The 144179-nt window shown below is 42.5% G+C and overlaps 1 protein-coding gene across 6 annotated transcripts; it reads right to left on the reverse strand.

Moving 5' to 3' along the window:
* Positions 1 to 27087: 27087 nt before the first annotated feature.
* Positions 27088 to 93067, reverse strand: RGMB (repulsive guidance molecule BMP co-receptor b). 6 transcript variants are annotated; one of them, XM_073678057.1, is made up of 7 exons: positions 92886 to 93067; positions 92579 to 92742; positions 91949 to 92073; positions 91503 to 91550; positions 75563 to 75767; positions 53760 to 54268; positions 27088 to 30697 (listed from the first exon to the last, which is right to left on the reverse strand). In XM_073678057.1, the coding sequence occupies exons 3-7, from the start codon at positions 91991 to 91993 to the stop codon at positions 30032 to 30034; spliced, it is 1473 nt and encodes a 490-aa protein (XP_073534158.1). In that variant the 5' UTR covers positions 91994 to 92073; positions 92579 to 92742; positions 92886 to 93067; the 3' UTR covers positions 27088 to 30031. The 6 variants fall into 6 exon arrangements, with proteins under 6 accessions (XP_073534158.1, XP_073534166.1, XP_073534150.1 ...); XM_073678065.1 differs by lacking the exon at positions 92886 to 93067 and adding an exon at positions 92349 to 92369 and having other exon boundaries at positions 92579 to 92875; XM_073678049.1 differs by lacking the exon at positions 92886 to 93067 and having other exon boundaries at positions 92579 to 92875.
* Between the last annotated feature and the right edge of the window lie 51112 nt (positions 93068 to 144179).

Consider the following 144179-nt stretch of genomic DNA (forward strand, 5'->3'; position numbering starts at 1 on the left):
GTGGGATCAGTTGCTGTCTGACGACACTCGGCATGGTGGGAAGAAGGAGCATCAGGGTGAGGAGGAGTATGCGGTCGAGACTCACGACTACTAAAACTTGACCGTGTGGAAGACAGACCGGAGGAGGTGGTGCCCAGGTAACTGGAAGTATTATCTGCTATCCAATTAATAACCTGTTCACACTGATCAGTTCGCAATACTGGTGTTGTAGTGTGGTTCCCTAGTAATTCGGTCAAGAAGTGGGAGCGAGAAGATGTGGCTGTTGGTTGTGGCACATTTTCACCTTGGCCACGGCCCCATCCTCTACACGCACCATCACCAGAACGTCCAGTTCCACGTCCCTTGCTACGCGCCTTGCCCACTGTAAATGAAGCAAAATAGCTTACACTCGCACTATCAATGGAAAAAGGGTAATAGAAAGGAGATTAGAACCGTGGAAGAGGAAAACCACAGTTCTATTTCTCTGGCCTACACCAGAATCTTTCAAACAGATATATTTGTGTCTGAACAATCAGGGAGACACTATTACTGTTTTTCTTTACGGAAAAGATACCAAAAGCTGGATAATACAGAGATTTGACCTGTGGAACTGCAAAACCACAGTTCTATTTTTCTGGCCTACACCAGAATCTTTCAAACAGATATATTTGTGTCTGAACAATCAGGGAGACACTATTACTGTTTTTCTTTACGGAAAAAATACCAAAAGCTGGATAATACAGAGATTTGACCAGTGGAACTGCAAAACCATAGTTATATTTTTCTGGCCTACACCAGAATCTTTCAAACAGATATATTTGTGTCTGAACAATCAGGGAGACACTATTACTGTTTTTCTTTACGGAAAAAATACCAAAAGCTGGATAATACAGAGATTTGACCAGTGGAACTGCAAAACCACAGTTATATTTTTCTGGCCTACACCAGAATCTTTCAAACAGATATATTTGTGTCTGAACAATCAGGGAGACACTATTACTGTTTTTCTTTACGGAAAAAATTCCAAAAGCTGGATAATACAGAGATTTGAACCGTGGAACTGCAAAACCACAGTTATATTTTTCTGGCCTACACCAGAATCTTTCAAACAGATATATTTGTGTCTGAACAATCAGGGAGACACTATTACTGTTTTTCTTTACAGAAAAAATACCAAAAGATGGGTAATACAGAGATTTGAACCGTGGAACTGCAAAACCACAGTTATATTTTTCTGGCCTACACCAGACTCTTTTAAACAGATATATTGGTGTCTGACCAGTCAGGGAGACACTATCACGTTTTTTTTTTTACGGCAAAAAATGCCAAAAACAGGATAATACAGAGATTTGACCCGTGTAACTGCAAAACCACAGTTATAGTTATGTGGCGTACACCATACTCTTTTAAACAGATATATTGGTGTCTGACCAGTCAGGGAGACACTATTACAGTTTTTTTTACGGCAAAAAATGCCAAAAACAGGAAAATACAGAGATTTCACCCGTGGAACTGCAAAACCACAGTTATATTTTTCTGGCCTACACCAGACTCTTTTAAACAGATATATTGGTGTCTGAACAGTCACAGATACACTCAATTTTTTTTTTGGTGGGGGGGAGACAAAAAGGTTAATAAGACGCGTATTTGGACAGTCTGACAGAGGGAAAAAAAAAATACAGGATTTAGATGAAAAAAAAAAACATTTTTCCTGGCCCCTGAGACCGGGTTGATAAGTCTAGCAATTTGACCAACAGGAGCACACAGGACTGTAATGCAGCGTTTGCTGGTATAACCACTGCGTCTCCTATACAGCCTGCCTGCCTGCCTGATATCTGGGATGGATATTAGTCCTGAGAAGGACTGTTTGTTTGATTTGGCCGGCTTTAGAGACCCTACACTAACTATTTCGGAGTATAAATCTCTCCCTAGCTCAGCAGCACTGACCCTACACTGTCTGATCCGGAGCGACTGTGTCCAAGATGGCGGCGCCCGGTTTTAAATACTCGAGGTGACGCTGTGCAGCCAGCCAATCACTGTAATGCCCACAAACAACATGGCTGCGGCATTAGAGTGACTGGCTGGCAATCCCTGCATGTTCATTGGCTCTGTAAAGAGCGCCAAATGTGCAGGGCGGAGACCTGACCTCGCACCCCAGTAACCCAGAAATGCTCGGTGCTCGCCGAACATCCCGAGTAGTGAGATGCTCGGGCGAGTACCGAGTAGTGTCGAGCATGCTCGCTCAACTCTAATCCTCACCTCTTTTCTTTGGCATAGACTGACGCTGGCAGCTCCTCCTGTTGGTGCAGAGAAACTAACCATTCTTGCTGTGACCTATTGTGACAAAGCACAGCAATGTGGCTGAATATCGCAGCCCACCTGCCCACAACCAGGGTCCAAAGATTCATAGTTATCACTTAATAGAACATGTCAAATATAGAATGTAACAAGTACGTGTCTATTAAATTGACATAGAAAAATAACCTGGCACTCGAAAGACTCATAGGTTCTTTTTATAATTTTTAATAGAGTAGTGTAGCAAACAAACAGACGTTTCGGTCACATTAGACCTTCATCGGTGTACAGTCTACAGTCTAGACGGTACACCGATGAAGGTCTAATGTGACCGAAACGTCTGTTTGTTTGCTACACTACTCTATTAAAAATTCTAAAAAGAACCTATGAGTCTTTCGAGTGCCAGGTTATTTTTCTATATCATTACGGGCTTGTAACCCTACCTGGGCACCACCACTGCTCCAGGAGTGCAGTAGTTTCTATCTCAAATATTAAATTGACATGACATACAAAAGCAATCCTAATAAACATATTTCTTCAAACATGTGATCACTGTCAAGCCCCTAAACAGTCTCATATAGTGAAGCGAACATATGAAGCATACGGCCAACTTTGATGGTCATGACAGAGTTTTGGTAGGGTTAACTTTTTTTTCTCTTTGTAAAAGAAAAAATGTTTGGAAAATTGCTCAAAAGTCATAGAATCAAAAAAATAAACTAAACATAGAGGCCAAGTAGAGCAATATATTTGCAATTTCCAAAATCCTTAGTGGGAAATACTCTATTTCCTTCTTTACTTTAGTGGAAACAGCTGCAATTCCATCCATTATCCTCAAATATCTTGAGTTCTTTTTTTTTCTGTCAGTCCTTACTGGAATATGTTCTCCACAAGTATTTCTCTGTAGAGAGCTGGCCCTCATTACTTTATCCCTCAGAGAACTCTGGTATTTCACTTTTAGGCTTTTCTGGTGAAAAAAAGACATTCCCCTCCTACTGCTTAGCAAATATACTAGATATATTATTAGTGTCTCCACAGACCTTGCTGACTTTCTTCATCTTAGTGGCTATTGATAAAACATCATAGCAACAATGAGAAAGCATTATATTCTTAAGCAATTCTAATAACAAGAGGTACAATGTTTTGTGGCCTCTGGCAAACTCTAAAATTTAAAGAGGTAATTTATCAGTCCACACCAGACCAATATCATCTATACAGAATACAAGAGTGTGAAATTCAACAGGTAACAACAATTCTCCATGAAGATATCTTGTAAAAAGTAAGGAAATAATACCTAGTTGATACATGTGGCATGCAAAAGTTTGGGCACCCCTGGTCAAAATAACTGTTATTGTGAACAGTTATGCAAGTTGAAGATGAAATGATCTCTAAACGGCCTAAAGTTAAAGATGACACATTTCCTTTGTATTTTATGTAAAAAAATATATATATTGTAATTTTTTTTAAATTTTAAAATTTACAAAAAGCAAAATGGGCCGATGCAAAAGTTTGGGCACCCTGCATGGTTAGTACCTAGTAGCACCCCCTTTTGAAAGTATCACAGCTTGCAAACTCTTATTGAAGCCAGACAAGAGTCTTTCAATTCTTGTTTGAAGGATTTTCATCCGTTTTTTCGTTGGAAAATTCTTCTAGTTCTGTGAGACTCCTGGTTGGTTTTGCATGCACTGCTAATTTGAGGTCTAGCCACCGATTTTCAATAATATTCAGATCACGGGACTGTGATGGCCATTGTAAACCTTCAGCTTGAACCTTTTGAGGTAGTCTGTTGTGGATTTTGAGGTGTGTTTAGCATAATTATCCATTTATAGAAGCTATCCTCTTTTCAACTTCAGCTTTTTTACAGATGGTGTTATGTTGGCATCAAGAATTTGCTGAAATTTCATTGAATGCATTCTTCCCTCTACTTGTAAAATGTTCCCCGTGCCGTTGGCTGCAATACAACCCCAAAGCATGATTGATCCACCCCCATGCTTAATGGTTGGCGAGATGTTCTTTTCCTAAAATTCTGTGCCCTTTTTTCTCCACACATACCTTTGATCATTGTGGCTAAAGAGTTCTATTTTAACCTCATCGTTCCACAGGACTTGTTTCCAAAATGTATCAGGCTTGTTTAGATGTTGTTTTTCATACTTCTGATGCTGAATTTTATGGTGAGGACCCAGGAGAGGTTTTCTTCTGATGACTCTTCCATGAAGGCCATATTTGTGAAGGTGTCTCTGAACAGTAGAACAATGTACTACAACTCCAGAGTCTGCTAAATCTTTCTGAAGGTCTTTTGCAGTCAAGTGGGGGTTCTGATTTGCCTCTCTAGCAATTCAACGAGCAGCTCTCACTGAAATTTTGCTTATTCTGCCAGAGCTTATCTTGACTTCCACTGTTCCTGATAACTGCCATTTCTTAATTACATTTCGAACTGAGGAAAGAGCAACTTGAAAACATGTTGCTATCTTCTTATAGCCTTCTCCTGCTTTGTAGCCCTCCATCATTTTCAGAGTGCTAGGCAGCTGATTAAAAGAACTCATGGCTGCTGTTTTTTTGGCACAAGGTTAGAGGAAGCAGGATTTTTATAAAGCTGTGGAATTTGCATCGTTTGGCCTTTCCTAACGATGATAGTGAACAAGCCATAACCCTAACAGGCTAATTAAGGTCTGAAACTTTTATCAAAGTTATCTTAACACAGAAATCGCCAAGGGTGCCCAAACTTTTGCATCGGTCCATTTTCCTTTTTGTAATTTTTAAAATGTAAACAATAAAATATATATATATATATTTTGTCTAAAATACAAAGGAAATGTGCCATCTTTAACTTTAGGCCTTTTAGAGATCATTTCATCTTCAACTTGCTTAACTATTCAAAATAACAGTAATTTTGACCAGGGGTGCCCAAACTTTTACATGCCACTGTATAGACATATGCTGCCACTGCAGTCAATCACTGACTACAATATGATATTTTTTTCACTAATGCGGCTACTTGCGGCCTTTAGCATGATTTATCAGAGCAGAGATATGTTTATTTTTTATTTTTGGGCCATTATGTGGTGTTTTGTAAAAATATATATATATACAAAGCCATACACACAATATAACTATTGGTTGAAGGTGCATGAAACTTCTGATAATAATTTATCACAATAAAGGATCGAACATGTTAAAATGCAACATACCGTCTCCTTTTTTCCCCCGACAAGTTGTTCAATAGTAGTTTGGCCAGCTTTGGATAACTTCATGCAGGGTCGGACTAGGACTTAAATTCAGCCCTGGCACTTGCAAGCACACAGGCCCACTTGCTGTGAAGTGAATGTGATATATGTTTGTCGATTTTTGTGGATCGCTTGAGATATATATCACATTTACAGAATGCAAACTGCTGTGAAGCCAGAATAACACTATGTGAAATTTAAAGGGAACCTGAAAATATGGCATACATGACAAAATAAATTGTATTTCTCACAGGAACCACCAGTTTCAGTCATGCAGGTGTGCCGGAAGAATAGGCCCACAGCTGGGACCAGCCCATCTGGCATTTTCCATAATTGCCAGATGGCCAGTCCGACCGTGACTTCATAGTAGTTTTCCAATATCATAAACTGATGGCATATTGTTAAGATATGATTTTTTTTTAATCAAAGTCATTCTGACTATTGAGTTCCCCTGACCCTAAAAATGAAAGGTCCACAATGCTGACTTAAATTTTTGTAATTTATGTTGCTGTTATTTAATCTATGCTCTGTTGTTTTTCATTTATTTTTAGCCATCTCTACAATGTGGAAACACTAGTTATGGAGATCCACTAATGTAATTTTCATGGACCATAATGTTTTCCAGTGACCCTCCAACTTGACCTCTGGATGCAGTGTCTGTAGTCAGGGGTGGATTAAGAGTAGCAAGGGCCCCAGGCAGTTTAGATGGCATGCCCCCCCCCCCCCACCCCACACACACACCTGATGTATCACATGACTTGTCACATAATCCCCCTTTGATAGATCATGTGATAGTTCATGTGAAATTAATTCTGCACAATATTAACCCCTTAACCCCCGAGGGTGGTTTGCACGTTAATGACCAGGTCAATTTTTACAATTCTGACCACTGTCACTTTATGAGGTAATTACTCTGGAACGCTTCAACGGATCCCCCTGATTCTCAGATTGTTTTTTCGTGACATATTGTACTTCATGATTTTGGTAAAATTTCTTCGATATCACTTGCGTTTATTTGTGAAAAAAATGGAAATTTGGCGAAAATTTTGCAATTTTCAAAATTTGAATTTTTATGCCCTTAAATCAGAGAGATATGTCACACAAAATACTTAATAAATAACATTTCCCACATATGTACTTTACATCAGCACAATTTTGGAACCAAAATTTTTTTTTGTTAGGGACCTATAAGGGTTAAAAGTTGACCAGCGATTTCTCATTTTTCCAACAAAATTTACAAAACCATTTTTTTTAGGGACCACATGACATTTGAAGTGACTTTAAGGGGCCTTTATGACAGAAAATACCCAAAAGTGACACCATTCTAAAAACTGCACCCCTCAAGGTGCTCAAAACCACATTCAAGAACTTTATTAACCCTTCAGGTGCTTCACAGGAATTTTTTGAACGTGGAAGAAAAAAATGAACATTTAACTTTTTTCACAAAAATGTTACTTTAGACCCAATTTTTTTTTTATTTTCACAGGGGTAACAAGAAAAAATGGACCCCAAAATTTGTTGCATGAGGTGCATGAGGTGAGCTCATTCATGTCCAATGATCTCAGCTCACCTCATGCACGTCACTGACAGCGTGGGAGAATTCTCACGCTGTAGCGCTGAGTGCAGGAGAATTTTCCCACGCTGTCAGTGACGTGCATGAGGTGAGCCGAGCTCATTGGACATGACCTCGGCTCATCTTTATGCCGTCACAGCCAGACACTGAGGAGCGCAAGCATGCCTGCGCTTCTCAGTGTCTGCGGGATGACAGGCTGGATGGCAGCGTTCTGCTGCGGTCCAGCCTGTCATCTCGATGTAGCAGAGCTGAAGCTGTCGTGGGAACCATGGAAAGGTAAGGATGATGTTGGTTTATTATTTTACTTTTATTGCAGGAGATCGTTGGCTTCAGCTGGAATGGGCGTGATAGTAAGTATGGTTTAATTTAGAACAATAAAGAATTGTGTGTTTATTTCAATTAAAGGACTTTATTCTGGGTGTTTGTGTTTTCTTTTAACTTTGACTATGGGGTTAGTAATGGGGGTGTCTTATAGACGCCTCTCCATTACTAACCTGGGCTTGATGTCAGCTGGCATTATAAGCTGACATCAACCCCAGCCCTATTACCCCACTGCCACCGCTACAGGGCAGTGGGAAGAGCAAGGCTAAGTGCCAGATTTGGCGCATCCTACGGATGAGCCATTTCTGGGACAGCTGACGGCTGGTGTTTCTAGCCTGGGAGGGGGCCAATATTCATGGCACCCTTCCTGGGCTATTAATATCAGCCCCCAGCTGTCTGCTTAGCCTTTGCTAGCTATTTAAATAGGGGGGACCCTACGTCATTTTTTTGGGGGGGTCCCCCATTTTAATAGCTAGTAAAGGCTAGGTATTCAGCTGGGGGCTGATATTAGTAGCCTGGGAAGCTCCGTGGGTATTACCCCCTTCCCAGGCTTCAAACATCTGCCCCAGCCGTCTGCTTAACCTCCGCTAGAGACTAAAATTACGGGGAACCCCACGACAATTTTTTTTTTAATAAATCCTTTATTTTAACACTAAATGGCAAGTACAGTGATCAACACTATCACTGTACTTCTTATATATGTGACTGACATGTTTCTATCTATCTAATCTATGTGTGATGCTCTATCTTTCTGTTCTAAATTGTCGGGTACCGAGGCTGAATTGCCGGCCGGCTTTTTTAAAGAGACGGTGCATGAAAACACTATTATTTTTTTAAATAAATCCTTTACACTAAATGACAAGTACAGTAACCAACACTGTCACTGTACTTATTATATATGTGATTGGCATGTTTATATCTATGTGTGATGCTCTATTCTTTCTGTTATAAATTGTCGGGTACCGCTGCTGAATTGCCGGCCGGCTTTTTTAAAGAGACGGTGCACGAAAACACTATTATTTTTTTTAATAAATCCTTTACACTAAATGACAAGTACAGTAAGCAACACTGTCACTGTGCTTCTTATATGTGTGACTGACATGTTTCTATCTATCTAATCTATGTGTGATGCTCTATTCCTTCTTGTCTAAATTGTCGGGTACCAGTGTATGCCGCTGCTGAATTGCCGGCCGGCTTTTTTAAAGAGAGCGTCTTCTGAGCAGTTTGTCAGCTTTTGGACACCTTTGAAGGTGTTTTCTATGTGTTTCTATGTGTTTTTGTTTGCCTGCCATTGGTTTTAACGGTGTTCGACGGTGTTCTAAGGTGTTCGACGAACAGTTCGACGAACAGTTCCTGGAACATCCCGGTGTTCGACGAACCGAACCCGAACACTACGGGGGTGGCTCAACACTAGCTCTGACATCAGTTATTGTGAAAGGTGAATACTCTGTTATCTACTGTATGTAGAGTTGTTACCTTCCATTGTAATCCTGTCTATCATGATATTGAGACTGCTGAAAAGTCATCTATACAGAATGAGAAGCGTGAGTCTAAAATAAGGCCTAATAGCCAGTATGAAAATTGCATGATTTCTGTAATGATATGAGAAAATAAAAATAAATAAAATTGACATAAAAACCTGATTGAAACAGTAGGACATTTTCTGATGAAACATTCACTTTAAAGGGACAATGACATTAGAGAGAGATATCTTTTAAATCAATGTATTGTGACCCATAATAATAAAACCACTGAAACATTAATTTAATAGTTTTGATTATCTTGTCCATTAAATAGATATCAATATTGAACAATGGCTCATACCCTTTTATTGCAAAACCAGGAGTGTGGACACAAAGCCACAAAGTTGACATACACAGTTCTTAGTCCAAGCCCTCTTGACAACTTGGTGGTCATTCTCGCCTGTTTAGTTGTTGGTCCAGCTACTTTAAACTGTTTCATACATGTCACTACACTGTGTGCATAATTATTAGGCAAGTTGTATTTTAGAGGATTATTTTTATTATTGATCAACAACTATGTTCTCAATCAACCCAAGAGACTCATAAATATCCAAGCTTAATATTTTTGGAAGCTGGAGTGGTTTTTTTTTTAGATTTGGCTATCTTAGGACGATATCTGTTTGTGCAGTTAACTATTACTGTGCAGAATTATTAGGCAACTTAATAAAAACCAAATATAATCCCATCTCACTTGTTTATTTTCACCAGGTAAACCAATATCAGTGCACAAAATTTAGAAATAAACATTTCTGACATGCAAAAACAAAAACCAAAAAAATTAGTGATCAATATAGCCACCTTTCTTTATGATGACACTCAACAGCCTTCCATCCATAGATTCTGTCAGTTGCTTGATCTGTTTTCGATCAACATTGCGTACAGCAACCACCATAGCCTCCCAGACACTGTTCAGAGAGGTGTACTCTTTTCCCTCCCTGTAGATCTCATATTTTATGATGGACCACAGGTTCTCTATGGGGTTCAGATCAGGTGAACAAGGGGGCCATGTCATTATTTTTTCTTCTTTTAGACCTCTACTGGCCAGCCACGCTGTGGAGTAGTTGGATGCATGTGATGGAGCATTGTCCTGCATGAAAATCATGTTTTTCTTGAACGATTCCGACTTCTTCCTGTACCACTGCTTGAAGAAGTTGTCTTCCAGAAACTGGCAGTAGGTCTGGGAGTTGAGCTTTACTCCATCCTCAAACCGAAAAGGTCCCACAAGTTCATCTTTGATGATACCAGCCCATACCAGTACCCCACCTCCACCTTGCTGGCATCTGAGTCGGAGTGGAGCTCTCTGCCCTTTACTGATCCAGCCTCTGGCCCATCCATCGGGCCCATCAAGAGTCACTCTCATTTCATCAGTCCATAAAACCTTTGAAAAATCAGTCTTAAGATATTTCTTAGCCCATTCTTGACGTTTTATCTTATGTTTCTTGTTCAAAGGTGGCCATTTTTCAGCCTTCCTTACCTTGGCCATGTCCCTGAGTATCGCACACCTTGTGCTTTTTGATACTCCAGTAACGTCGCAGCTCTGAAATATGGCAAAACTGGTGGCGAATGGCATCTTGGCAGCTTCACGATTGATTTTCCGCAATTCATGGGCAGTTATTTTGCGCCTCTTTTGGCCAACGTGCTTCTTGCAACCCTGTTGGCTATTTGCCATGAAACGCTTGATTGTTCGGTGATCACGCTTTAAAACTTTGGAAATTTCAAGACTGCTGCATCCCTCTGCAAGACATCTCACTATTTTGGACTTTTCAGAGCCCGTCAAATCTCTCTTCTGACCCATTTTGCCAAAGGAAAGGAAGTTGCCTAATAATTAAGCACACCTTATATAGAGTGTTGATGTCATTAGTCAACACCCCTCCTCATTATAGAGATGCACATCACCAGATTTACTTAATTGGTAGTTGCCTCTCAAGCCTATGCAGCTTGGAGTAGGACAACATGTATAAAAAGTATCATATGATCAAAATACTCATTTGCCTAATAATTCTGTTCACAGTGTAGTGTGAGGGGGATGTCCCTGACAGTGCAGGGGGGATTTCCCTGACAGTGCAGGAGGAACGGAGCGTACTTGGGAGGTTCAGATTAATGCCTTGCACTGATTAAGGGTGTTTTGCAGACTAAGTAGACCGCCACTCACCCATGGAGGCTCAGATAGAGATGGAAACAGAAGCTAAAGGATTACAGTTGTCAGCAGGAAAGAAAAAGCAGCAGATACAATGGGATCCTCAGCTGCCAAGGTGAAGTCCCAAAGTCACTCTGGACCATAGAACCGTATACTCTGTGTCAGGGAGATATTAAGAAAATATTAACCATTTCTCCCAAACCCCTCTTCACCCCTCCCTTATCCACCATTTGTCACAAGAGAAGAGCTGACAATCTAAAGAGCGATCTCTCTGCAAATTATCACCTAAAGCAGAAGTGACTTGTAAAGCTATAACCTAATTAAAATGCGAGGGTCTTTCTCCCTGGCAGATGCAGGGGATAATTAAACACAGGCTTGCGATAAATCAACACCTAGCTGAGAAACTTCATCCCCAAGACGTCAAAGGGAATTTAATAGAGATTCCCAGGACGCCCGGCACCGATACGAAATATGGAATAGCTCAAGTTCCATAATTCTGATAATAATGCGACCCATATTTTTAGTGACAGGGTCAGCTAAGGAACAATATGGATATTTTCCTGTCGCTGTAAGCCCCTCAGGGGGGCTGTGGCACAAAAGTAACAAAATAGCAGATCGCAGCTACACCATGTGTGGTCTCTAAATGAAGGTAAATTCATAACGGAAAATATGGCGCTGCTTGCAAGCAAACAGGGATGAGTTATCACAGAAGTTAGCGGTTTTAATAGAAACATGAAGGGTGGAGCCCAGCCCACATGATGTCAACACAAGGGACGTGTGGGCAGGCCCCCTCTTCGACATAAAAGATACAACTGAAGATTGATCCATACTCATGTTGCAAGTACATATTTATATGTAGCAAGGGTCGCATTCGATAACGGCCAGAAGTGGAGTGCTTCCCTCCACCCATACTGAACTGTCTCAGCGATCTCTATAGTAAGCCTTCTTTAACCCTGTTTTATTTTGTGTAACTGTATATTCTGTACTGTAATTTTACCTTTTTGTAAAATATTTGTATATTTTTCATAACACTGCCTCCCTTTTGGATTAACTATAAAATGTAATAGTTCTGTTTCTTTTGCTCTGTAATCGTACCCTCCCCCGAAGCCATACGCTACCAGGCCTGTATTATATCTACAATCTGGCCAGTGCTGGCAGAGAATAATAATAATTGGGCTATTGTGAAGCTGGCAGTGACCATACGGGGGGCGTATACACATATTCTATGCGTTGGAATCCGGAGGTTTGACGCCATAAGCTCACTGGTCGCTTGCCGATACCTATGTAGTGAGTAGTCGGGATCGTGTGTTCGCGAATCCCTGACAAAATCCTGACAGAGTGACAGCAACGGTGAGATATTGTGTGATCTCCTCTGTGTCGTCTTTGTGCGTCCCTTACACTCTGTAAGTTGCCCGTGTATTGCTGTAATAGAAATAACTAGTTAAGGTTCAAGAGTAGAAAGCTAGTTCCAGAGCATTCATGTATAGAAACAATACTTCATGTCCTACTCACAATTGTCATCCTTTAATTGAGCCACCACACCTAAATGGTGTATGGCACCCTTCAAAACCCCACAGAAGTGGTGCAGTATTAGGGACATTCCCCTAAGGGAATAACTATACAAACCTAACACTTTTCAAAAGAGACAATACATTGTGAAGAGGGCTTGGACTTAGAACTGGGTATGTGTGTCACAACGTGACTTGCGGGCCACAATCTTGGTTGTGCAAAAAGGGTGTGAGCCATCTGACACTATAGTGTAGTGGGCACCACAAATGCAATAATCCAAAAATGGATAAAGGGGTCCTAGAGAAGATTGTGGAAAAATTCAAGCTAAAGGAAAAGGAGAGAAAAAGCTGCACAAGTAAAGTTAGAGTGTACACCCAAATATGAGATAAATGGATAAACATGATTCTTATTGATCATCAAAGAAGTTCTAACAAACAAACAATTGATTAAAACAATTAAAAAGACAGAATAACAGCCAGGGGAAGGATATAATAATCAAAAAAATATGTATATACCCCAACATACATGAAAATATAAATATTACTGATGTCCCAGGTAACAGGACACACATGAGCAGGATAAGATGCACAGATAAATAGATGAATGTATAAATAGGTATATGAATACTGTGATGACAATCATATACGGTAAGTGCTGTAATAGTAACCTGAACAATTATAGTACAATGTGCAATATAAGCAGCAAAATGAAGCCTCAGTATATAGATGTCAACAGGTAATACCAAAGGAACATACAAGTGTATGAGAAGATGCCTGGTGGAAGGAACCTCGACCCAACGCATGTTGCTATCTGATATAGCTTCATCAGGGGTAGTCTTACAATTGTTTGTTTGTTAGCACTTTTTTGATGATCAACAAAAATCATGTTTATCCATTTATCTCAGATTTGGGTGAACATTCTTACTTACTGTGCAGCTTTTTCTCTCATTTCCATCAGACAACTGTGCCATTTCTTTCCTCTGTGAGACCTGCACAAATGTATGTACAAATGCCATACCACCCTCTTAAAAGTGAATGATTTTTTTCTATTAATAAACAATGAAATATGACGGTATTGGATGAGCTACCATCTAGTGCCCAGACTTCAGTGAAATCATATATTATTTCATTATCAAAAGCAGGCAGAAAACTAAGGATTGGTTATTGGGTGGTGCGTCCAGAGAAGTACTGTGCCACATGACAGAGAACCACCAACGTTTCACATAAGAATCATGTTTTTGACTTGTACAGTACTTACCTCAGACCCAGGCTTGGACTGGCCCACAGGAGAACAGGGGAATCCTCCGGTTGGCCCCTGTGCAAGAGTGGGCCACCATCTTCTTATATGAGCAGTACTTGGCACAATATACTTGAATCACTATGTACAGACAAAGGCAGCATCTTATTTATATAACAATCTACCCAGTTCATTGTTATATAAATTTGTGATTGACGAAAATGTCACATTTGCAAGTGTAGTGCCGGCGTCCCTGCCCTCTGCTAGGCAGGGACGCTGTTCCCCTCACCGCTCTGCTCCGTGCCCGGCGTCCCTCTCCCGCTCTGCTGGCAGCGCGCGCTCCTTCCCGGCCACTGTGCTTAGGGCGCGCGCGCACGCCCTCCCAACCTCTTAAAGGGGCCGCGCGCGCCGTCCTAAGGAGTCCCCGGCCAATGGCCGGAGGACTTTACCATATATAAGGCACCTCCTCCAAAATGGAGGTGCCCGAGCAATGTTGTTGCACCGTTCTACTCTGCTTCAGCCCTCAGGTCCCTTGCCAGTTACCTGCCAGTTACCTGCCAGATTCCTGCCAGCTTGCTGTCCTAATCCTGCCTGATTTCCTGTTACCTGCCTGCCTGCCTGCCTGAGGTCCGACGGTCTGCCTTACAACTCCGGTCAGTCTGTCTAAGGACCAACTTGCCCGCTCACCTGGGAGCGCACATCAGCTACCTGCCTGCTTGCCTGAGGTCCGACGGTCTGCCTTACAACTCCGGTCAGTCTGTCTATGGACCAGCTTGCCCGCTCACCTGGGAGCGCTTCTCCGCTACCTGCCTGCTTGCCTGCCCGGAGGCTCCGCTGTCACGTGCTGTGACCACCAGCTATTCCAGACTCTTGCCCGCTCACCTGGGAGCGCTTCTCCGCTACCTGCCTGCTTGCCTACCTGGAGGCTCCGCCGTCACGTGCTGTGACCACCTGCTATTCCAGAGACTCTCGCTTGCTCACCTGGGAGCACACATCCTCCATCTGCCTTGCTAGCCTACCTGGAGGTTCAGCCATCACAGGTCGTACCTACCCTTTACCTAGAGACTGCCCCGGTCACTTGCCGTGACCTCCAGCCCGTTCTTCCAGAGACTGCCCTGATCACTTGCCGTGACCTCCTGCCCGTACACCCAGAGACTGTCCCGGTCACCTGCTGTGACTGCCTGCCTGGTCGCCACCCGCTCCCTTACAAGGACCGCTCCCTTGTATAGTAGCCCAGAGGTTCCGCCTCCCAGACCCGTTACAGTTTGCTCGGGCCATGGAACCCGGTGGCACCCAAGCTCCCTCGCTCTCGGACCTGTGTCATGAACTGTCCCGTCAGAGGTCCCAACAGGAGTCCATCCTGGGTCACCTGCGGAATGTCAATACTCGCCTGGACACTCTGACTGCTCCACCAACAACCTCCGCCAGTGCCATGTCTCGCAATCCGGCAGCTCCGCTGTCCACTAACACCATGATATCCTACCCCGGACCTCGGCTTTCTGCACCTCCTCGCTTCGGAGGCGACTCAGCCCAGGCTCGGGGCTTCATAAATCAGTGCACCCTGCACTTTGAACTATTGTCCCACCAGTTTAACACCGACCGAGCCAAAATTGCATTCATCATGTCCCATCTCACCGGGGAGGCCCTGGCCTGGCTAAATCCTCTATGGGAGAGAGGAGACCCCCTGGTGTCCAACTTGCCTGCTTTTCTCACGGCTTTCCGGAAAGTCTTCGACGAACCCGGACGGAAGACCTCATCCGCATCATCGTTGCTACGCCTCCGTCAGGAAAGTCTTACCGTGGGCCAATATGCCATACGGTTCCGTACCCTTGCCTCGGAGCTGGCCTGGGATAACGACGCTCTGGTTTCCGTCTTCTGGGAGGGTCTGTCCGGCCGTATTAAAGATGAACTTGCCGGTCGGGACATTCCTACCACTCTCGATGACTTAATAACTCTTGCCACCCGGATTGACCTACGGTTCCAGGAGCGTGCCAGAGAGGTCACCCGTGAGAGGAGGTTACCACGTCTAGCTCCTACTTTTCAGAAACCCGTCACTCCTTCTGTCTCTAACCAGGTACACCCTCCTGAGCCTATGCAGGTCGACCAGACCAAGATGGTCAAGACCCGTCAGGACTTACGCCGTGCCGAGGGGACCTGCTTCTACTGTGGCAGTAAGGAGCACCGGATCCGTGCCTGCCCGGAGAGGTCGGGAAACGCCTGTGTCTAGGTTCGCTCAGAGAGGTCCACCTAGACAAGAATAAATCCTCTCCATCCCTGCTGTTGTCAGTTTCAATCGTCTACGGGGAGAACCGTTATTTCGAACTAGCCCAACTGGACTCTGGAGCAGCCGGGAATCTTATTTCACAGTCCCTGGTAGAGAAATACCGCATCCCCACCAAACCTCTGGCTGTACCCTTGTCTGTTGCTGCCGTGGATGGGGGGCTCTTACCACGCCCCATCCAACTCATCACCGAATCCATTACTCTGCAGGTGGGAATGCTGCATTCTGAAAGTATCTCCTTCCATGTTCTGCCTGGACTCTCTCACGCCCTCTTGCTAGGCCTACCTTGGCTCCAGAAACATGCACCCGTTCTTGACTGGCAGACCGGAGAAGTCCTTCGCTGGGGACAGGGCTGCCATAAGACCTGTCTGGTTCCCGTTCATCCCGTCCGTCCTTCTCCTACCCCAGCTAATCTACCTGGACTTCTGATTCCTTATTGGTCTTATGCTGATGTCTTTAATAAAAAGGAGGCAGAGACACTACCCCCTCATAGACCATACGACTGCCCTATCGACCTGTTACCTGGTACTTCTCCTCCCCGTGGGCGTATTTATCCATTATCCGCTGCTGAGACCCGGTCGATGTCCGAATATATTGAGGAGAATCTGGCCAGGGGATTCATCCGGAAATCTACCTCCCCGGCGGGAGCAGGCTTCTTTTTCGTCAAAAAGAAGGACGGCTCTCTTCGTCCCTGTATAGACTATAGAGGCCTCAACCAGATCACGGTGAAGAATAAGTACCCCCTTCCGCTCATTCCGGAGTTATTTGATCGTCTGAGGGGGGCTAGAATCTTCACCAAACTGGACCTCCGTGGGGCGTACAACCTGGTTCGTATCCGTCAGGGGGATGAATGGAAGACGGCATTCAACACCCGGGACGGCCACTATGAATATCTGGTAATGCCCTTTGGCCTCTGTAACGCTCCTGCCGTCTTTCAAGAGTTGGTCAATGACATCTTCCGGGACCTTCTCTACTCCTGCGTAGTGGTGTACCTGGACGACATCTTGGTCTTCTCTCCGGATCTCCAGACTCACCGGAGGGATGTTCGTCAGGTCCTGCTCAGGCTCAGGCAGAACCATCTCTACGCTAAATATGAGAAGTGCCACTTTGAGCAGACCTCGCTTCCGTTTCTGGGCTACATTATCTCTCAGACCGGCCTACAAATGGATCCTGAGAAACTGTCTGCCATCGAGAAATGGCCCCGACCAGAGGGGTTGAAGGCTATTCAACGGTTCCTGGGCTTCGCCAACTATTACCGCCTCTTCATCCCGCACTTCTCTTCCCGGACTGCCCCAATTTCCGCGCTCACCCGTAAGGGTACTAATCCCAAAGAGTGGCCGCCCGAAGCAGAGGAGGCCTTTCTTTCCCTAAAACAGGCCTTCTCTTCCGCCCCGGTGCTGCATCGCCCGGACGGCAACAAGCAGTTCTTCCTGGAAGTTGACGCCTCCTCCTCTGGAGCCGGAGCGGTACTTACTCAAAAATCATCTTCCGGGAGGATGGTAACTTGTGGCTTCTTCTCCAAACTCTTCTCCTCTTCTGAGTGCAACTATTCCATAGGAGACCGAGAGTTATTGGCCATCAAGCTGGCGTTGGAGGAGTGGCGTTACCTACTCGAGGGGGCTCTTCATCCGGTAATAATTTACACTGACCACAAGAACTTGGCTTACCTCCAGCATGCCCAGAGACTTAACCCGCGCCAAGCCCGGTGGTCCTTGTTTTTTGCTCGCTTTGATTTTGTTCTTCATTTTCGCCCGGCTGACAAAAACGTCAAAGCAGACGCCTTGTCCCGATCCTTTCTGGTGTCCGATCTCGAGGAAGAACCTAAACATATCATCGATCCCGCCAGAGTAATGCAGGTGGCTCCCGTGAGTCTAAATCGTCTCCCTCCCGGTAAGACGTTTGTTTCAGTACCTGATCGGGAGAAGATCCTACACTGGGGCCATTCGTCTAAACTAGCTGGCCACGCCGGTCAGAAAAAGACCCTCCAGCTTATTGCCCGGCACTATTGGTGGCCTACCCTGCACAAGGACATAATAGACTTTGTTTCTGCCTGTGTATCCTGCGCCCGCAACAAAGTCCCGAGACATCTGCCAGCCGGACGCCTCCTTCCACTTCCTGTACCTGCTGCCCCCTGGCAGCATATAGCAATGGACTTTATAACTGATCTCCCCGTCTCTGCCGGTTGTACGGTCATTTGGGTGGTCGCTGACCGCTTTTCCAAGATGGCTCACTTTATTCCCCCGCCAGGCCTTCCATCTGCACCCGAGCTGGCTAAAGACTTTATCCGCCACATCTTCCGTCTTCATGGCCTGCCCCTCCACATCGTGTCGGATCGTGGGGTACAGTTCACCTCACGTTTCTGGAGAGCCACTTGTAAACTACTAGACGTCACCCTGGACTTCTCTTCCGCTTACCACCCACAGTCCAATGGTCAAGTGGAGCGGATCAATCAGAACCTGACCAGTTACCTCCGGCACTTCGTTAATGCCCACCATTCTGACTGGGTGGATCTCCTACCATGGGCCGAGTTCTCTTATAATAATCATGAGAGCGAATCCTCCTCCAAATCCCCGTTTTTTGTAGTCTTTGGTCAGCATCCTCGGATTCCTTTTCCTGTCTCCACCTCTGTGGACAACCCGGCTGCGGAATCTCTCGTTAGCAAATTTTCCTCCATATGGGAGAGTACCCGGTCCGCACTCCTTCTGTCATCCGAGCGTATGAAAAGACACGCTGACAAAAAACGCCTGGATCCTCCACAATTTCGTCCAGGAGATAAAGTCTGGCTCTCATCTAAATATGTTCGACTCAAGATACCTTCTTACAAGTTAGGACCTCGGTTCATCGGTCCTCTGGAGGTCATCAGTCAGATCAACCCGGTGGCCTATAAATTGAAACTCCCGGCCAACTTACGGATCCCTAACTCCTTCCATGTATCTCTCCTCAAACCCGTGGTGCTTAACTCTTTTTCCAAGTCTACAGGTACGCCTCCTGCTCCGGTTTCTGCTGTGGACGAGTTTGAGGTAGAGAACATTCTTGCCACCAAAAGGGTAAGAGGAAAGACCTTTTTTCTGGTAGATTGGAAGGGGTTTGGTCCTGAGGAGAGAACGTGGGAGCCCCGGGAGAACATCCATGCCCCTCTCATCCTATTTCTATCTGGCCTAAAAAAGGGGGGGCCTAAAGGGGGGGGTACTGTAGTGCCGGCGTCCCTGCCCTCTGCTAGGCAGGGACGCTGTTCCCCTCACCGCTCTGCTCCGTGCCCGGCGTCCCTCTCCCGCTCTGCTGGCAGCGCGCGCTCCTTCCCGGCCACTGTGCTTAGGGCGCGCGCGCGCGCCCTCCCTCCCTCTTAAAGGGGCCGCGCGCGCCGTCCTAAGGAGTCCCCGGCCAATGGCCGGAGGACTTTACCATATATAAGGCACCTCCTCCAAAATGGAGGTGCCCGAGCAATGTTGTTGCACCGTTCTACTCTGCTTCAGCCCTCAGGTCCCTTGCCAGTTACCTGCCAGTTACCTGCCAGATTCCTGCCAGCTTGCTGTCCTAATCCTGCCTGATTTCCTGTTACCTGCCTGCCTGCCTGAGGTCCGACGGTCTGCCTTACAACTCCGGTCAGTCTGTCTAAGGACCAACTTGCCCGCTCACCTGGGAGCGCACATCAGCTACCTGCCTGCTTGCCTGAGGTCCGACGGTCTGCCTTACAACTCCGGTCAGTCTGTCTATGGACCAGCTTGCCCGCTCACCTGGGAGCGCTTCTCCGCTACCTGCCTGCTTGCCTGCCCGGAGGCTCCGCTGTCACGTGCTGTGACCACCAGCTATTCCAGACTCTTGCCCGCTCACCTGGGAGCGCTTCTCCGCTACCTGCCTGCTTGCCTACCTGGAGGCTCCGCCGTCACGTGCTGTGACCACCTGCTATTCCAGAGACTCTCGCTTGCTCACCTGGGAGCACACATCCTCCATCTGCCTTGCTAGCCTACCTGGAGGTTCAGCCATCACAGGTCGTACCTACCCTTTACCTAGAGACTGCCCCGGTCACTTGCCGTGACCTCCAGCCCGTTCTTCCAGAGACTGCCCCGGTCACTTGCCGTGACCTCCAGCCCGTTCTTCCAGAGACTGCCCTGATCACTTGCCGTGACCTCCTGCCCGTACACCCAGAGACTGTCCCGGTCACCTGCTGTGACTGCCTGCCTGGTCGCCACCCGCTCCCTTACAAGGACCGCTCCCTTGTATAGTAGCCCAGAGGTTCCGCCTCCCAGACCCGTTACAGCAAGTAGTTGAAAAGTGGGGCCCTGCAGTAGATTACTGGTGGGCCCTTGGCGCCCCAGTCCGACATTGCTCAGACCACTCCATATAATTATGCACTTACCTCTGGCAGTGACCTATCTACTGGGGGAAGTAAAGAATTAGTAGGTTAAAATCTTTCTTTCTCCAGCTGCTGTTGAGATTTAGTACAACCATTGCCCTATAGAGATCAGCGGATCTGCAAACATTTATATAAAAAATAATAGTAATGAAAATCCCTCATAGACACTAGTGAAAATTAAACCAAACGCTCAAATTTTACTGGGCTATCTAATGTGTATGGGGGCCTCCTGACTTTCCTCTGACTGATGATGTAGAAGGATCAGATACCCATTGCTCTTGTTTTCTGGGAAGATAAGCCATATGAGTATTCTGGTAGCAGTTTATTAAAAAGATATGAAAACTCTTGTCAACCACATTTTTCAGCAATTGAAGAAGTATGTGCACTGTGGTACATCGCCTCACTCGGCTGCACAAAGAGGTAGACACAGGAACACTGTCTCTTTAAATCTTCCATTGTGGTTTATTAAGGGAATGGCACAAACCGTGGCAATGTTAGTAAAAACAAACACTGCCTTCCCGGCCTAAAAGGAAAAACAAAACATAATGTATGTCACAGTACTTGTTGTTACAGGAAACTACCCACTTTAGGAACAAACAACCCAAGGTTTAGCTTTCCTTCACATGGCAATACAGCTCCAGAGCTTTCACCTCACAATCTCCGTGCTATATATCTCCCCTCCAGTATTTTGCCAGTGACTTTGCTATTCCCCAAAAATAAACAAGTTAAACCCTATAAATTTTATCCATTTATTGTCCACTAGACTGATTGGGAAAGCAGAGTACAGCGCTTGGCTTTCCCTAAATTCCCTACAGTCCCATAGACAATAAATGGAGTTGGGATCGAGCATGGGCATCTCGGTCCCATTGAATATGGGGCTACATAGCCCGGTCATGGGACTCCAGAGCTCTGAAATGGAGATCACTGAGGGAACCAGCAGTATGACCTGTATCCTATGGAGAGAGGATAACTTGCAATTTTGGGACTAACCCTGTAATGGCAGAATAATGTACAATCTCAAATTAAACACAAAAAAGGGTGTAGATAACAGACAGTGCAAAGTGAGAAGGTTTTTGTGAAGACTTTTGGTGACGTTACTGCCCATCTTCAGTTTCTGACACGGTTCGTTCAGCTGTAAAGCATCTTTCTACTGCTGTGAAGAGAGGTTGGCGTTGGGGCAATTCCGCTTTGGGCTTCCTCTAGGAAAAATAGTGTAATACATAAGATATGGAATGATTGAAGATTATAATTGGAATTTCTTTCATTTTCATTTTTAAAGTTTCATTTTTACATCTTCTAACATATTTGTATCTTGTAAGTTTAATAAACACAGCAACTAAATGTCCTCATAATGGATGGGTAATTTGGCCTGACTTGTTCTCCATCATCTCCTAAAAAGATGCATCAGAAAATGACATTGCAATTATTTATCATTTGAATTCAAATCTCAAACACAAAAAAATGTTTAAATAAGAGTCGTGGGAAGTGGAGGGTTACAACCTTTGCTAATCCAGCAGCTGAGCCCGGTTCCAGTATGTTCCCTCCCCCACCTTTGAAAAAACATCTGCAATCGATTCAGTATGCCCTTCAGAAAACCTGTCTGCTTTTTTCTTTCTTTCAGTATCCACTATCCACATCAGTTATGTGCAAGCCAAAGATTCCCAACTTCAAGAGTCAAAAAAGGAATAAATAAAACCAACAGAAATGTCAACGTTTTTTTCACAGCAAACTGAACTTTTAGTTATCAGCTGCATTTTAGCAGAATGTTGTTAATAAGGTTTTCGTGAATGCCATGAATCCTTTATTCCTTACATGGGCTCGGCCCCGTACATACAGGAATGGCTGCGCCTGGTACTGCAGCTTAGCTCCATGTACTGGGATGAGAATGAACAGTACCAGGCGCACCTGTCCTTCAATGTGAGGACCTGAGCATGTGTACGGAATGACACTCGGTCGTTCTGAGGTTCAATTCCGGTCCACCCCCAAATATCAAACAGCCATTGGAAAAATAAGGCTATGACAATGAGTATCAATGCCTCGCTGGATCTCAACTAGGTAAAGGTCTTGTCCAGAAATTAGACAAATCACGTTTTTTTTTTCTTCTTTAAAAACAGCACCACGCCATCTATGGGCTGTGTCTGGTATTGCAATCAATATCTAGTCAGGGAATAAGGCCTCTGCTGCAATGGCAACCAAAGTCCATGGACCAAACTGGTGCTCTTTGTGGAAAGAAATGTTTTCTATTTCTGGACCTTTTTAATCCCTTTGTGACGATATAATATAAATGTACATTTTAAGGTCACTGGGGGTGTATGGAGTGGGCTCAGGAACCTACATCATACCCGCAGATGCTTGCTGTGTTATACAGTCAGCAACAGCCTGTAACAATAGTAACCAGAACTAGCTACGATAACAGTTTAACCATTTAGATGTCGTTGTCAAACGAAGACAGTGGCATCAACATCCATTGGTCCTACCGCTAGGTTAGTATGGTAGGACGGGTTCTGCTTAAGGCCCCCATGGTTGCCATGTTAGTCCTCCTATTACCTGGGCTTCACAGGAGAACGTCTGCTTAACTAAAAATTTTCTTAAGAATGTTGTGTATTGTAGTTGGAAACATCTTTGAAGCACTTAAAGGTGAATCATGGTGTGGTCAAATATTTAAGTGAAAGGATAAATCCAGCTTCCACGATATTAAAATCTAGTTTCTTTATTTAATCCATTAAAAGTGAGAACAAGGGTACATCCACTGAGGGAGGTGTGAGGGGAAAAGAAGGAAACACAACACACTAGACACGTTTCGAGCGCATTACACGCTCATGAGAGAATCGCATCACCGGTGCGGAGGAGACGGAGAAAGTAATTTCTCAATCTCCTACATTGCCGGCGTCTGCGGTAATTGCACTGCACTCAGATGACATCCGATGACAGCACTCGGATGCAGTCCGATGTTTTGCAAGCAACCATAGACTTGTATGGGTGTGTGCCATCTGATATACGTTGCCAATCGCAGCATGCTGACTCAGCATGAGAAAATTATCACAGATCTGCACTTGCCCATAGTATAACATTGGAGTGACAGCTATCCAATGAAAAAAAATGTATGCACCATTTCTGCATCTCTTGGCAGGAAAAACGCTGTGTAACATAGGAGAGTTTTTGGTGCAGATTTTTCCCCACTCATTAGAATAGGTGAAATCTGCAGCAAAATCAAATGATGAGCTTTTGGTGAGTTTTTGATATTGCAGATTTTCTGCACCTGTTAAGTAAAATAGGTTACTTGCATTTTTCGAAAATATGTACCGTAAAAAAATCACCAAAAACTCATCATGGGAACATTGCCTTAAACTTCTGTTTTTTTAACTTGATCGTCTACTTTCATTGAAAAGTCTTGCAAGAATGGTTTTGAAATTTTCCCTTTCTAAGATTTAAATTTTCGTCATGCTAATATCAATATTATCCAGTCATTCTTACATGGATTTTTTAAGTAACCACACCAGCCTCATCAAAATTTACATGAGAATTTTCTAATGCTACTCTAATGCTATCTCATGCTAATATGAAGATTATACAGTCATTTTACATGGACTTTCCAAGTAACTACACCGGCCTCATAAGGTCTTTGAGAACTATTCAACAATGTATGTAAGTTGTATTGTGAAATATGGTGACAGATTTGCTTGAAAGGGAACCTGTCAAGTTGTCCATGCAGCATAGCATGGCACAGAGCAGCTGACTACAATAATATATAGGCTTGTTGCAAAAGATTCAGTATAACTTGTATTTTATTCACTGAAATCCCTGCTCTTTGTATTCACGAGTCCAGTGGGTGGACCTACTCTGAATTAGTCATACAAAGAAGACTGTCAGTCACGGAGTAGGACCGTCCACTGGACTCATATGCCTACAAACATCTGGGATTTCAATGAATAAATAAAAATGCAAGTTATACTGAAACTTTTCCCACAAAATAAATATCAATCTGATCAGCTCCTCTGCTCTATAACATCCTGCATCCAGATCAGATAGTATTTTCAACATGATGGGTTCCCTTTAAGCCCTGCCCATTATATACTAGTTCAGCCTGGCATGTTAATGGTCAGAATTATCTGATGTATTATTGATCGTCACTGTAGAAACAACATTACTTGATGGAATAAAGTTCTCTAAACTCTTTAAAGAAGTTGTCCAGTTTTAAATTAAAAGTCTGCAGTCACTCTTTGTGACTGCACACTTGTGAACCCTCTCACTGCGCACTGTGAGGATTCTCCGGTGTCACCGCAAATATGTGATATGAATACTCCCAACCACAATCCAACTAGACTGTTTCCAGCCTTACTCAATACACTTGCATTGATCGAGCCATTCCCATCTAGTCGGCATGTGGCCGGGTTTATGCATATCGTATACTTGCGGTCACATGACCACTGTTCCCGGCGCATCCTCAAGGCATACAGCGCACACGATGTGAGGATTCACAAGTCTGCAGTCACTTAGAATGACGTAGACTTTTAGGTTAAGATCGGACAACCCCTTTTACAGTGGGGGAAAAAAGTATTTAGTCAGCCACCAATTGTGCAAGTTCTCCAACTTTAAAAGATGAGAGAGGCCTGTAATTGACATCATAGGTAGACCTCAACTATGAGAGACAAAATGAGAAAACAAATCCTGAAAATCACATTGTCTGATTTGGAAAGAAATTTTTTTTCAAATTTTGGTGGAAAATAAGTATTTGGTCATTACAAACAAGCAAGATTTCTGGCTCTCACAGACCTGTAACTTCTTCTTTAAGAGGCTCCTCTGTCCTCCATTCATTACTTGTAGTACTGGCATCTGTTTGAACTTGTTATCAGTATAAAAGACACCTGTCCGCAACAGTCACACTCCAAACTCCACTATGGTGAAGACCAAAGAGCTGTCGAAGGACATCAGAAACAAAATTGTAGCCCTGCACCAGGTTGGGAAGACTGAATCTGCAATAGGCAAGAAGTTTGGTGTGAAGAAATCAACTGTGGGAGCAATAATTAGAAAATGGAAGACATTCAAGACCACTGATAATCTCCCTCGATCTGGGGCTCCACACAAGATCTCACCCCGTGGGGTCAAAATGATCTCAAGAATGGTGAGCAAAAATCCAAGAACCACATTGGGGGACCTAGTGAATGACCTGCAGAGAGCTGGGACCAACGTTACACAGACTACCATCAGTAACACACTACGTCGCCAGGGACTCAGATCCTGCAGTGCCAGACGTTTCCCCCGGCTTAAACCATTACATGTCCAGGCCTGTCTGAAGTTTGATAGAGAGCATTTGGATGATTCAGAAGAGTTTTGGGAGAATGTCATATGGTCAGATGAAACCAAAGTAGAACGGTTTGGTAGAAACACAACTCGGCGTGTTTGGAGGAGAAAGAATGCTGAGTTGCATCCAAAGAACACCATACCTACTGTGAAGCATGGGGGTGGCAACATCATGCTTTGGGGCTGTTTCTCTGCCAAGGGACCAGGATGACTGATCCTTGTACATGAAAGAATGAATGGGGCTATGTATCGTGAGATTTTGAGTGCAAACCTCCTTCCATCAGCAAGGGCATTGAAGATGAAACTTTCAGCATGACAATGATCCCAAGCACACCGCCAGGGCAACGAAGGAGTGGCTTCGTAAGATGCATTTCAAGATTCTGGAGTGGCCTAGCCAGTCTCCAGATCTAAAGCCTATAGAAAACCATTGGAGGGAGTTGAAAGTCCGTGTTGCCCAGCGACAGCCCCAAAACATCACTGCTCTAGAGGAGATCTGCACGGAGGAATGGGCCAACATACCAGCAACAATGTGTGCCAACCTTGTGAAGACTTACAGAAAACGTTTGACCTCTGTCATTGCCAACAAAGGATATATAACAAAGTATTGAGATGAACTTTTGTAATTGACCAAATACTTATTTTCTACCAAAATGTGAAAAAAAAATTCTTTCCAAATCAGACAATGTGATTTTCAGGATTTGTTTTCTCATTTTGTCTCTCATAGTTGAGGTCTACCTATGATGTCAATTACAGGCCTCTCTCATCTTTTTAAGTGGGAGAACTTGCACAATTGGTGGCTGACTAAATACTTTTTTTCCCCACTGTATGTACTATACTCACAGTATTCTTAATACTTCTAGAACCTGGTTTCATTTCTCGTTGGACACCCCTTTTAAGGAAATGCAGCATCAATAACGTACCATGGAAATCGTACAACTCTTAGAAACAAATATTATTTGAAACAGTTATTTAACTAAAGCACAGGTCAAACACGAGGATATGAATTTGTTTCTGCACTGCAGCTACAGGGCTCCCCCGAGTTCCAGAAAAGGCCAAGTAAATACTTTAGCATGAAGAAGCAAGACGCCTGCGAGGCTCTGAACATATCCAAAGCCAGGGAAGCATAACTCACAGTTATAGTAAAAGAAACGATGAGATACATGATTATCAAGCACACACATGGTTCCAATTACCATTGCATTGCTAAGAAATGAGTCACAGCATATCTGCAAGGTGCGTAACAACTTATCTGGACTTGTTAACCACCCGTCCCACCAGCACCTCTCACCTTGTCTGTAGATCCCACTGATTAATCAGAGCATGGAGGAGGTCGGAATAACACCACACACTGGAGACGTTTCACTGTAGGGTAACCAACTTTATTCTTGTAGCGTAATAAGTTAACCTATTTACACAATGCACAGTCACTCTTACACAAACAGATACGTATTGGCATAACTTTGAACCACATCTAAAAGTTTCTGCAAAGACACATTTGTGGCTTTCTCTAAGCTTGAGAGAGAGGGGGCAGCCATTTTGAGCACATCCTCTCAAACGATTTAGCTCTCCCCAGAGAGCATTTACTAAGTTCTAAATATCCATATGTTTGGCATTATCTAAAGCTCTCTTTGCCACAACAGCCTTCAAGAACATGTGCAAATAACATTTTTCTCAATTCCCAGAGCTGGGCCAAGAGTGAAAAAATCTAAGAAGTGCTAAACTAAGAGAAAGATGTAGAAGTTAGTTAAAGTTTTCCGGGCACGTTTCAGTCCTTGCTCTTTTTCCATAACGAGAGCTTAGTTTAGTAGAAAACTGCACTAATCCCTCAGTAACAGTATGTACAGTTACCGATCGTTCGGCTGGATGTGATTTACAGAAAATACTTTTAGCCAAACAGATGAGTATCTACTAGACAACCCAATAACTTTAGGCCAACGTCATCATTGTGGTGACATAATAGGAGATGTACTTTATGCTAAATAACTTTTTCCTCTTGTCTGATTGGCCTTATGTGGAATAGGCGCCAATTCCACATCGACAAAAGTTGCGCTATACACATCACCTCCTTATGCCACTGCTTTGCTTCCTGCTCCGTTTCTTCACTGTTAGTCTGATGAAGGTCGGCAAGATCGAAACGTCACACTTGTACACAGTGATCAGGATGACACCAATAAACAATTTCTTTAGCATCTTAATAGGGTGCCGGATTCTTTCTACACTTGAATGTTATGGGATAGGACCTTCTCCGAGCACCAGAATATCCCAGAAGTGCTGTATTTCCTAACAAATTTTGCCATCCCATCGTGCATTTATATAAAAAGCAGTGGTCACACATGCTTAATTCCGGCCCTCCATGTCAATTTGAGATAGATCTGCCTGCTATATCTAATAAAACCTTATATTAGAAAATCTAAATCTTTAGCTAACCTGACATAGCGCTATTTTGGCTAACAAAGTGTTTCATACATCCAACGGGAACAACAAAATTCAATATCAATATAAAAAGGCTTTTACCTGAAAATGGGGCATCCTACGACGATGAAAGTCAACCAAGTTCATCCTGTATTATCTTTCAATGAAAGTAAATCAGGGTAGAGGAAATTTTGTGGGCCAGTCAAATATATTGCCATCTCCTATCCCAAATGTTCGGCAGTTAATCTTTTAGGTGCAGAGGATTTTGGGATTCGCCAACATGAAGAACAAAAACAACCATTCAGAATAAGAGTATATTAATTGCAATATGTAAAAAATGCTTATTGCTGGCACAAGCAGTCATAGCTAGAACAGAGGTTTGTGTTTTAATTCACAGTTCTGAAAAGCAAGAAAAGAAAGTAAAATATCTCAACCGCGTTCCTAACAGAATAGGCATGTAGTTGTAATGGGATCACTTATGGTCTATAGGTCATATACTCAAAAATGGAGTCATGGAAATCAGTTTTAAAAATGCCGAATCCACATAGGAGCAATTATGCTTTTTGAGTAAATATTCTAAAATAATATAATTTTTGAGCAGAAGTGGCCCTATAATGAGGAAATCTGAGGCAGCTGTCTCCGGCAGTAGGGTTTGGGGGGCAGCCAAAATTAGGGAATCAATTTATAAGATGAACATTTTCTTCCTGCCTTAGTATAAATGAACAGTTTCTAATAATGACTTAATAGGACACAACAGCAATATAAATGTTTATAATTCTGGGTAGAGGATGGGAAAGATGCCATCTTAGATGAATCATAACAAGTATTATTAAGTCGACCACTATTTATGGTAAAAGGGCTGTAAATAAGAAAAAAATCACTTAAACACTGTCATCTGTTGGACACGATGCAAATTGTGAACTGCTTTTAGGTTATGGCATACTGGTTATATAAAATTCTATAAAATGGGTCTTGTTTTCCTTAACAACAGCGCCACTCGTGTCTATAGGGCCTTTTTGGTATTGCAGCACAGTGCCTTTTACATGAATAGGGCTGAGCTACATGTTTCTAGTACAAGAATGACAATTTTGGGAAAAAGTGGTGCAGTAATGTAGGTTTTATAATGGCAAACACTAGAGCCCATATAAAAGGAGGGTTTATAATAAAAAGAAAATTTCTACAAAATAAATTATCTAAAAAAATTACTTTTGCGTTTTACAAACTTTTGAGAATATGGCCTATAAAGCTGTTCACAAACAGAACAGCGGGGGCAGCCATGACACCAGAACACTCTAGATTTGTTTTGCACAAAGGAGCATCAAATGTACCTGTGTGAACAGCGTCATACAGCTTACTCATCCCTCTTAACCTTTCATGTCGTCCGTCAGAACAGAAGAGAAAGTTTGTATAGTTTCTTTTCAATGAGCTATTAGAAAAATTCCATGACAATCCATGGCAACCCTAACTGCCATTACATGGAAACTACGTCTAACCTGCCAAGTCACACAATACAAAACTTTCTTAGGTATCAATACAAGACATAAACAGAGCTTAGTATGTGTGCATTCACACATATCGTATCTCACTTGTATAGACACATAAATATCTTATAAAAAATAAAGTGCTTTCTAAAAGGTTCCTGCAAAGGAACATATAAAACATTGTACAACTGAAAAAAAAATAAACTAAAGAACAAAACAAGACAAAATAAAACAAGTAATACTACATCCAGCTGAAGTATAAACAATAAGACAATATGTACAATCTCATGGGCATCCCGAGACAAACATCCCTTCATATACACGGTATATACATATATGCTGTTATTCTTGCTCAATATATTATAACAATATATATTTTACAATTTTTTTTTATACACAAGAAAACTTCTACAAAAGAGCAACAAAGACCAAGAACACAAGCCCAAGAATGGTAGCAGACAAGGTGGGGGTTTTGACCACATTTCCATTTGTTGGAAAGATTATCCAAAGCTCCTTTTTGGGGTGTAGGGCCTTAACATCCTCCCAAGCACTCTGAGCCGCGGCTGTAAAATTAGCGTCACTGGTTGTAAGTAAGTCAAAAACACATGAATGGAAATAGATGTGCCTGACTTGGAACTTTTCAAGACATTTAGCAATAGCACTTTCCAGTGTGTATGCTGGGTGTGATTGTCCAGATGATGAGCTGGGTGAATTCGTACTGGTCACCGGGAGAGGCAGATGTCCACCCTCATCAATGCGTTCACTGGATGGGCAGCCATTCATACACAGTTGCAAGTCTTGACTTTCCTCATAAGCTATAGCCAACTCCTCGGGCATTCGAATTGCTAGAGTTAGGTAGTTTCCGAGCTGCCGCACAATGACGGTTGTCCCAATGTATCTGGCATGCATTTCAACATGCTTTCCACTGACTTTCTCAATAATCCGCAAGGTTTTCGAGTCACTATCCCCACCACTGGTAGTGCCATCCACAAACGCTGCAGGCAGATCATCCGTCACAGCCTGGTACACCTTCTGATCCGTGCAGTCTTGGTAGGATTTGAATATTATAGTTATCTAGAGTCGAACAGACAAAAATTAGTTAAATGTTAGAAAAATAAAAACGAAGATTGAAAATCAAGACGTGGCTATAATCACAAGATATAAGATCAAAATAGAAGCATTAATCTCCTTAGCAACCAATATTAAATGAAAGGAAAGGTGTCATGGAAATTGTGTCCAAGATCTCCAATAAACTGTGACAAGCTCCAAAGGATTTCAAGGTCTTTAACAGAGGACATGAATATTTTTTGTTTAGAAAAGTCCTGGATTAGATTTGGTAATCACAGCTCATATCCTTTAATTTTTTGTAAATATTATGAGCCAGTTAAACCACTTAAGGAGCCATTGTGACTTTTTGGTGACCCTGCAAAAAAAAAAAAGTATTATCCAAGCTCTGGTTCTGATAACCAATACTAATAAAATCACCAGGAGGATCCAAACCAGCTATGTCTAGAACATGAGCTCCCCAAAAACATATTCACATAATACATAAGATTAGGTCCTTATAGGTGCTGTGAGCAAATAGTCTCATACTTTGTAGAAATGCATGTACCTTGCAGAAAACCATGTGACTTCCCCCCCATTCTGATGAATAGAAGTGATTTCAAGAACATAATTTTTTACAACATATCTGAAGCATGTGAATCCACCCATTAATCAAGGATATATAAAAAAAGACAAAAAAAAACAAAAATACACTCCTTTTTAGTGTCCTCTCCCAATCCTCAGTTGTCCTTGATGGAAATGTTTCTTCCATGCTATGTAACCATAATTTTATTGTATGTAAATATATGTGAAGGTTCTAAGGACTAGAAATATGTGAAATAATAGAGTGATCACTATAAAAATATTTTTTTTCCTTATGTCTTTCAGAAGAACACTAGAGTCCAACCTAGACAGAAGCCTTGAGGAACATCTCCACGTGCACCAAAGATACAAGACGTGCAACATTCTGCTCAGGTTTACTCAACACCTGGGAGAGTGAAGTGATCTAACAGGAGCAGTCATAATGAGCGGCAAATGACAGGTCTCTCCATTTAATAGGTACCTTAGGCAAGCCACAATCATAACATTAGCGCACTAAATTAGAGAATCAACTCTTCTTACAAAGCTGAGCAATTTGTCTGTTTGACAGCCGTGACTCATAAAAGTCTCTCAAGTGTATTCCTGTTGCTGAAATATAGGTTAGAGGAGAGCAGCAGGACACACGTTCTTACATGGACACTGAGTTTTATATTTGGAAATAAATCAGGAAAAATTAGTTCTTATAAGTAATCAAATGACCAAACATGAACAATCAGGTTACTTGAGCGCACATCCATCTGGCTGGAAACGTAATAGAAAGATGGAATGTGATTGTATGGTTTGTTTTATAACGAATCATGAAAATAGCATCTCATGATAAAAAATAGATATGGAAAGGCAGGTTCCTATATTTCCATAATACAAATAGCAACCTATTAATCTATAAGTAGGGTTTAGTTTACAACTAGCACTGTAAATCGACAGTTAGAGCCTACAAGAGCTGAATTTGTCTAGAATTGTACAATACTGTGGCCAATTGTTCTGGACATCACATTTTCCTGGACAATCACCAACACAATCTGGCATAAAATTTTAGAAATATGTGAAATAATGCAGTGATCACCAAAACATTCTTTTTTTTTTCTTCCCTATGTCTCACAATAGTCCAGCCTAGACAGAAGCCTACAAGCTCCATACATCCAAGACCTGCAATATTCTGCTCAGGCATCACTTGTTCCTGGATACCCACCAATATCATCTGACATAAAATTATAGAGTAGAAATCCTGTAAAGAAACAAAACCCCATCTTTGAATTAAAGGGATTGTCCACTACTAGGACAACGCCTTCTCACTCTGAATGTTTGCCCCCGTTAAAATAAAAACACTTTGCTGTTCCAGGGGTGTCAGCACTCGCGTTCCTGGGGCTCACTTGAGGTTGTTATGTAACGCGAGGCCTGAGCCCAATCAGTGCTGGTGTTACCGTCCCCTCCTTCGGACATATAAGTAATCAAGATAAAGTGAGAAACCAGTTGCAGCCCTGGCTTCATGTTGATTACTTGTAGGTCCAAAGGCGGGGAAAGTGACGCCAGCGCTGATTGGACGCAGGGCTCGCGTTACATAAACTTACGTGTGCTCTAGGAATGCGAGTGCTGGCACCCCTGGAACGACGCTGGCTGGTATAAGTGTTTTCATTTTAACGGAGGCAAACATTCAAAGTGAGATGGGGTTGTCCTAGTAGTGCACAACCCCTTTGAGGTGACCCAGGATAATCAACGGCACCACTTTTCTAATGTTACAATAAGAGGTTCAGTTCATATTCTGCAAAATGTAGAATTAATTCCACTAGGGCTGTGGAGTCGGAGTTGAAGTCAGTATAAAATGGACCGACTCCTAAAATATATAATAAATTGGTACAGTAGTAGAATGCAGGATGTGCTGTAAATGTTTTCATAAGAATTTGGGAAAGCTATGAAATGTCCTATAAATGTCGGTTCTGTTCCTGATCTAAGGATATCGGCTTTTAGTTGAGATGAATCTGTGCCGCACTTTATGTACATGCTGAGTAGTGAGGCAGGGCTGTGGAGTCGGAAGTCAGGGAAAGTGAGGACTCGGAGTCGGTAGTTTGGCTTACTGACTCCACAGCCCTAAATTTCACCCATTCCTATGATCAGGCAACATTGTGATACCATCTTGCTCTTTGCAAAAACTTTCTGCTCTAGGTAATAGATGGAGGTCCCAAGCACCGTACCTCTTTTTATTATATCCATATGCCCTAAAAGGGTTGCCCAGATTTATAAAACCTATTTTTTTTTTTTTACATTCTTGGTACCAGTAATCGGAAAACCTTTAAAGCACCACTCCAGTGGTTTTTCTTTTTCAGAGCTGGAGTGACGCTTTAAATGTAAGCTCCCGTTCTTATACTCACCTTCTGGTGACTTCACCTTTTACCAATGCCGCTCTGATCCTAAGTAGCCATCTTCTGCGCGTAACTTCTGACTGGTCGGAAGTCAGAAGTTATGTCACAAGAGCTCAATGCAAGTCTATGAGAGTCAGAACGAATCCAGAACGAGGCTCTGATAGACTTTCATTAATTAATAACCTCCGGAGCCCTCCATGAAACACTGGAGCAGCCGGAAGGTCACTTTTCACCGGAGACTGATGGGAAGCTACGCTGTAAAAGGATGAAGGCGGCTGCAGGTGAATACGTGACGTGGGGCAGGGGAATTACATTTAAAGCACCACTCCAGCAGTGCAATAAAAAAAATGCTGGAGTGGTGCTTTAAATGGTCGGATAAATGGATTGGGTATATTTCTATTATTAGTATCCGGTTACAAATTTAGACTTTTAATGAAGCCAGAAATAGGGGTTAGATCAGATGGTACACCCAAAAGAATAGATTTCATGAGTTTTTGTTAAAACGTACAAAAGGTAATGCAAGGACACTAACAAGGTCAGTTCAGACTAATAATAATAATTATTGTGTAGTCATATTATATTCCATATTGCTGCTTTATATCTTATAAAGAAGATGGATACAAGCACCAATGCTAAATACAAAACCAGGCATGGAGGTAACAGATACTTATGTAGTAGAACAATTTTCCACTGGGATCATGTGAACTGGTGACGTCCTATAACTGGCAGCCGCGACAGACACAGTCAGGAAGCCAATGTGCCTAAAATAATAACCACTTGCACCTTACATTTTTAAGTCATTTCTATTTAAGTTAATGGATGAACATATCCCGTCATTTCCTTAGGGAGCTGCCTGATGGAAGCTATCTGCCCGTTTCCTGTTACACCACGGCAAGCAGATATAGAGATGAGCACTGCACATCATATTCAAGAACGTTACGAGGGCACCGCATTTACCCTGCCTGCAGACACAAGGTCCAGGCCAAATTACAGGGGCAATATTATACTAAATGTAGTCTTTAGTTGACATCTTACTAAACTGAACTTTTAATCTAGGATATTAATTAATTAATTATTTGATTAGAATAACACATACTTATTAAAAATAATCTCAAGTTCAATTTAAAATAAATTACATTTTGTCAACTGCTGAAAGCTCCAGTGGGAATGCAAAGTCCCTCCGTCTGGTCCACACATCAATGCAATGCATGCTAGAAAAAAGGTGAAATATTCAGGCTCCGGCTACCCAGTGATAATAAGTAGCACGACTATATACATTTGTGCAATTTGTCAGTGACTAGTCTTAGAAAACCAATTTGCATGTATGTCACAGAGACATGCGACTTACATTGAAGGGTATGGGGACAAAGTTGCACGCGACATGTGACCAAAATTCCAACGAGTTTTTTGGGGGGTTATTAGCATGTTGTGATCACAATTGGATGGGGCAGAATGACAATCATGGTCTTCATGTCGCATACATAGGCTAGGGCTACACAGCTATTTGTACTGTTTTACAATAAGGCCACAGCCCCACTGTCAGTATTTGGTCAGTATTTGGTCAGTATTCGGAACCAAAACCAGGAGTGGGTGATAAATGCAGAATTGGAGACTTGTTTCTATTAAACCTTTTCTTTGATTGTTCCTCACCCGGTTTTGGCTCCCACTACTGAAAAAAAATACTGTCCGAATACTGATAGTGGGGCCGTGGCCTAACCCTTTAATACTGACTTGTGGTGATTAATTATGTCTCCACAGTGCAGCATGTATTAGATTCATTCATTTTATACATGACTTGTTAAGGAATTTGGAAAAGGTTTAAAACAATGCAAGGTAACTAAAGTAGAGAGTGCAAATAAGGATATGTCTACATTACATTTTTGACATGTTCATGACAATTTCAAGGCTTCCATGTGAAGCCCAAAAAAAGAGGGTTCAGACATAACCCCCAAAAGAGTCAATCACCATAATAAGGCAGGCAGAGTGATAGGGCTGGTGTGAATTGATTGACTGATAGTGGGAACGTGGCCTAAGGCTGAAAATGTTTTGTTGAAAGTCACAACTGAGGCTCTGTTCACATCTGTACTAGAGGCTTCATTGCCATTCTGGTCAAAAACGCTGACCATAATAGTGCAGCACACAATGCAGTTTTTTCAGGTACAGTGTTAGTCCTCATAAGGGCAAGTTCACACATAGCATATATGCTGCATTGTTTTCAAATGCGTTTTTCTTCTGCAGAAAATCTGCTGCATTTAACCTTCCAATTGGATGTGTTTTTTTTTTAAAAAAAACGTATACCTACTGTGCATTTATAGACACTGTTAAACTCTGGTTTTGTTAAATTTTTCCCCTGTAGGCTTCCATTGAGGAGCCTAAAAAGTGCATGGAAAAAACACAATTTTTAATTGTTTGTTTAAAGCACCACTCTAGCGGGTTTTTTTTTTATTGCACCGCTGGAGTGGCGCTTAAAATCCAAGTCCCCAGCCCCCTGTCTGATACCCACCTTCTGGAGTTTTCATCTGTTTTCGCCACCGCTCCAGTCAGTCTCCTGCAGTTTGTGACCTGCCGGCTGCTCCAGTGTTTCATGGAACGAGCCGGAGGTCACTAATCAATGTAAGTCTATGACTGCCTCGTTCTGGCTCCCATAGACTTGTATTGAGAGCATGTAATGTAGCGTCTGAGTTCTGGCCAGTCAGAAGCTGTGCTCACAAAATGGCACCGCGGGACTGGACCGGCACCGAAAAAAGGTGAAGACGCTGGAGGGTGAGTATATGACCTGGGGGGGGGGGGGGGGGGCTTCTGTTTAAAGCACCACTCCAGCGGTGAAAAACAAGCAAACGATGGAGTGGTGCTTTAAATGTAGGATCTCAACGTTTCTGCACTAAAAAATGCAATGAATGCTATGGCAAATCTGCATAAAAAACACATCAAAAAGGGGGAAAAGGCAGCAGGAGAAAAAACACAGAAAAAGCAAAAACATAATTAGAGCAGATTGCTTATATTGGTGCAGGAAAAACGCAGTGAAAAAAAAAGTGTTTTTGCATGTGGGAACATGGTCTAACAAAAATCTGATGGCTCCTATTATTCTGCTCAAATAACGGAACAGAACAATGGAATTTAAAAATACTGATGTGAATGCAGCCTAATGATAAAGAAGGGGGTTGTGCAGAAATCCTGCAGGGATTTTTGATGATTGTTGGATCGTGGAAACTTAAAGGTAGTAATACGACCGCATTTACTTGCTATATGGTAGAGAGACATTTCAACCTTATGTCGCACCATTACGAGTCACAGTGTGATCCTAGCAATGTAAAAAGTGGACAAAGCTCTATGTAATGTGCATGGCAAAAAATAGCTTTCTTTTGTTTAGTGGTTTTAATGCGGACACTCTCATGAATGACCCCTATAGTGTCCTTGCTCATTATACACATGTCCAGGTATTTGGCACGTTTGCGCCCTCCTAGGGTCATTTATTATTGATAAACAGAATTGCTGTGTATTTAAAACATCAATGCTTATGTTAAGTTTCTTTCCCGGACGAGCTGCTGCACTCATCCATTTTTAAACAATTTGCTCCTTGGCTTCTAACCAGCTGTGAAAACAGTAACATCAAGGTACAAAACAGAGTAAAGCTTCAGGCCCTCGAACACAATGTCAACCCCAATGGCAGATGACCTAATATAGCAACTAAAGAAGAAACAAATGGGCTGTAAATTCTTACAATTCCATTAATAAAGTTTTTGTAAATCCAAAGTTTTTGAGTCTAGCTCAGTCACACAACCTTATTTATTGCTTCCATTTTTAGAAAAGGAACACATTTTATGGAATATTTAGAAATGACAAAAACTGAGTCAACAAATGCCAGTCCAAGGCGAATAAAAGCCATACAAAAGGACCGATGAATCTGGAAAGTCTCAATAGGGAGATCAGTATTTTTGTAAGCATGCACATTACAATGCTGACACAATAAGAAAACATTTTGGTAATCTTTCCGATCTGTCAGTTTCACACAACTGTTATTGTTATCTCTGGACAGCTATGAGACTTTTGTATTAAATATGGTCGTGAAACAAAATAAATGCACATAAAATGCCGGGATTGTGGGGAGAAGAGTGGGAGAAAGTTTAATTTTAAACTTGGCACAAAGCATGATGGAAAAGTTTACATGAAGTTCTGGAGCCCTGATGAAAACAAGCTGCAATGTGAGAGCACTCAAGTGAGGAGAAGTGAGACACAAGGGTAGATCCAACCCCGATACCAGCGTGCAGGACCATTACAAGATGAATGAACATCACAAGTGTACTACATGGATCCTGCGGGTCCAGCCTACTATGTGTATTCTACATCCAGTCACACCCTCTGATAATGATTTATTTTTAAAGGAAACCTGTCAGCTTTAAATTTAATAAGTAAATGTCCAACTTTCATAACCATGTTGCTTTAATGCTGAAAATTCTCTATGATTCATTTCTTATCTATTTAGAACATCTGAAAACATCACTTTAGCTCAAAATGTTCAGCAAATAAATATATGTAAAAGTAAAACATTTTTTAATTCATCTTGTCAATGGTTGTCCAAAGAATATAATTCAGCTAGTATTACCTTTTTTCATTTGTACTTTTCTATCTGAAAATACATAATACCCTTCACTCCAGATAAGTCATGTGATCTATTAGTGACCCTCTGGGAATGACAGAACTTTCTGTGCTTTAATCTGGATAACCATCTTGGCTAACTTGTTGGACCCAAGTCTTTTTTCAACCTATGTAACTAACTCAGTCAGCTGAGATTAGTGTATAAAGGTATTGCAAGGACTGTCCCACTGAAATTCTTTACAGGAAGGAAAGAAATTATCACAAATAATGATGATGACTACACAGCTCCAGTCACGCTGATATAATAAAGGAGATCCCAGTTCAGTCTCCTGACTGAATATTTAAAACATACTCGTGTATTTATGAGAAAATAGAAATTAGAATAATCACAATGTCATCCTAGCAAATATGGAGATGGTATTGGCTCAGGCTGCCCATGTGATGCTAGGCTGATGCTAGGCTCATGCATCATGGGATTGATAAAACATAGAGGACTAAAATTCAGGGTAAAATTTGTGAATCAAGATGAAGGCTGAAGTGAATAAAAAAGGAGGCTGAACTTCATGAAAGTAAGTACACATAAAAGAAACGCAGAGAGTGACAGAGGTGGGGCTGGACGAATGGAAAAACAAATTGCTGGACTGCCTCTTTAAATTCTCTTTATACCAGTATGCAGCTAGATCATAACCTCCCTCTGGTGATGACTGCATGTAGGCCGATTATTTTTCAAATCAAAAAGTTGTGACAATTAGTGATGATCGAGTATGCCTCATTAACCCTTTCATTCATTGTCTCTGCGCCTGCAAGTGTCAAGGCTGTTAGACAGCTGTGACACATGCGGAGATAGGCTGGAGAACAACGCCGAATGAAACGTCGAGCACGCCAAAACACTCGGCGAGCACCTGAGCGTGCTTGCCGAAAGGGTTAATGAGGCATACTTGATCATCACTAGTGAAAATCACAAGAGCTGGAATCACAGGGACACAATTCTTACTATAGAGACACATTGAAGTAATCATAATGGGGCAATTTTACTGCATCTAACAGGTGATCCCATGATACCCCAAGTTATGGAAAAAGTAACATTATTGTAAGTAACAGGATTTATTTAAAAAGTTTCCTGGCTAGACTATGTTTTTTTTGTTCCCTGATGGGCCTAGCAATAGCATTTCTTTGAAGCTACACATCACAACTCAGACCCAGGCTATGTCAGTGACATCACAAGATGGGGGAAAGAGAACTAAAAGACTTGGTTTTAAAATGTGTGAAAGAATTAGGATGTTAGTTAATTCTGGGGGGCAAACTGGACTGAAGATTTATCCTAGTTTCTGCTTACCCCCAGGGACAGAATACCATATATGAGACTTGAGTGTTAGGTTTCTGGTTTATTTCCTTTTAGTTTAGGAAACTTGTTTGAGAACTTTTACTGTATCTCATTTGTCATCTTCTATTTATATTAACTAACCATTGTGACTGTTTTTGTCAAATGAAACTATATTTAATAAGGTCTCTTAAATGTACACTGGGAGATTGTAATCATTTTTAATAGGTGGTTTTGTATTGATCACTAAGGTCACATGCAAATCAACAGCAGCTTAAATGTTTGTTTTTTTTGAATTTTTTTAGTGCATACATCCTATTTAGAAAATATTTCCAGTAAAAAGGGGCTATTCCATAAACAACATATCATCTATCCATATGATATGTGATAACTGTGTGATCGTTCAGGGTCCGACAACAGAAACCCCTTACTGATCACCATTCGTAGTGTCCCATGTGGGAATGCAGTGGTGGTGATCATGGGGAACACTGCTCCATTCACTATCGATAGGACTGGTGGCCAAAAATGCTCACTTTATTCATGACAGGTTTTTGAGTTACCCGTTCTCGAGTTGCCTTGGAAGGGTCTCATCAACCAGCGATTGTACATTCATATTTTATCCTGTTGATACGAGATACACAATGTTTATGGGACTAACCTTTTTAAAGGGAATCTGTCAGTAAGAAGTCTATATGGGGATGCAGGTCAAAGGAAGCTGAATAAAACAATACCTTGATAACTGCAATTTGATGTCTTATTCCAGAGAAATCTGATTTGTTACATGCAAATGAGCCATTAAGATCTATGGGCCGGACACTAATCTGCATGAGAATCTGCCTCCAGAGCTTATTTTTAATGAAAGAGGTAGAGTTTGAGACATGTAATGACTGACACTCTGTAATGAATACCAGTGTGAGACATGTAATGACTGACATTCAGTTCTGATCTCACTGCACAGCTGTGTGTGATTATGCGATTAAAAAACATTTGAAACTTCAGTAGTGAGGGTAGTGGCAGTACAACAAATCTGACAGCACTGCAAGAAGGCAAACTGTGTTTGTAATGAGACAAGGTTTAACTCTGCTGTACTGTGTTAGTTATAATAAGGCACAGCTCAGCAGCACAGCTCACAGCACTATGAGAGGACAAGTGCTGCTGCAAATGTTTGTAGTAAGACAGATTTCTCTTCTGTTGTATTAGGTTAGTTCTGATCTCAATGCATAGCTGTGTGTGATAATGAGAGCAGACTGTCAGTCATTACATGTCTCACACTGGTAATGCCACCTTTCATTTAAAATAAGCTCTGGAGGCACAATCTCATGCAGAATTGTGTCCACCTCATTTACATATGAGATAATTTCTTATGAAATTTCTTATGAAATATATATTTCTTATGAAAAACATGGATTTCCCTGGAGGAAGAAATTGGATTGAAGATCTCAAGATATCACTTAATTCAGCTTCCTATGGCCCATGCTGACATTCTCTTTTAGTGATGTGCACATAGCTCCATTACTTTCAGCAACTGAGATCAGTGGGGTGTTACTAAACCTATGTATTCTTCCAAATTAACAAGTGTAAAGATTCATACAAGATGAAACTCTGCAGCCCCAGAATATTCTGCCGGGTGTATTCTGGAAGCAGAATGGCACATCCCATGCACAATCTTGTAAGCTGGAGCTATCAGTGTCAAGGTTCTGTGCCATTTTTCAGTTTTGCAAAAAATTACAACAGCAAGTACAGCCACGTTGAATTCCACTTAGAAATTAGTTTTCCTTTATTGAGACAGACATGGAAACAGCTTGGAACATCACAAGTCTCATCCTTCCGTGAATGACAGAATCCATAGAGCCTCTGACAAAGTTGTAGACATGCTGGCCCAGTCATTAAATATCAGGAAATGTCTTCTCCATCTGGCCATAATTACCATACTGGATAAGTGATCAACAAGTTCCAATGAATGTCTTTTTTCTATAATTACTTACACATCACAAAGGGGTTAGGAAGCCAGCTGTAAAGTAAAAGAACTGCTGTATCCCGGGATGATTAGAAAAGCTCATTTTCTTCAATTAGAATCATTAAAGCAAGACATCTGTTCATATGTTACCATTAGCATGCCATGTAATGCAATCACTCCTTCCAGAATTATATATGTGCATAGTGTGTTTTCAAACAGAAATCTGCAAATGGCTTGGATTGCACGGCAAAGCCGCTGTCGGAAACAGTCAGTATCTCGCGTCCATCTGGTAAATGAAATCTTTAGGGTGCTCAATTAAAACTTCTGTGTATGAGCTATAAATCCTTAACAGTGTACATGTGCCGGGAACCTGGGAACAGAATTTAACTTACCATTTAGAGCCAATATAATTTGCAAATGAGCTTCAAACTGTGTCATGTGGTTTATAGAAGCCATTTGGTTTGATGAGAGTTTAATTGCTATTAAATCTTGGTTACCATTATATGATTTGTATGGCGTCCTCTGGGTTAGCAAATAGCACTAGGTTATTTACAGAAAGAATAGGTCTGGTCACGAAAAAGTATAATGGCGGCTTTAATTAATGCTATAGATTAAAAAATTGAGCACAAAATTTTATGAAATGGAAAAAAAAAACCATCAACGCCTATTTTAGGGACAATTTTTCTCCATAAGTTACATCTACTGATCTCGATCTACTTATGCCGTTTCCTTTTCCAATGAGCCATCACTCATCCTTCCCCTATGACATCTGCAGAACATTCCTTGTGCTGCACCCATTCTGTAGGAAACACTGCCCAGACCATTGGACTTGATCCAAAAAATGCCCCTGCACTTTGGATAGCCAATGGCTAACAGTTATCTCTTCCGAAGTCCCCATAAACATGAACTGTGGGTTTAGCCGGGAGTTTATGCGTTTCAATGGCAAGGGGTGACGCCTCTGGCAGAGACATAAGAACAAAATGATCCTTAGTTGGATAGCCGCCCCATACAAAACTCTGAAATCTCTGGTCTTGGCCGACTTTAATGTGAAGCCCATTTCTAGTTTTAAATGCAACTTGAAATGTCAAGGAGAACTATGCCACCTCAATTTTTTTTTTACTACAACTATAGTACATGGCCAGTACTCTATATGACATGGTTGCAGATATCGCTTCACTCCACTCTCTCTTCAACGTTTAATTATCCAGCACTTTGTATCCATGTTGACTCAGATAATGGCTGGGTGACTGGTTGATACAGATTGATTCATATTCTCCTTACTTAATACATGGGAAACAATTTACTTACCTATTGTGTTACTCCTCCCATTCTAATTAGATTGTGAACTTATATGGGACCTTTCTCCTTTAATCTCCAAGTAGATCGTAGGAAAGACATGACGTAAGCACCAGACTGGCTCTTGGATTAAAAAAGCACTACTGGCATACTGCAAACGTTTGCTTGTGCATTATAATTTAATTACATAAAATGACTTATTATGCCAGAAACAGAAGAGTTTGTGCAATCCGCAGAGTTCTGATCTCACTGCAGAGCTGTGTGTGAATTTTGTCTCATTACAAAAACATTTGAAGCTCCAGATGTCCTCTCAGAGTGCTTCAGCTTACATCTCACAGACCACCAGTGTGGGGGTAGTGACAGTACAGCAGATCTGACAGCACTGCACGAAGACAAGGTTCAACTCTGCTGTACTGTGTTAGTTATATTCAGGCACAGCTCTGCAGCAGAGCTGACAGCACTATAAGAGGACAAGTGGTTCTGCAAATGTTTGTAGTAAGACAGATTTCCCTTCTGTTGTATTGTGTTAGTTCAGATCTCAATGCATAGCTGTGTGTGATAATGAGAGTAAAGTGTCAGTCACTACATATCACACTGGTAATGCCCCTTTTCACTTAAAATAAGCTATTGAGGCAGATTTTCATGCAGAATTGTGTCTGACTCATAGTTCCTAACAGCTCATTTACATATGAGCTAATTTTTATTTTTTAATTTTTTAGTTGTTTCTGTATCAACCAGTCACCCAACCAGTATCTGAGCCAACATGGATATAAAGTACTGAACAATTAAACGTTGACGAGAGTGGAGTGAAGCAATATGTGCAACCATGTCATTTTGTATAAAGGCCATGTACACCTGTTAACACCAAGAAGCTTTCTAGCTATTTTATACAAAGCCATTCAAAAGAATTAATAAAACAGGAAACATTGGTTGCTGTGGAGGCAAAGTACAATCTCTTGTAAATGTACTGTATGAGCAGGTATGGCGCTGAATAACATCTTATACTTTACAGTTGTCACACAGCGTCATACATATCATTAGAGGAAAAACAAGTGACGTAAGAAGAGACGTCTCAAGCCCGTCAGTAAGTAACCACCGAAAGGAGGAAAGTATGAACGTTTGTACTTCCCTATAATTTTTTAGTACAGACTGATAGAGTAGAGCAATATTTAAGTCAATGCTTACTGACTGCCAAAGCTTATTGGGAGAAATACTAAATAATTACATCATCTCGCTCAACTGCATAAACCACTAGGACGTTTCTTCATTTTCATTAAAACTCTAGGCTTGTAAAATGCCTTACATATTAGTTATACAGTATATTGAAGCATAAGCAGTGCCCCATTTTTACAGTCACTGAGTTATTGCTCATACAAACAGTATTGCTTCTAGAGAAGAATACCACGGAAAGTATGAGTTACCCTTAAAGGGGTTGTTCAAGACTTTAACATTGATGGCCTATCCTTAATGTCTGATCGTTGGGGGTGCGACACCTGGCACCCCCGCCGATCAGCTGTTCCCGGTGTCGGCAGCGGCCAGAATTGCTCAGTTACAGAGCTGTACAGCACAGCTCCGTCGACGGAATAATGGCCACGGCTGGGTACAGCACATCCATCCCCTATTGATTTGGGATGTACAGTACCTGGCCGCGGCCACCATACAGTCAATTGGGAACAGTTGATCGGCAGGGGTGCGGGGTGTCACAGCCCCACCAATCAGACATTAATGACCTATCCTAAGGATAGGCCATGAATCTTAAAAGTCCTGGACAACCCCTTTAAAAACTGAGTATGGGGCAAAGCTCCATTGGAAAAAAGTAAGCAAATTAGCTCAATTCCAGAATGAATGAAAACTATCCTGCAAGTTCTAATTAAGAGAGGTAGATACCAAATAAATCAGGGTCTGACCCGAGCACTGCATCATGACTAGTATAAATGGAAAGCCAGAAATTCATTATCAGACAGCCTGCTTCTAAGAGATTTTCCCTAACCAATGAAGTGCAGCGTCTGGCGGGCCAGTGCAGTGGTCTTGACACTATGCAGAGGGAAATACTTGTTCTCCTTAAAGAGACCAGATGAGAACACAGTCTTATTAGCAATGCTACCAGTAAATTGGCCTTCTCACAGAATGAAGAACCTAACTCACAAGTACATACCTCTCCTAGCAAACATCATTTTGTGATAGAGAGCGAATTTGCATTCTAGAGAACAATTTGATGCACCATAAAGATGCCAAAAAACAGCACACAAAATACATGTGGGTCCTTAATAATGACCCCTAGGGATTGTCTGTGCTCCCATACAAAGTCCCTGAATTATTGCTAGTCTACAGCTGCAACAGGCTACACTGGGATATGCAACAGACTACGCTCTTGTCTCATTTTACCATACATGTGATGATCAAACTGTATATTAAAGGGAATATGTAGGATCAATCCTCCTAAGCTTTCTATATGAGTATGCAGATCATAGGAAGTGATCTGCGATCTGATGTCTTATTCCCAAGAAAGCCACGTTTGTGCTGATATGTAATTGAGCTGTTAAGATCTATAGGCCATACATATATCTCCATGAGAATCTTCCTCCTGAGCTTATTTTATATGAAAGGGGGAGTTACCAGTGTGAGACACGTAGATCAGGAGAGCAGACTGTCAGTCATTACATGTCTCACACTGGTAACGTCCCCTTTCATTTACAATAATCTCTGCTGGCCGATTCACATACAGATCTGTGTCAGGCCCATAGTTATTAACAGCTCATTTACATATTAGAACAAACGTGGCTTTCTGGGGAATAAGACATCGAATCGCAGATATCAAGGTATCAGTTTATTCAACTTCCTATGACCTACATAACCATATAGATGGCTTGGGAGGGTTTTGGGAGGGTTGATCCTACTGACAGATTCTCTTTAATCTTACTTCTCAAACCTCAGCATCTGGCCTTATTGTTGGTGGAGCACACAACATTCAGCTCTTGTTCTTAACCGTTTTGTTTTGCATCCAATAAGTAATGAAATGCATTTTGTTTTGCTTTGTACACAGCATGAAGGTGATGCTAGATAATATGTTTAATTGCAAAATGACTATAAACTATGTTCAGACAAGAGATCAATAGATTCCAATATTCTAATTACATTTCTGACTTTCCACCAGAGAGACGGGCTTTTATCAGAAGACGTTAATTAAGTTATTTTACAGACTGATCCTGCATTTAGAAAACCAAACTACACCACATACAAATGACCAAAGATATGCCGCCAAGATTGACACACAAATTTTAAGTGTCATGGTATAAAATCATAATGCTAAGTGAGGTTGGTTTCTATGTAAAAGTATTGTTTCTAAGCTAAAGGGGTTTTATGACAAATCATTACATTGTACAATACAAAAAAATAAAAAAGATTTGTGTTGATCTAACCATTGGGAAACCAGCCTAAAAACAGAACAGAAGTGCCTGATCCATTGAGAAATCTGTTCCAGTATCTTCTATAACAGATAGTCAACCTGTACCTTCATCTCGGCCATAAAAGAACATCCCACTAATCTGAAAATTCATAGCATAGTACGCAAATTGTCTCTTCAGAGAGGAAGAGGACTAGAACTTCAATGCCACCTATAGGAAGTAGCAATACTAAAAGTCAATATCAACTCTCTAACAAGCCTTGTCACATAACTTAGGATAAAAGCCAGAGCCAGAATCTCAATTTCCAGACACTGTGTTTCAGGGTACTGCTCCTAGTCAGTGCAAATTGTGAGATCTGGGCTGGGTGAGAGGCGTCTAACCGGGATAAAAGGGGTAAGGTTCTGGCTTTTATCCTAATTCATGTGACAAAGCTCTTAGAGAGTCGATATTGACTTTTAGGATTGCTACTTTCTATAGGTGGCACTGCAGTTCTAGTCCTCATACTCTTTGAAGAGACAATTTAAATATTTCCCAGAGGAGCATTGCGGCTTAGAAGTCTCCTCACCTTGACATGCTTAACATGTCACTCTCCGCACGGAGAAACGTTACCCCTTGGATTCCATAGCATAGTACAAATGCTATAGAGTTCAATGTAGAGAAAAAAAGAATTCCATAAAAAAATGTCCATAAACCAGGAGTAAAGGCCCCAATACACATTAGATTATCATTGGCCACAAGGTAAAGCTATCTTCTAGTAAATCACTAAAGTGTCAACCCAATAGGAATCAATTTACTAAGGTGAAAAAAGTTACGATTCAAAAAATGTCTGAGGCCTGCTTGGACAAATTTTAATATAAAGCAATGTCTGAATGGAGACATAAAATATATTTCAACACAGGAACAATAAACTTCAGGAGGAAGTCATGGAGATGGTCTTGAAATCTTCCACCTTGTTATAATTTATACCATAAAATTGAATATTGAAATTACATTATAATTCCCTCTCCTCCACAGTAGAAACTCTTCACGGTGAGAGATGAAGGGTTTATCTGCATCATACCACAAGTGATAAGGGAAAAAATGTGATTTAGACCAGACAGGACAACATTTTGCACCAAATTAACAGAAATGTGAATAAATCTAAATACTTGTCACCATATTTTAAACACTATTCATATAGGGCCAGAAGAAGGGGATGCATACACTGCTAAATAGAAAAGTCATGTAAAAAGTCAACAGCCGAGCACTACGTACTAGGTATAACACTTGGATAAAAAAAAGTCTTTGTTTCTTATAGCAACCAATCACAGCACAGCTTTCATTTTACCAGAGTAGTTTAATAAATAAAAGCTGAGTTCTGATTGGTAGCTATGGGAAACAAGGACACTTTTGATAAATCTGCTCAAGTTCTATGAGGTACTTCTGGTACTTCAACTTCTGAGGCTCAGTTGCACTACCAGACACAACCAGCAGAAAAAACGTGGTGCTGTTTACGAACCTCTGACAACCATTTAAGACTTCTGAAACAAAATAATAAAAGAAACTAAACAAAAAAAAACCAAAACATTTATGCAAAAACCATGTTTTATCTACAATGGACATGTTCATTGTCCATCAAAGACTGATTTACTTATTTGAATGATAATCCCTTTATTTTGGCCTGGTACAATAACTTGTTTCCTCATCATCATCATCATCATCGTCGTCGTTGTCTGCAAAAATGTCAACATAGTATAAAGGTGATGTAATGGGAGTGAGTCATGTAAAGCAGGTAGACACTGTGAAGCACTTGTCAGAAACCACACTGAGATACACAACTGCGCACAAATTGAAACATGTTACAAAGCCCATTGCAACAACACGCCTGTTTGCTAAACACAATGTACCAGTCAGCGCAGAGTTTACACACGACGCACACCTTGCTGAATGCCTGCGGATCAGAAATACAGCATTCAGACTTCACACGGGCAGGCGAGAAGAAAATACATGTTATAAACTGCCACAGAAAGAGAAAACCCCTTTAACTGCCACGTAGCACATCACTAAAAAGAAAAAAACAACTATAATACACAGCCATTCCTCTCTGTGCTCAGTTTTATAGCAATTCTGAGGCAGAATGGTTGCTAAGGATGTGCGGTCTGACAATCTTTGTGTAAGGGCTGCTGTTGTTAGGTGGTCGATCCCTAGCAACCACTATAAGCTCAGGTTTCTGTTATGTAAAATTTTGTCAAAACCTGTTAGGTGTACATCCTTCACTTATTATTGCCCGTCACAACCATCGCATTACATGCAGGACTGTGGAGTCAGTAATCCAAACCTCTGACTCCAACTCCTCAATTCTCCCTGACTCCTGACTCCACAGCACTGCCGCACTACTGAGCGTGTACATAAAGTGCAGCACAGATTCATCTCAACTAAAAGCAGAGATCCTTAGATCAGGAACAGATCAGACATTTATAGGACATTTCATAACTTTCCCAAAATCTTATGAAAACATTTACAGCACATCCTGCATTGTACTACTGAACCCAATGTATTATATATTTTAGGAGTCGGTCCATTTTATACCGACTCCACCAAAATGGACACCGACTCCACAGCCCTGAGTACATGGGCCGTAAATATTCTCGCTCAGACCTCTGGCTGGCACAAATATGGCTGAAATCGGCTGAACAACCAGGAAACGCTTGTTTACCAGCTGATCGGACTAATCAGTCCCAGTTCCCGCTACCTGCTCTGTTTCCCTGTACCATAACTTGTCTAGTAATCCAAGCCCATCCTGTCCGTACTGGCCGTTTTGTCTTATAGTCCAGAAGCTGCCACACATTCTGTACCAGTACCAGTGGTCGTCCTGTATTGTAATCCAGAAGTTGCCCTATCTGAACCAGCACCAGTATTCTGTCCTGCCTGGGACTCTTAATCCGAACCAGCGACCCTGACCCCTAGGGGTAAGCTGCTACAGAACCGGACACTGCTATGGAGTGGTACCAGGCAGCTACCTGCAGCTCAAGCCTAACCTCACTATCAGAGGCTCCAGTGAAAACCAGGAATGCTCCTCCAGGGAAAGCCCGGTCTGTGGCGCAGTGGGTCCATGATCCACCAGAGCATGACCGCAATCGTGAGAACAGGGCACCCAATAGCGCTCTACTCAGCTTTCTGCGGCAGTCCCATAGACAATGAATGGCGCACCGGCTGATCAAGCACTCCTTCATTACACTTGAGACGTTTTTGGGATCTCTGGAAGTCCATCTGTTGGACTCACAGCGATTAGCAAGTTGTCCGCTATCATAAGGATAGAGAACAACTTGTAATTTTGGGAAAATTCCCCCATATATTTTGCGTATATAGGCCTTCAGTCAGTGCTCATAATGGCCTAAAAACTATTGGTGTCAATGTGCCACAACATGCAGCTCCAGAGGGTCTTTTCTCTACTTCCATATTTTTCCAATTTCAAGTAAGAGGCTCAGAGAGATGTGAAATTAAAAAATCCATATGAACAGTCAGGAAAAACCCCTCGGGTATCTGGACTGCACTCCATATGTACAAAGCTGTACCTGAGAGAAGGTCCAAAACGAGCTGTACGACTCCATACTAAGGAGAAACACATGCACAGGACTCTATGTCAGGAATTAATATCCATGACACCCAGATTTCTACGTCTAATGAGGTTGCATGTGACAAAGCTTCTTCCTAGTAACCAATATACAGGAGCACATACTATGAGACACTATAACAGAGCAGGTTATTCATTAATGGCTGTTCCCTGGAGTGGTTCTTCCCCCGCTGCACGGCAGCGCTCACAGGAGAGCAGTCATCTACAGGCTCTTCCCTCTTCTGCTGCTACTAAGTTTTAAGCACTTCAGTAAAATGCAGAGTTTTATACATCCTGGCACAGTCTGCACCGCCGGCAGGGCCCCATCTGTCCCAGCTTTACCAGGGGCACTACAGCCTTCTATTTCTATGTGCCTTGCTTTTCACAAAATTAAGACTTAGTGCATGTAGAAGAAAGACGATATTCTACTGAAATGAATAAAAGAACATTTTTATATTGAACTGAATTATAGCTGCTCTGTCTCATGGCATAAATCTGCAATGGCTTAGAGAACAGTAAAATATTTCTCAGGTCTAATCTGAATCATGAAATATATGACATGATGGTGGTAATATTGATACAGAGTTTAAAGGGAACTTTTCAGATGATTCATGTTTCCCAAACCATGGGTGGCATGAATCACAGACCTTATAAGCTAGGCGCTGTATAGCGCCCCCATACGTTTTCTCTGGGACCACAGTGCTATCCAGAAGAGACAGTTTGAGAAAAATGTTGTATAAAACCAAAACGTCACGAAATGTCGCAATTAACAGGAGAACCACTGTACTCTTCATTGTTTTCTGCACAACTCTAATAAAATGTCACATTTGCATGAACTGAGTGTGCAGTGGATTTCCTACATATCATTATCCGGGACGTCACTTCCGTTCCATTCACACCTCGTCTCCTATAGGTCCGAATTCTACGACATGGCTGTGCTTGACTGACTGGTCTCTTCCTATACACACACAGGAGGCACCAGTTAGCCACCTCCTTAGCGGGTCCAGGTTCAAAGTATGTTTTCTCGGAAACGCCGCAATGTTTCAGAGTAAAACACAGATATTTTTATTACTGGAGTCAGCAGAGTAGCAAGTGCAGATCAACTCTAGTTCTGCTGGATGTCAATCATCCTTCTACTACATGCAGGGAAAATGTCTGCCTAGCCACAGAGTACATGGGGCAAGTAGTGCATGAAAACTGCCCCCCGAATGTCCACAGTATTTTAACACACCTGAGGTGGAATGGTTCATAAATCACTGGGGGTCCAACACCTGGGACTCCTAATAATACCCGATCACTGATGAAGAGCAAGTTATGCATGCCTATTTATGCTTTGTAAAAATTAAAGATACTTATGTAAACCACTAAGTGCACTCAAGATCCACGTTATAAAACACCATCAAGGGAAGATCTGCTTCAGATGAAAACTCATTTTGGCGAAGCAATTTAAAATTTAAAAACGCAGTCCTGTGTATTATACAATAGTATTCATGGGTATGAACAGAATAGTGTGTAAGTGTGAAAGGTTCATAGGTCTATATTCTTTCTACTGGCATAAAGTTCAGTAGCCTTCGATAAGGCGGAGGTATGTAAAAAAAAAAATTTGGGATGTTCTCACTTGCGTTTTAACCTAAATACAATAGCATATACAATATATTTACACACGTGGTCAAAATTGTTGGTACTCCTCATTTAATGAAAGAAAAACCCACAATGGTCACAGAAATAACTCGAATCTGACAAAAGTAATAATAAATTTAAAAATCTTTGAAAATGAACAAATGAAATTCAGTCATTGCTTTTCAACCCGGCTTCCACAGAATTTTTTTAAAAATTAAACTCATGAAATAGGCCTGGACAGAAATGATGGTACTCTTAACTTAATATTTTGTTGAACAACCTTTTGAGGCAATCACTGCAATCAAATGATTCCTGTAACTGTCAATGAGATTTCTGCACCTCTCGACAGGTATTTTGGCCCACTCCTCATGAGAAAACTGCTCCAGTTATCTCGTGTTTGAAGGTTGCCTTTTCCAGACATCATGTTTCAGCTCTTTCCAAAGATGCTCAAAAGGATTTAGGTCAGGGCTCATAGAAGGCCACTTCAGAATAGTCCAATGTTTTCCTCTTAGCCATTCTTGGGTGTTTTTAGCTGTGTGTTTTGGGTCATTACCCTGTTGCAAGACCCATGACCAGCGACTAAGACCAAGCTTTCTGACACTGGGCAGCACATTTCTCTCTAGAATCATCCCTTGATAGTCTTGAGATTTCATTGTAAACTGCACAGATTCAAAACACCCTGTGCTAGATGCAGCAAAGCAGCCCCAGAACATAATACAGCCTCCTCCATGTTTCACAGTAGGAACAGTGTTCTTTTCTTGATATGCTTAATTTTTCCATCTGTGAACATAGAGCTGATGTTCCTTGCCAAAAACTTCCATTTTTGTCTCATCTGTCCATAGGACATTCTCCCAGAAGCTTTGTGGCTTTTCAACATGTAGTTTGGCAAATTCTAGTCTGGCTTTTTTATGATTTTTTTTCAACAATGGTCTTCTCCTTGGTAATCTCCCATGAAGTCCACTTTGGATCAAACAACGACGGATGGTGCGATCTGACACTGATGTTCCTTGAGCTTGAAGTTCACCGTTAATCTCTTTAGAAGTTATCCTGGGCTCTTATTTTACCATTTCTATTATCCGTCTTTTTGATTTATCATCAATTTTCCTCCTGAGGCCATGTCCAGGGAGGTTGGCTACAGTCCCATGGATCTTAAATTTCTGAATAATATGTGCAACTATAGTCACAGGAACATCAAGATAAGATGGTCTTTTAACCTTTACCTTTAACATGCTTGTCTATAATTTTCTTTCTAATCTCCTGAGACAACTCTTGCCTTTGCTTCCTCTGGTCCATGTTGAGTGTGGTACACCCCATGTCACCAAACAGCACAGTGAGTATCTGTAGCCCTATATACAGGCCCACTGACTGATTACAAGATTGTAGACATCTGTGATGCTAATTAGTGGACACAACTTGATTTAACATGTCCCTTTTGTCACATTATTTTCAGGAGTACCATCATTTCTGTCCAGGCCTATTTCCTGAGTTTAATTTTTTTTAAAATTCTGTGTGGGTTTTTCTTTCATTAAACGTGGGGTACCAACAATTTTGACCACGTGTGTATATTGTATAGATTATATATATATATAGATTATATATATATATATATATATATATATATATATATATATATATATATACACACATACACATATACATACATATATACACATATACACAACTGAAATGTCAGTATGCAAAATTTCTTATTTTTAGATTTAGATGGCAAAAGATGGTCTTCCATCTGCTATCTGCACCCACAATATCATGCAAAGCTACACGATTCCGATTCGTTCTCTTTCTAGAAAACCTTGCCCTGCTTGTTGGCATCCAGTGCGTAGCAGCAAGGTGGCTCAGTGGTTAGCACTGTTGGTTCACAGCGCTGAGGTCCTGTGTCCATATCCCACAAATGACAACAACTGCAAGGAGTTTGTATGTTCTCCCTGTGTTTGTGTGAGTTTCCTCCGGGTACTCCGGTTTCCCCCCACCATCTTATAGGGAATCTAGAACTGTGAACACCAATGGGTTACAGTGATAAAGTCTATATAGCGCTGTGGAATTAATCGCGCTATCAGAGTGAGTAAAATGAAAAAAAAAAAGTAAAATAAATGGTATATTGGGCCCTCCAGGATCTGGGGACTCCCCAAGTGAATTTTTATGAAATCAGCCTACACAATGGCAGCTTGAACAACAGATCACGGATGCTTAATTTACTGGTTATTAATATATCAAGTAAACATTATTAGCTGTAAAAGAAAACCCACATGTAAAACAAAGTCCTACCATTGATTTCAGACACGCCTCACCTCCCACAAAGTTAAAGCAAGTCATGGCTTGTTATTTAGTTACCTTGTTAGTGGCTGTAGCGCTGGATCCAGGGACTACAGGCACGTTGGTCACTTGCACAGACAAATAGTTGTTGTCTATGAGTGGCCATGCTCCTTCCACCTTGCAAGTCTGAAAATGATCTTTAAAAGTTCTGAGATGTGGATCTCCAAACAAGCCACAAAAGAGGTAATTGGGCTGAGGCTTCTCTCCAGCCCCTGGTTCTCTTGCTGTCACCTTGCTGTGGAAGTTACAATGGTCATTTGAAAGTTCTGGGTTTGTAGAAGATGTAGGACCATCCTTCGAGCAGTTTCGTTGAGTCATAAGATCACTGATCCCCAGCACTGCAGAATGGTAGACTAAGTTTCCACGACAAGCTTTAGAAGTCCTCTGTGTGCAGCCATCATAGGCCCGCAAGGCTTTACAAAACTCAGAGTCAAAGCCATCACTCCCTGAATTCAGATGTGACGTTAGAGACACAAAGTCTGTTGTGCACTTCTGTATGCGGCATTGTGTTTGCTGCTGACTGTAACCTGTTGGAAAAAAATATTGACACACATTATAAAAAAAATGTTATATAGATATAAATAGGTAGTTGGTAGAATTAAATACTAAAACATATCTTAATATCAAGCACACTTTTCCAACAATGAAATGAAGAACTTGCAAATGACAAAAAATGTAATGGCAAAATGTGTGACTACAGTCTGCTGGCTCGCCAATGAGCTTCAGTAAGAAATAATGCAGAATTATTTTGGGTGAATGCTGCTATTTAGAATCTGTCATGTCCTATCCATGAACCTTTAGTATTATTCTTAAAAAGAGAAGTTAGAACATTTTATTTTATTACAACGGAACAAGATATTTTTCTTTATAGTTACGGTAGATTTGTATAGAACAGGGAATAATCAAAAAATTTCATATGGGCCAGTAGAAATTCCAATTATGGAAAAGGAAGGATCTAAATGGTTAAAGTGTAGTCTTTTTTAATCCTCTGGAGATAAAAAGCAATATAGAGTATACTTATCTACAGGTAGCCATGAACATTAGTCTAATCGTAATGTGAATGATTATTTCCCAATAATTTCGTAGTGTAAACTGGCATTCCGATCACTTGACAAAGGAGCAAAATGTTAGTCTGTTGGGTGAAACGATCTTTTGGTTTGCACAAAAGATCATCTTTCTCAACAGCACATCAAAATGTTTAAACGAGACTTGTCCTCCCGAGAACGATGACAGTCTCAGTATATGAGCACAGAACAATCTATTACTGATTGTTCTGTGCGTATCTAAAACCAGTAAAACCATGTAATGCATATCTGGTGTTTAACAGAAAAAAGAAGAAAATGGTGGTACTCACCGGTTCTGATAAAAAGTCCAAAGTTTTATTCAAACTTCTTATTAAAACTGTTGGCAAGGGAGAAAGTGGCACATATGACGGACGATGGTCGTTTCTCACCTGTTTGCGCTTCAACGGGTCCTGGAATGTACTGTTTCCATTCCAGGACCTGTTGAAGTGCAGACAGGGGCGAAACGGCCATCATATTTGACACTCTCTCCCTTACCATGTTTTAATAAGATGCTTGAATAAAACTTTAGACTTTTAAATAGAACGGGTGAGTACCACCATTTTCTTCTTTTTTCTATTTCACATGGATTAACCTTGGATGAGCACATGGTTACTGCTGCTTGGCAATCAGTTCTACATCTAGTATACATAAAACCACTTTTTTCCATGGTGCCAGTTTTTTCCTCCTTTGTTGTCTCTGAATATCTGGTGTTTAGCTGACGTTCACTCGGTCAATGTTGTGGGGAAAAAACGATCGGTCATGTCCTATGTCCACATGCCCAGTTATTTTTCTCCCTTTTCCCTATTAAAAACCAAGTGCGCATGTGTATGTGAAGGTTGGGAGAAATATTTGTCAGCTGATCATTTGTTTATAACTACTGAAGGTGTTGGCCAACTTGAGGTTGGAGTAACACGTGCAGGTTTTTTTTTTAGCCAAATACAGAAACTGCTGATTGGTTGCAACTGCTGATTGGTTGCAGCCTTTACAATCCCGTCCAAATAAAATAACAGCGTCTTTTCTTTTGCTCGGATATAGATGTGGAGGCTGCAGGTGATCAGCAGACACTGATTGGCTGCAGAGTTAACAAGACATTGATTAAGCTGGGATACCAATAGGTATGTATAGCTATTTTTAATTTCTGCAGAGGCCTTAGGTTAATGGACAACCTCTTTAATGTGAAAGGGTGGTGATGGTAATAATTGTGTCAATATGTAGCAAATCGACAAGCACAAGCCACATATAATCTCTTGGTGCTACATGCTCGCACAACAAAAAACATGCTATACGAATAATAGCAATGCTACTAGTGTATACTGCTATTTTTTTTAGCTCTTGGTCTTTTCTTTTAATACACATTAGATAACTAAGTTGTCAAATCTTTCAATTTCACTTGGTCTACGTCTAGGTTGGGATTTCAACATGCTCCATCCCTTGTTCCACAAAAGGTAAGCCATTGTCAGAGGTGTCCGACAGTGCCCTTTTATCATTCCTCCCATTGAAAATAGATGAAAGAGTCGAGGGAGCATGTGTTTCGGGGAGTTGAGAGGAATGAATTTAAAGTGAATCTGTCGGAATGATTCTGCCCCTCAGTCAAGAAAATGAAGGTGCGGCTGGGTGGGGAATACTGCTGGGAAGGCAGATGCTTCTAAGGCTGGAAAACCCCATTTCAGAAATATCATCATTTAAACAAAATTTGTCAAATGTCTATAGTCATTTATAGACAAGAAGGCCATACCGATTTCCCCCACTCACTGAGGGTCAGTATGGCTGCATTACAGAGTCCCCTATTCACACCTGCTTGTGCTCATACAGGATTTTCTCAGAATGCAAAAATATTATAAGGTAAAGTGAATGTATGAATTTCCAATCACACATTGCATTAATGACCAGCACGATTCTTACATTGCGAAATATCAGATAAAGTCAAAATGATTACAACCTTCATGCAAAGGCAAGTTTATATCTTCCAATCACAATCACTACTGAGACATTTTATGAGCCTGAATGATGATATCTGTAAATCAGTGTGGTACAACAGAAAAACCCAGACTAACCATTGGAAGAGAAGAATGCTGCTAAACATACATTCTTTGCGGCTATTAGGTTTGACCACCCTGATGTTACTTTACTGCCTGGGAACCCTTGCCAGGAAAACACAGGTGGTAAGCTAATATTCCAATCCACGTACATACAGGGGGAGAAAAAAAAAATGAATATCAAATTTCAGTCTATGCAAACGAAAATTCTAGCTACACTTCTCACAGACAGAACAATCTAGTTCTCCTGCATGGAGCAAATCGAATTTCAAGCCTGCTCTGTTTCTCACAAGACGTCTTCGAAGAAAAACAACCTATGCCACAACCAGACAAGATACATTTGTAGCTTGTCACTTCTTCAAAGGTCACAAAAAATCCAAACAAACAGCCTGGCCACATAGCAGGCCTCCCCTGAATAAATAAGGGCATTCCTCCTCTGGAAAACTGGACAGCTGGGAAAGCAGAACATTGTGGCTACAGAGGGTCCTGGACTAAAAAGCATCGCTTACTTCTTGTCACATTCAGAGTGTGCAGAAATCTGAGATGTAAAAAAAAAAAAAAAGCATAAATCAAATTCCACATTGTCCAAGCAATGAATATTTACAGGAAGATTTTTCATAAGTAAAATCAGGCTATTTGTATTCTACAATTTTAGTCCTGGCAGTGCATAGTAAAACTCTTATAATCCAGAGTATAAAGGCCCCACACTGCTGTTATCTGTCTGCTATATAACAAACATAACACCCAATTCCAGATTAGTAGAAAACATCAGTCAGCTTTGGATAATTATTTATTCTGAATCCCTATGTTTCCACCAGTAAAAGAATAACATTTATACTCACCTCCGGGACTCCCGCTGTTCCAGCAGTATCCAGCATTGGCCCTCTCGGGGCAAGCGTGACATTGTTACGTAATGTGATCCCTGCGGCCAATGAGCGCCAGCTTCACTCTACCCTCCTACAGATGTAATTGACATCCAGAGGACATGAGAGATGCGGCTGTTGTCTCACTTCCTCCGGATGTCTTGATTTGTCTGAAGAAGGGTAGAGTGAATCCAGCGCTGATTGGCCGCAGGGATCGCATTACCCAACAATGTCATGCAAGCCCCGGGAGAGTGAGTGCCAACAGCACTGGAATCACACCAGCACCGGAGTTGAGAATAAGTGTTATTATTTTACTGGGGGAAACATAGGGATTCAGAAGATGTTGTCTGAGTAGTGGAAAACCCCTTTAAAGGTTTATATTTGTAAACAAAGTATGACATGTGGAGTCTTATTTTTGGTATGGGGACCATGTTTACAGATTATCAAACGATTTCTACATTTACATAAATAATCAAAAAATGTTGAGAAATCTTTTAACATTCAAAATTTGTCATCTAAAAGTACAGACATAAACAATAATTCAACCAATCCTAACATATCAACTATCAGAGTTTAACTATCCAGCTACATGTAATTTCCCTTTGTATTTTGATTTTGGGAATCCTATCATGCTGTGCTTATACAGCGGTCCCCTATTTCCTCACTATCCCCTGATGAGTGACTAACGAAACGCGTAGGGAATGGGAAACTTTTTGGGACATGTGCAATAGATCCCCGGCTCACCTATTTATACATGAGATATCGCTTTATGGGTAATGTGTGGGTAGTCCCCCCCCCCCATTTGTTTGTATCTCTTCTGTGGATTGTGCCTCTCTGGATGAAATAACCAGCCAAGTGGGGATCCTCTTGTGCTTTGAGTAAGGCTATACTCCAACTATCGGTGAGATTGTTCCTTTCTCATTTATTTACAGGTCACTGCCTTATTGCTGAGGGGTTGTAATATTGGGTAATTCCACCCTCGCCCCTGTGGGTTTGAGACTAAATGTCTATGTGTGTCGTTTGTTGGTTTATCGTGTCTATTGTCTATTTTTATTGAGCCATTGGCCATTTTTATCATATAATCATTAAAAGTTATAGTTTATTTTTTTTTTATTTAAAATGTATACTCTGACTATGATGTGAAGACAAGTTCACCAAAGCTAGGCGTATCGGAACAAATTTGATATTAAGACCCTTGTAATCCTTGCAAATAGCTTTTACTTCATTGCTTTTTGAACATCCTGTACTGCCTACACCCAGAAATATCCATTATTCATAAATTTCTAATGACAGCACACACTTTGGTTAGACAGGGTGCCTAATAGGAGAGGGAAAAAAACACTTGACAGAATGCCAGAGCAATGCTTAGTAAAACAAGCTTGGGGAGCCGGCCAAGAACAGCCATGAAGTGTATGAGTAAGCAGCCTGCGCTCCATTCAATCTTCATTCAGGAAATGCATGCATTGCTTTGTTGAAATCAGAAGCCTGTACCTGGCATTGGGATAAGATTACACGGAGGTAATGCTCTGCATTGATTTTCAGCTCCAGTTTGGGCTTTATTTTACCCTCATTGCTACCAAATCTGCAGACATCTACACAGCAATGCAAAAAAAAACACTTATTTACGGCTTAAGCTGGACTTACACCTTACAATTATATCACAATTACAACAGCCCAATTATTTATAATTGAGACAATCTACAGTGCGGCCTGTTTATATACAAGGACATTTACCAGAATGGCAACAAGTGTTCTTCCTATTGTAGCAACATAAAATGATGCTGTTCCCCATGCACGGTCATTGTGTCAATTAAATAGATGTTATTCTTTTGCTCAGTCAATGCCACAGTAATGACCACTACAACAGTAACAGAAAAAAAAACATTTTGTATTGCTCCTGTGCACGTCAAAAATAAAAATAATCTGGATTAAAAAATAATGCTGCCGTTTTGTGTCTACCGCTCCTATGCAGATATATGTATCTCTATAGTTAGAGGTTATGGTTATCCTCTGCCATGTGTACTTTCTCAATTTTATCTATACATTTCATTGACTACAGAGTTTTCAGCAATCTGTAACGATGAAAACACTCTTCCTTCCTCCTCATCACACAACTGAAGTAAGGAGTGTGAATGATACCGTGATAGAGCATGATCCCTGCTGCCCAGAAGGCTGTGCGATCAAGCATGTGCCCTGCTGCCAAGAAGGCTGTATGATCAAGCATGAGCCCTGCTGCCCAGAAGGCTGTGCGATCGAGCATGAGCCCTGCTGCCCAGAAGGCTGTGCGATCGAGCATGAGCCCTGCTGCCCAGAAGGCTGTGCGATCGAGCATGAGCCCTGCTGCCCAGAAGGCTGTGCGATCGAGCATGAGCCCTGCTGCCCAGAAGGCTGTGCGATCGAGCATGAGCCCTGCTGCCCAGAAGGCTGTGCGATCGAGCATGAGCCCTGCTGCCCAGAAGGCTGTGCGATCGAGCATGAGCCCTGCTGCCCAGAAGGCTGTGCGATCGAGCATGAGCCCTGCTGCCCAGAAGGCTGTGCGATCGAGCATGAGCCCTGCTGCCCAGAAGGCTGTGCGATCGAGCATGAGCCCTGCTGCCCAGAAGGCTGTGCGATCGAGCATGAGCCCTGCTGCCCAGAAGGCTGTGCGATCGAGCATGAGCCCTGCTGCCCAGAAGGCTGTGCGATCGAGCATGAGCCCTGCTGCCCAGAAGGCTGTGCGATCGAGCATGAGCCCTGCTGCCCAGAAGGCTGTGCGATCGAGCATGAGCCCTGCTGCCCAGAAGGCTGTGCGATCGAGCATGAGCCCTGCTGCCCAGAAGGCTGTGCGATCGAGCATGAGCCCTGCTGCCCAGAAGGCTGTGCGATCGAGCATGAGCCCTGCTGCCCAGAAGGCTGTGCGATCGAGCATGAGCCCTGCTGCCCAGAAGGCTGTGCGATCGAGCATGAGCCCTGCTGCCCAGAAGGCTGTGCGATCGAGCATGAGCCCTGCTGCCCAGAAGGCTGTGCGATCGAGCATGAGCCCTGCTGCCCAGAAGGCTGTGCGATCGAGCATGAGCCCTGCTGCCCAGAAGGCTGTGCGATCGAGCATGAGCCCTGCTGCCCAGAAGGCTGTGCGATCGAGCATGAGCCCTGCTGCCCAGAAGGCTGTGCGATCGAGCATGAGCCCTGCGGCCCAGAAGGCTGTGTGATCGAGCATGAGCACTGCTGCCCAGAAGGCTGTGTGATCGAGCATGAGCCCTGCGGCCCAGAATGCTGTGTGATCGAGCATGAGCCCTGCGGCCCAGAAGGCTGTGTGATCGAGCACGAGCACTGCTGCCCAGAAGGCTGTGTGATCGAGCATGAGCCCTGCTGCCCAGAAGACTGTGTGATCGAGCATGAGCCCAGCTGCCCCGAAGGCTGTATGATCGAACATGTGCCCTGCTGCCCAGAAGGCTGTGTGATCAAGCACGTGCCGTGCTGCCCAGAAGGCTGTGTGATCGAACATGTGCCCTGCTGCCCAGAAGGCTGTGTGATCGAGCATGTACCCTGCTGCCCAGAACCTGTGTGACTATGAGGAATGTTTGATGAGTTTTTACGCTGCGTATTTTCGCTGTGTGTTTTAGGCTATGTTCCCACAATCAGTATTTGTTGAGCTTTTGACGCTGCAGAATTTCTGCACCTATTCCACACCTTACTTTACTTGCGTTTTTTCAATGCGTATTTGTGTCTTTTGTTACATGCGTTTTAAGACAGCATTTTTGTCTCTTTTTGTTGTGTCATGATTTAAATAAAGATGCTTTGTTTTTGATACTTCCTGTTGTTTTCTTGCTTTGACAAAACTTTATTGATATAATTAGGTGCGGATTACATGTGTTTTTGATGCGTTTCCACTGCGGAAATCAGGGCTGTGGATTCGGTGTCCATTTTGGTGGAGTAGGAGTCGGTATAAAATGGAACGAGTCAGACTCCTAAAATATATAATAAATTGGTACAGTAGTACAATGCAGGATGTGCTGTACAGTTTTTCATAAGAATTTGGGAAAGTTATGAAATGTCCTATAAATGTCTGTTCTGTACCTGATCTAAGGATCTCGGCTTTTAGTTGAGATGAATCTGTGCTGCACTTTATGTACACGCTCAGTAGTGAGGCAGGGCTGTGGAGTCAGAGGTTTGGCTAACCGACTCCACAGCCCTGGCGGAAACACACCAAAAACACATGTGCGTTTTTTTGATTTTCCGCATCTAATGTAAGTTTATGGGGAAATTTCGTGCAGAAAACTCTGTGTACCAGCAAGAGAAATTGACATGCTGCGGATTGGAAAAACTCACAGCAGGTCAGTTTACGCAGCATAAAAAAGAAGAAATCCCATCCACTTTGCTGGTACTTTAAAAAGCTGCGTTTCTGCTGCACAAAAATACTCAGTGCCAAAAATGCGATAAAAGCTCATCGTGGGAACGTAGTCTTACAGTTCTAGAAAAGTGGATGGGATTTATATAAATCTAACCACTGTGCTTCTTTTGTTACTCAGTATAAACTGACCTGTGCGTGTTTCAAATCCACAATATGTTAATTTCTCTTGCGGGTACGCTGAGCTTTATATGCAGATTTTCCCATAGACTTGAATCAGATGAGGAAAATCCACAGGTAAAAAATGCACATGCGATTTTGATGCGTTTCTGCCGCGCATGACTGTATCAATAAAGTATTGTCAAAGTCAAATACCAGGAAGTATCAAAAACAAAGCAGCTTTGTTTAAAACGTGACTTACCAAGAAGAGAAAAAAACACAGCCTCAAAAACAAGATAAAAACGCATGTAAAAAAAAAAAAAACGCACTCAAAAATGAAATGAATAAAAACGCAAGTAACCTAATTTACATTTTAGGTGCAGGCGGACTTCTCTCTTCCATGACCAGGGCAGAGTAAAGTTCTGCAGTGAACATACGCCGGGGAGCTTTAATCTCTCCTGGTGCATGCGCACTGCAGTACTTTGCTCTGCCCTCGACAGGGCAGAGAAGTGCACCTGTGCAGGAGCACGATGCTGGGGACACTGTATGGATGACGGAGGACGTGTCATCCACATGAAGCAAGAAGGAGGTCGGCATCGCAAGAAGAGAGGCGGCTAGTGTTGAGCGAGTAGGTTTTGTTCCGAGTATGCTCGGGCCGAGCTCCAGCTGCTCGGTGATGTGTTTAAATCGCTCCCGTGTGCATGATTTGCAACTGTTTGACAGCTTTATTACATGTGAGGAATATGTAAGAAATAGACATTCCTTACATGTACTAAAACTGTCAAACAGTCGCAAATCATGCACACGGGAGCGATTTAAACACATCACCGAGCAGCTGTAAATACTCGGAGCTCGGCCCGAGCATACTCGGCGAAAGGGTTAATAGAACATACTCACTCAACACTAGAGGCGGCACCGGATCAAGACAGCGACGTCCATCAAACCTGACAGCCCTGTAGGTGAGTATAATAAAAGGTCTTTCTCTTATCTTGCAGGCCGGATTGTGAGCATATATACAGCATTATAGAATGCTGTATATCAGGGCTGAAAGGGGCTGGCCTTACCTCATATGGGACAAACCTGGTGACAGGTTCCCTTTAAAATAATTTATAGTAAAAAGAGTAGAACAAACCATAGAGGCCCTTTAACACGGCAAGCAGTTCTGTGCCATGATACTCCATGCCGACACTAATGCACTTAGCAAAGCAAATTCTGTCACTTTGTATTATGAAAAAGAATGACACCATTTCCCATTTGCAGGAGATAGAAAGGTGATTTAGTCTTATCTGGATGTGGCAAACATTACTCTTCTCTTCATACAGCTGATCATATTTTCTCAAGATTCCTGGGATAGATTGCACTTACTAATGGAATCCTGCTTTTAAATGAGCATTTTGGTGGTACAAGATGAGATTAATGGTTTGTTTGTTGGGCATTTTCTGAGTGACAACGTGGTAAATGTGAAATAAACACCATGCATTACCCAACACAAAGAGCTTTTAAATGGATGAGCGCAGAGCAGTAATTCTATTATTTTATCTATATTAATCAGTAGTGGGAAAGTATGCCCGGAAGGGGCTATGTGTCATTTACTTTCAAAAAAAAAAAAAGAAGGGTACTGCAGTTTCTTCCAATAAAGGTTATTCATTGTAAGATAGAAAGTTATACTATTTTCTAGTATATTTTCTGTATGAATCATCGGCTTTCATGATCTCTGCTTCCTGGTATTAAAGAATGAACTTGACTTATTCTAGTGGCAAAAATAATCTGTCCTAGTTATGTAATGGACACGCGGGTGCTCAGATCGTTACACAACTCACTGTACTGCGAACAGGACTGGGGGAGATTTGTTAAAGTGAATTTGTCAGTAGGATTTCACTCCAACCCCCAAAAGTATTTATATGCACATGCAGCTCTTTCAAAGACAGGTCGAACAATACCTTTACATGTCCAGTCCCTTCCTCTCTTACAGAGAAAATCAGCATTTGCATTGCTTTGCAATGGATATTTGTAGATCTTAAGCCTCTGTCACTCCAACTCTATTCCCAGCCTAGTGCCACCTCCTCTGGCTTGATTGATGGTTCCTTTGCCTGAAGTCAGACAGCATACAGGCTGTCAGTCAAGCAGGAGGAGACGCCGCTGAGTGGGGAATAGAGCTGGAGTGACAGAGGCTTCAGAACTACAAATATCCATTTGTACATCAGTGCAAATGCTGATTTCTCAGTACAAGAGGAACGGACTGGCAAGGGAAAGGTATTGCTTGACTTGTCTTTAAAAGAGCTACATTTGCCTATAAATCGTTTTGGGTGTGAAATCTGCTGACAGATTCCCTCTAAAGGGTTATTTCCATCTTCATAAATAGACATGCGCTTTTGCAATTTACAGCCATTCTTTGAGATATTAATATTTAGAGGCTGACCACCGCTGCTGTCAAGCTTGTAAGCACTGCGCTGAAGCTGGCTGAAGCTTCAACAGTGTTAATATCTCAAAAATAGTTTGAAATTTTTAGAAGTGGTAAATTGCAAAATTGCTTACATTAACAAGCACTATCCAGGAATACCCATTTATCAAGATAGGAGTAAGCCTTTAATACTTACTTGTGGTGATTAATTATGTCTCCACAGTGCAGCATCTATTAGGATTCATTAATTTTATACATGACTTGTTAATAATGATGAGCGAGAATGCTCGTTAGTCGAGATTTACGAGCATGCTCGGTTGTTTTTCGAGTATCTTCAGCGGTGCTCGGGTGTTATGTTTTAATCACTCTGTGTTCATGATTTGCTACTGTTTGACAGCTTCAATACATGTGAGGAATGCCTGTTTCTTAGGCATTCCTCACATGTATTAAAGCTGTCAAACAGTCGCAAATTATGAGCACTGAGTGACTAAAACATAACACCGAGCACCGCTGAAGATACTCGGCGAGCACCCGAGCATGCTCGTTGAAAGGGTTAACAGAACATACTCGCTCATCACTACTTGTTAATGAATTTGAAAAAGGTTTAAAACAATGCAAGGTAACTAAATTAGAGAGCGCAAATAAGGCTATGTCTACATTACATTTTTTTACATGTTTGTGACAATTTCAAGGCTTCTGCTTGTTCAGACATAACCTCCAAAAGAGTCAATCACCATAATAAGGCAGGCAGAGTGATAGGGTTGGTGTGAATTGATTGCCAGGACCTGGCCAGGTCAAAGACCTATGTTCATCAGACGAGTGCCCTGGGAACCACCTCCTACCTCCCAGCATCCATGGGTCTTCTTTCGATGAGGTCGCACCAGACCAGCTCTTGATGCTGAGAGGTAAAGTGGCAGTTCTCATGGCTCCAGTCTAACAGCCACAGATCACTGACCTGGCCGCTGGACAGAGTCCTGCAAAGTGATCAGCACCATCTCTACTTTGTGACTATTGTTCTCCATCTGGCCTCTATTTCGGCATGGTCTGTTCTATTTAAGAGAGTACAAAAGTGTGGTGCCAGAACCAGGACCCTCCTCATTATGGTGAAAGGTTCTATCGGGGACTCTATCCAAATCCTGTTTTTCACAGTTTCAGACTAACATGTGGCCAGAATGTGATGTGAACCTGAGTAGTACAAGGACTTGCGAATGGAAAACTAATCATTCACAAATTAAAGGACATATTACTGGAATTCTTTCATGCTGGTCTCTGTCTACCAGGCTCTGATGGTACAATGCTTGTTCCCATAGGCCACATTAATAGACGCTGAATACTAAGGTCTTATTCAATGTTCCATCGAGGCATTTTTCAGGGCATAGAGTCACGAATACTCAGGCACCTCGCTTATTTCTAACTTTGTGTTACAGGGGCCCATTCTCGAGATAGATGTAGTCCCTGTATTGGAATCCACATCTATATAGCACTTTTAGCATATGCCATTGATTTGCTGTAAATGCCCTGGATGGGAACACCCTTTTAAAGGTATTAGTGATGTATGACTCAGATAAAACATAATTCTTTTTTTCGTTGTTAGACAAATTTAAGATTAAAACACGATGTGAAAGGGCTTGGCAAGTGAATGGCAGCCAGACGTAACAGGACAGGCATCTCAATGCAAACTATTTTAAATGTACCTTTTTCTTATATTGAAAAATAAAAGCTTTACCGTTCAACAAGATGCTGAACTGTGATTTCAATGGGGCATAATATTGGATCCCCTCTTGCATTGTACAAAAACAATCGATAATAAGTATGGTGTATGGGTGTTGTACTTGGAACATAGGCATGCGCAATACACGAGTCTGAATTAGAAGTCTGCTTTTAGCACATTTTTATTGTTCAGATTTAACAGTTATATAACTTTGCCAATGCTAGAAAAAAAAATGATTGTGCAGTTTTCTCCATTCATATTAATAGCTCTACTAAAAAATGATGTATGGCCATTAGAAACAAACAAGGATTTCTATAATCTGCCGTGTGACTTCTCCACTCCGCTCTGTGTGACGGCCACTTGACTTCCCACAATAAGCTGCGGTATGGTAACAGGGAAACGGCAGAATTCTGAAATGAGTTTTAGATATGGATAGAAAGGAGAACATCAAGTAACTCGGAACCACTACAAATTTGGGAAAGAAAAGAAAGCAAAGAATTTACAAAGTTACTCAACTTTTATGTGCATATTAGCTTTAGAAATTGCAGGAACTGTCTTAGATTTTTCTATCCATGCATTGCTCATGCGTGGATGAGATGACGCCTATCTTAGGGTAGGTTTTAACCTGCAGTTTTAGGTCTTGAAAAACGCGAAGAACAAAATTTGATTAAATTGCATTGACTAGTTCCAAGAACGTATATTGTTCTGCTTTGGTTGGGGTTTATAAAAAATATGTATGTGGTTTTAAAGGGAACCTGACAACTGGTACATGCTGCACGGTACACGGACAGCATGTATCAGACGCTGGCTACATCATTACATCATTTCAGACATATATGTTTAAAGGGGTTCTCCACTACTTTTACATTGATGCCCTATCTGTAGGATCCGCCTCCTATTCAATTGAATAGGAGGCGGATCTGCAGTACACCGCGGTGGCCACTACCACTTCACGGCGGAGCCCCACAGGTGAGCACTTCCAGCCTGCGGAAGCCGGCACCGATAGCTACTGATCGGCAGGGGTGCCGCGTACAGGACCCCAGCCGATCATACATTGATGCCCTATCCTACAGATAGGGCATCAATGTAAAGGTTGTGGACAACTTCTTTAACTCTGAAAAGTTCCTCTTTGGGTGATCGGTCTCTCCCTATACACGGAAAGACGCGTTACTCCAGGGCGGCGGGTGGGGAGAAGCAGTCCAGTACCGAGCGGCTTAGGAGATTAGTCGGACAGTCGGGTCCACCACCCGTTTCTCCCCTCCCACTGCCCTGGAATGACGGGGCTCTTCCTGTGTGCATGTATAGGAAGAGACCTATCACTTAAGATGGTGTGTGTGGGGAGAAGCCGCTATTAACACTAGGACTACTGGACTCGTGACCCCGCCTAGAACTACTGAAAGGAGTCATTTTGACTCCTTGCTTGTTTTCGTTTATTTTTAGAGTTTCATTTGTGGTTATTTATTAATAATTATATTTTTTGTAATGTATTATTATTGTGAGATCCAACAGTAATGCTTTTGATTGTTTTTTTTCTGCTTTTCTTATTTTTCTACAGAAAATAACAATAATTATAATAGACGTTTTTCAAACATTTTTTTTTATTCAAGTGCACACATATAAACAACAACTGAAGAACAAAAAGCAGAGAAAATGTAGGTGGAGGAGCATAAAAATGAAAATATGGCGCAGAATTCACCTTCTAAACATTTGGTGTTTCGCATTTTAGGCATTGCCTTTGATTTATGGCAGTACATTGCCCACACAAAGACTTACCACAAGTCTTACAATTTCCGACAGATCTATTTTTCTTGCACTTTTCTTTGAGCTGGCAAAATTTTGTTTGAACCATCACTTCTGAGCATGTAGAAACTTGGGACGTGGAACCCTTTTCCCTATCTGTGACATAAGGACCACTCAACTCTCTCACAAGCGTTTGCAAAAATGCCTTGCGTGACATTTTTTGGTGGGTAATCTCCTTGAATATTATCCATGCATTTATATCCGCAAAGTCTAAGGCATTTTCAAATGCATGAACAGGCCATCTCCTTGTGCATGTTCGTGTGGTATATTTTCGTGCCATCTGATCCACTACATCTACTCCATATTTTGTTTCATTGTAAAACTTTACCGTTTCTGGAGTTTTTTTAGCGGAATCAGACGCAACAACAACATCTGGATGGACGGAACTCAAAATGACAACATTTTTGTTGGGCTTTCCTTGATATACTGTAAGTGTAAAATTGTCTTCATTTCTAAACACTTAAGTGTTGTACAATTCCTCTTTCATGGATTTTATTTCTTTAGGCACTTCTCGCCTTATCTTGTTCAGTGTTCCCACGATGGTTGTTCCTTTGCTTTTTAGCTGTTTAGCTAATTTTACTGAAGTAAAATAATTATCGGTTGTAACATTGCGACCTTTTTTCAAAAACGGGTCCAATAACTTCATTACCACATGGTCAGCTAAACGGTCCTCAGCACGGCGTGTGTCATCTTTGCCTAGATAAGGGAAGCCATTTGCCAGATATTTGCTCCTCTTATCAACAGCTAGCCAATATTTGTGGCCATATTTATCTGGTTTGGAAGGCATGTACTGCGTGAATGGACACCTAGTTTTGCTTGGGAAAAGTTGCTCATCCACCATTATGTATGGGCCAGGTTTGTAACACGCAATACAATTTTCAATAAACCTGTCCCACACAGTAGAAAATAGAGCAAACTTGTCCGTTTGCAGTCTCTCCGATCGAGTAGATTTCTCATCAAATCTGAGAAACCTCATAATTTCAACAAAGCGGTCCCTAGACATTGTCGCTTTGCAAAACGGTATTCCCCAGTCATTACACCAAATACTGCTAATCGAGTGACGGTTCGTGCCAGATATTCCACGAGCATAGAATATCGCAATGAATGCATCTAGCTCCTCATCAGATAGAGTTTGTTCAGCATTACACAGTAATACAAGCAGGTAAAACACAAGGAAAATGTGAAAAGTTGACATGTAAATTGAACTACATCTATATGAACATCAGGGTAAATAAGACAGAGTGAAAAAATTATGCACAAAACTTTATAGCAACATTTAGTGACAAAAGGACCTCAAAATATAGTAGGGAGTCAAAATGACTCCCTTCAGTAGTTCTTGGTAAATTTTGAAAAAAACGCGCAAATTTTTCACCAAAATTATTTATTCTCACAAAATCTTTTTTCACATCATATTTGAGGAAAAGTCACCGAGTTTCAAGCCGGAATTCTGAAAAATGTAGTCACAGAAGAGAAATAAAAAACGAAAGGAGTCAAAATGACTCCATCAGTAGTTCTAGTGTTAAACTATGCCTTTCTCTGAAACGCCGCATCGTTTCAGTCTCAAACATACCTGACTAACATCTTACAGGCAGCCGCGGTCTGATACATGCTGTCCATGGATTGGACAACAAATATATCATCTGTCAGATTCCCTTTAAAAATGTATTACACTATGCATTTTAGTGCAGTTTTGGCACATGTGTGCACATACTAAATTATTTCTTGTTTTATAAAATTTAATCTCATGCAAAAAAAAACCTTAAAAACTTCTGTTTTCCACAGGCTTGCAGACATCGCTGCTGCTGATCTTAGTTATCAGGCTTGCACTAGTGATGTCAAGTACATGACTGCTGCAGCCAATCACTGGGCTCACCACTCATGTTGACTACCTTGTAATCATTACTAAGCAGTGATTGGCTGGAGCGGTCACAGCTGCAGCCTGTCAACAATGACGAGGGGCAGCAGCGCAGATGCATCACTGGACATGCTCTGGGTCAGTGTAGCTGAGTTTATTATTATTAATTACATCTGCAAAACTCATTAAATGTGAAAAAAATCCACTGTATGCATCTCTTTCCCTAAGATAACGGGCCATGGTCTCTGCAGTGCATGACTATTTGAAGGGACTTTGCATGCACTGGTCTTTATATATCTTGAACAATATGTATACTATAGATGCATTGTATTAAGAGTTTCCCATCAAAGCTTGTTCATGAAGAATTACACAAATGATGGATAGGACGTAGCAGTCAGTTACTGCCGGGGCCTCAAGAACAGAAAGATATTTCTGCTGTGGTCCGCAATGCAAAGGAAGTTAGCAATAAATAATGCAAAACTAGAATCAAGAGCAAAAGGAAGTGGCTGTTCAAAGGAGAAATGATCATGATGTATGATACTTAGCTTTACTTTTTTTATATCTATTTATGATTGATATTATTGCTTCCAATCAAAAATAAAAAAAATCATGAAATAACACTCATATACAAAGCCAGGATTTAGCATTAACATGACCCTGATTTTGTAATATTGAGATCCTTTCCATTGTACTTGCATTTCCAGGACTGATGGCCTATTCTAAGGGCTTGATCAGACGACCGTACTAATTGGATGAGTGTTATCTGTCGTTTTGACGGATAGCACTCTTCCCCATGTTATTCTGCAGGGCCGTGTACATGTTCAATTTTTTCCTCATATAGAGCCGATCCGTGAAAAAAAAATCTCGCAGCATTCTAGAGTTTGATCCCATTATCGGATCGTACTCAGCCAAACAAGTCAATGAGTGAGTGGAAATCATCGGACTGCACTCGGATGACATCTGAGTGCAGTCCGATTTCTACTGACTGACAGAATGGAGAAGATAGAGGAATATTTTTCTCCATCTTTTATTCATCTGAAAAAAATTGCATCACACTATGATCACTGTCTGTTCAAACTCTAATCAGAGTGTGATTAGCATAATCGACCCGATTCTCTCGTTTGTATATACAGTCGTTTGCACCTAGCCTTAGGAGAGGGCATCCATTTAAAAATGGAGTGGGTTTGACTCATGATACCCCTATTGATCAGGTGCCTGAAGGTGCAGTGGCCCCTTCTTTGATACTAGGCATTGCTCTGTATTTTTGGTAGTGGCTCCTGGTGCTGCCGCTCAGTCGTATATAATTGAATAAGACTGAGCTGCAGTACCATGCACAGCCACTACCAAAAGTATGGCGCTGTGCTTGGTAAACAATAAACGGTAGGCATTTCTCATTGATCATTAAAGGGTGCTAAATAATGGATCTGATTGCTACTGTAGGAACGAAAACCCCTTTAAAGCAATTATCTCAAAATAGACTATGGTGGAATGTTAGTAGGATATACAACCGATGTCTGATTAAGGGGTGGGCTTTCCCTAGAGGCTGTGTATTCAGCCCATTATATGAATGGACTAATAGAATGTCCTGTTTTTTCCGACTATTGATGCTTTGAGGAAGTGGTACATGTAAGCAGGCCTTCTATCAGCCCACTAGCTCATAGGGAAAGTCGGATTTAGAAAACTAATTTTCAAATTAGCCATTTAAAAGTTAATTTAGGCAAGACCTACATTCCAGAAACCATCCATTATCCCAGGAAGGGCGACTACGAAGAGTCTACGTCACTGCAGGACCCTGCACGTGCATGCATTACCCTGACAGGCTATTAATTTCTATGAGCACCATGAAATGTTTCATTTCTTCTAGTGTACCACTGGGGCTAGTGATTGGCTGCAATGGCCACAAATGGTAGACAGCAAGTTATCAGTGCCGCCATGTAAACAGGTACCGGAGGAGCAACGCTGGAACGACCAGGATTTAACCGGTCGTATTCCATTCATTTATCGCAACTTTGTTAGGAACTTGGGAAACCCGCTTTAAAGTTATATCATAAGAGTAACATAAGTCCAATAATAATAATAGATATTATTAGATAATCAAGCGGTTTGGTATTACGTCATACCATCCGATAATAGTGCTATCTACAGACTGACGGTCACAAATGACTAATCTCCGAGCTACCATTGTGGTTACATAATAACTCACTGATAGAAATCCAGATGTAAACATTTAATAGATAATCAGGCTTTGTTGATCAGATTTAGATTAGCCCGCCTCAACCTTTCCCCGGCTAATCGCTGCAGGAATTATTCAAGGTAATGATCTTGAACAAAAGCACCTCTCAGCCATCCAGGCCCATACAAACCCTTCAAATTAGTCACAAGCCACAAATATTAGGACGTTATGCAAAGGTCAAATCACACATGTGGACCCTGCATGTTTCAAAAACTCCAGTATGCAATTCTAACCTCTCCAGAGCAACCCTAACTTAACCATTCACTGCCAGAGGGGAGGAAGCAGGCTTGGGGATGTAATCCAATCTGCTCCTTGTGAATGGCTGCTGCAAACCACATATCATTGCACACATCAATTGTAACAATTACAGCCATAATTAGTTTCACAAAGCACAGAAATAAACAGCAAGAGTTACAGCAGTGCCTACCATGCCAGCCCGCCATGCCCTGCACTGATACACAGCTAGCAGGTAATGAGTGGGCATCAGAACTGAAGTTTTGCAGGGGTTAATTTTTTTCTGACTCTCATTCAGAGCAGAATCAGCACAAGGCTCCCCTTTCTCCTTGTAGGAGCTGGAAACCTGATCTCAGCCTGACTCTCTGCAAACACCAGGAAAGGAATTGGGGGGTGGGGGAGACATCTGGATCATTACACACCATATACCTAACAAGGATGACTTAACTCTTACATGTCTGCCATAAAGTGCACACACCATATATGGGAATAAAGATAAGATTTAGGAAGGCATTTCAGTCTGGATAAATGATTGGATCAGATTTACACATGTCAGATAATGACTGAATTTTAATGGTTGGAATCATTGTAGCCATTTCTACAGAGGGAATATCACATGGTCTGATGGGGTGTCAATATTAGAAGTAAAAGAAAATGTAACATAAATATTGAAGTATGTAATAAAAATAACATCACTAATAATAACAATAATAATAAACACATAACACCATAAAAAGTAAACAATACATACAATATATGATCTACATACAATAAAAAATCAATACAATCAATGATATATATACAGTCAATGAAGAAGGTTTTATAGGCACCATCACCCAGAACTCCTGATGCAATGTCACCTTGGGGAAATCACAGATGCTTCACAGTACAGATCTCACCGGGGACTATATGCCAGCTGTGCACGTCAATGTGACCAGGCTTCCACACCTCTGCCAATATGTAGTACAAAGGACGCAGATGCTCACACATCACAATAATCATATATAGGCACAACGCACCATGGGGCACAAGTATCCATGCACTGCCCTCTATGAGAAGTGCCAGGTTCATGACAACGTGATGCCACCTCCTGGTCCACTCCTGACACCTCTGATGTCCTTCTCCACACAGAACAGTGTGATGTGATGTCCCTCTTCAAGGGCCATGGCATTGCCTTAATGTTTGTACACACGACTGATAGACTGGACAGCTCATTCCTCACACAGAAGAGACTTCCGTGCCATCAAAATGCCAATTACTTGATATAATCATCTGTCATATAGGGCATTGCAAATGTTCAGTACGAAAAAGTCCCACTACAATAGATATAATCTTTATATAGCTATTTGTACAGCATGAGGTTTCAGCATGGTCATCCCCTGGTGTCTATGGCAGGGCTGGAGATCTACTACTATCTAGAAATCTGTCTGGGTTACTATACCTTGATGTCTAGAAACATTTTTCACTGTAAAATCACTAAAAAGTCAAAATGCCTCCAGGTCTGAGTTGTCCATTTTCACACTATGTTGCCCATTCCTGAAGGACCTTGTCCACTTTTGCACTAATGTTAACATAACTTTTTTTTTTTTACTTATACAGCGCCATCATATTCCACAACGTTCTACAGATATTATCATCACTGTCCCCACCGGGAGCTCACAATCTAGATTCCCTATCAGTATGTCTTTGGAGTCACCACAATAACTGAAAATGACATTTGAAGGATCTTATGGTAACACTGATGACAAACAATCAGCTTCTCTTATGACAACACATGATCAAACGCTACAAACCCTAATCAATGGAGTTGGACACAACATTGGTGATCCCAGCTCTGAATGTGGTGATGCCATTTTGTATAATACTTCACAATGTTGGCATTTCATCAATAAATAATTAGGATAAAAGGTGAAGTGCTGAATAGTGGCCTGGAGCAGAGGCAGGAGGTGACTCCTGGAGGAGTGGAGGTGCTCATCTCGGGATGAAGGCTTCACCTATGAAGAACCCAGAATGTTATGTCAGTCTGGAGAGGAAACTCTAGAACCTCAGAGCATCTCCAGAGTCACTGTCATTATACAGTCATCAGTCCTCAAGGATCTACACACCAGAGCTGTCACCTCTGAGCACAGGACAAATAAGGCTCCTGGAGATCACAGGTCCAGGCTCCTCCAGTGTCAGCCACTCTATGGTTAACGACATATACTAGTAAGTAATAACCCCCAGCTGCCCCTATATCCATCATCTTACACCAGGGCCAAAGGCGTTACAACTTTCTCTACCCAACCCCCCCCCATGTCAAAATAATAAAAATAATCCAATCTTCACTTAATGGACCCACAACTTTGTGTTGTGTTAGCACCAAATCAACCGCAAGAAGAATTTTGTATAAGTCCAATGTAGTCCATATTGTTATGGCTTTATCTGTATACACACGGGGATTATGGCTGGGACCCCCGTGCAGACATAGTGGATCAGTTTGGTACCAGCACTTATTGTAAGCCATTACTGATGATATGTGACCATGTCGGAACAAGTCTCATGGTGACACGGGTGCGATCGTTTACAGCTCACTATGGACATGATCCCATGGCATGGACGGAGTTACTATCACAAGGATTTGTTAATGATGTCCATTTGTACGGGTGTCGGGGACATGTTATTTCCACAAACTATTGTCCAGCTCTGGTACCAATGGCTTAATTATTGTCAGAAGGGCTCAGCACTGGTATTATCCCGTTCTGGTACCATAAACCAAGTTACATTTACAAAGACTTATTTGAATGATCCAGTTCTGGTACCAAGAAAAAGACTATTGTCAGGAGGGCACGATACCGGTTCTGGTGCCAGGCGCATAATGACCATTCGGGGCGATTATTGTTGACATGATCCGATTCCCATACCATGGACCTCTTTGTACTTGGAGGATTATTTATCACTTATCTGGTTCCGGTACCATGATCAGATTACTGCTGAGAAGGTCCATTACCGGCATGGCTCAGTCCTACTGACATGGACACCATCTATAACCGGGCTCATCATGGGCAGGGCCCATAGGCTCTAACACTGGGTGTACCCATCACCCTGGCACCACAGTCACATAGGCTCAGCACATCTGTAGGTAACAGAAGAGGGTCTTACCTGTGTCCCCCCAGAGGGCCAGCAGCAGCAGCAGGAGGTGCAGGGGCCCCAGAGTGCCGCAGCGGTCAGCCCCGGGGCAGGAGAGTGCGGCCCTTCTCCCCATACCCATCCATTCAGGTCGCAGTGCCGGGCTCGGGGGCACAGCGGCGGGAGGGCAGCGCTCACTGATCGGGACGATGATGCCGGGGCACAGCCGCTTTCTTTTCTTCCTTAACGATCGCGGGAAAGTTTCCAGGAGACACAAACAAGGACGAAAACAAAGAGAAAGCGAAGAGGATGAGAGTTATACTGCGACCGGAGCGCACGGGACACAAAACGGAGGCACCGATCCCGGGGAGCCGTCCACAGTGCGAGCAGGACAGGGAGGAGGAGGAGGAGGAGGCTGAGGGCTGGGAGGCTCCGCACTCACCGCTCCCTCCTCCTCTGCTGACAGCCGGCAGACACTCCCTGAGCTGGGCGTACTGTGCGGCCGGGGCCGGGGAGGGGGCGCGGGGCAAGGTGGTCTCCTCACATTGTATACATATAGAGCATTACTTATAGCACTGGCTACCATTATATACTGCTGGCCACATACACCATATACACTACACTGATAATGTGTAGTATTACTGACAGCAATAGCAGAATACACTATATAATATACAGAGCTGCTAATACTATATAATAAACTGTACTAATAATAATATACTCTATAATATACTGTACTAATAATAATACACTATATAATATACTGAGCTGCTAATAGTATATAATATACTGTACTAATAATAATATACTATATTATATACTGCACTGCTGACCACATACACCATGTACAATAGACACTGCACTGATAATGTATATAATTACTAATAGCAACATCAGAATATACTATATAATATATACTGCACTGCTAATACTATATAATATACTGCACTACTAATAATATACTATATAATATGCTGTACTACTAATAATATACTATATAATATGCTGTACTGCTAAAGTATATAATATACTGTACTACTAATAATATACTATATAATATACTGTATAATATACTGCACTAATGATAACATACACAATATAGAATAGACACTGCATTGATAATGTATATTATTACTAATAGCAACATCAGAATATACTATATAATATATACTGCACTGCTAATACTATATAATATACTGCACTACTAATAATATACTATATACTACACTGTTCTACTAATAATATACTATATAATATGCTGTACTACTAATATACTATATAATATACTGCTCTGCTGATAACATACACAATAGAGAATAGATACTGCACTGATGATATATATCATTACTAACAGCAATATCAGAATATATAATATAATATATACTGCACTGCTGATAACACACACTATAGAATGGATTCTGCACTGATAATATATAGCGTTACTAATTATATATACCATACAACATACTGCATTACTAATATACCATATAATACACTGTATTACTAATAATAGACTATGTAATAAATATACTGCAGTGGTAATACTGTAATATGCAGCTGGACTGGTTATTATATACAATATATATATCTATATAAAATATATAATATACAGTGTAATATATGGCACTGATAATGATGTACACCCCTGTACAAGAACAGTATATGGGCACTTTACAGTTCAATAGTTCATCATAATACCCCCTTTTTGTGTCTACCACATAAGCGCATTACTGCTGCTTTGGAGGTGGAAATAGGCCCCATGAGTCCCGAGCTTGACTTTTTGTAGGACAAGTTGTACTTTTGAATACACCATTCATTTTATCATGTGATGCACTGTAAAATGGGGGGAAAAAATCCAAGTGCGGTGAAATTTCCAAAAAAGTACAATTTCACAACTGTTTTTTTTATTTTTTTTATTTACCATGTTCACCATATGGTAAAACTGACCTGGCTATATGATTCTCTAGGTCAGTACGATTATGCAAATACCAAACGTGTGCCGTTTTTTTATATAAGTGGTGAAAAAAAGTTCAGAAATTTGTAAGAACAAAAATGTTTTGCTTTTGTTGCCATTTTCCAAGACCCGTAACGTTTTCATTTTTCAGGATATGGGGCTGTATGAGAGCTTATTCTTTGCGCCCTGAGCTGGCGTTTTTATTGATACCATTTTGGGGTAGATAAGATGTTTTGATCACTTTTTTTGCATTTTATTGCAGTGTTTCAGCTGCCAAAAAAACTTTTACAAATGTAGCAGTACCAAGCGTTGATCGCAGCGCCAGCAGGGGACAATGATGAGAGCAGCGTTCAGCACCCGGCGCTTGGGAACAGCACTAACTTTACCGCTAATTCCCAGGCGCCGGTACGTGTGATACTGATGCGGCACACGGGCAGCACACAGTTGCAGCACACGGGCGGCACACGGTTGCCACACATATGCCACAGATAACACAGATATATGACAGATATATGACACGGATATCTGTTTTTTACAGTACCGGAAGCATCCGGACTGTGAAAGAGCCCTTATTCACAGTCTGACTCTGCTAGCACTGATTAGCACTGTACAACTGATAAGGAGAATGGAATGGCCACATCTAGTCATCTACATGTATGAGCTGTATGTAAATCCAAACCCAAAATGACGTTCGCCTGCTCTCTGATGCTGCAACAGTGTGGGAAATGGCGCCGCGAGTCAAATCACAAAATGTTTAAAAATTTCAGGAAATTCAATTTAAACTCAATCCTCTGCGGATCAATCAGCTCATCTCTAAGCAGCATTCATTTCTATGGGAGATACACAAAGAGGGGAGCACAGCTGCCCTTGGCTTTATCCGTAACTCCTTCCTCTGGTGGCCAGTACCATCAGAAGCAGATGTTCTCATCTTGGCCATGAAAGACAGAGATAGGGATAACCCTTGTAGTATTTTATACATTATCATACTGAATGATGGTACTGTTCAGAATGTTCTTGTCAACATTCGGAAAAGGGAGAGAGTTAATATAAGATACAGGAAATGTTGAGCGTCTGGTTATTTCTGTAGTTTAGAGATTGTGTTGGAGGAGTGTGAACACCAGTATATATATGGGTGGTCCTTCATCTTATTATATGGTGACATATTTCTGGCATATCACAGCTATCTCAGAGTTTCTTCTCCATGCTATCCAGCATCCAAGCGGAAGGCACTAGTAAACCATGTGAACTCAGCTATGTGTTTTTTTCTTCTGGCCAGACCTCTTATAATAGTCCCCATTCAGGGCTGCCGGAGGAATGTGTTGACAACTGCCACCTACAATGCGTCCTTTTCCTTTTAATGCGTTCAAGTACAGACTAATATTCTCTTTGCCAAATGCGTGTTTACTGACCAAGAAAAATATTATCACTTTAAAGAAAAAATGGTGCTGTACCCTGTTAGCCTCGCATGCTTGCAATTGTAATTTTTTTCTGCTTGACACGAATATGATTATGTTGTTATGTAATATTATTATTATTTAATTCCCTTATATAGCGCCATGAATTCCACAGCACTTTACAGACATTATCGGCACTGTCCCCATTGGGGCTCATAATCTAAGTTCTTTGAAGTGTAGGAGGAAATCGGAGAACCCGGAGGAAACCCACGCAGATGTTGTCTTTGGTGGGATTTGAACCCCGGACCCCAGCGCTGCAATGCTTACCACTGAGCCACCGTGCTGCCCATAATATATAATGTTTATGTATTTGCCGTATGTTCAGTATTTAATCTGTGTTAATAAAATAAATTGCAGATCATCACTTGAATTATTATTTCTATCATATATATTCAGGGACATAGGTTCAGGGGATAGGAGGGATATGCAGTGGTACCTGTTGCACCAGGACCCAGGTGTCATACGGGGTCTATGAGACCTCTTTTCACATAAGTATTATAGCTAGCTCATGGTATGTGGCAACCCTCTTACCTATATCTCTAAATAGCATACTTATATTTGTCTTATACAGTTTATGCTATCACACGTGGTCAGTACCTGACATTGAAGGGAATCTGTTAGCAGGATTTCACCTACCAAACTATTTATAGGTGCATGTAGCTCTTTCTAAGACAAGTCCAGCAATACCTTTACATGGCCAGTCCGTTCCTCAGTTACTATGAAATCAGTATTTAAATTGATATGCAAAGGAAGCTGAAAAGCTATTGTAGATCTGAAGCCTCTGTCACTCCAGCTCTATTCCCTGCCCAGCACCGCCTTCTCCTACTTGACTGACAGTCTCTATGCTGTGTGACTTCAGGCAAATGTGCCGACAGTCAAGCAGGAGCTGGCGGTGCTGGGTAGGGAACAGAGCTGGAGTGACAAAGGCTTCAGATCTACACCCTTATTTGCACATCAATTCAAACTTAGATTTCTCAGTAACGGAGAAAAGGACTGGCCATGTAAAGGTATTTCTGGGCTTGGCTTTGAAAGAGGTGACTGAACATATAAATAGTTTGGGGTATGAAATCCAGCTGACAGATTTCTTGTAACAGGGTTGTCCACTATTTGGACAGCCCCTTCTTAAATACTGTAGTTCCCCAAGTATTTATTTATTCATTTTACTCACTTATATAGCACCATTAATTTCACAGCGCTTTACAGATATGATCATCACTGTCCCCATTGGGGCTCACAATCTATATTCCCTATCAATATGTCTTTGGAGGGTGGGAGGAAACCGGAGAACCTGAGGAAACCCACACAAACACGGGAAGAACATACAAACTCCTTGCAGATGTTGTCCTTTGTTGGATTTGAACCCAGGACCCCGGTGCTGCAAGGCTGCAGTGCTAACTACTGAGCCACCATGCTGTTATAAGTAAAATAAAAATACCTTTATGCTCACGTCTTGCACCGTCTCCCTTCCAGCAGTGTCAGCATCAGATCTCCCAGCGCCTGTTTGATAATCAACAGCAGCTAATGTTCAAGTTCACAAGAGAACAACCCATTAGCAGCCACTGATTGGTTGCAGCCCTCATATGACATAACAATGTCATGCAAGAGCTGGGAGACGTGGCGCCAATATGACTGTAAAGGCGCTGGTGAGGAAGGGAGTGTAAGGGTTTTTTTTATTTTACTTTGGGTACAATATGATTTAAGGACGAGTTGTCCGAGTAGTGGAAAGCCTCTTCACCCTAATGTTTTTGGCAGATTAAGCTACATTTCCACAATGAGTATCTGGTGAGTTTTTGACATTGCAGATTTTCTTCAACATTTCTGCACCTATTAGCTAAATTTTGTTACTTGCATTTTTTCATTGCCTTTTTTACATGCATTTTTATTACATTTTCATGTTATAAATAAAGCCGCTTTGTTTTTGATACATCCTGGCATTTGGCTCTTACAAAACTTTATTGATACAGTCATTTGTGGAATACATGAGTATTATTCTATAGGGAAAATACGCACATAGAACTCATGGAACCTAAAAGAGAAATTGCCATGGTATGGATTTCAAAAACGCATCGCAGATCAGTTTACACAGTGTAAAAAAAAAGTACAAAAGGCCTGAGATTTCTACAAAATCGAATCATTTTGTTGGAACTGTAAGATGCTGCGTCAAAAACTCACCAAAAATTCATTGAGGGAACTTTACCTTAAAGGGATACCTCACAGACAAGCCTTGTTCAAACTATATTAGGGTATACAGTGGTCATAAAGGGGCTTCACCTCTTGGAACTCCTCAAAGAGCCACTAATAAGCTATGCATTGTCCACTGCAAGGGAAATGTAGCCAGCATGTCTCATCCAATACTCAATTATTGCTTCTCAGCCCTGCTGCATCCAAGCCTCCACTACTCCAGTGCCACTTCTCAGCTCTGCTACATCCTAGTCTCCACTACTCCAGTGCCACTGCTCAGCTCTGCTACATCCTAGTCTCCACTACCCCAGTGCCACTGCTCAGCTCTGCTACATCCTAGTCTCCACTACCCCAGTGCCACTGCTCAGCTCTGCTACATCCTAGTCTCCACTACCCCAGTGTCACTGCTCAGCTCTGCTAAATCCTAGTCTCCACTACTCCAGTGCCACTGCTCAGCTCTGCTACATCCTAGTCTCCACTGCTCCAGTGCCACTGCTCAGCTCTGCTACATCCTAGTCTCCACTACTCCAGTGTCACTGCTCAGCTCTGCTAAATCCTAGTCTCCACTACTCCAGTGCCACTGCTCAGCTCTGCTACATCCTAGTCTCCACTACTCCAGTGCCACTGCTCATCTCTGCTACATCCTAGTCTCCACTACTCCAGCCCCCCTACATTTTCAGCACCACTACATTAGGAAGTCATCTGCCTTATGGCACTAGTGCCACTTGTCCATACTTCTTAAAGGGAATCCGTCAGTAGGAATTTGCTATTTAATCTGAAAGCTGCTTGATGTAAGGGCAAATATCCAGTTCAGTGATGTTTCACTTTCTGGGCTGTGTGTTGTTGTTTCAATAAAATCAGTGTTCTGATTTTAGGAGATTATCACTAGAAGATAATCACTAGAAGATTATTACTAGAAGACTAGTTTCCTTGTCTAGGAAAGGAGGAGATTATCACTATAAGACTAGTTTCCTTGTGTAGTCCTCGTGTTCTGTATAACCCTGCCACCCACCACTGAATGGCAGCTTTCTGCCTATGCACAGTGTACACAGAAAGCTGGCAATCAGTAGCGTGGGAGGGGTTATACAGGGCTCATCATTCAGAGAACTGATAGATCTGCAGCAGATAAAAGAGTGATTTGATCAAAACTTAACAAGGCATCCAGTAAGTGATATATCACTAGAATCAGGGTCTCTGTGCCTAAATCATGCTGCTCTCAGATTACATAGCAAAAACCTGGTGACAGATTTCCATTAATAGTGGCTCATCTGGAGGCTTTTGTGGATCAGGTGACGCATAAGACCGCAAATGCACAGCTCCCTCCACTCACTTTTATTTGGAGTTTAAAAAATTACTAAACATGCTTATTCTGAAGTGAATGGATAGAACTATGCATGTGCAACCACCTCTGCATTCCCCCCGGTGTAAGACAGGTCCTTATTCTTATAATAGGTGCCTGTCTGAAAGCTGGAACCTGCATGCATCAGTTTATAGCTACATTTTCGGATATGCCATAGATGTCCCAGATAACATAACTCTAAAGAGTTTCACCAAATTTTTCATGTTGAACTAGATACATGATGTAATAGTGCCTGCAGAGTCTACTCCTCTCATAACATTACCACCTCTACTGTACTGCCCCTCCCACTCTACCTGTCTGGAGATGAGATCTCAAAGTGTCAGTATCACTCTTATCTCTGCTGTGCTAAGGGCAACTTGTAATAACTCTGCCGTGAGAACACAAAAAGCTTCTCCTGTGTGAGATGTGAGGACACCCAGCTCTGCTCTCACTGCCCAGGTACTACAAATTGCCCTGAGCACAACAGACATAAGTGTGACACATCTCCAGACAGACAGTGTTGGGGGACATGCAGTACAACTGAGGTGACAGTTCTATGAGAGGAGGAGAGCTGATAGAAGGGTTTGTAATATGACACAGCTAAGCTCAGCTGCACTTTACATCTCACACATTGAGAAACCTAAGCTATGGTGGAGGCATCTTTTTCTTTCTGCTGTGTTGCTGCCTGCTTATGATTTTGCAATTTTTACATGGAGAAGTAGACGTCCCCAGTGAAAACTATCTGATAACACTCAATTGGATTTAATAAAAGTTAATCCACTAATTAGGTGCTACATACTTTGATCGCTAAATAAACTAAAAAATTAAATTAAATAAAACCGTTTCATTTTGATCTGCAGCTACTATTACATTGTGTGTCCAGTTCAACATGAAACATTTGGTAAAAGGTCCTCTTTGAAGGTGGCCTTTACATTAGATAGCTGATCCAATTTTAGATTATTTTTAATATTATATTATAAATTATATTAAGTTTAATCAATATGTGAAACTCCAATATGCTGCAGATCACAATTTAATTTCCCTTCTATTACTGCTTTGAAAGTCGCTCTGTGACAAATGTTCAAAATTCATATCAATATTGTGATGTCACTTTAATAGCTAAGTCAAGACTATAAAAGTTCAGAGGTTATCCCCCATAAACCTACTGTAATAACTCCATAATAGCCATGAGTATGAGAATAATTGCCATGAGCTTTGGGATAAAAAATGATACATTAAATATAGATTATCTGCGGCCATTGCTTTGGTGAGTGATATACAGTACTCATGTTCATCGCCTGAGACTTTCTAATGCCCCAGAATACTCAAAAAAGTGAAATGTAGCATATATATTGTATAATGAAGACTTTACCGCCTATAATCTATGGCTACCTCTCTATGGCCACCTGTCTATTAACTTCTATTGGGAGAGCATCAAGCATGGATCTTTATTTATACAGGTTTCTAGATTAGATTGTGAAATGAGCCATACACAATGTGATTTAAACCAACCGTAAAAGAAATATGTCCCTTCCCTTGTAAATAGAAAAAATAAAAATAATTTGCCTTTCTCAACAATACTAATATTTGGCTATGAAAATAAGGTAGAAATCATCCGAAATGCCCACAGTTGTCTTAAGAAATGGTTATGGAAAAAATGTTGCATTTAAGAAATACCTGCTGCCTTGTCCATACATGTTTTATTTATTTTATTTTACTCACTTATATAGTGCCATTAAGTCCACAGACATTATCGGTGCTGTCCCCATTGGGGCTCACAGTCTAAATTCCCTATCAGTATGTCTTTGGGATGTGGGAGGAAACCAGAGAACCCAGATGAAACCCATACGAACATGGGGAGAACATACAAACTCCTTGCAGATGTTGTCCTTGGTGGGATTTGAACAAGAAACCCCAGCGCTGCAAGGCTGCAGTGCTAACCACTGAGCCACTGTGCTACCCTATGTTAGATGGAAGTGAAATGCATACAGGGAGTCCTTACAGCAGATGTTTGAGGAAAGGATAAGGCATACTGAACCTCAACATGCTCAATCCTTTCTTTTCACAGAGGGTAATCCATAAAGGATTGTCATATTTTTATATTATTAAATGTCTCATTTACATATATGACATCCCATTTTCTTACCTCCTCTTCTTTTGGTCAAGGAGTTTGTGCTCTTCCAGGGAAAAACATAGAAAATGCAGGGCCCCTGTGCAAAAACAATTTATAGGCCGTTTGCACTTGAAGGCCCCTCCAGGTCCCACTAAGGTCCGTAGTATCCCATACTTTGCTGAACGCTCCTTATTTCCCCCAACATTATCTGACAGGGTAGAATCTGGAGGCCCTCATACACATTAGACTTGACTGAAGCTATCTGCGGGTTTGGCCGACATCAGTCTAATGTGTATCAGAGCTTTAACAAGTCACAGTATTAGATTAAAGTTGGTCAAGCCCATCACATTTATTGTGCATAGAAGCCAGTCCAGAAATGAGTGGATCTTTTTATATACAAATTAGTAGAATTCACCGAATTTTCCCAAAGAATTAGATTTACAACGAATAAATTTGCATAAATCTCAATAATGGAAAGCTTGTAATTCCTCTCAAACTACACGTGGCTGACCATGAGAGTTTACACCCTACAGGAGAGAGAGACGACCCTGCTGACCATAAGAGCTTACACCCTACATGAGAGAGCGAGGACCCTGGTGGCCATAAGAGCTTACACCCTACATGAGAGAGAGAGGACCCTGGTGGCCATAAGAGCTTACATCCTACATGAGAGAGAGACGACCCTGCTGACCATAAGAGCTTACACCCTACATGAGAGAGAGAGGACCCTGGTGGCCATAAGAGCTTACATCCTACAGGAGAGGACCTCACTGACCATGAGAGCTTACACGCTACAGGAGAGAGAGAGGACCCTGGTGTCCATAAGAGCTTACACCCTACAGGAGAGGACCTCACTGACCATGAGAGCTTACACGCTACAGGAGAGAGAGAGGACCCTGGTGTCCATAAGAGCTTACATCCTACAGGAGAGGACCTCACTGACCATGAGAGCTTACACGCTACAGGAGAGAGAGAGGACCCTGGTGTCCATAAGAGCTTACACCCTACAGGAGAGAGAGAGAGGACCCTGTTGGCCATAAGAGCTTACACCCTACAGGATAGAGAAACTTACCTAGCTACTCTGGAAGATAGAAAATAACTCTATTGTACAAACTGTGCTGGAAACTACCAATCTGTGATGGCCCAGGTACTGACAAACACTGTACAATGAATGATTTATATCTGCTAGATGTCATAGCTGCAGGGCATTATGGCGAGGCTCACGTGTCCTCACAAAAAGATGCTTCGGCAGTGTGGGAAATGGTGACAGGCAAGTTTTTTTTATACAAACTGAGAATCTAATCTAAACGTATTTTGAATTCATGTGAAACTACGAATTTCAGGAGATTGAAATCAAAATCGATCCTCTGCGGATTGATCCACTCATTTCTATTCTGGATCCTCTCTCACATATGATGTTGGAGGAAAGCGAATTTGAATTCAAATGCTTGATCCTTTTGGTCTCCCAGGAGACAAGGTGTCTGGCTGTGGCCTTCTTCCTTCTTCCCATACAGCACACATGCACCCTCGGCCACCACAAGGGTGCATGTGTCTGGAGGCTTAGGAGCGATTGCTGAATGTTGGCCCTGAAAAAATAGCTGATTGGGCTGTGGAGCTTCTACTGGTATCAACTCAAGAGGAATCCTTCAATACTTGAAGAAGTAGAGGCCACCTGAGCAAGAAGTGCACTTTGTAATATCTCCCTTATCTCCCTGTTCTGCCTAATGTGGAGGTTTTTAGCAAGGATGTGGTCAGAAGTTATCCAAAGTGGCCATCACTTGGTTGCTTCAGAGCTGGGGGGGGGTTAATTAAGGCACATTTTGCACGGAGAATAATCTGAATGTCAGATGTGGTACAATTGTATTGCTAACATCATATAGAGACAAGCTGAATGGCACTTGTGCTGACGCTGCACTTTCAGACATCCCTTCCTTAGCCTCTATTATCTGCCGCCTGTCTTCACCTAATTACTTCACAGTTTTAGCTGAAGCCAAAGGGAGAGGAATGTAGTGACAAGATGTATGTGATGAGGGGGCTCACAAGACTCCTCTGGAAACTATTAGTGCATCTCCCTGCAAGCTTCAGGTTCAGCTTTAGGCACAGGCTGCTTCATATGGAAATGCCCTGTAAATAATACATTACAATAAATCAGCTGTCATATTAAGTGGTAGTGAAGACAGATTAGAGGGTTTTGTTATCAGTAAGTGTGAAGTGGCATCTAATCTACATGAATGGTCTCTGCCACTTGAATACACATTGCCAATGCCCATCCCCCACCCATCTACACATTGCAAATTCTGTTAACTTTCTCAATGGTCTTTGCTGCGACAAAGTTCATCTCACATCTCGGTGGGGTAGGATACTTTTCTGTTTGTCTTTTGGTTTAACAGTAGAAGCGAATATTGGCTGATTGTAAATAGTTTGTTACTAATGTTTATATGGCTACAAAGGATCTGTATATAGTAATACATAAAAATGTATCTACTGAATTCACAAAATAAATGAAAGTTATACTAAACACCAATAATTACATTTTCCTTTAGACTTAGGGTATGTTCACACTAGGCGTTTTTTTCAGCGTTTTTTTTTCTGCAGCAAAACCTGATCTCTTGGCAGGAAAGAAGCAGGTTTTGGTGCTTTTTTGGTACTTTTTTTGTGCATTTTTGGTGCGTTTTTCGGGATTCCAAAGTTCAGCTTTGCTTCCACCACAGAAGCGTGAACACAGGTCACCAATGCAAGGCATATGTGGAACCATATTACCCAGAATTTCAAATGCTACAGTGGGAGGAGGTGAATTGTTCAGGAATAGTTTACCTAAGAAATTGACAGTACCTTGAGTTTGTAGGATACTATTTATTTTCACACTATGGTCTGCCATTGAGTTGCTCTGGGATTGTTCAATTTCACACCTCCGTGGGCCACAGGTATTGTTCAATGTCACGCTTAAATCAGCCAATGTTTAAATTGTACACATCACTAATTTAATTAAACTGTACTATCCAAACTGCCATCACAGGTGACCAAGACAAGATGCTAAAATCACAAAAATAAATGAGTTTCACATCCTGCTGTACTTGCCTTTTTTCACTAAGAGCGCAGCAAAACATGATAGCTATGTTCACACTAGGCGTTTTTTTCACCCTTCTTCATCACCGATTACTTCCAATGGGTGAAAAACGCTGAAAAAATGCAGAAAAAACGCTGAAAGAAGTGACATGCTCTATTGTGCAAAAAAAATGCAAAGCACAAAATACTGATGACACAAAAAACAGTGTGTGCATGAGATTTCTGAAATTTCATAGACTTTGCTGGTACTGTAAAACGCAGCTGAAAATTTGCATAAAAAAACACATAAAAAAAAACGCTGAAAAAACGCCTAGTGTGAACATAGCCTTAGGGCTCGCTAACACAAGCGTATAAATCTGACGAGTGCAATCCGGTAAAAAAAAGAAATTGCACTCTTTTTTCTCAGCAATATTCGACATGAGTAAAAAATCACAGCATGCTGCAATTTGACTCCAAAATTGGGCGGGTGCAAGAAAAAAAATCGGATTCCATACGGACCATCAGTATGGCATCAGATATATTGCAATTCTGTAAGATGGGAAACTGTAAATGGTCCTGTAAATGATTAATAGCTGATGAGTAAAAAAACGGATTGCAAACTGGAAGCACACGGATGACAAGTGAGAAAAAAAATCATCCCAGTCTCCTGGATGAGAATGGGACCGATTTAAATTCATGTGTGAGCGAGGCCTAAAACTGATGGAGGTTAAAGCATCTTCTCAAGCCTCGAAGGGGGGGATTAGGACTTGTATTTTGCAAGCCTACTGAAAGTGGTAAAGGTTCCCAATGATTTTGTCTTTAGACTTGCAGAACTATTAGACTTGATCGCTAGTCATTTTTACTGCTATGATAGTTTTTACCTTATGTCCACGTGGGACCATAAAGGTGTGCACTATGACCATAGCAAACTATCTCTTTGATGCTTCTTTACCCAAAACTTTAAATACGTCCATAAATGTGAGTTTATATATAAATGCAGTCCTAATGAATGTAAGGGCTCGTGCACACGACCGTTTAAATCAGAGGAGTGCATTCGTGGCTTTCACGGATAGCACTAGTACCCATGTTATTCTATGGGGCCGTGCGCATGTCCGATTTATTCCTCAGACCGAGTGATTAGAGGAAAAAAATCGCAGCATGGACAATTTGCCTCTGAGATTCTATCGGATAGTACTCGCCCATTCAAGTCGTTGGGACCGTGAAAAAAAATCGGACCACACTCAGATGACATCCAAATGCAGTCTGATTTTCACGGAACCGACATAACAAAGAAGGTAGAGAAACTTTTTTTTTTCTCCACCTCCGAGAAAATCTGATCCCACTCTGATCAAAGTCTGATTAACATAATCGACCATTTTTCTCGGATGGAGAGAAAAACGGTTGTATGCACCAGCTCTTACCTTTACCAATATTTCTATGGATGTACAGTAGCATCTCACTAAAATAGAATATCATCAAAAAGTTAATTTATTTCAGTTCTTCAATACAAAAAGTGAAACTAATATATTATATAGAGTCATTACAAACAGTGATCTATTTCAAGTGTTTATTTCTGTTAATGTTGATGATTATGGCTTACAGCCAATGAAAACACAAAAGTCATTATCTCATTAAATTAGAATACGTTATAACACCAGCTTGAAAAATGTTTTTAAAATCCGAAATGTTGGCCTACTGAATTGTATGTTCAGTAAATGCACTCAATACTTGGTCGGGGCTCCTTTTGCATCAATTACTGCATCAATGCGGCGTGGCATGGAGGCGATCAGCCTGTGGCACTGCTGGGGTGTTATGGAAGCCCAGGTTGCTTTGATAGCAGCCTTCAGCTCGTCTGCATTGTTGGATCTGGTGTCTCTCATCTTCCTCTTGACAATATCCCATAGATTCTCTATGGGGTTAAGGTCAGGCGAGTTTGCTGGCCAAACAAGCACAGTGATACTGTTGTTTTTAAACCAGGTATTGGTACTTTTGGCAGTGTGGACAGGTGCCAAGTCCTGCTGGGGAATGACATTTCCATCTCCAAAAAGCTTGTCGGCAGAGGGAAGCATGAAGTGCTCTAAAATTTCCTGGTAGATGGCTGCGCTGACTTTGGTCTTGATAAAACACAGTGGACCTACACCAGCAGATGACATGGCTCCCCAAACCATCACTGATTGTGGAAACTTCACACTAGACCTCAAGCAGCTTGGATTGTGGCCTCTCCACTCTTCCTCCAGACTCTGGAACTTTGATTTCCAAGTGAAAATTGGAACGCTGGAACCTTGTGGAGTGTGTCAATGACTGCCTTCTGAACATCTGTCAAGTCAGCAGTCTTCCCCATGATTGTGGAGCCTACTGAAACAGACTAAGGGACCTTTTTAAATGCTTAGGAAGCCTTTGCAGGTGTTTTTGTTAATTATTTTAAGCTACTGAGATAATGACTTTTGTGTTTTCATTGGCTGTAAGCCATAATCATCAACATTAACAGAAATAAACACTTGAAATAGATCACTCTGTTTGTAATGACTCTATATAACATATCAGTTTCACGTTTTATATTGAAGAACTGAAATAAATTAACTTTTTGATGATATTCTAATTTAGTGAGATGCACCTGTATGATCAGATCTTTTTAAAAAATGTATTCCTTATTTGATATTTTACAGAATATTTTTACTTGCATTTTTTTATATTGACCCATCTTGCTCTGCTATGTTCTTTCAGTTCATGAAAATTGTGTAAAAAGCCAAATGTGAGCTGAGCCCTGATTCACTGCCTTATAATCAGTGTTTTTTTTGTTCAAATATAAAAACAATAGAGGGCAGTGTTGAGTTAGGAGATTTGGAAGTATAACAAGCAGCAAATCAGGTTTGTGCGCAGCTGGAGAAGAAAGTCGAGCAATAACTCGGTGTACTTGCATTTGAATATTTATGATTATTATGCATTTATAGCCCTGTTACAAAATATTAATTTTCATAGCTATACTTCAAGATTACACAGTTTTTACAATGCAATTACACTATCGCTCTTTGTGACACTCTGGGCACATTATTAAAAAAACATTATTTTGCAATCTTCTACTTGATTAACTCTATCCGTGATCGAGCAATAAGCCTCTGTAACCCTGAGCTATGTTAATATTTTTCTTTTATTGGTTCAACATATCTTTAGACTGTGCCATTTAGCCAATATTGTTGAAACAATGATCTTGTTGCCTCATCACATATCCTTAGTTTTGCCTGGGGACTGTCGGAAACACAGCAAAAGTGATATACAGATGGGATGTGCTCAAACACATGCGAGATGCATTAATGGATTTTAAAGAGAATAAATTTTCCTTTTTTTTTTTTCCCCCGGAAGCTTTGTGCGAAGCAGCAAGATTATTTTCTGTTTCAAAGGAAGGTCGATCCTTAGAGATATATAAGACGCGAACTAAGTAATCTTTCCGTAGGAATCTGTAAACTATTAACTTTTCACATGTTGCTGGTTATTATAGTACAAGAAATCAATACAGCTGAGCATAAGAGGAGAGATAGATGCGTAATGGAAAGTTGGATTCTAAGAAAGGGAGACGTGTATTGAGAAGACAAAGGGTGTAGGATGGATAGGGAGAAGCATGGGTAATAGGGTGGAGGTGAAAAAGACTAAAGAAACAGACAATGGGGAGGTAAGGACGGTGAAGGCGGGAGGAGATATGTAATGGAAGGAGTGAAAAGACAGGCATGGAACAATAAACATGAATGCGAGGAAAATTAGAAGAAGAGAGAAGAAAAACGTTCAATATACAGCAAGATGCTAAAAAAAAATGGAAGGAAAGGGTTAAACACTAACAGCACACTGTAATGGTAACAGGTGGATAAAGACAAAGAACATATAGTAATACTTACATGATGCTGTAATATGCTGAGATTCAAGGATTTTCTCCAATCTTCAAGCTATAAAACATTATTAGGGTTATTCATCAGATTCAAAGGTTTTTTTTAACCAGTTGTAACCCAGATACGATTGCAAGTTCCCTGGGTGAGCTTTTCCAATTATTTAGTCCTCACATGAGGAGCATCCGGTTTAGACTGATCACTGCCAGGGAGCTTGACAGATCATTAATAAATAATCACATTAATAGCAATTTGCTAACGATTTGGATGTTGCATCTTCCGTTTAGATCTGAGAATATTAGTGCCTAAGGTAAGTTGCTAAACTGCACACAGCCTCCAGTCCTAAAACACTTTCAGCTCGCCATTAGCCAGGCACTCAGGGAAGCTCTACAGTGAGAATACCCAGTCAATAATGTCTTTTCAAGGTGAAGTAATGTAAAGTCAATTACTAAAATTACCAGATGCTTTTTGGCCTTTGTGATCTTTACTTGTCCCAGTAACATTGCAGGTCCAAACTCAATACCTTCTGTCAAATAACATATGTCCAGTTCCAATTTCAGTCAAACATTTGATTTCTTTAATTCTGTTTCAATTTTGAAAAAAAAAAATGACAGTATTTTTGTATAATAGCATAAATGAAAGAAAATATGAAAACATTGAAAATAAAGAATTTATATCCTGTAAATAGAAAGAATTGGCTGCTTCTCAATCATGTTCTATCATATAGTTCCAAAAACTTTACAGTTCCAAGCCCACTCCAGTTCACAGCTAGCCCATGTTAGGTGTAATAACAGGGACAAGGCTAGGCAGTATATGTACTTAGGATATTAGTATACTCAATATTAGAGCACAGCTTACCTGACATGTCCTTGTGCCAAGCTGAACAAATAGAATTTTCAAGTCATTCTTTCAGAACACAGTGAAAACCTGTACTGTATGATTGACACTTCTATGATTTCCATTTATTTATTTGCAATGGCAGGCGGAAGAATGACTACATCTAAGTATTCCCACCTCTAAAGACACAATAATATTCTGTATGTGGACAAAGAAGCAAAGAATAAAGTAGAAGCTTTCAAAGTACTTACCAGGCAGGTGACAGAAGGGGGCTTTATGAGTGATGCCCAGCTGTTGGGGGGTGCTGAGACATAGCAGACACATGTCAGGTAGCTGCTGCCTTCATCTGGGATGCTTGCATTGCTTTGCCTGCCTTGCTCTCCCCTTCTTTGTGTGTGTCTGTTTTATTTCTGAGCTGTAAGAGGAAAATGAAGGTTCTTGTCGCTGAAAACTGTGACACACTTAGCATCGTAAAGTAACGACCGTCTGGTGTGGCATTTTGGCATGGGTGGCACAGAAACGGAATCAGACCCAGCCAGTGATGTCTGTAACACTCACCCCTCTGTATCATTTCCAGACAGACAAAGGATGGACCATGCTTGGAAACAGAATACATTTCCAACTATTGTTTAGAAAGCAGATTACACATGCAAGTGCCTTTAGCCACGAATTGCTACTTAGTATTTAGGCTGGTCAGAATAAAGCTCCTTAGTACCCCCTCTGTATAATGCATGCCCATCATAGATGCTATCAATATTCTGTAAGTGCAATACAGGTAAACTATGTTAGGTGGGCTCTGCCATATTATAGGTGTATACCTTTAATGTGCAATACCTAATTACAAATTTCATTTTAAAGGAGGATACCAAGGATTTGTAAATTGAATTGTTGTATAAACTTTATTGTTTGATTTTCCATACTAAAAATGAAAGGGATCACACTGCAAAATAGACATATTATCACGTTGTTGTTCATACCTTTATTTATAATGTAACTAGACCTATGCTCTAACTATATCATTAAGAAGAATATATCCGTAGAAGCCTAAAGGAGCCACATCTGAGTTTGCTTTAACTGGACAACTATTATCTCCTGTGTGTGGACAGCTTAACCTATTACAGGAAAAAACACACATAGGATCATGTATTAATAGTGTTATGTCTAGATTTATTACAATTGTGATATCACTAATTTTGGAACATATTTATGAAGAGAGACAAGACTTTGTGCCCAAAGCAAGGATTCAAATGCTGCTCGTGTTCCTCTCAAATCCAAAGCATTAAAGGGAATCTGTCAGCAGGATCAACCTTCCTAAGTCGTCTATATGGCCATCTGGGATACAATGTCTTATTCCAGAGAAATCCATGTTTTTCTTACATATAAATGAGCTGTTCCAGGCTATGTGTCGGACACTGATCCACATGAATATCTGCCTCCCGAGCTTATTAAAAATGAAAGGGGGAGTTACCGGTGTGAGATATAGAACTAGCACAGGACAGTGGAACTGAATATTGTCTCAAAACAAACACTATAACCGCTGCAGCTCTCACAACTCTGCTGTATTGCAGCAATATTGCAACACTGTCTGCCTGTGAGATGGAAGCTGAGAGGAACCTGCAGATGTGTGCGGTATAATCACACACAGCTCTGCAGTGAGATCAGGAGAGCAGAGAGCGGCCATTACACATCACACTGGTAACGCCCCCTTTCATTTCACATCACACTGGTAACTCCCCCTTTCATTTATAATAATCTGTGCGCCGATTCTCAGGGAGATCAGTGTCCGCCCATAGATCTTAACAGCTCATTTGCATATAAGAAAAATGTAGATTTCTTCGGAATAAGACATTGGATCGCAGATATTAATGTATCATGTTATTCAGCTTCTTATGACCTGAATGCCCATATAGATCACTTACGAGTGTTGATCCTACTGACAGATTCCCGTTAATATTTTTAACAACCTTTAAACACTACATCTCCTTTTATCCCAATCTTTGCCACACCTGCAGATTTAAATAAAGGGCTGTCTGGTCACTGCACCATAGATCTAAATTTGTCCCCAGCTCCAGCAGCTTCTCTTTGCCTTCATCCCTCACATCTCTAATATATTTTCTATATGTCATGTGAAGCATGTAGAATGAACTCTATAGTCAGAACTGAGCACTACATCTGGAACCCCTATAATCATCCACATGACAGAATAATGGTTCGTCAAAGTTGTTTATTCAGTTTCTTCTCACAGAAGGCATTTCACTTAAAAAGTTGCAGTATAACTATTTACAGTTTATTTACAGCACTGGTCACTTCTTCTACTTTACTAGGGTAGCTGGAACTTGCGTCATCCTTAGACACCCCCATACAGGCCTCTCTGCCAGGTGACTTCAGTGCACACTGGACTTTGATCCCATCCAACCCCTCAGACCTCTCTCCTTTGATCTTCTGACTTCACTGTGAGGATCACTCTCACTTCAGAACTCTGCTGATCTAAGCAGAACGCCACTCATCTCATAACTGCACCTCAGGCTATTGGTCCCACAGTGAGCTTCTAATAGACAGCAATCTTCCCTTCCTGGGGTTTGGCTCACTGCTCTTTAAAGGGGTTTTCCCATGAACAAAGTACATTTTAATTAATTGATCTTGGAATAAAAATAACTTCCACAATTGGAATGTTCCTGTGCTGAGATAATCTTATAAATATGCCCCTGATATGTACTGTGTAATGGCTGTGTCTGACCGTGCAGGAACATGTTCTGATCATACCACAGCTCCTGGGCATGGGAGGAAGCAAAATTGTATACAGACCTTACAGCAGGGGATCACAGCTGTTTTTTTTTTTGAGGAAGTAAATATGTGCATATACCTGATGCCAAGGCCGCCATCAGGGCATTACTGCCCTTACTACTGTATGGGGCCCGGTGAACAGAACAGAAGGAAAAAGGCCAGCCCGGGCCCCCCCTCTCTTTGCCTCTACTCACCGGGCCTCAGGGAGTCAGGGGCAAAAGTTCAGACCTTAATGCACCTGACGGCCGAAAATAAGCGCTATACCTTTAAACTGCCGCCGGGTGCATCATGGTCCTGTTGTGACATGCTGCGCGCTCACTTTCATTTTGGAGCAGAGCAGCGTGCATGCCACACGTGGATTGGGACTAGCCGGGACAGGCAAGGATACTTTGGCGGCGACAGCAGCAGCTGGAGGTAGGCAAACAGTGTGACAGTGTGTGTGTCAGTGTGTGTGTGTCAGTGTGTGTGTGTGTCAGTGTGTGTGTGTCATTGAGGAGGCCACGGCGGCAGTAGCGGGCAGTATGATGACTGGGAGAGGCTGCTGGGGGGTTTCTGGCCCTGTGAGGGGGCTATGTCTGGCCCTGTGAGGGGGCTATGTCTGGCCCTGTGAAGGGGCTATTTCTGGCAGCAGAGATGGGGTGGAGCCTGGGAGGAGTCTCAAGGGGGCCCCAAAATTTTACCAGTATGGGGCCCCGAAGTTCCTAGTGGCAGCCCTGCCTGATGCACCATGTCTTAAGTCGACTTCTTCTGTAAAGTTCTGATGTTACAGGCATCATTTCCTCACCAATGCAATTAAATGCTCATTGTTTTCTGGTGTTTTTTTATAATGCATAAATTATATAAAACCCTCAATGACAATCTAAAGTCCATTTTTCCTCATGTCTGAGTGTTTTTACCTTACTAATAAGGGTGATGCATTGCTTAGTTATTGGCTGCCAACTGCAGGTGGTACCAATTGGGAAAGTTTCAGTCTGAAGCCAATGATTTATTGCTGGCTATACACTAGGTTTAACTGTCAACCAAAAGACAGCTATTTGTCTACTGGAAACATACCCAATTCCTCTTTTTCCTGACATCTGCTGATGAAGAGTAGGGAGGCCCCAAATACACGACACCATCAGGCGATTCATATGTCCACGGCCAGCTTTACAGTCAGACACAGGTTTGTGAGAAGGAGGACATGGCAGATTTCTTGAGACATATAAAGGATAAAATAAATATTTCTTAGAGTTTAATAAGATGAGATATCATATGATGAAAAGAGAGGATAATTTATTTATTACTTAGTAAGAAGAGCATTATAAGGTAATAAATATATTCTCATAATATACTGTGTATTACAAGAAATCATAGGCGTTTCAGTACAAAATGACTTCACAATTTCTTATAACTATCGTTAGAACAGAGTAATTATATGTTATTTTCCATTTCTCCGATTATAGCAGTGCTATTATTATACACCTCCGCTGCCATTGGTACCTTCTTTTGTTCTTGTTCAAAAGCCCAAAGATCTGTGATGTAAGAATGAAAATGTTTCCTTTCTGTTGTGCAGCCTGTTTTTATGAAGATGCTCAGTCACATCATAATATCTTCACCATTAGAATAGTCAAATCAATTCTGTCATAGAATCTTAAATACTATATATCCCTCTTTGTAAATCATCACAAACTGCAAGAAAGGCTTGTTACACATTTGCATAACACTGGAAAACTCAACTCTAATCCAATTTTGCAATAAGATATGAGTGTTTAGCGAAATTGCAGAATAATATTCATAATTCATAATTACTGTATTATTACTATGTATTAATATATTGACTCCTATTTACATTTAGGCTGCATTCCAGCATCTGTGTGAAGTGTTGGTGTGCTGCCCAATTTTTTATCTGCGACCAAACAGACTCTATTATTATTTTTTTTAAAAATGTAAAAAATAAATAAATAAATAAAACATAGAAAATAAAAAAATAACAAAAAAATACCCCCAACATCTTTAGTATTAAATTATAGATGATGTCAGCACACTGTGACTAATGAATACATGATCTCCACTATTCCTGTAGACGCCAAAAGCGTAAGCGTTAGTGTTTTTGGATCAAAGATTGCAAAAGCCATCCAACCACGTCAAGGTGTACCTAAATATGGATGGTCCCTGTCGCTAATATCCTGCCTCCTGCCAATCCAGGCCTCATCTAAATGGGGAAGGGAAAGAAAACAAGGCGTAGTTCGCAATTAAAACCTTGTCAGAGAAGGATACGTACATGAGGGTGCTGAGCCCCGGAGGAGGCTTCATCCCCCAATGTATACTACAAAAAAAACAAAAAAATAAGGCCTGCACACCTTTAGGCCCCCTTCACACATCTGTATAAAACTGGAAAAAACAGTATCTGTGTCAAAAGTGTTTTGGATCAGTGTGTCATCAGTGTGCTATCAGTGTGTCATCAGTGTTTTTCCAGTATGGATAAAGAAAGAATGAAATTGCAAAGCTTCTCCTAGACTTTGCAATGTTAAACAAGTACAGCACACGGACTGTACATGATGTGCCCCCTGGGGCCTTGGGGTACTCGGTAGCCGGTCCGGCTCTGTATTGGGGTAGTCACGGTGGTAGTGACCCGGTCCGTGGCCCAGGGCGGTCAAATAAAGAACAGTCAATTGGGGAAATAAAGATTTGGGGATAATGTTCGTGACGCCACCTGTGGTATGTGGCTATATGGGGCCACCGCTGTGGTGCAGATCCACTGGGGCTGATGGTGACGCAGCAAAGATGGTTCAGCACTCCACAGGCAGAACTAAGCTCCAGGGCAGTATATGGAGATTTGAAAAGGTGGATGTTGTTGGCAGGGACAGTGTAGTGCAGGACTGAGGGCGCAGATAATGACCAGACAACACAAGAATGGCGGTATCCTCTACCTTTACTTGAGGTTTGATGGTGCAGACTGGGGCACTGGTAATAGCTGGTGATGGAGAGCCGGACGACCTAGAAGCAATTTGGGGATCCACCTCACCAGGTGGAGTGGTCGGCCTTCCCTCTGCGCTATCCTCTTTGGCCCTGCTGCTTGACGCTATGCTGTGGCCCTCGTTCCTGAGCAGTCGTCTATTCCTCGCCCGTATGGCAGGCAGCTCGAGCCTTTTTCAGGTGTCGCTCCTTCGTGGCGGCGCTGGGCCCTCGGATGCTGCTGAGCCGCCGGGCATTTGGTGGGGCAAGGAGACATGCAGTCTCCTGCCCTCCGGATTTAGCTGCTGGGACTTTAGTACCCGAACAACCACGGACTCTGGTGTCCTGTTGCTTGCGCTTCTCTCTGGGGCGAGCTTGGTCACAGCTCCCCTCCCCAGGTTCTCCCTCGTCGCTCTTCTGTCTCCAACTCCCTTTTCTCACTCCAACTGACTTTTTCTAACCCCGCCTCCAGGCTTCAATTTAAAGGGGAGGAGCTCCCCCTTCTGGTATGGAGCTAGGAAATATGTTGAATGCTGGTATACCTGATAAGGGGACCTATCCTTGCTTCTAGGCATGGCATCACCCCCTGTGAGGTAGGCAATGCCAATGTGGCATCCGGACTCCTGGGGTGCCACATACATTGCTACCATCCTTGTGCTGTACTTGTTTTTCACGGACCCATAGACTTGTATTGGCCATTGTCATCCGTGCTGCCGGAAAAAAAACGGGCATGTCTCCGTGTGGTTCACATGAACACACGATCCGTGTGAAACCATGGGCATGTGAAGATCACAATTTGTTATAATGGGTACGTGTGGTGTCTGTCCACACAGATATGTGAAGGGGGTCTTAGTGTTAAATTAATGTACAGGTGCACAAGTACGCTATGTGGCCAATATACAAACATATTTATACAGACCCATTGAGCATGTCCTATTCTGAGGAGCCTCAAAATCAGATCAGAGTATGACATGCTCTGTAATTCATAATCTCATCTCAGATCCGTCATTTTAATGGATGTAAGAATAGATCTATTTAATTTAATGGGTCCATTCTGTCCGATAAAATATCAGGCAGCACTTGGAAATTTCACACGAGACATAGTTGATGGTTCCTGTGGTACAATATGTATAGTGGTTACACTTGGTAGAAAATTTGCTCCAGAACAGAAGAAATGGTTGCAGAACTTCACTGTAATCTCAGCAGTTTCTATATCAGAGAACCGTGCACCACATCACTAGCCAACCAGATGGATAGATTGCATCTAAGACGGCTAACATCTTTCGAAAAAATCTCCTACGCTAATGTTGGATTTCTGGCAACATACTCCTTACCCTAGTCTATCCTGCTTAGGTGAATTTCAGCAGACACTTATTCGTGATAAACTAGCGTCTCCTTGGGTCAAAGCAGCCGGTGGGTAACTACATTTCATGTAATTTAATTCCTATCTATTTATGGTTCATATATAAAAACACAAATGCAGCCAGTTTTCACAGTTGCAGTACAGTTCTTGCCCACTATGTGGCCAACAAAATTGAAGTTTCATTCCTTGGGTAGGATCTCTTTAAGAATACTGCTCAACTTTAGTTCTATTCAGCAATAATGCCACAACATGACACACAGCGGGCTATCTCTTTACCAAACTTATACGTTGAACCTGGCCAACTTAGTACTTTTGCTACTACACATCACAACTTGCAAATACCATTTAATGATTCAGTCTCATCTGCTTCAACTGCAGATATGTTCTGTTTGCTTCCTTTATTTACTGTTGTCCCACTGAACAGGGTATATTGCGCAGCCTTCTCTTAAAGGGAAGTTATCGTTCAAAAATTATTTATTGATTAAATCAAATTTTTATGTTAAATGTATGTTCTTTTTAAAGTTTGGCAATTTTTTTTATAATATTACAATCTATATTAAAAAAATTAAATATAAATCTTGTAATTTTCAGACTGACCACTGGGAAATTTTTAGACTTATACCTCCTTTTCTTTCAGGAAACAACACATGTGCATAGCCACAATGGTCAGATCCCGACCATATCTTTTGTATTGAAACATCCAATGAGCCTGTGCAAAGGTGGTTGTGAAGGGAAGAGGAGCAGAGTCAGCTGTGACGTTGCTTATTGTGATGGGTGGATACTTTGTTATCAGCTGTATATAGAGGTGTTACCTGACATTGTTATCCTCCCTCTGCTGATATGTGAGGTTGCTTGTCAGTAGATGTATGATTAAAATAACAGGTAAACTGTAAAACTCTTTCTGAAAAAACGTAAACTAAGACAGTAAGTTTGAGTCTAATAAACCCCTGTTTTTTTTTCTTATAAAGATTGTGATAAGTAAAAAATAACATTGCCAACATTTTTTTAAATACACATAACACAAATACCTGATTAGATAGTCGTCAGCTGAGCAATCATTCGTCCGACAGCTATCTCCTGACTCTCTAGTAGACAGGAGCTCTCAGCTTGGCCAACCATTCCTGTGTTCACTGTGAAAGAGCCACTGCCAGACTCCTCTGTCAGTGGCTTATGTACTGGAGAACATATGGTTCGACCATTGTAATTCCAACAGGCTGGATCTTTTTCTGCCCTCACATTATCTGTTGAGGGAGAGTTAGGAGGCCCCCATACACATTAGATTGTTGGCTGATACTGCAGATATCAGTGGTATCGGCTGACTTTAGTCTAATGTATATGGGGGCCTTTAAATCCCTGGTCCTCCTGTCCTAATAAGCAATAACAGATACACAACGGTGTATACGCTTTCTACAATGAATCCACTGGCTTCCAAATGATTAAATTCTCTTTTCACAGACTCTTAAGTTTGACAGCTGATTCTGCAGCCTTTTTTATCTGAAAGTATTTTTTTAGGGGGTTGCAAAAATGTACCCATTGTGGATCAATGCTTCATGAACAACTTTAACGAGAAAGCACATGTATCTACTATTTAAAACTAGACTGTCATTAGCCCTGTTTACTGGGTGTAGTTCAAGGAAAACTGTCATAGGTATTTACTTATAGCCATAGTGCTAATCTGCAGTTAAATACCATTCTATACATATACAGCAGTCAAACAGGATGTTTAGCTCCAGGGAAAAATTGAAGTTATATTCTCCCTGCAGCTGCTTGCTACCAGTCAAGTGACAGTGCTGAGACAGTGAGAATTTAGAGCGTATTACACAAGGGTAGGTAGCACTGTAAACATGTCCACTGATCCCTGAGTAATAACCTGCTCAGGACACACACTACAGAGCAGGCTGTCACTCAAGGATCTGCGGGCATGATTTTATTGGTCTCACCATGTAGACAGTGCTAACTGCTATTACCGCAGACACCGCCCGCTTTATTAGCTTGGCAGTAATAGCAGTTGACGGTTGTCCATCAGCCTCCTCCAATTGAAAAGGTTTTCCCATATAAAGTATTTCTCAGCTGGAGAAGATTGATTGACAGATTTGGTCACATGTTCCTTCACCAGCATCCATTTTGTGGACCTCCAACAGGGGGACCACTCCTCCATACTCTGTACAGTATCCTTTAAAAGGCCAATTGGAATCTACTTCCATTTTGGGACGTCATATAACCATTCAATTGGATTGCTTGTGTAACAGCATTGTATGGCCCCACTGCATTGATATTGCTTGTGTGACTGCTTTCGATGGCCCCACTGCATTGATATTGCTTGTGTGACTGCTTTCTATGGCCCCACTGCATTGATATTGCTCGTGTAACTGCACTCTATGGCCCCACTGCATTGATATTGCTTGTGTAACTGCATTCTATGGCCCCACTGCATTGATATTGCTTGTGTGACTGCTTTCTATGGCCCCACTGCATTGATATTGCTTGTGTAACTGCATTCTATGGCCCCACTGCATTGATATTGCTTGTGTAACTGCACTCTATGGCCCCACTGCATTGATATTGCTTGTGTAACTGCATTCTATGGCCTCACTGCATTGATATTGCTTGTGTAACTGCACTCTATGGCCCCACTGCATTGATATTGCTTGTGTAACTGCATTCTATGGCCCCACTGCATTGATATTGCTTGTGTAACTGCTTTCTATGGCCCCACTGCATTGATATTGCTTGTATAACTGCATTCTATGGCCCCACTGCATTGATATTGCTTGTGTAACTGCACTCTATGGCCCCACTGCATTGATATTGCTTGTGTAACTGCACTCTATGGCCCCACTGCATTGATATTGCGTGTGTAACTGCACTCTATGCCCCCACTGCATTGATATTGCTTGTGTAGCTGCACTCTATGGCCCCACTGCATTGATATTGCTTGTGTAACTGCACTCTATGGCCCCACTGCATTGATATTGCTTGTGTAACTGCATTCTATGGCCCCATTGCATTGATATTGCTTGTGTAACTGCACTCTATGGCCCCACTGCATTGATATTGCTTGTGTAACTGCATTCTATGGCCCCACTGCATTGATATTGCTTGTGTAACTGCACTCTATGGCCCCACTGCATTGATATTGCTTGTGTAACTGCACTCTATGGCCCCACTGCATTGATATTACTTGTGTAACTGCATTCTATGGCCCCACTGCATTGACATTGCTTGTGTAACTGCATTCTATGGCCCCACTGCATTGATATTGCTTGTGTAACTGCATTCTATGGCCTCACTGCATTGATATTGCTTGTGTAACTGCACTCTATGGCCCCACTGCATTGATATTGCTTGTGTAACTGCATTCTATGGCCCCACTGCATTGATATTGCTTGTGTAACTGCTTTCTGTGGCCCCACTGCATTGATATTGCTTGTATAACTGCATTCTATGGCCCCACTGCATTGATATTGCTTGTGTAGCTGCACTCTATGGCCCCACTGCATTGATATTGCTTGTGTAACTGCACTCTGTGGCCCCACTGCATTGATATTGCGTGTGTAACTGCACTCTATGCCCCCACTGCATTGATATTGCTTGTGTAGCTGCACTCTATGGCCCCACTGCATTGATATTGCTTGTGTAACTGCACTCTATGGCCCCACTGCATTGATATTGCTTGTGTAACTGCATTCTATGGCCCCATTGCATTGATATTGCTTGTGTAACTGCACTCTATGGCCCCACTGCATTGATATTGCTTGTGTAACTGCACTCTATGGCCCCACTGCATTGATATTGCTTGTGTAACTGCACTCTATGGCCCCACTGCATTGATATTACTTGTGTAACTGCATTCTATGGCCCCACTGCATTGACATTGCTTGTGTAACTGCACTCTATGGCCCCACTGCATTGATATTGCTTGTGTAACTGCATTCTATGGCCCCATTGCATTGATATTGCTTGTGTAACTGCACTCTATGGCCCCACTGCATTGATATTGCTTGTGTAACTGCACTCTATGGCCCCACTGCATTGATATTACTTGTGTAACTGCATTCTATGGCCCCACTGCATTGATATTGCTTGTGTAACTGCACTCTATGGCCCCACTGCATTGACATTGCTTGTGTAACTGCATTCTATGGCCCCACTGCATTGATATTGCTTGTGTAACTGCACTCTATGGCCCCACTGCATTGATATTGCTTGTGTAACTGCACTCTATGGCCCCACTGCATTGATATTGCTTGTGTAACTGCATTCTATGGCCCCACTGCATTGATATTGCTTGTGTAACTGCATTCTATGGCCCCATCAGGTGTTCATCTGAATTCTGTTTTCAGGTAGAAATGCAGTGTGAACAGAACCTAAGATAAACATATATGCAAGACTCAATGACTTGCGTTTTGTCTCGGTATGAAGCGAAATCCTCAAAAATCCAACTTACCTGACCTTCCTTTCCCCTAACATCTACAGTGAGGGTGAATCTGGTGACCTCTATAGAAATAAGATGGTAGATTGGTTCGGGCTGATGTTTAGCATAGGTGTCATCTTAACCGGCTGACTGAGACTTGTGGACGTGTTGGGGGGGCATTCAGAGAAGATTGTTGGTCAACCCTGCTAAAATCAATAAGTTCATCCTATACATTCAAGTAAAGAAAGATCAGCCATGTTGGATTTGAAGCTGCTTTCTTTTCCTCTTTTAATAAAACATGCATCAACGCAATTGGAAAATAATTTTTAATAAAATTACATTATATCTGACCAGGATTGCAGAATTCTTCCTGATCTGAGAATATTAGGATCAAAGAATCGGTAAGACTTCTGTGATAGACCACAAGAACAATGAGGGTCACAGGGCACAAAGAGGGACCAGGAGGATAAGAGGGCAGAAATAAATGGCATGCAAAATTAAATAAAGCTGGCTGACGAACATTTAGGTCACTGTGAAGGTAAATTGTAGAAGTCCAGCATCATCTATAACGGAAGAGATCAAGACAAGTAAAATATTCTATACGCGTCGGGGCTATCCTTGGTTTTTTATATCCTTTCACTTCTTTATAAAAGTGTTTGTATTTTCATTTCTCATTATCCTCAGATGTCATGCATTCACTTTCTTTGCTATGTACACTTACTTCTATACATATTTATACACTGCCTCATTGATCCCCAAAGGTCATTATTATTCCACTACATCTTTTAATCATATGCTCTTAATTTCTAGGGATTGACTGAAAGTCATTACTTTACCTATGTTTCCTTCTGGCTATGTTTGACTTTTCATTGTCCGCTGACACAGCCAGATTCCTGCTATCAGTCCATGATTTCTTAGCTAAGGTTTACATAATACACTTTGTTCTCTAACACCCATCTGAGCCCCATTCTTCATGACAATGACAGAAGAAGTCAAAAGCTCCCCATGGGATGAGTTTTAATGTCATCATCAAAATCCCAGAATGCAGCTGATGTCATGGGGGCTGTAATAAAGCAAAAAAAATCAGTATAACACTATAGGTCTAAATACAAAGCAAGTAACTTCAATATACTCCGAAAGTTTATTTATTATTTTTTTAATTACAATGTTTAATAGCAAGAAATGTGGGAGGAAAAAGGGACAATCTATTTCACATTCCCCATGTAGTAAGGAATCAAGGATTCTCCTAACTTTGTGAGACCAGTATTCGGGCAATGAAATAAAAATCTAGGGAGTATTTTAAGTGACTGCGTATCACGGCATCCTTGTGGCATCAGAAAAAAGTAGTCTGATACCTGCTGCTAAGCAATATTTCCAGCTGTGCCAACCTGCTCCATTTACTTATTACTTTAGAACCCATTTTCACATGCATGTTTTTTAACTGCTGTGTTTTATGCATCATTCTTAAATCACTATCACATGATCCAAGGTCTATCACAAAAAGGAAATTGTATATAAGATCAGCCAGAAACACAGGAAGAATAAATCAGAGTCTGGCTGTGTATCAGAATTAAAGGGGTTGTCCACTACTTTGACATTGTTGCCCTATCTATCAATGTATGATCGGCTGTGGTCCTGCATGTGGCCCCCCCGCCGACCAGCTGTTAGGGGTGCCGGCGGCAGCGGCCACCGGCCAGAAGTCCTTACCTGCGGTGCACGGCGTCAAGTTGTAGTGGCCGCCGCTTGTAACTGCACATCCGCCCCCCAATCAATTGGTGCTGCCGGCACCGATAACAGCTGATCGGCGGGGGCACCGCATGCGGAACCCTGGCCGATCATACATTGATGCCCTATTAATGTCAAAGTAGTGGACAACTTCTTTAATATACTTTGAAAATCTGGCTGGGGCCTATGTTTGTTTGGTATCTCCCAAGTCTGGGCATAGGGAGGGACTATTCAGTTAAAAGGATCGTGGCAGGTAGAGCCGCCAGGGACCTGCCTTGGACTAGTCAGCCGAGACACGGATTTTCAACGTATGTTTACTGTGAGACTCCGCAGGGTTTCAGGGTAAAACATAAATAGCTGCAATAGTTTTACTTTAAGAGTAGCTAATTTTTTTTTTCTTCTTGAAGCAGGTAAAATTAGGTATTTAACCATATAACAATATTTCTGGAAAAAATGAAAAAAAAATACTTTTAAATGGTTTCTTGTGGAATGGAAAGATAATAATAATAGTGATAATAATAATAGGAATTGAATACATAAATACATTCCTGAATGGCTTTAATAAGCAAATAATAATTTTTGTGTGTGGAGGTAATCACTATAATACTATAAAATGGCTGTTAATTTGCTTAACTGACAGAAATCTGTCCTTGGATGTTAATCAGACAGCAACCTGTGAGCTTCTGCAATAGTAAGCTCTGTGACTTGGAGATAGCATGTAGTATAGCATCCACAGTACAAAAAGGTAGGATGGACAGCAGTGTAAGCAGTCTCCCCTTACCTCAGCACCCCAGAATATGTCCAGTACTAGATCAGAAACACAGAGTGGACAGCAGTGTGAGTAACTTCTTTTTACCTAACACTCCTTTTATTTCCTATATTATATCAGAAGAATAGGATGGACATCAGTGTGAGCAGTCTCTTCTTACCGCAGCACCCCTGGTATCTCCACTATAAGATCAGATAGACATGATGTACAGCAGTCTGAGCAGCATTTTATTACCTTGGCACACCTAGTATCTTCACTATTATATCAGGAAGACATGATGGACACCATTGTGAGTGGTCTTTTATTACCTCAGTACTCCTTGTATCTACAGTATTAAATTAGAAAGACAGGCTGGACAGCAGTGTGAGCAGCCTCTTCTTACCTCAGCATCCCTAATATCTTCATTATTGTTTCAGAAAGACATGGTGGACAGCAGTATGAGCAGCCTCTTTTTACCTCAGTGCTCCTGGTATCTCCTGTATTAAATTAGAACAGGGTGGACAGCAGTGTGAGCAGCCTCTTTCTACTTCACCACCCTTGGCATCTCCAGTATTAAGTTAGAAAGACAGGGTGGGCATCAGTGTAAGTGGACTATTCTGTACCTCGGCACCCCCGGTATCTCAAGTTTTTTTTTTTTTTTAGCCTTAGGAGGACCCTTGATATCTGCAGTTTTAGATCTGAATATATCCTGGGAGCACATCTTTCTGCTCATGAAGGTAGGGAGATTATACTGCACATGCTCATGGGCACGTGTCCTAATAACCTTGTAGCACAGATTTCTATCAGTATAACAAGTCAGCGGCCTCTTTAAAGAAGCACTCCTCCCATCAAAATTTTTATCCTCTTAACATATTGCAGTCATCATATTATATAGCACTGTGTACTTACAATTGCTCATTTTTCCTTTCTACCCAGTTAATTCTTCTGTTTTCCATTAGGTCTATGACATCACGTGATTACAAACTGACTAGCTGAATCCTTCTAAGCTCTATGTAAAAACAGGAGGTCAATTTTGTCTGCACAAGTTATGTCACCGCAGAAGTCTATAGCATGGGGGAGGTGCTGGATCAGAAGTTCAAAAAGGGGATGACATATGCTGGGACAAGAGACTTCCTGTTTCTACATAGAGCAGAGAAAACAGAAAAATAAACTGGGTAGAAAGGAAAAATGAGCAATTGTAAGTACACAGTGCTATATAACATGATGACTGCAATATATTAAGAGGACAAACGCTTTGATTTGTGTGCTTCTTTAATTTACAGTGATTACTATAACAGATAAAATTATTGTAATCTGCTAATTAAATGTGTTTAGGAATTTATTTATAATTACATTTCCTACAGTTATTTATTTTTTTCTAATCCCAGAGAGCCCCTTTGATTTTTTTTCCACACAAGTGGGGCACTATTGCATAATAAGTGCCTTTTTCATTGGCAAACATTTCATGGACAGAATGTAGGTATAACACTTATTTAGACCATTCATGTAACACATCCAAGAATGAGTGAAGACAATATTAACCCTGATAGTTTTTCACAATCCTGGATGTTCCAGGTTATATATCCATATGAATATATATGTCACGATGGTCATCAATGTACTAAGCAAAATACTGCAGCATTCTAGTCAATTTTTGCAATTTTGCCATCAGTTTTGGAGGTATCTGTGCCTCGGAACCTCCATTGCAGGTGTGAATGCAAATAAAGCCCCAAATGTTTTGAAAACATAATTTTCATCAGAAATATTTGATGTTTCGGTCAGAAATATTTGTATTATATCAATACATATCTGTATATACAAAAACAGGTGTAGTGACAAAGTTACATGAATTTCAAGACCCCAACAGAACAGGTTCAATATGTCAAATAGTGTTTTTATAAACTCTTGACATATTGATTTAGTAGCAGAATTTTACCAATGGACTTATTGACATTCTGTAAACATACAGCTGTCATATTGCAGGTCGTGTGATAGATTACATTCTTAATGCGAAGCGAATGCAATACAGAACTTTTGCACATTTTCAGTAATGAAAATTTCTGTTGAAACCAACAATATTCTAAACAGTACGCAGCTGGCAGATTTGTATACATAGCGGAGATCCAAATAATTGTTATGTGAATACAAAGTATCAATAATGTAACACATCTGATGTAATTGAAGTTCTCTATTGCTGTGAAGCTCTACATGTTATTGTCTTAAATATTCGCTATATAGCAAAAATCCACTAGCATTTTTATTTATTTCTGAAACTAGAATGTGAAAATTCCTGGTGCTACCTGGTGCTCTCAACAGGTTAGATGGCTTGTATTGATGTTTTCTAATGGGTTGTTTCTCCTTGAAGTGCACAAATGTGTTGTTCTATATTAGTTATAGGTTCAACTGGCACGTTACCTACATTAACATGAAGTGCAAATATCGGGGGTATCACATGAACATCTCCATGATTTCCCCTGTGCATTTCCCATATCCTGAAACTCTGTACTCAAGACAAAAAAACGAAATTTCAGTTAGAGGTCGGGGCCCCTGTAAACATATATACCAAAGGAAAAGGAAAAGACCTTAAAATATAACTTGTAATTTTATCAAGTTGAAAAAACTCTCAATCCAAAAATTGTAAAAATATCAGGGGTGTGTTAGTAATGATGTAGATAATCAGAGAGACAAAATTTGTATAATGCATGAAAGATAATTGCAGGAAATAAAATGCTCACTATGACAGCACTATTTGGCCCTAATAGTATCCCTGCCTGACAGCGGAGGTTGGCACCCTACTTTGAAACAGTATGGCGCCCCCGCTCGACAACGGCTGTCCCTCTGAATCCTATCACACCCTTAATATACAGTGCACAGATAAAAGAGAAGAATACACATGAAAAATGTTATTCCCTGGATAATTCTATCATAAGGATCATCAGGGCAATGTCAGCAGCGTTATCAGGTTATGTGATCACACTGCTGAAGTCACTCCTTGGCGCTGTATAGATGGTAGAAGTTTGGTTTGGTAAGTGCTCCAATGGAGCTGAAGACACTAAAGATTTGTTGTAATTAGAGAAAGGGGGAAGAAATTTGACTACACAGTATTGGCAGAGAGGGTGGGGGGAGTGTATGCGGACACAGTGTGGGGAGTTGGGGAGGAATGTGTGTAGACACAGTATGGGGAACAAACAGGGAAGAGAAATTTTGGGACACAATATGGGGAGCGAGGGGGGATGGCTGCTTTTAAAGTGTGCAGAGTGAGGGGAAAAATTTGAGGACAGTATGGGGAGCAAGGGAATAAATTTGAGGACACAGTATGGGGAGTGAGGGGGTGGGATGGGTGTAGACACAGTATGGAGAGCGATGGGGGAAATTTGAGGACACGGTACAGAGAGTGAGTGGGGGATGGCTGCTTTTAAAGTATGGGGAGTGAGGGAAAGAATTTTGAGGACAATATGGGGAGGGGGATCAGTGCAGACACAGTATGCGGAGAGAGGGGGGATGAGTGAGGACACAGCATGGGATGTGTCAGAAGACTATTGAGGGAAATAGTGTGAGGAGACAGTATGGGATGGGAAAAATGTGAGGGGGCACAGAATAGAGACTGGGTAGTGGGGGGGGCAGTATGAAGAGGGGACAGCATCGGCGGACAGTGTGAGGCCACAGGAAGGAGGGGACAGTATGCAGAGTGGGAGTGTGATGAGGAAGTAACGAGACTGGGCAGTAAAGGGGGACATAGTTTGAAAGGACAGTGTGAAGATGGGGCCCAGTAGGGCAGGAGAGGGCAGGGTGGAGGGCATGTACCATAAGAGGGAGAGTGTGTGGGTCATACTATGTGCAAGAAACACAATGAGGAGCAATTATTTATTTGGGGCACAGCGTATGAAAGATATTTTTTATTCAGGAGCATTATAATGACACTGCTATTTTTAAGCGGATCATGTAGGGGTGTACTGCACAAGACCAGAGAAGATGAAAGCCTGTAGAGGAGCTATGGCTCTGAAAAGTCATCATGGCGCCTGGACAAGATGAAGAATAAAAGAGAACAACTCCAATTAGAGATAACGTCATCTTTAAGGTACCTGGATGTAAGTGTTTATTTGTCATAATGACTAATTCTCATCAGTTCTGTGGTTCCTGTTTGGTCCGCAGTCTGTTTATGAATGATAACAACAACTCCCAATATCGCCTTATCATTGTAAAGGACATACTCGAAGTTGTAGGGTCATGTGATACAAATGTATATGTGTCAGACCTGACATTATAGTTCATGTACTATGTACCGATGGTGTTTCTTTTGCTGAATTCATGTACTAATGTTGGTCCTAGTGATGTATTCATGTACTGATGGTGGTCCTGGTGATATATTCACGTACTGATGGTGGTTTTGGTGAGCTATTCCTGTACTGATGGTGGTCCTGGTGATGTATTCCTGCTCTGATGATTGTTCTTGTGATTTATTCTTGTACTGATGAGGGTTTTGATACTGTGTTTCAGTACTGATGTGGGTTGTACGGATGTATTTCTGTACTGCTTGTGGTTCTGATGATGAATTTCTGTACTGCTGGTGGTTCTGGAGATGTATTTCTGTACTGTTGAGGGTTGTGATGCTGTGTTTCTGTACTGATGGGGTTCTAGTGATGTAGTTCTGTACTGCTGGTGGTTCTGGTGATGGATTCTTGTGATGTTATTGGTTTTGATCCTGTACACATGTAACAATTCATAACTCGTTAGATTACATGATACGTGGCTATGTTAATAAAATGTTGTGACAAGTTAAGTGTTACTATGTCTTTATTTATGTTAGGAGCATTAAAGGGGTTGTCCAAGTTTGTGATGAGTCTGCAGTCATTCTATGTGACTGCAGGCTTCTGAATTGTCACAGCGTGTATTGCACCCTGTCGAGATTCTCGGGTGCCGGCGGTGAGAGTGAGAGGTCCCTAAAACCGCAAGTAATCAATTTATATACATGTAGTCATGTGCCAACTAGACATGCATGCCCTCTCTCTATGAAAATTAATTGATTGAATCTGGATATGTCAAGTTGGAATGTGGAGAAGTATACAAATCACATACTTGGCTCACATGACCGTCCACTCTTGCCACCGGCAAAGGAGAATCTTAAAACTGTGCAGTGCATGTGGTGTGAGAATTTAGAAGCCTGTAGTCACCTAGAGTGACTGTAGACTTTAATCTCAAACCTGGACAAGCCCTTTAAATATAAAATGAAGCACTATACCATACCAATCCTACCAATGTTTAATATACTCACTTTCAGGATTCAGCTCTGCTTGTTAGTTCCAGCAGTCATCACATTGCCACTTCACTCATATGCGATTTTCATACCTACAGTCACGTGACAACGAGCTTTTCTTCCTGCTTCTCTCAGTTTTTCAATGAACATTGAGAGAATTGAGAAAAGCAGCTAGTCGGCACGTGACTGTGAGTATGCAAATCACATATGAATGATTGGTCACATGACGACTAGTCAAACCACTTCAGGGTGGGAATGCCAAACTGAATTCTCTCCCCGGGTGCCGGAAAATCTAGATACACTTCTGCTTGACTCTTCTCCCCGTCGTTGCCTGCAGCATTGAGTCAAAAACACCTTGCTGAGCTAATGCAGCAAATGCCTGATACATGATGCCCGTGGATTGGTCAGTGACTCAGCAAGTATGAACTGTAAGGTTCACATTAAATTCTTGTAGATCAGTTGAAGTCTAGGTCCCGAGACCTGTACCAATCACTCAAAAGACAGCTCAGAAGTGTGCAGCTCAGGATGCATAAGTGCACAGCTCCTGCCTAAGCGCACACACAGTAGATTATGGATTCAATGTAAAGTTTAAAGTTTTAAAGGCGTGTTCTGGGCTCTAAATACATTTCTGCAGTCACTCTATGTGACTGCAAATTGCTGAATCATGACAGTGTGCAATGAGCACACTGTCAGGATTCTCTTCTTTCTCTTCTATTTTTAGTGGGCAGTCACCTGAATGCAAATATTTGATTAGAACATTGAAAGAAGTGAATGAGAAACTAGTTGGAATGCAATCGGAAGTATACAAATTATATACTTGCGGCTACATGACCTCCCACTCAAGTTGGTAATAGAGGGGAATCTTGACAGTGTGCGCATTGCACACTTTCACGATTCGGAAATCTGCGGTCACATAGAGTGACTATAAACATTTCTCTTAAGTCTAAAAACCCATTTAAGTTGGAGTCACATGCAGCAAAGTTTGTAACAGAAATTTCTGTATTTAAAAATCAATTCTTCTCATAGGGGTTGTTTGGATTGCAAGCTTGAGGATTTCTGCAAGCCTCATTTAGATAAGTAGGGCAGCTAAAGAAATTTCTGCTACAATATTTGCTGCATGTGATTCAATCCTAAATTCACATGTGGTAGATTTGCTGGAGAAATTTCTGCACCTGTTTTGTTTATCTCAATGGAATGGAATGCTTGCTAATAATCCGTTTTGCATATTATCATATACTGCCTGGTATTTAAGTGAGTATTTTATGAGGCTAGCAATAGAGTGGGATAATTCATGAGTCCAAGTGTGTTCAGTCTTCCCCATCCCAGCCTGACTAAAAGCTGCAGCTTGTGCTGAGCAGTGTGAGATTTTACATACAGGGATGAGAAACACTGAGAAGTTGTCAATCAGGCTTGGTTGCTTGAGACTCAGTTTCAAGAGCTAGTGCCTGCTTCATCTAAGAGATCTGTTTGATAATGTATACACTTTGTATTATCAAATCTAGAGACAGATCAATTTTCATAACCTGATTCAGATGTATGAAGCTGATTTATGTGTGACTGTACCCATACAAGAACGTCATCTTTTTAGCCGTAGCATAGAGCAGCTTACAAATAGTCCATGTGCACACATGATGCGTCGGCACACTGCAATTAATGAATACATGAACTCCAATATTCCTATAAATGTTAAAAACATAAGGTGCTTAGCATTTTTTTTTATCAAAGAGCACAAAACCCATCCAACCATGTCCGTCAAGGTGACCTTTAATATGGATGGTTCCTAACCACTATATGTCCTACCTCTCCATGTGCCAATCCAGGCCTGTTCTGAATGGGGAGTGAAAAGGAAACCAGACATAGCTCGCAATTAAAACGATGTGTGAGAAAGATGGGTGGATAAGTGTGATGAGCCCTGGAGGGGTTCACACTCCCTGTACCTATGTACTGTAAAAAAGAAAAAATAGGGCTTCTGCAATCTTTGATCAAAAACACTAGCTAAGTACCTTACGTTTTTAATGTTTACAGCAATATTGGAGTTCATGTATTCATTAGTCGCAGTGTGCTGATGCATCATGTATGTATATGTGGATCAGTAGGGGTCCGACCACTGCAACTCCCAACTAGGCCTTAAAATGACCCATTGGAATGAAGCAGGGGCAGCCACACTTTCATTTCAACAGGGTATTACCCTTTGCATTTAAAAAATGTTCAAACCCTCCTCATCAATGCACAAGTTTTCACCTATCCTTTGAGTAGGTGTTTTAAAGGGAAACTGTCACCAGGTTTTTTCTAACCCACCTCAGAGCAGCATGATGTATGGGCAGAGACCCTGATTCCAGCGATGTATCACTTGCTGGGCTGCTTGCTTCAATTTTGATAAACTCACAGTTTTATCTGCTGAAGATCTAGACGTTATCTGAATACTGAGCTCTGTATAACCCTGTACACATCACTGATTGGCAGCTTTCTGTGTACACTGTGCATTGGCAGAAAGCTGCCAATCATTGGTGAGGGCGGGCTTATACAAAAATCATGAATATGGAGGACTACATATCAGCACTAGTAGTCTAGTGATAATATCTTGCTAATAACACAGTGGTTTTATCAAAACTACAGCTAGCAACCCAGTAAGTGATACATGGCTGGAATCAGAGACTATGTCTCTATGTTATGCTGCTCTGAAATTAGGTAGCAAAAACTTGGTGATAGATTCTCTGCAATGATAAGAATAGCAATTTAAACATTGCTGTTATAGAAAGAATGTAAGTCTTGACTTCCTAACATGTCTCTTAATTGCTGTACGAATTAGGGTCGCACTAATGACATTTTTGCTGAACTGCATGCTCGAGTTCATCTATGCCCATACTGCTGCAATCTTAGATAGTACACAAAGTGTCGGAAAGTAGAGTGGTGACACTAATCTTCTTGTTGGGCAAAACTATTCTCGGTTCTGAAAGAAGGCAGTCTGTGGTTTATTTATCCCTCTAATGATGCCACTGTTAAATTAGGAAATGCTACTGGACATAATAGGCTGGCTGCTTTTGTTAAGCAGACCTGGAATTGATGGGCTTGAGACACACAATTGAATATGTTCTTCTCATTACGAAGGATTTAGAAATCCCTTCTTGCAGTATATATTAACATAGGTTGGTAATTTACTCAGCGCTTTCATTTATGAAATACAGCTCTGCCGTAATCAGTAAACCAGGGCATTAGCTTTGATAATAAAATCCTATCCTAGGAGTTTATTTAGTCCCTCTCCCATCATATTCACAGCACAAAGAAGTGCTGTGCATGAAATAATAATGACAGAAGTTCAAAGCTCCAGTACGAATGCTTCTGGCATGGAGAAGGTTGTTAATGGTGTACGACTTAATGCAGCCCCTGATTTTTTCTTAGATTCGCTGAACTTTTTTGACATCAAAACAAAAGTTGATATTATATGGTTCAAAATAAGAAGCGACTCTTGCTATATCTATAAAATTAGGATTTAACTATCTCTATTATTTTATTATATTATTTATTAACACAAGGATTTGGCTACATAATTATTATTATTATTTATTAAAGCAACATTTATTCCATTGTGCTTTACATGTGAAAACGGGTATACATAAAAAAAAACAGTACAATAATCTTTGAACAATACAAGTCACCGACTGGTACAAGAGGAGAAAGTACCCTGCCTGTGAGGGCTCACAGTCTACAAGGGATGGTTGAGGATACAGTAGGTGAGGGTAGAGCTGGTCGTGCAGCGGTATGGTGGAGCGATGGTTGCTGCAGGTTGTAGGCTTGTCAGAAGAGGTAGTGTGACACCTCTTGCTCGAAAAAGCCCTTTAGTTTACCCTGGGAGATGGGGGACTCGGAGTCGGGTCCTGTGATGGAGAGATGGGGTGCAGCCGTGGCCCGGACCTGACCCGTGCTCAGGGCCGTCACATTAAAAAGGATGGTGTGGGCTTATCCGGGTTGAGTGGCTGATTTACGACTACGCCACCTGTGGCACCTGTTGAAGGCCACCAGCGCCGCTGCAGTCCGCGGAGGCATGGTGTTATGTTGGCCAAAGTTATTACTACTCCCCACAGGCGGAGCAAGGCCTCAGGGCAGAGGGACAGGATGGAGGGGGTAGTAGGAGAGGAGAACGGATGCCGCATCGCGCGGTGTGGCGCAGAATGAACAGTCCGGAGGCCATAGGGGTGAACTTCCAAGGCTTTACTCACTTTAGAGATGGCAGAAGGAAGGCGACTCCCTTCTCCCCGCGGAGTCCTGCGGTTACCAGGGACGGGGGTCCGACAACCTCCGAGTAAGTCCAGCGTTCAATCGGGACCCTACACCAGAGTGTTCCTGAACTACAGACCGAATCCTTTCCTGTCCGTGTGTGTGCAAATAGGCCGGGTCTCCCTCTGAGCTCCTCTCAGAACAAGGGCACGGGTGGCAGCTCCGCTCCGTCCGATACCCGGTGGGATCCTCAGGGCCTACCGGGCTTTCCTGACCAGGACTTGGAGTAGCAAGGTCGGGTGTCGGGGGCCGGTACCCCTCTTGCAGCCGGACTCCCTCTGAATATATCAGCATGGCGAAGACAGGTGGCGTACACCGCTCCGTCTGCATCCTGCCTGGGATCCATTTGCTGTGGAGCCACACTCTTAAGCTCCGGGCCTTCTTGGTCCTGGTCATTGGCCGGGTTGAGACATTCCCCGTCTGCAACCTTCCCCTCATCCCAAGGCCGGGGCACGAGGGCCGTGTCTCCCTCCCCTGCAGGTCCACACAGGATCCACGCTCAGGATGGGAGGTCACAGTTACACACAGTATTTGACAGCACAAAATGACCAGAACCAAAGATGGCTTTTTATTAAATATGAAATTTAAAGTGTAGCTAACTTGTAGGTCCTCCACCCTCACCCACTAACTGGTTCCCCTAACTCTTGGTTCCCCAGTCTCCCTGTAACCAGGGGAGCAGCACCTAGTGCATACTATCCCGCTCTGGTGGAGAAGTGTGGTGTTGGATGCAAAGGTTGGGTCACGACTATCACACTGTTCTTACCTCAGAGGTGGAACACCACACTCCATTAGAGAAGTGCAGCATCCCTGTGGCGGTCGAACCCTCAGGGGCGCCACAGTAGGACTTCAGGTTCCTTTGAAGGTTTCCACGGTAGGCGAGAGTCTGATATGTTGGGGTAGAGAGTTCCAGAGTAGGGGGGATGCACAGGAGAAATCTTAGAAAACACTTTGGCCAACATATCAAAGAACTCACGAGTCAGTGGTGACAACACAGACCAGTTCACCACTCATAATCGTGAGTAAAGCATTGCCTACTCAAAGAATAGAATGAAAAACCGCGAAAATGAGTATAAATGGCATAAAAATGTTAAAGTTTATTAGTCACTTAAAAATGTACAAAAGTAATAATACAAAATGTGTGGACACATGTAACTGTAGAGACAATAGGTGAGTGTTGGATCGCAAAAAAGAAAAAGAAAAAGAAAAAATGCCCCAATGACATCTTCAGAATCTCCCATAGAGGTATATTACAAAATGCATTGTGTGCAAATAAAATCCACACGAGGAGGAATCAAGAGGGAAAGAAGAGACAAGGGGATAGCGTAAAGAAAGACAATATAAGAACGGTGGGATCAAAGGGAGAGCATACAGACACAATCAGGTAAATGGAATAGGATACCCCTTACATATAGTTCCGAAATACTGGAGTGAAAAGTAAATCGGGGCACTCACCAAACTGATTGGTGGCTCACGCAGATATATAGGGCACAGAGGGGAAACAGTAGACATCCACCGGGGCCTCGACGCGCGTTTCGCGTTGGGCTTTATCAAGAGGCACGTGCCTCTTTTCACTCCGGTATTTGGGGTGTTATATTTCTCAGTGGCATCATTTTGGGGTTCACATCACTTATTAACAAACTTTTGTTATCTCTTTATGGAAAGGGATATATGCAAAACAGCGGTTCTGCAAGTTTTTTTGCATTATAAATGTTGTGCTATTTATCGTGCTGCATAAATAAAGTGTTAACTTCATCTTGTGGTTCAATTCAAATATGGCAATACCAAATATGTGATTTTTTTGTGGGGACTGTTTTTTTTTATATAGATAATTTATTTGTATATTCTTACTAGCTATTGAACCCGTTCTACGGAGAGCATTTTTATTGGTATATGGTCCCCTATCCTGGTATATGCTCCCCAATCCTGGTCCCCTATCCTGGTATATGCGCCTCAATCCTGGTCCCCTATCTTGGTATATGCTCCTCAATCCTGGTCCTCCATCCTGGTATATGCTCCCCCCCATCCTGGTCCCCTATCCTGGTATATGGTCCCTGTAAAGATGTGTGGTTGTGGATTTTAATAATCACCTAGGCACGTTATCGATGCAATTAGTTTTATTCCTTCCGATCACGGTAAACAGCAATTCCAGCTAAATGTCCAACAGGCAATTCTCTTAGTCCTCGAGTTTCTAACCTGAGATCAGTAGTTCCACTGCATGTACCAGGTGATACCCACTGTCCCCCAACTTTTGGTTGGCCCACAGCTTTTTTATCTCCCGCCGGTATATTGGCAGTCGCAGCATATGTTCCTTCGGATGATGGATATCACGACCGCAGTCTGTGATACCACCCAGCTCCCAGTCGGACTAGCAATGAATCTTCTCTTTCTCCTGCACAGGGATCAGCCTCCTGAATGGGCAGAAGAGCTCACCCCTCCCTCACACAGCTAATTGTGCCTTAGTATAGATATTTTCTCAGGTGTAAGCCATCCCCTGGGTTTGCATGTGAGACTCCCTGTGGTGACGGGGAGAACAATGGGCCAAGGTCTCGGAGATATGGTCACTGAATGGAATAGATACCTGAGGTTGAACTGATGAGCAAACAAATCACTAACAAAACACAGCAAGCAAATTTCTAACAAAACGCAAAAATAAGATTGACGAAAAAGGGTGCTCACATGGTTTAGTCCATTCTATCTGTCTTCGGAATTTCTTTGTCGTCAGGTCAGTCAGAGGCTTCGCTATAGTACTGTACCCCGCAATTAATTTTTGGTAATACCCGGTGGTACCCAAGAAGGCTTGCACTTTTGGTTGCGTGGTCGGGGCCACTGAGTTATTGCTTCAACTTTGGCTGGGTCAGGCTTTATCATACCACCCCCTACTCGATGTCCTAGGTTCTGGACCTCAGCCATCCCGATTTGGCACTTGTCTGCCCGGATGGTTAACCCAGCCTGCTGAATGCGCTGGAGTACCCTCACATGCTGCAGGTGCTCCTTCCAGGTCTTACTGAATATGGCAATATCATCCAGATAAGCCTGGGAGAACTCATGACAGCCTGCAAGCATGACATCCACCATTTGTTGAAAGGTAGCTGGTGCTTTCTTCATCCCGAATGGCATGACCATAAATTGGAACAGACCAAAGGGAGTGAGGAAAGCTGCATGCTCCTGAGCGTCTGGTGACAAAGGGATCTGACAGTATCCTTTACTGAGATCTAAGGTGGACACAAATGTCGCTCCCCCCATTTGGTCTAACAGATCATCCATTCGGGGCATGGGTTAGGCATCAGTGATGGTTATCTCGTTCAGCCTCCTGTAGTCTACGCCACTCGGTACAGCGACTGCCGAATTGGTGTTGCTGTCCCAGTGTCCATTCAATGCTCAGTCAGAGTGGTTCGGCCAGGCTGGTTAGAGAAGAGCCCACAATACTGGTCTAATAAGTCCCGTAGTTGGCTGGATTGGGCAGGTGAGAGATGATCCCCTAATGTGACTTGCTCCACTCCTCCCTTTTCTTTGGTGTACTGTAATAAGTCCAGCAGGGGATCGGGTTTTGAGGCATCTAGAGGGGGACAGCATATAGCCACTGCACATGTATCTCTGGCCTGGTACACTTTTAATCGGTTAACATGAATAACCTTGGTTTGGGTATGGTGTGTGTTGAATGCTACCCGATAGGTGACTGCAACCTCTTTGTCGACTATGGTAGAAGGACCCTCCCAGTTGGCCTGCAACTTGTCATGGCGGACGGGAGATAGTACCAGCACTTGCTGGCCTACTGTGAGTTCTCGGGACTGGGTGCCCCTATCATAGTAGGTTTTCTGTTGCCCTTGTACCCCCCCTAGACGTACTCATGCAAGCCGCCCAAGGTGTTGTATCCTATCTCGCAACTGCCTCACATAGTGGAGCACTGGCACCCCCCCAGAATTGGATCGGTCTTCCCAGTGTTCTCGCACCAAGTCTAGGGGGCCCCGAGGCTGCCTGCCATATAAGAGTTTGAATGGGGAAAAACCGGTAGAAGCCCGTGGCACCTCTCTGTAGGCAAACAGTATCTGGGGCAGAGCTTCTTCCCAGTCGCCCCCCTCTGCCTCTAAGTATGCGCATATCAACCGTTTCAGGGTCCCATTGAACCGCTCACAGAGTCCATTTGTTTGTGGGTGGTATGCAGAGGTGAACACTGGTCGGACCCCGGACCGACTCTACAGGGTACGCAATACCTCACCCGTGAATTGGGTTCCCTGATCCGAAACAACCTCCATTGGGAAACCCACCCTGCTAAATATTTCAACTAATGCGTGGGCCACCCTTTTTGCATCTATTCCTCGGAGAGCTACCGCCTCAGTGCATCGGGTGGCATAGTCTACAACCGTTAATATATATCTCTTCCCTGAGCCACTGGGTCGAGGCAGAGGACCTATCAAATCCACCCCTACCCATTGAAAAGGTTCTGCTATTAACGGCATGGGTTGTAAAGGAGTTCTGCGCGGGGGGCCTCCCAGTAGTTGACAGGTCTCACAGGAGCTTACAAATTTTTTTACTTCAAGGGTCACCCTGGGCCAGAAGAACCTGCTCATAACCCTGCATTGGGTCTTCGTCTCTCCCAAGTGTCCCCCTAATGGACCTTCGTGGGCTAAGGACAGAATCTCACTTCTGTATTTCTCCGGCAACACCAACTGCTTGTTATCCCGCCCCACTGTGTCTCGTGTCACCCGATACATCAACCCTCTTTCCGATATAATGTGGACCCCCTCTTCTTCAGAGCCTTCCGTGGCCGCTGCACTCCTCAATCCCGCTAGGGATGGATCTTCCTGTAACTCCTCCCTGATGTCATTTACCTCCCCCAGGTCACATTCTGTCATGCTAACAGGCGTCGTATTTTGTGCATTACTCACCACTGGTGGGGGTTGTCAGCACCTCGAGATTGCTCTGTTCCCTCTCGGCTGATGCAGTGTGAACTGGTCCTTAACTTCGGGTTATGACATTGTCCCAGTGGCAAACCAAACCAGCTCCTAGGTTGTTTCCCAGCAACACATCTACTGGTAGGTACCGAACTACTCCTACATCCACTATTCCATGACTGTGACCCCAGTCTAAATGTAGTCGGGCCCTCCGAATATTGAGAGATTCTCCCCCAGCTACATGGACTAACATCCGGCTGGCAGGAACAATACATTGGTCCAGTACTAGGTGGTCTTTGATCAATGTGACTGAGGCTCGGAGTCACAGAGCCCCACAGCCTTCACGCCCTCTACCCAGACCGACTGCAGATGCTGGTTCATGGACGCTGAGGTGTCCCATCTAGTCAGAGACACTTGTGCTTGTACCAGATATGCCTCTTCCTCTTCTGGTCGGGGTAGTGGAATCCTCTCTCCCTCAGTATTCCAGCCCCATTGCTGTACAGTGTTCACTTGTTGGGGACGTGGATGATGTGAGCTAGAACGTTCCCCACATTCCCTGGCAAAGTGTCCCATGCGTCCACAGTTATGGCAGCTTAACCCTCGTCGCCCTGACTTGGGCCGTACTTGGGGTTTGGGAAACCTCCCCCTATTTGTGAAGTCCAAAATCAGTGCTTCCTCTCGGTGGTCCATGGGTCTCACTGGCCTCCCTGTAAGCCCTGGTTCCCGACTAACTGGGGCTGTACTTCCACATTGCCCTGGTCGATTGGCAGACCAATCATCAGACAATCTGGCAGCCTCATCCAGGCTGAGTGGTTTCCTATCTGCCACCGATTCTTTTAAATTACCTGGGAGCGGACCGGCTCCAGGTTTTTCGCCCCTGGCGAAAGAGTCTCAGTGGGCCCCTTTAACACATACCACGATTCATGATGCACAGATACCGCAGAGAAAGACAGGTATAGTACAATGCCAAAAATGTTACTTCTTACATTACATGAGTGATATCTATTGTAAATTCCACAATAGCTCAAAACCTGCGAATCGCTCCACACAGTATACTGGCCCCCATAAAATGCTCCATACAAAATACTGGCCCCCATATAACGCTCCATACAGAATACTGGCCCCCATATAGCGCTCCATACAGGATACTGGCCCCAATATAACGCTCCATACAGAATACTGGCCCCCATAAAACGCTCCGTACAGGTTACTGGCCCCCATATTACACTCCGTACAGGATACTGTTCCAGTTATAACGCACCACACGGGATATAGGCCCCCATATATTCTCCATGCAGGATGTAACCCCCCCATATAATGCTCCATAGAGGATACACTTCCCCCCATATAATGCCCCATGCAGGATGTCATCCCCCATATAATGCCCCATGCAGGATGTCACTCCCCATATAATGCCCCATGCAGGATGTCACCCCCCATATAATGCCCCATGCAAGATGTCCCTTCCCCCCATATAATGCCCCATGCAGGATGTCACCCCTCATATAATGCCCCATGCAGGATGTCACTCCCCATATAATGCCCCATGCAGGATGTCATCCCCCATATAATGCCCCATGCAGGATGTCACTTCTCCCCCCCATGTTATGCCCCATGCAGGGTGTCCCTTTCCCCCCATATAATGCCCCATGCAGGATGTCCCTTTCCCCCCCATATAATGCCCCATGCAGGATGTCACCTCTCCCCCCGATATAATGCCCCATGCAGGATGTCACCTCTCCCCCCCATATAATGCCCCATGCAGGATGTCCATTCCCCCCCATATAATGCCCCATGCAGGATGTCACCTCTCCTCCCCCATATAATGCCCCATGCAGGATATCACCCCCCTCTCTTTAAAATGCCCCATGCAGGATGTCACCCCTCCATATAATGCCCCATGCAGGATGTCATGCCCCCATATAATGCCCCGTGGAGGATGTCACCCCCCCATATAATGCCCCATGCTGGATGTCACCCCCCCATATAATGCCCCATGCCTCCATACATTAAAAAAAAATCAAATACTCATCTCACTCCTTCTCACCTGCTGCTGCCGATGCTCCGGACTCCAGCATCGCCGGCGTCGTCCTGCTCTGCGCTGCCTGTGATGGCAAGACGTCACCACACCCTCTGACCTGAGACGTCACAGGGAGCGCACAGCAGGAAGACAGCGGATCTGCGGAGGCACGGGGAGAGGTAAGTATCCGGCTGCCGGGGCCCTGAGCAAGCGAGGAAGAAGGGTGGGCGTTGGCACCGCTCTCCTCCGCTCATAGCCCGGTGTGGTGCCCGACTGCGAGTGGGCCCCCCGCCTGCTCAGAGCCCCAGCACTTGCCTGGGTGTGCCGGCTGCTGACGCCGGCCCTGCCTGGGAGCTTTGACTTAAATTGTTACAGCATGATTATATCCATTACATGTTCTGCTTCCCGAGCCCCCAGTCCTTCTATCCACCGAGTGCATGCCATACATAGCGTGTTGGCAAACTCCCGATGTGTGTGTGCAGTGGGCTTGTCAGTCTCCCGAAACTTCCTCCGATAGGTTTCTGGCGTGACGGCATACCTCTCTAGTAATGCATTGCGAATGGTGAAGTAACATCTCAGATCCACTGAAGACAAGTTATTAAAAGCTTCTCTTGCTTTTCCGGTCAGGCAAATGCTCAAAAATCTGGGCCAGTCACTGATTGACACCTCATGTAGCAGGCAGAGGTTCTCAAATAATCGGAGATGTTCATCAATATCTGAGGTGTCCTTATTAAACTGTGGTATATCTTGGTACCTTAAAGATGTGGGCCCCTCTCTTCTCTTATCCATTGTCCTCTGCACTGGGGCGGGTTGGGGTACCGCTACATGCACACCCAGATATTTGCTTACCACCGCCGCCCGCTCTATCTCCGTGGCCCGCTCTCCTAGCGCATCCAGCTTCCGCCTCAACTCAGTTGGTTGATCCTCCGACATCTGGATGACAGCCCTGGGCTGTGGTCCCTCCACGGAGATGCCCTCCTCCACGTCTGAACTGACCTCCTCCTTTGGCTGTTTGTGGTCCCAATCGCCCAAGCATTGTATTAGGGTCGCACGGTTATCCTCTGGCAACCACTTTAGCTCTCTCCCAGAGCAAAGAGTTCTCAGCTCTTCCTTCTTGAGCCTCTTAGATGGATTCTGCCATCTTTTCTGCCAAGTCACCGCTCAGTAACTTTCCCGGGTATGCTGTCCAGAGATAGGTGATCCCACCGCTTGCCACCACTTGTAAAGATGTACTGTTGTGGATTTTAATAATCACCTTGGCAGGTTATCGATGCAATTAGTTTTATTCCTTCCGACCATGGTAAACAACAATTCCATGTAAATTTCCAACAGGCAATTCTCTTAGTCCTCGAGTTTCCAACCTGGGATCAGTAGTTCCACTGCGCCGTACCAGGTGATACCCACTGTCCCCCAACTTTTGGTTGGCCCACAGCTTTTTGTATCTCCCTCCGGTATATTGGCAGTCACAGCATATTCTCCTTTTGATGATGGATATCACTACCGCAGCCTGTGATACCACCCAGCTCCCAGTCGGTCTAGCAATGAATCTTCTCTTTCTCCTGCACAGGGATCAGCCCCCTGAATGGGCAGAAGAGCAAACCCCTCCCTCCCACAGCTAATTGTGCCTTAGTGGAGATATTTTCTCAGGTGGAACCCATCCCCTGGGTTTGCATGTGAGACTCCCTGTGGTGACGGGGAAAACAATGGCCCAAGGTCTCTGAGATATGGTTGATGCGCTCCCTGGGCCGTGGGGTACTCGGCAGCCGGGCCTCTGGTTGCTGGGGGATATCACGGTAGCTGGCCCGGTCCGTGACCCAGGGCGGTCAGTAAAAGGGGGAATAGTTTATAGGGGATTTGGGAAAGTGTTCGTGACGCCACCTGTGGATTGCGGCTAAAGGGTGCCGCCGCTGCGGAGCAGTGCTCTGGAGCTGGTGTTACGGCAGCAGGGATTGTGTGGCTCTCCACAGGTAGAGCTAGCTCCAGGGCAGTGTAGGGGTGTAGGTTGTGGATGCTGGGGAGAGACGGCAGGACAGTCCCGGAGGAAAGACGGACACTCACAAGGGGGTAAGCTTCAGTACCTTTACTGGTGATGATGCAGGCACGGTCCAGGGTACTCCGGACGAAAGGCGCACTTTTGGACTCTCCCCAGTGAGCGGGTATAGGGCCTCCTGATCCGTGGCTTTACTCACTAAGCTTCTGGCCTGCCTGGAACTAGGCCATGCTTGGTTACTGTCTCTCTCTCCCTTGCGCCTGCTGACCTGGTGGTAGGGCTTTCTCCTGGAGATCACTCTCCCTGGATGCTGGGGCCTCCGTGACTCCTAGCCCTGGTACTGTAGTCAGCGTTTGGCAAACCTGGGACCTGTAGTCCTCCAGGGGTTCCGGTGGTCCCTACTGGGTTTAAAGGGACCCGGTGTCCGGTATATATCTCGGGGTGAGCCTGGTATGCTCCTCAGCCCCTTTGTTACTTCTTCCTTCTCCTCTCGCCTTCGGCCACACTCAGGGCCCTCACACGTGTTGTAGGCCTTGGCTTGCCTAAGCACAGCAGCCAGCATGCTGCCTCTTCGCTGCTCTCTGAGCGTCAGCACGCTCTCAGACCCTCACTCAGTCTGACTGAACTCTAAAACTAACTAGCTGACTGGCTCCACCCTCCCTATATATATCCCTAATGGGCTCCCTCTGCTGGTCTGAGGTGGTAGGGTGGAGGTGTGTGAATGTGTGAGGGCCTCTTTTGGAGAAGTCCACCCATGCACCCTTCTGGGTTCTGTGGCACCAATGCACAGCAGGGCACCACATGGTCACTGAATGGAATAGATACCTGAGGTTGAACTGATGAGCAAACAAATCACTAACAAAACACAGCAAGCAAATTTCTAACAAAACACAAAAATAAGATTGACGAAAATGGGTGCTCAGTGCTGGTAAAGTATTTAGTAAGTGGTCAGGTCCTCACAGTCCCCATTATGGAATATGCTCCCCCATCTGGGTATACGCTCCCCCAGCCTGGTCCCCCATCCTGGTATATGCTTCCCAATCCTGGTCCTCCATTCTGGTATTGCCTGCCCCTATCCGGTCCATGCTCATCCATCCTGGTTCCCCATCCTGGTATATGCTCCCTCATCCTGGTCCATGCTCCCCCATTCTGGTATATGCTCCCCCTTCCTGTTACATGCTCCCTCATGCTGGTCCCCCATCCTGGTATATGCTCCCCCATCCATCCATAAATAAAAACACTCCTAACCTTTCCACCGCTCCCCTGCAGCACGTTGCCTTCTTTATTTTACTCTAATGTCGCCGGAATCAGTGCCTGCACATAGCACAATATCCGGCACCATTTTATTGAAGACAAATGTGCTGAATGTATTCAACCACATGGCACCGGAGCAAGCACATACTGTGCTGTCTGATGCCATTTTGTTGAAGACACTGTGCAAATGTATCTTCACTAAAATGGCCCCAGATATCACGCTATGCGCAGGCAATGATTCCGGCGCAACACTCCTCCCCCAACATCTCCAGAGATGACAGGCCTGAACAGGACAGTATGTGTTTATGGGGCAGGACATCGCGGTATGCGCTCAATGCCTATGCATACCGTGATCTCCAGCGCCACACTCCTCATCCCTGTCTGGGTCGGATGTGGATGCGCCTTTCTGTCTGCGGCCAGACTGCACAGGTGCATTGCGCTTGCACAGTCTATAGAGGCTCCAGACAGAAGGACACATCCCTGATTATATTATAGATTAAATCTGTGATTTTATTATATTTATTTTTACATTTTTTTATAACACTTAAAAACATTTTTTTTCCTTTTACAATACTTACTAGTACTATAAGAAGACTTGGACCTGCAATCCTTTGATTGCATAATACACTGTAGTAGTTATATACTGCAGTGCATTATGTTCCTTGTCAGTCTTTCACTGACATTTAGCCAATCAGGTCTCACCCCCAGCAGAATCTGATTGGTTGAGGGATAAAGCCGACAGGGAGCCATTGACAGGTGTCCCTGTTTCCATAGCAACTATCGGCACCCCACGATCGCAGTGCGTAGATGCTGATGGGCAGACAGAGGGAGTGATCTCCCTTTGACAGTGGCATATGAGGAGTTATATGTTGGATATGTTACTATTAAGACTAGAGAGTTGAAACTTGTCAACATTTAATTTTACTCTACTGCTATGATGATATTTTAATGGATTTTGACAAAAGGGATTTTTTATCTCAGATTTCAGCCCTATTCGTCAATTGGCCCCCATAAGAAAACTCACCTAGAGTGGAAAATGTTCCATAAAAAAATAACAAAATGCTAATGATATTGCAAACAAATCAGATATCAGGCCATTTCCTTAGATATTAGGACCCCCTCATTTTACCACCAATCTAAGAGAAAAAGTTTCTTCTTCCCAACAGAACACAAAGGCAAATAGAGAACTTTCATGCACTAGTGTCTGAGAAATACAGAAACTTCAATAGCAATAATAGGAAATATAAAAAACATTATGTAACTAACCTTATGAAAGTAGAAAAAATAGCACTAAATGAGCTAAATAAGAATACGAATATTGCAATTTGTCGTGGGGATCAAGGCGGAAGAGTAGTTATGCAAGACAGATCCATCCTATAATAATGAGGTTACAATTATTTTATCGAATAAAGAATACTATATTAGAATAAAAGGTGACCCTATGCTAAATTATGTTACAGCTATTTATAAATTGATAGTTGACAATTACTTTTAGACATACAGACTAAAAAAGAAACAAAATATCTGAAAGTCAAACTCCCTGTGCTACCTATTTGTTACCATCTACCTAAGGTCCACAAAAGTATTGATAGTCCACTTGGCAGACATACTATTGCAGGCTTTCAATCCTAACTTGTAATGTCTATGAATATATAGACTTGGAGCTACAAAGATTTGTAGTCAATCTCAACTCATATCCAAAAGATGCAACCAGTTTGATCAACATGTTTAAGTCATACACAGTATGTGGGATCCGTCCTATAAATGGGTTACATTGGATGTGACCTTATTGGACAGTACCAACCCATGCAAATTAATAGTTGCATTTATAGTCAATTTTGTTTTTAAATAACGGTTCCTTAATCCCAACATGACAAAAGGAATTCATTTTAAAACATAATGCATCTAAATTTGAAACCCAAACCTTTCTACAAATTAAAGGTACAGCCATGGGAACACATTTTTCTCCTTCATGTGCTAACTGATACATGGGAGATTTTCAACACACATACATCACCAAGATTCATGTGTGATCTGATAATATTATAATGAATAAGAGGTACAGTATCAACCTAATCTTTATTTGAAAAGGTACATCTGTAGATTTGGATGAGCATGTGGAATACCTCAACAGCAACAAGAGAGGACTTAGCTTTACATGTTTCAGTTCCAAAAGAGAATTGGAATATTTGGAATTAATCCACACAGCAGAGGGTGAATCAATTACTAAAACTTTTATTTAAAAAAGTTGATTCCAACGGTCTTTTGTACTTCGATAGTAAAAACAAAACATCACAGAAAAAAAGCAGCAGTACTTACTAACACCATGTCACAACACACTATGTACTTATAATTGCTCATTTTGCCTTTCTACCCAGATAATTCTCTTTTTTCTTTTCTCTTTTCTATTTAGAAACAGAGAGTCTCTTGTCACTGCATTTATCATTCCTTTCTTCAACTTCTGAACCAGCTGCTCCACCCCTCTCCCCTGGCATTGACTTTTGCAGTGACTGGTGAGTCATACAGAGAAAATTGACCTCCTGTTTCTAGCTTAGAAGGCTTCAGGCTAGTCAGTTTTTAATCACGTGATGTCTTAGACCTAATTGAAAATAGAAGAATTAAGTATATACAATGGCAAAATGAGCAATTGTAAGTACACAGTGCTATATAATATGATGATTGCAATACATTAAGAGGATAACAATTTTGATGGGAGTGCTTCTATAATGAAGCATGGAAAGTACATAACATATAAAAGCTATCCCATACCCTACCAATAAATGCTGTACAAATATATGGCGGCTCCATCCGATAGCTCTGTGACATACTTTAATATAGTCCAGACATTCATGTGTGCATGTGTGTATATGCATGCCCACACATACATATTTATGTCCACTTTGACATTAGGGCTAAAATATGGTGATGTAAACTAATTCTCTAGAAGGTCATATATCCTAAAGTTTCTAATAGATGTACACACACACTGCCTGGCTACACAAGTCCCAGCCACACTAATAAACTTGGCTGGACCACGCCTTTGTTGTTTAGTAATTTGACATAGCCATCTACTCCATTACCACAGCCACCTGCAGAGTAAGTATGGCCCCACCTAACAACAGAGACAGATGTCGCTAGAGCAGGACCAGGAATATAAAGATATAAAAATGATTTCCCAATTTACCAAATTCACTTTTGATAGGTGGAGGTCATTGAATCCCAGTTTATCTGACTTGGAACTAAACTACTCAAAAAAAAAAATATGCCTCCCAATTCATTCTCCATAGGAGCATGTAAGCCTACATCTTTTGTTTAGTTTTAAAGATCATGGCCCTGATTCATCAAAGCAATTTTGCCAGAATTCTGGCATAAATAGTTTTGAAAAGTTGGTAAATAGTGGCGCAACGTGGAATGGAGCAAAAAATGTGTGAGTTTCAACATTTTCACGCCTGTTTCACCCAGCTCTGCCAAAATGGTTCTAGTGGGCATGTGACGTGGGTGTGGTGGTGATGTGACACCACAGCTCATGTAATTCATGACAAGATGTGGCTTTCCTTATGGCAGAAATCTTACTCCAATCAGGGCACGCAACACATCAGATGCTGCTGATTCATGAAGAGGCATGCATCTCTTCATGAATCAGGGGCGTTTGACTCCACCACACCCTTTCATGAAGACCAGCAAGAAAATCACTGGTCTTGATGAATTGGTGTCCAGGGATCTAGATTTATGAACAAAAATATTAAGCTAACAAATTATTTAATTCCATTCATAAAATATTAAAATGTTCCTTAAATCCCAACTTTATAATGGCAGACTACATTTGAAATTAGCAATTGTAAGTGGTAACATTATTCAAGTTTCATATTAGAGGTCAAGAGACATTTAAAGAGCAACCATTGTTTTAAATTTTATTTCATAAATCAGTAGTGCACATGAAATATGCATCTTTGTAATATATTTTAACAGAGAAATCTGCTTCATTCTCCTCCTGGACTGATCATTCATTTTCAAAATTCTCAATTCACGGGTAAAATGTGTATTCAGTGAAGACAGATTGTTACATTACTGAGATGGGAGATGGCAGTTGCTGCTGATAGGATTCTATGTTGAGTGGTAGAGCTACAACCAGATCTCCTGCCTCTTCCTCCTCTCCCTCCATCTACATAAAATCTAATTTGTAGCAACTTCTATCTCTTATCTCAGTAATGTAACATTCTGTTTTCACTGACTACATATTTTATATGAAAATTGAGAATTTTGAAAATAAATGATTAGTGTTGAGCGAGCACTAAAAAGCTCGGGTGCTCGAAGCTCGGGCCGAGATCACCGTGATACTCGGGTGCTCGACCCGAGCAACGAGCCCAATGTTAGTCTATGGGAGACCCGAGCATTTTTGCGGCGGCACCCCCGGCAGTCTGTAGAAAGCCAAAAAAGTGCCCAAAATGATAGTGACAGTGCTCAAATGACATGGGGACAGCATGGGGATCGCCCCAGGAAGCATTTCTGACCCCCAGGTCACTGCTGTCAACAACGTGGTCAGAGGTAAGTGTGCAGCCTGCCACCCACCCACCCCCAGGCTGCAATACCATACTGCTAGCTTGCTTGCACTTGAAATGAGGCCTTTTAAGCTTGTGGAGGCAGACGCCGGCCAACATGTCATGGCTGCGTCGGCGGCCTGGTATCCATACTCAGTCCCCAGCCGCCCGGCGGCCGGGTGTCCACATTCGGTCCCCAGCCGCCAGGGGTCGGCCGGGTGTCCATACTCGGTCCCCAGCCGCCCCTATTTGTCCCGGTGCGCCTTATACACAAGTGCGCATACCAAAACATTACCTGTGCCCTCCCCAGTGCATTTAGTGGGAAGGACAGCCTATTCCGCTGTAGTTTGTGCACGCCAACCCCCTGTTCATGGCACATGCGAAGATGCCTCCCACCCTGCACCTATCATTGCAGACTTGCAACTATCCCCGTTCAAGTCCTTGTCCCAGGGCAGTGTTCAATTGTACCTCCCCCATTCCTTGCAATGCAAGTGCAAGTATGCAGTCTGCCACCCACCCCCAGGCTGCAATACCATACTGCTTGCTTGCACTTGAAATTGGGCCTTTTAGGCATGTGGAGGCGGAATCTGGCCACATCATGGCTGCGTCGGCGGCCTGGTATCCATACTCAGTCCCCAGCGGCCCGGCGGCCGGGTGTCCGCGCTTGGTCCCCAGCCGCCAGGGGGTGGTCGGGTGTCCATTCTCGGTCCCCAGCTGCCCCACGGCCGGGTGACCACACACGGTCCCCAGCCGCCTGGGGGCGGCCGGGTGTCCATAAACGGTCCCCAGCCGCCCCTATTTGTCCCGGTGCGCCTTATACACAAGCGCGCATATCAAAACATTACCTGTGCCCTCCCCAGTGCATTTAGTGGGAAGGACAGCCTAACCACAAACACGTGGACAAGTGAATGTGGCCAGGGATGATCCATCTCACTGACGCCTTCACACTGGGTTAATATTGTGGAAGCCGGGACACAGTTGGACACTGGGATGCAACACGTCCTCCAGACATAGAGGATTGCGGGTCCTGGGTCAATCAGGCTTCAACGCAAAGTTCAGAACGAGTAAATTATTCATGATCATGAGGCCATCCATCTCCTTAGCTTTCTGTTCCTTGGAATGCAAGCGCATGTATGTAGTAGCGGCTAGGCCTGAGGTGGTCAGCGTTTTGGCGCATATCCTACCTCCTCCGAGTATTGCTGGATGTTTTCCTGCTACTATCCCAGTTCTATGACTCCCGTTAAAACAAAACTTCAGGTGATGAATGATGGATGAGGTGGTGGCAAAGGAGAAAGAGAAGGAGCAGGGACCATTCACATCAATATCAGGCCAGTCAACCACACATGTCTTGTAGGATATGTTTCTGTACCAAAAGGAGCGGTTCGGCTACACAGTTATAGGGCATACAGTGAGTACAATGCCTACAAAAAATTTCGAGGCACTCAAATGCCCTTTGGAAGTGACATGAAGGTCAGAGGGCCTTAACTAAACCGTTTTTTCCATTTATAGCAACTGGGTCTCCTGTACACTGTTGGCCTAAGCAGTGAATGGAAGGCTTTCCAAAAATTATGAGGAACTGCAATGCCCCTTGAAACAGACGTGGATTACAGCGTACTAAAAACCTTCTACCCATTATTGGGGAGTGGGTCTCCCTTAGTGTTCGCCTATGCATTGATAAGCAAAAGCTGACTAAAATTAGGAGGAAATGCAATGCCCGTTGGAAGAGTCGTGGAGGTTAGAGGTAATTAAAAACAACATTTCAATGCCCCTTGGAAGAGCTGTGGAGTTCAGAGTGGTTTAACAAGATGGTTTTAATGCCCCTTGGAAGAGACGTGGAGGTCACAGTAGCTTAACAAGACGGTTTTAATGCCCCTTGGAAGAGTGGTGGAGGTTACAGTGGAATAAAAAGACAATCTCAATGCCCTGTGGAAGAGACGTGGAGGTCACAGTAGCTTAACAAGATGGTTTTAATGCCCCTTGGAAGAGTGGTGGAGGTCGCAGTGGAATAAAAAGACAATATCAATGCCCCTTGGAAGAGATGTGGAGGTCCCAGTAGAATAAAAAGACAATATCAATGACCCTTGGAAGAGACGTGGAGGTCACAGTAGCTTAACAAGACGATTTTAATGCCCCTTACAAGAGCCATGCAGTACAGCATATTAAAAACATTATTCCCATTATTGGGGAGTGGGTCTCCCATAGTCTTTGCCTATGCCTTCGAAGCAAAAGCTGCCAAAAATTAGGACGGAGGAACTTGCAATGCCCCTTACAAGAGCCATGCAGTACAACATATTAAAAACATTATTCCCATTATTGGGGAGTGGGTCTCCCATAGTCTTTGCCTATGCCTTCCAAGCAAAAGCTGCCAAAAATTAGGACGGAGGAACTTGCAATGCCCCTTACAAGAGCCATGCAGTACAGCATATTAAAAACATTATTCCCATTATTGGGGAGTGGGTCTCCCATAGTCTTTGCCTATGCCTTCGAAGCAAAAGCTGCCAAAAATTAGGACGGAGGAACTTACAATGCCCCTTACAAGAGCCATGCAGTACAGCATATTAAAAACATTATTTCCATTATTAGGGAGTGGGTCTCCCATAGTCTTTGCATATGCCTTCCAAGCAAAAGCTGCCAAAAATTAGGATGGAGGAACTTGCAATGCTGGCAACACGGACCACGGTCACCCTGGTGGTATAGTGGTGGTGGAGGCTGAGGATAAGGAGAAGAGCAAAAAACAGCCAAAATGAGGAAGCGTATACCCATGTGTGGGTGTGAAGCGGTGCATGGGAATACACCTCCCGAAATAACACAGTGGATTTGACTTTATGTTACTCTGCTGTCATTTGGTGTTGATGAGAAGTCTGGCCCAATCCAGCCCTTGTTCATTTTGATAAGGGTCAGCTTGTCAGCATTGTCAGTTGACAGGCGAGTGCGCTTATCAGTTATAATTCCCCCAGCGGCACTAAAAACACGCTCCGATAACACGCTAGCAGCAGGGCAGGCCAGGACCTCCAAGGCGTACAGAGCTAGTTAATTCCAAGTGTCCAGCTTGGATACCCAATAATTTAAAGGCACAGAGGAATCACGGAGGACGATGGTACAGTCGGCTAGGTACTCCCTCACCATCTTTTGAAACTTTCCACTCCTTGTGAGAGTACCCCGCGCCTCAGGGCCTGTAAGCTGGGCGGGTCTCAGAAAACTGTCCCAGAACGTTGACAGTGATCCCCTGCCTCTCCTGGATTGGAGTTGCGTCTCTCTCGCCTGTACGCCTTGGTTGGGCAACGAACTGTGACCTCTGCCGCTAGCTTGTTCAGATGGGAATTTTTTTTAACAGTTCTGCAGCAAGGGCCTTCTGGTACTGCCCCATTTTTGTAGACCTCTCCACCTCAGGAATAAGAGAGTGAAAGTTCTCCTTGTAGCGGGGGTCTAAAAGTGTCACCAACCAGTAATGACTGTCACCCAACATTTTGACAACGTGAGGGTCACGGTTAAGGCAGAGCAACATAAAGTCAGCCATGCGTGCCCGACTGGTAATGGGCAAGACTTCCGTGTCCTCACCAAGATGATGACTGACCATGCTCTCCTCCTCCTCCTCCTCCTCCCCCCTGTCCTCAGGCCACCCATGCTGAACCGATGGTATGACAGTTGTACAGGTACTACCGTCTACAGCGCATGATACCAGCTCCTGTTCTTCCTCCTCCTCCTCTCCCTCATTGTCCCCCAATGCACGTTGGGATGAGATGAGGCTGGGCTGTGTGTAATCGCCCGCTACAGCTTCTTGATCCATCTCATCATACTCTGGCTGCAATGCCTCCTCTTTAATTCTCTGCGGAGAGCGTTGCAAAAGACAGACAAGTGGGATGCTGACGCTAATGATGGAGTCATCGCCACTCACCATCTTGGTGGACTCCTCAAAGTTTGTCAGGATGGGAAATATGTCAGACATCCAGGTCCACTCCTGAGGTCTTATGTGTGGAGTCTGACATGAATATCGACGGCCTTGTTGCAGCTGGTACTCCACAACTGCTTTCTTCTGCTCACAAATCCTTTGCAACATGTGGAGGGTAGAGTTCCAACGTGTGCGGACATCACACACCAGTTGGTGTGCCGGAAGCTGCAAACGCTGCTGCAACACAGCAAGGGCGGCGGAAGCTGTAGCCGACTTCTGAAAATGAGCTGACAGGCGGCGTACTTTGACGAGCAGATCTGGCAACTCGGGGTACGATTTAAGAAACCGCTGAACCATGAGGTTAAGCACATGAGCCAGTCATGGTACGTGTGTGATCTCGCCTCAGAGCCGCCACCAGGTTACGGCCATTGTCACACACGACCATGCCTGGATGTAGGTTCAGCGGTCTCAGCCACAGATCTGCATGCTCTTTCACAGCTGTCCACAACTCACAAGCAGTGTGAGGTTTAGCACCTAAGCTTATGAGTTTCAGCATAGCCTGTTGCCGCTTGGCTGAGGCAGTACTGCAGTGCTTCCAGCTTGTAACTGATGTGGTGATATCTGAGATGGAGGCTGAACATGAGGAGGAGGAGGATGATGCGCAGGAGCTGTACACTGTGGGGCAACTCTGACTGACATAGGGCCCGCAATCCTCGGTGTGGGGAGGATGTGTTCCGTCCCAAGGTCCGACTAGGTCTCGGCTTCCGCTATGTTTACCCAGTGTGCCGTCAGGGAGATGTGCTGTCCCTGGCCACAAGCACTTGTCCACGTGTCCGTTGTCAGGTGGACTCTCCCAGTAACTGCATTGTTGAGGGCACAGCAGATGTTTTGGGACACATGCTTGTGTAGTGCGGGGATGCCACACTGGGCAAAATAGTGTTGGCTGGGGACCGAGTACCGAGGGACGGCCACCGCCATAAGGTTGCGGAATTATTCCGTCTCCACCAGCCTAAAAGGAAGCATTTCCAACTGTGGCCTGTGGGGCGTTGGCTGCGAATTTGCGCTTTCGTTCAAAGGTCTGGGATATGGACAATTGAACACTGCGGTGAGACGTGGACATGGACATTGATGCTGTTTCTTGAGAAACTGCCATAACAAGTGAAGACTGAGAGGAGGGGGCATCTTTGCATGCAGTATGGACAGGGGATTGCCTTGCACGCACAACAGGGGGTTCTCTTACACGCACAACAGCGGAAGAAGCAGTGGTGACACCTACTGACACTGGTCGTGGACCCTGGGGTTTGCCCCACAAAGTCGGGTGCTTTGCTGACATGTGCCTGATCATGCTGGTTGTGGTCAGGCTGGTAGTTTTGTCACCCCTGCTGATGCTGGCCTGGCAGGCGGTACAAATGGCCTGTTTGGGGTTATCAGCAGAGTCTTTAAAAAAATTCCAGACTCTGGAAGACCTACCGATTGTACTGGCAGGGTCCCTCGTGTTGGTGTTATGGGGAACGGTTGCCCGCCTTCTGTCTGCAGCCACCACACTGCTTCTTCCTGCCTGTTGGGGTACTCTGCCTCCCTCCCCCTGTGTGCTGCTGGCCTCGCTCTGCGTGTCCTCCTGCCACGTTGGGTCAGTTACTAGATCATCCACCACCTCCTCCTCTTCCACTTCCGCAACACGGTCCTCCTCCTCACTTCGTGGCAATTGTGTCTCGTCATCGTCCACCTCTTGTGACAAATTGCCAGCATTGCCTTCCTGTGGCCGTGGCTGTTCAAATATTTGGCCATCGCTACATGGGATCTCCTCTTCCATCACTTCAAGCGGAGCAGGCGAGGGGCCGAAATATGGAAATGGACCAGTGAACAGCTCTTCAGAGTGTCCAACTGTGGGATCAGTTGCTGTCTGACGACACTCGGCATGGTGGGAGGAAGGAGCATCAGGGTGAGAAGGAGTATGCGGTCGAGACTCACGGCTACTAAGACTTGACCATGTGGAAGACAGACCGGAGGTGGTGGTGCCCAGGTGACTGGAAGTATTATCTGCTATCCTATTAATAACCTGTTCACACTGATCAGTTCGCCATAGTGGTGTTGTTGTGTGCTTCCCTAGTAATTCGGTTTTGAACTGGGAGTGAGAAGATGTGGCTGTTGGTTGTGGCACATTTTCACCTTGGCTACGGCCCCGTCCTCTGCACGCACCATCACCAGAACGTCCAGTTCCACGTCCCTTGCCACGCGCCTTGCCCATTGTAAATGAAGTAAAATAGCTTACACTCGCACTATCAATGGCAAAAGGGTAATAAAAAGGAGATTAGAACCGTGGAAGAGGAAAACCACAGTTCTAGTTCTCTGGCCTACACCAGAATCTTTTAAACAGATATATTTGTGTCTGAGCAGTGAGCGAGACACTCAAACTGTTTTTTTTATGTAAAAAAGGCAAAATGGTGGATTACACCCAGATTTGAACCGTGGAAGAGGAAAACCACAGTTCTATTTCTCTGGCCTACACCAGAATCTTTTAAACAGATATATTTGTGTCTGAACAGTGAGCGAGACACTCAAACTGTTTTTTTTAATGTAAAATAGGCAAAAAGGTGCATTACACCGAGATTTAAACCGTGGAAGAGGAAAACCACAGTTCTATTTCTCTGGCCTACACCAGAATCTTTTAACCCCTTAACAACATTAGACATACTAATACGCGTCTGTGCCCTGGGACTTAAGAGCCAGACCCGTATTAGTACGTCATCGCGATCGCGCGCGCACACAGCCTGTGCGGGCGCGATCGCCGCCGGGTGTCAGCTGATTGTCACAGCTGACACCCGGTACTATGTGCAGAGAGCAGTCCCGCACCGCTCCCAGCTCATTAACCCCCGCAATGCTGCGATCGAAGTCGATCGGAGCATTGCGGTGGCAAGGGGAGGTGATCGCAGATACTCACCTCCTCTTCCGGCCTCCAGCGCTGTCTGCCGCGGCTTCCAGGATGTTGCCATGATGACCCGATGTCGTCATGACAACATCCGGGTCACCAGACAGCAGGAAGATTTTTTGGACATGCGCAGTGCATCTCCAAACTATCTTCTCCCTGTCCAGCGCTGACAGCCTGCACGGCACAGGGATGGTGCTCCATCCCTATGCTGTGCAGGCGATCAGAATAAAAAAAGTGAAAGTCTCAGAGTGGGACAGAGTAAAAAAGTGTAAAAACAGTCAGAAAGCGAAAAAAAAAATAAAAAAAAAAAATTGTAAAAATATTTAAAAAAAAATAAAAAAAATAATCCACCAAAAATAAAAATATAATGTACCCATCAATAAATATTATTACAAAAAAAACAAAAAACAAAACAATAAAAGTACACATATTTGGTATCGCCGCGTCCGGAACAACCTGACCTATAAAACTGTCCCACTATTTAACCCCTTCAGTGAACACGGTAAAAAAAAAAAAAAAAAAACCGAAGCAAAAAACAATGCTTTATCATCATGCCGCCAAACAAAAAATGGAATAACACGCGATCAAAAAGACAAATATAAATAGAAATGGTACCGCTGAAAACGTCATCTCGTCCCTCAAAAAACATGCCGCCATACAGCTCCATCAGCCGAAAAATAAAAAAGTTATAGCTCTCAGAATAAAGCTATGCTAAAAAATATTTTTTTCTATAAAATTGCTTTTATTATGTAAAAGTGCAAAACATAGAAAAACGATATAAATGTGGTAACGCTGTAAACGTACTGACCCGAAGAATAAAGCTGCCTTATCAATTTTACCTCACGCGGAACAGAATAAAAAAAAACAAAAAAACCAATTCCTGAATTGTTGGTTTTTGTTTATTCTGCCTCCCAGAAATCGGAATAGAAAGCGATCAAAAAATGTCACGTGCCTGAAAATGGCACCAATAACAACGTCAACTCATACCGCAAAAAACAAGCCATCACATGACTGTCTGCCAAAATCTGGAAAAATTATAGCTCTCAAAATATGGCGATGCAAAAACTAGATTTTACAAAAAATGCGTCTTTTAGTGTGTGACAGCTGTCAGTCATAAAAACCCGATTTGATTCTGGTATCACTGTAATCGCACCGACCCGAAGAATAAAGTCGTCTAATCACTTATACCGCGCGAGGAACGGCGTAAAAAATAAACTCTCGGGTTAGGGTTGGGCTAGGGTTAGGGCTGGGTTTGGGGTTAGGGTTGTGATGGGGTTGGGATTTTTTTCAAAAGTAAGAAAAAAAGATGACGATATGGCGACTAGTGTTGAGCGCAAGTGCTCGCTACTTGAGTTTGCATCAGGTGCTCGGGTATGCATTGAGTATTGTGGGTATTTGAGTGACATGCTCGAGTCTCCGCCCCATATGCTTCGCGGCCAAAAAACTTTGCGGGGATTGCCTGCCATGCACGAGCGATCCCCGCATGTTTTTTTTTGGGTGTCTAATAACCGTGAAACATGCGGGGCAGGGACTCGAGCATGTCACTCGAGCACACGCAGTACATGGTGCATACCTGAGTACCCGATGCAAACTCAAGTAGCGAGCACTTGCGCTCAAGACTAATGACAACTTATTCAATATGATGACCTAATGTTAACAAATTCTGTGTCGTACCTCTGGGTTCAAAATGTTCACTATACACCTTAATAAAATCCTTGAGGGGTATAGTTTCCAAAATGGGGTCACTTGTGGGGAAGCTCCACTGTTTAGGCACATCAGGGGCTCTCCAAACGCGACATGGTGTCCGCTAACAAACTGAATGGAAAATCGGCTCAAATTGTTAGCGGACGCCATGTTGCGTTTGGAGAGCCCCTGCGTGCCTAAACATTGGAGCTCCCCCACAAGTGACCCCATTTTGGAAACTAGACCCCCCAAGGCACCTATGTAGATGCATAGTGAGCACTTGGAACCCCCAGGTGCTTCACAAATTGATTCGTAAAAATGAAAAAGTGGAAAAAAAAATACTTTTTCATTTTTACGAATCAATTTGTGAAGCACCTGGGGGTTCCAAGTGCTCACTATGCAACTAGATAGGTGCCTTGGGGGTCTAGTTTCCAAAATGAGGTCACTTGTGGGGGAGCTCCAATGTTTAGGCACATCAGGGGCTCTCCAAACACAACATGGCGTCCGCTAATTATTCAAGCAAATTTTACAATCAAAAAGTCAAATGGCGCTCCTTCCCTTCCGAGCCCTGTCGTGCGCCCAAACAGTGTTTTTTCCCCACATATGGGGTATCTGTGTGCCCAGGGGAAATTGCACAACAAATTTTGGGGTCCATTTTTTCTTGTTACCCCTGTGAAAGTAAGAAAAATTGGGTCTAATGTAACATTTTTGTGAAAAAAAGTTAAATGTTCATTTTTTTCTTCCACATTCAAAAAATTCCTGTGAAGCACCTGAAGGGTTAATAAAGTTCATGAATGTGGTTTTGAGCACCTTGAGGGGTGAAGTTTTTAGAATGGTGTCACTTTTGGGTATTTTCTGTCATAAAGACCTCTCAAAGTGACTTCAAATGTGATGTGGTCCCTAAAAAAATGGTTTTGTAAATTTTGTTGGAAAAAATGAGAAATCACTGCTCAACTTTTAACCCTTATAGCTCCCTAACAAAAAAAAATTTGGGTTCCAAAATTGTGCTTCTGTAAAGTACACATGTGGGAAATGTTATTTATTAAGTATTTTGTGTGACATATCTCTCAAATTTAAGGGCATAAAAATTTAAATTTTGAAAAATGCAAAATTTTCAAAATTTTCGCCAAATTTCCATCTTTTTCACAAATAAACGCAAGTGATATCGAAGAAATTTTACCAAAATCATGAAGTACAATATGTCTTGAAAAAACACTCTCAGAATCAGGGGGATCCGTTGAAGCATTCCAGAGTAATTACCTCATAAAATGACAGTGGTCAGAATTGTAAAAATTGGCCTGGTCATTAACGTGCAAACCACCCTCGGGGGTTAAGGGGTTAAACAGATATATTTGTGTCTGAACAGTCAGCGAGACACTCAAACTGTTTTTTTTTTGTATGGAAAAAAAGGCAAAAAAGGTGGATAATACCCAGATTTGAACCGTGGAAGAGGATAGCCACAGTTCTATTTCTCTGGCCTACACCAGAATCTTTTATCCAGATATATTTCTGTCTGAACAGTGAGCGAGACACTCAAACTGCTTTTTTTTATGTAAAAAAGGCAAAAAGGTGGATTACACCCAGATTTGAACCGTGGAAGAGGAAAACCACAGTTATATTTCTCTGGCCTACACCAGAATCTTTTAAACAGATATATTTGTGTCTGAACAGTCTGCGAGACACTCAAGCTGTTTTTTTTTTCTGGAAAAAAGGCAAAAAGGTGGGTAACACCCAGATTTGAACCGTGGAAGAAGAAAACCACAGTTCTAATTTCCTGGCGTATGCCAGACTTTTTTAAATAGATATATTTGTGTCTGAACAGTCAGCGAGACACTCAAACTGTTTTTTTTATGGAAAAAAGGCAAAAAAGTGGATAATTGGATAATACAGAGATTTGAACCGTGGAACTGCAAAACCACAGTTCTAGTTATCTGGCTGAAACCAGGCTGTTTTAAACAGATATATTTGTGACTGAACACTCACAGACAAACTCAATTTTTTTTTTGTGGGGGGGGGAATACCAAAAGGTTAATAAGACTGGTTATTTGTACAGTCTGACTGAGGAAAAAAAAAAAAAAGAGCATTTAGATGAAAAAAAAAGGATTTTTCCTGGCCCCTGAGACCTGGGGCTAAGTCTAGCAATTTGAGCAGCAGCAGCACACAGGACTGTAATGCAGTGTTTGTTGGTATAACCACTGCGTCTTCTATACAGCCTGCCTGCCTGCCTGATATCTGGGATGGATATTAGTCCTCAGAAGGACTGTTTGTTTGATTTTGCAGGCTTTAGAGACCCTACACTACCTATTTCGCAGTATAAATCTCTCCCTAGCTCAGCAGCACTCTCCCTACACTGTTTGATCCGGAGCGACTGTGTCCAAGATGGCGGCGCTCGGTTTTAAATACTCGAGGTGACTCTGTGCGGCCAGCCAATCACTGTAATGCCCACAACCAACATGGCTGCGGCATTACAGTGACTGGCTGGCAATCCCTGCATGTTCATTGGCTTTGTAAAGAGCGCCAAACATGCAGGGCGGAGACCCGAGCTCACGCCCGAGTAACCCGAAAATGCTCGGTGCTCGCCAAACATCCCGAGTAGTGAGATGCTCTGGCGAGTACCGAGCCGTGTCGAGCATGCTCGCTCAACACTATAAATGAACTGTCCAGATGGAGAAAGAAGCAGATTTCTCTGATAAGATTTGTAGTTTCTTATTTTCATGTGTATTACTGATTTAAAAAATAAAAGTTAAAACGACGGTTACTCTTTAAGCTCTTACTGCAATGTTAGTAGCCTTAATCCAGGAGAAATATAATTGTTATGACTAAATTATGTGATATTAAAGAGAACATGAAAGGAAAGGTTAAATATTCACACAGAACCTCTTTGCCAAAACAGGTTCAACATATCAAATGGCAGAATAATACTCTTGACATTGCACAATATTGACTTAATCAAGTTGTTAAGCTTCACAGGTAGCATGATGAATTGCTTTCTGCTATAGATTCAGACTGGAACCATACTTTTCATGTCAGAAAGACATGCAATATTGTTTATACACACTGTATTAAAGTTTATTTCTTAAAATTGGATATAAATCTAGAAATCTGATGTAGTATGTGCATAAAACATCTTTTTCAGGTGGATTCCGCTTTAACCCTTTCATCCCCGAGTCTGTTTTCACCTTCCTGATCAGGCCAATTTTTTTCAATTCTGACCAGTGTCACTTTATGAGGTAATTACTCTGGAACACTTCAACAGATCCCACTGATTCTAAGATTGTTTTTTCATGACATATTGTACTTCATGATAGTGGTAACATTTATTCATATGACTTGCGTTTATTTGTGAAAAAAAACAGAAATTTGGCAAAATTAGTAAATAAATAACATTTCCCACATGTTTACTTTACATCAGCACAATTTTTGAAACATAATTTTTTGTTAGGAAGTTAGAAGGGATAAAAGTTGACCCATAATTTCTAATTTTTCCAGCAAAATTTACAAAACCATTTTTTTATGGAACACATCACATTTGAAGTGACTTATATAGGACAGAAAATACCCCAAAGTGACACCATTCTAAAAACTGTACCACTCAAGGTGCTCAAAACCAGATTCAAAAAGTTCATTAACCCTTCAGGTGCTATAAAGGAATCAATGGAAAGTGGAAGAAAAAAATTAACCTTTAACTTTTTTCACAAAAATTTTACTTTAGACACCAATTTTTTTTATTTTCGAATGGGTAATAGGAGAAAATGTACCATACAATTTGTTGTGCAATTTCTCCTGAGTACGCCGATACCCAATATGAGGAGGAAAACTACTGTTTGGACACATGGCAGGGCTCAGAACGGAAAGAGCACCATTTGACTTTTTGAATGCAAAATTTGCTGGAATCATTAGCGGACACCATGCCGTGTTTGGAAAGCCCATGATGTGCCTAAACAGTGGAAACCCCCCTCAAGTGACCCCATTTTGGAAACTAAACCCTTCAAAGAACTTATGTAGATGTGTGGTGAGCACCTTGAACCCCCAGATCCTTCATAGAAGTTTATAAAGTTGAGCCACGAAATTAAAAATCACAGTTTCCAAAAAAAATGTTTTTTTAGCCCCAATTTATGTTTATTTTCACAAGCATACCATGAGAAAATGCACTGTACAATTTCTTGTGCAATTTCTTCTGAGTACACTGATACCCCATATGTGGCAGGGCTCAGAAAGGAAGTAGTGACATTTTGGAATGATTGAATGCTCTGCGGGTGATATGACACATTTGGAGAGCCCCTGATATGTCTAAACAGTGGAAACACCACAAAATTGACGCAATTTTTGAAACTCAAGGAATTTATATAGACATGTGATGAGCATCTTGAACCCACAGGTGCTTCACAGAATTTTACAACGTTGATCTGTGAAAATGAAAAACATTTTTTTTCCACAAAATTGTTGTTTTAGCTCCAAATTTTTTCATTTTTACAACAATTGCAGGAGAAAATGGACCCCAAAATTTGTTGTGCAATTTCTCTTGAGAACGCTGATACCCCATATGTGGTAGAAAACTACTTTTTGGAGTTCAGATTTTGCTGGACTGGTTTGAGGGTGCCATGTCACATTGGTAAAGTTCTTTGGTTACCCCATTTTACAAACAATGATTTCATCTAGGGATGCAGTGATCATATCGATACCACAGATGTGCCACAGTATTTTATATCATTGGGCAGTGTAGAAAAAATAATACAATTTTTCCACCAAAATTTAGTTTTAGCCACAGATTTTACATTTTTGCACTGGGAAATGGGTAAAAATGGCACCAAAATTTGTCCCACAATTTCAGCTGAATGTAGAAATACCCCATATGTGGCTGTACAGTTCTGCTTAGCCACACGGCGAGACTCGGTAGGGAATGAGCGCTATTTACCTCCTGGAGCACCGATTTTCCTAGAATAGTTTGTGGACTCCATATACAGAGCCCCTAAGTGCTAGAAGAGCAGAATCCCCCCTCAAATGACCTCATTTTGGAAATTATACCCTTTGGGAACTTATCTACAGGTGTAATGTTGATTTCGACTCCATGGGTGTTTTCCAGAAACAAGCAGTAATGGATGTTGCTGAGTGAAAATTGCAAACTGCCATTGTAGTGACCAGTACGTTGTAGTGCCCAGC

Source organism: Phyllobates terribilis, unplaced genomic scaffold (genome assembly GCF_046119375.1).
Source record: "Phyllobates terribilis strain yellow unplaced genomic scaffold, ASM4611937v1 Scaffold_1__5_contigs__length_1240528914, whole genome shotgun sequence".
Taxonomy (NCBI): Eukaryota; Metazoa; Chordata; class Amphibia; order Anura; family Dendrobatidae; genus Phyllobates; species Phyllobates terribilis.

Excerpts from the sequence above, each read along its gene's own strand:
- RGMB (XM_073678057.1), bottom strand. The coding sequence starts at position 91,993 with ATGTTACTGGGACAAGTAAAGATCACAAAGGCCAAAAAGCATCTG. Across the intron at positions 75,768-91,502 it reads TCAGCATATTACAGCATCAT|AAAAGAAAGCGGCTGTGCCC; the intron begins GTAAGTATTACT and ends TCGTTAAGGAAG. Across the intron at positions 30,698-53,759 it reads GCGCTACAGCCACTAACAAG|ATAACTATAATATTCAAATC; the intron begins GTAACTAAATAA and ends GTTCGACTCTAG.